This window comes from Calonectris borealis, chromosome 4 (genome assembly GCF_964195595.1).
Source record: "Calonectris borealis chromosome 4, bCalBor7.hap1.2, whole genome shotgun sequence".
Taxonomy (NCBI): Eukaryota; Metazoa; Chordata; class Aves; order Procellariiformes; family Procellariidae; genus Calonectris; species Calonectris borealis.
The window spans coordinates 55,662,818-55,779,963 of record NC_134315.1 but is presented as its reverse complement, the minus strand read 5'-3'; the positions used below and the strand labels follow the sequence as shown (position 1 = coordinate 55,779,963).

Below are 117,146 nucleotides of genomic sequence, written 5' to 3'. Positions count from 1 at the left end.
CAGGCTGCCCCCTCCCTCCACAAAAAATGCTTCACAGGCTTTTGAGGTTGCTAGAGTAGCTCTTTCTTTTACAGCTGACCTTCAAAGGAATAAGTGCTGTCAGCTGGATCCTGTTTTGTCTACTTTGTGCTATATGAAGTGAGAGAGATGTTTGAGGATGTCCTGATTTTTTTTTTTTCTTCTCTGCTTGCTCTTTACGTCAATGATTAAGATCTCATCTATCCTGGATGAGAGAATGACAGACCTGGGAATGCAGCGGAAGTGTGAATTCACAAGAGTAAAAATTGGATCTGCTTGAGGGGAAGGGTCTTTTTTACTTTTCTTTGATTGCTCTAGAATAAATTAATTCATGGTGAAGCTGTAAAAAGGAAGGAACTACTGTTAATGATAAATAGTAATATGTACAAAACCCTCACTTTCCCTAAAAAGTAAAATTAGTATCTATGAGAATCTGACCTGTTACTGGAGCCTGAATTTCAGGTGCCTAGAGTTTCCATGTTTGAGAGAGTCTGTGTCTGCAAAGGAGTAAAAGCCTCACCCTGGTGTAATTGCTACAACTCTCCTACACAGAACTGTTAATTTTTCTCTGCCAAAGAAATGTCTTATCAGACTTTGATGTATTGTGTTGCCTCCTGAAACTTAACTCCTTCCTTGACAAATTTAGTTGAAGATAGAAATACTTCCAAAACCAATTGTGCTTTATTTGTGCACAAGTTTTACCAATAAGGGAAGTTTCATGAATATCCCTCATCTTGCCTCCATAAAATTAACTTTCACTCATCTTTACTGTAATCTCTTAATAAAGCTTTTCTTAAGCTTACAAAAATACCAGCCATTCCACATAATAGCTTCTTTAATATACATTTTTTTACACTCCAAGGATAAGGGGATACAAATCTTTCAAGAAGCGATAGAAGACAAGCTCCAAATAACAGAAAATTCCAGCTATAATCTACTTCCCTTTGAAAAAAGTGTGTGTGTGTGAAGATTGTAAGATTTATAGCTACATCAAGTTGGCATTTTATTTCAGTCTTCATATTTAATTGAAGTAACTGTATTTGTGTTATGGACCTAGATGTAATGCATAGGCTGTGTTTCGTGTCTTTAGCTTAGATAAAGCTTCGTAAGAGAGACCTGTAACGTAGCGGTAAACTGAGCAGGAGATTCAAAAGCTAAATGTGAAACCTGGAGGTGACTGCTGCTGAGTCATGCTGACAGCTCAGCCTGGTTAGCTTTAACAAAGGTTCAAAGTGGAACAGGGCATCTTTCTGAGCAAGGAGGCAAGACCGAAGAAGTCCTGCAGGCACTACCGGTGCTCAGTCGTGCTTGTTGCTGAACCTGCTGTGCAGGCCTCTGAACTGACAATAAGGGAAAGGATTTGGCTTCTGATCTTTAGGTTTCTGGTACTGTAAGTAGGGCTTTGGCTTTTTGACTCTGTGCATAACATCTTATTAAAACAATCTGAACTGTTCCTTTGCTGTCAGATATCACTGAGCGTGATAAACAAATTTTCATTGACTTCAGGGATTGTGCCCAAAGTGCATGGCTTGTTGTTGCTCTATAATTTTCCCTAAATGTGATTAGGCATTTTTGCACTGGAGGCTGCCGTTGCTGCTAAGGGACTCTGGGAACACATATAATATATTACTTAAATGTGAATGTGCTGTGAATGGATGAGCTTATTTTCTTCTTGCAACCAGTCAGGTTAAAACTCAGTCATGCCCATGAAAAGCCAATGGAAAAGGGACATGAAATCACAAGAATCACAAGGCAAAAGTGTTTTTTCCCCCAAGCAATTGTTTGTGGTATCTGTCACAGGATGGCCTTCTGCAAATGTACACCTGCCATAGGAAATGGCTCCACGAAAAAGTTACACAGCGACGGATGTTCCCTGGCTTTAGGTGAGTTTATCCAAAGCGGGAAGGATGTGCTTCCTGTTCTCTGACTTTATGGATACACATGTGGTTGGGGAAAAAAAAACATTAGCGAGTGATAGTTCATATCCTATCAAGGATAGAGCTGTTTGCGCTTTTGGTATGAGTCACACTGGACTAAGCACTGCATGGTGCCAATCAGTGGTTTCATCCTGTTAGCTCTTTTTAAAAATACAGCTGGCTTGCTCTCTCGCCTACCTTGCATTAGCTATCTTGCCTTAGATGCTATAAACTAAAATCACATCTTTTCTCGCAACCAAAGACAAGGCCCACTTTTACAGCGCACGTGGCTCCTGCCAGGCTGGGGCCGTACAGCAGATAACGGATCTGATCTGCAGCCGCTGTCTGTATTATTTTGAGGAGGTCCAGGTTTCAAACTCGTCTGGCTGCGTGACACTACCAGGCTGCTCTTTGGATATATTCATTGGATCTGACTTCAGCTTTATTTACCACTAGGCTTGTTTTACTGTTCCAAGTAAGGGTTAGCCCCTTGCTAGAGCAGAACATGTGGTATTTGTCAGAAAGAGACAGCTTTCAGGCTGCCAGATAACCCAACCAGCCTGCTGCTCTGCAAACAATTCTGTGGGCCCTGCTGATAACAACAAAGCAACGGCACTGAAGAAGATTAGAAGATGCTGATGTCTGTAGGGGAGCAAGGCTCTCAGTGGCCGTCTAGAACTGCTCTGGCATATGCCTATCCTTAAAGAAAAGCACTTACAAACTTAAGAGCATTTATAGCATCTTGTTACTGATGATGGCACCCATCTGTATTTTTTCTGCTGTCACTGTATGTCATCAAGCCCCAGATGCTCATTATTTCATTCTCATCAGAATCACTGCTTTGGTTTGCAAGCCTGCAAGAAACTCTCCATGGCTCTTTGCAACAAACTGAACGAGACCAAGCTCCTTCCAGACCAGTCTGGGTGATGCTTATCAAAGGGTTACTCATAGAGTTCTTGCCTGTACTAGAAAGGGTGTCCACCCTTACTTTGAGGCATCAGGACTGAATGCACCTGGATCTATGGAGCTGCTGGTTCCATTAACTCTGTTCAATCTGTATCAGGAACTGATTTTAAGCCTTGCAGGATTAATATAGGCTTTTTCATTTAGGGATTATATAGACCTATGAGGTCATGCTCATGCCATTTCACTAGTACTCATACTATTTAAAAATTGTATTGTAGATCAAATTCGAAGGGACTCAAGTATTTTGAGACTGTCATTCAACTTTGTGCAAGTGGGGGCCAAGTTTATCTGGTATGCATCTATAGTGAAAACCCTGAGAAGAGCAGACATCTGTTTTCTTATTACAATGACAGCAACAGAGAAGCTATGGCTTTAGGTTAAATCTGTCAGGTTTCACCACTGCAGGGAGGTAAGGAGAGCAACAGCTTCATCCTCCCAGCAAACCGTGCAAATAGAAAAGCAAAGACTACAAAGCAAAGAGGCTGAAGGGAGAGTCTGGGTCTTAGGAGGAGACAGCTCAGAACAGGTCAAACAGAGAAGCACTGAGTGTCCTGCAAATATTTGCTGTGATGAAGCATAGGAAGGCATAAAAGCAGTCCGAAAATTTGAGTATTTGCCATCTGCAGAAAGGGAGAAGGGGAATTAGAGTGCAGGTATTGCTCTTTTCTCTCTGGTTCTATTGCCAGAGGGCCAAGACAGATAATGGTTGCAGATGAAGCTGCTACCTTCCCCTGTCTCCAGGGGATGTGGGCAACCTGGCAGCCTCTTTGCATTGCTTTCATTTCATTACAGCTCTGCTCCTCACACCAAATTCTTTTAGAATATCTGTGGACTGTTACTACCTGCCCTTGCCTTTCCCTGTGTAATTTTTGCAGGAGGAATGGATCAGTTTTGCTTGACATAACTTTGATGTCTGCTGCCTTTAAATCAGCTTCAACTGACGTGAGACTCAAGTGGCAGCAGCTGGGAGACTGCTTAGCTTTAAGCATGGCTGGAGTTGTTCTGTGACCTGAAGAAGGTGGTGAATGTATTTTGCTCTCTGGGTGGCAGAATGCCATGCTTTAAGGGAGATAGGAAAATAGGTATGTGGGAGGAAGCCCTTACTCAAACAGTTAATACACCTAAATGTGAAGAAAGAGGATTTGGTGTCAACGTACATCTGTTGCCCATAGTTTGATGCAGTCAGCATGGCATGTGTTGCTAAACCTTTGTTCCAGCTGTTGTGGGCACCTGAGTTTCCATGATTTTTCGTTGGCTGCTGTTGCTTCTGAGATTTACTGCTTCTGACATGCAGGAATATTTTTTTTCAATGTGTGAATGAGTCTGCAGGATGGCAGTGTTGATAGCACACAGCTGACCACGCTGTGCTGAGAGCTTTAGTGCAGCAGAATTTCAACTCCTGGCTGCAATGGTAGTTTGAAAGAAAAAGGATCAAACTAGACAGCTCTCATCAAGTCCTCTGATTCATAGTTCCTAAAGAGATTCTTGTCCTAGTCTACTCTTCTTTGCTATATAAAGGAAAACATACTTACTTTTTCCCTTTGTATTTAGAGAGCAGGCATGGATTAGGCTTACTAAACAATAATCAGCTTTCACTGGTTTAAAATTAACTAAAACAGCACTAGTTTTTTTTTCTCTCAGCTGGTGGCAGTAGGGCTTAGAAAGTGTCTGGAGGAGGTGGCTCAGGCTTTTGTGGCAGGGTGAAGAGAGAAATGACCTGCAGCAAGCTCTTTCCATTTCCAGAGGCATGATGTTACGTCCATCCTGATGAGTTTGCCTGGGCTAGCCTCCTGGCTGCCAGGATGGGTGTATGGGAGAGGTGAAGTCTGGGCTGCGGTGGGAGGCGGGGAGAGGTGTCATCCTGGTGGGAACAGCAAAGCATGTCCTAGAGCTGGTGGAGGGCCAGCAACAGCAGGTGTCCTGTACTACTGTCTGCCATCCTCAACCTATTCCCCTAAAAAGAATGTCCTGTCAGTGCTCTCCTCCCCTCTCCTATACTGTGCTGACAGCGAGCTATTTATTTTGAGTTGTAACTCAAAGAGGTATGTTGGGGATTTTAAGCCCCTGCCCATTGCAGGGGGTAAGGACACCAAGAGGCCTTCGCTGCTTTCGTTTCCTTTGCCCTCCGACTCACGTGCTAAGAGCTTCAGCGTTTCTGGCAGAGGATGACGTACCACAGCTAGACTCAGTGGTTCTCGGTCCTGCCGAAGGCTTGCCCTATGATCTCATCCTTACCCCGCAAGCCCATGAAGAGGAAACATGGTCTTGTTATATGACCTGACCCTTTGTCAGCACGTCCTTTTAGCTCTCTGTATCGCTGCCCGTGGGCTCCGCGTGCCAGCAAAAGGAGGCTGGAGCCTGTGTGTGTCCCAACACAGCTGCTCTGTGGGGCTGAGGACGTTTGATCTTACTTTGTCTCCTCTAATTAAATTGTTTTATTTTGGTTTTGTGTTTGGGTGGGGGGTGGGGGTGTTTTTTAACACGCCTACTACCTGGAAGCCTGTAGTGTAACTTTAGTGTATCTCCAGGCTCGTGTCACACTGGGTTTGGATTTGTGGGTTGTTTTTTTTTTTTTTGACAGAGCAGCCGCTGAAGTTTTCCCTTTCCCTTGAGCGGTTGGGCCAATGACCTCCTCCTGAAATCACAACTGAGATCCATTTTCCTTGTTAAAATAGCAACTGTGTAATAGTTCACAGCGTAGCACAGGGCTGTGCCTAGCGGGCAATGCTCGCATCCCCAGTTTCTTCTGTTGGCCAAGTCATGCTGGGAGATGTAACGTAAGGCTAAAAACCTCCACAGGGTGTGGAAGGCCTGTCTGTGTGTGATGTATCTTTGAATTTCCTCTTAGACAGCACTGAATAGTAGAAGGCTATTTTCCTTTTCTAGCATTAGGGGGAGCACAGCTGTTAAGAGAAAGGGACTACATGGTAAAAAAAACCAAGATACAAACAGAAAAAGAAGTTCCGAACCTTATGAGTCTAATTTAAACCCTGTCCCTACATTATAGTCTGTTTATAATCCCCATGCCACCAGTAACAAAGCTGCTGCAGATACCCAAGATTGTAGGACCTTGCTCTCAGAGACATCAGGCAAAGACGAGGAGTGGAAATGGACAGTCTGATAATTTTTCAGTCACCTAGAAAGAAGCAAATATAACTGAGTGGCATTAGCAATTGTTGAAACCTTGTCTGGCATTCCAGAGGCCTTGTTGACAACAGCGCTACAACAGCCATTCAGGAACGCTATTACACCACCAGGACTGTCTCTGAGTTGTTGCATTTTATAGGCTATACTCTCTTGTTTTAGCTTCCAGTGGTGTCATTGGTGATTGTACACAGGGCCTTGGCTACAGAGGAAAATACCCCCCTCTTGTTCTAAGCCCTTGGCTCTGCAGATTGGTTTTGTTTTGTACTTTGGTAGGAACGTCGCCCAGTAAGCTGTGTGGTAAAACCTCTCCACCCCCAGCGAAAATCGCAAAACTCCTATTGATTTGCTCGGAGCTGGGATTTCACGTGTGGGCTCAAAGTTCGTAGGCCTAAGTAATTCCTCTGCCTCTACCTCCACTGGCTTGTGCTTGCTTCCTCCGCTCATGAAAAGTACCTTATTGATCAGTTCTCTTTAAACCGGTAAGGGTACTTCCTGGCTACTCTGGGAGCAAGGCTAGCAGAATCAGTCCCTGTGTGCATAAAAGATACCAGATAATGACATCTAGGCCAAATATTCTATCAAGGAAAGAGACAGCTTATTTCACATGTTTTTCCACGACTCAGCACATACTTTAATCGTTGGAATGGACAGGCTGATTGATTGCTTGGCTGATTCCCCTAGATTCAACACCTAAAAACAAATGTTTAAAAGTTGCATAATCTTGGAGCTAAGGCTGCTCTCTGCATGTTCTTTGGAAGCCAGAAGTCCAAGTTGGGTCTTGCTGCTTTGTGGGAGAGCAGAGCAGATCCTCTGAGAGTTGGCAACGATGTGCCAGACTTGGTTTCTAAAGAGAGACCAAGAGGGAGCATGGTAGTTTGGTTCAGCTCTTTCCAGTGATGTCATCAGCTGGTTCTTATTGGTGTTACTGGCTTGGTTCTGTCAGGTTCACAGAACATGTCAACATCCATGCGTCTCAAGCTAGCCCATTCTGCACACATTCAATTCACTTCTTTAGGAATATGCTGATGTTAGTATCGCCAAGAGAAGTGAAGGACAAAGTGATTAAGAAGAACGATTCTTTTCAAGGGAAGAGTCTGGGATGCCCAAAACAGGCATGCGTGGGTGGCAAGCAATGGTATTGCTAGCTGCAGGAAGACTATGCAAGGAGGACAAATTGTGACTGGTATGTGTGGATCCTTCCTTGGTAGTATTACTCAAGAGGACGTTTCTATGAGACTTGTGGTGTTTGCAGTGCTTCCAGAAGTCAGAGAAGGAGAAGTGGGAGAGAGTTGGAAAGGGACTAAAGAGGGAAAAGTCCTGGGAAGGGCAAGAAAGAAGGTCAGAAAGAAAAAACCTTTGTAGCTCACCCTAAGAAGGGCATGAAGGCAACACATGCCCCAGAGCGACAGTGCTATGAAAGCTACAACAGAAATCACCAGTGGAAAGGGACACTCTTCTTTTCCCCTCCTTTTTTTTTTTTTTAAATTTAGTTCAAAAGGATGGCAGAGGCATGAGGCAAACTGTTATTTATGTAGCGGGGAAGAAACACATATGAGGACATCTGTTTTAAGGAGCTGCTTCAAAAATAACCATAGGAGAGGAGTGTGTTCGCAGAGCGCAGCAGGCAACCTGCGGAGTAGTAGAAAGTAAGACAGCAGTGGTGTTCTGAGTGCAGACAGCCCCAAATAGCTGCAGGATTGTGTATATTTGTACTCATTGCCAGACCACCCCACCCTGACCCCAGTGGGTGTTTTACAAATTGAAGGAGGTGCTGTTTCCATATTTTCTGCCCAAGAACATTGATCCCTTCTCTGTTGCACTCTTTCCTGTCTCCTTTTTCTTAAGTCAGCAGCTTTTAAATTCCAGTTTCAAGTCTTCAAAAAACAACCCTGTTTCAATGAATATCCAAAACGTATGGCAGAGGAATGCAGATTTGGATACTACTCCACCCCAAAGATGAGGCCCTGTTCACCTGGAAAAAAGGAAAAGCAGACTAAGAGATTTTGAAGCGGGATGCTCGCGTCTAGCATTCTGCCCTAGCCTCTTACTGACTGCTGAGTACAGGAACAGGCAGCAAACCTGGGCACTGATTTACTGAGATGCTCTGAGAAAGTTCATTAGATCTTACCTGTTGCCTCAGCTTCCCAGTGGGTAAAACAGAGAAGTAAAAAGCACAGCTTTTCCTGCTCACTTTCCTTCTAAAGTGTGTGGTTTCGGACAGCTCTGAAAGTATTGTGGTGTAGGATTCAACACAAATACCAGGTGTGATCCATCAGTGAAATGAGAGGTGCAATGCCAGATGGCATGAGGCAGCCATCCCACCGGGGAACACAATCTTGCAGGCACTGAGCAGTTAATTTCTCCTGTTAGCCAGATGAGAGAGCATGTTTGGTAAAGATCAGATGAAATATGAGCATAATTGCTCATAGGGAGATTCAACCTCTCTGTGGCCAAATACTCCTTAGAACAGACCTCTGACAAAACATTAATGATGAATTTGCATCCCTATTTACTTTCCAGTTTTTGGTAGGAGAATCAATGGCAAATACCACTTCAAAGTAGCAACCAGATATGCCCACCCTGCTTTTTTAGCTATCCACTGTAGGTAGCAGAAACATTACGCAAATAGAAGTGAGAGTTTGAGATATAGTAGCTGATATCACTCTAGTAGGAAACAGCTGTATTTCTTTTTTATGCTAGTGGCTGTCAGCAAGTAACACTGAGCTGACTTCGGATATCCCCTACCTCAAGGGAAGCATTATCCTCTGTACTCCCTCCAGTACTATGTTTTCTGATAAAGAACAAATGTGTCTGCTAGAATCAGTTCATGCTGCAGTAACTACTTGGAACGAAACTTTGTTTTCAGTTACAAAAATTCTCACTTACAGCATAAAGTAATTATGTGGAGTTTCGCAGAATTATTCCGTGCTTACCTGGCTATGCCTGGTATAACCATGACTGTACTTTGGTCAGTGTTTTGTAGCTAAGTACAACCTGCAATGCAGTTTCATGTGTATGTAAGCCAAGAACGGGATGTGCTTTGGACAAAATTTGATATTTCAGAAGAGTTCAGTAGCAGTCAAAATAGCTTAGAGTAAAATGTAGCAATAGAGAATTTAATATCATGCTGTTACTCCGTAGGTTAACAAACATAGATGGAAATCAATTGGCTATCACTATGTAAGAGAGGCGGTATCTTTAATCTTGGTTGTTGCAAGTAAAGCAATTACATCTTTAGTTGGGTAAACAGATAATTGGCTTTATGTTTTTATGAGGTTCAATTCACATTGAAACTAATGGTTATTTAATGTCCAGATGGCTTAGGCTATCCCACTGGATACCTCTTCCCTGTGCCTAAGCAAGTTGCATACTAGGCCCTGTAGGACTTGCATCTGACTGCTTTCAAGGAGACCTGGGCTTCTAAGCACTGAGATCACTTTTGGAATGGGAGCCCTGGCATACTGGGCTGAATACCGAGAGGTATTCAGGCATACACATTGTATATTTTTTATTCTTTCCTTGAAGTATTTCATGGTTTACTATTTTGATGTCTCTTCAGGCCTTGCCAAGATTAAGCTTTTTCTATTATTTTGTAACCACACAGAAATGTAAAACTGTTCACTCTCAATAAATTTGGTAGGTAAGTGTTTTATCCTGGCTTGGACTAAGCATATGGCTTTCTTTGTGTAGCTGTTTGATTGCATCATTCTTGTTTCATTTGTGACAATTTAGCTTACACCTCTCTTTTCCTTGTGTGAAGTGGAACCTGAGTGTATTGCGCCATTCTGTTGTGTGTATCCTCTGGACATGCTGTTCTCTGCTATGGAACTATGGAAAACTGCCCAAAATTTTCCCTGAATACTGCTGTGCAGGTGCAGGCAGGGTGGCAAGTGCAAGCTCGTGAGGACACAGATATGTTCTGAAAAAAAGACTGAATAAGCACTGTAAGCAAGCAACTGTAAACAGGTGTACTTCTATAGTGTAGAACACTGACTGCAAGCTCTTCCTTGCCAACCTAGCAAAAGCTGACCTTGTGTTTGACATGGTTACTTCTCCTGCCAACCTTTCTCCCAATTTGGCTGCAGTGTCCTATGCACTTTAGCTTGTTCCCTAGATGTCTCACTGCTGCCGAGTCCTGCACCTATCAAAATTTGGGAAATGTCCCTGTCTCCCTCTGCGGTGCACACGGAGGCCCTGTGAGCATCCCCATGGAAGGCAGACGTCAGCAGGCTGCACATCAGCGGAATTTACCACTAGATGGCTGGACCTCCTTTTTGTCCCGGTCTCGGTTTTGTTCCCGGCTCCGAGTGACAGTGCTTAGAGCAGAACAATGGGCTCGTTGTGAGCTCTCTGCCCACCCCCTTTACAGCTTAACATTTTTAAACAGCTGATGCTTTTAGCAAATTTACCTTTATGATGAATAGTTCAAACTTTTATTAGCTGTGCTAATATCTAAGAAAATGATAGATGTTTTGCAAGACAAAAAGGAAAAGCTCCCTACTCCTGTTTTTTTTTCCATTGCACATGTAATACAACTTTCATTGAGTCTTTTATTTCACAGGTGTATGCATAAGTGTGACACATTTAACAGTTCATCACTCAGACTGGGATATAGCATAATAAAGTCCTGAGAAGTTGTGGCATAGCAGCCACATATTTTGGCCTGGTGAATTTGGTGATGTAAAATTTGTAAAACTTTTAGACACTGACATTTATGTCACTGTGATTTGGGGGAGAAATGGCAGTCCTGAGCAAAATTAGCTTTCCTTTAAGAAAAACTATTTTGCTCATGGTCAGTCTCTTCAAAAAGGTTAATACTTCTGGGTGAAAAACATCAACTTTCCTGATGACTGCAGACTGATACATTATACAGAGCAAGGAGGCCTACTTCAAAAGGCAGATGTTCTCCTGCCTGAAAGCAGACAAGAGGAATAGACAAAGTATGCATCTGTTTCTTGAAGATAGCACTTTTTTTTCCCTTATCAGTCTCCTCTTCACATTTTCAGATCCATTATTTGTATTTACTTGGTCCACATTGTGTGTTTATAGATATATTTGTATTCTTGAGTTCAAAACAACAGAGAGGTACATTTTTAATTTAAAATTACTTAAGTTGTTTTACTGTCACAACACTAGCATTTTGTGCATGCCACTTGCAGGAACAAGGAGGAGACATAGTCCCTGCCTCCAAGGTAGTATAATCTAAAATATCAAACTTGGAAATCTCAGGGCACTTTAACAGCTTTGTGAGAGGCTGAAGATATGCTGAAGATGTGCCTAAAGATGGTAGTACATGAAGTGGTAAGATGGAGGTGAATCTAGAAACAGGTCTGGAGTGGGATTTCTTTTCTTTTCCAAATATTGTCTCAGGTATCAGTCACTCACAGTTCAATTTTCTTAAAGCCCTATGACAGCAAAAAAAGCTGATGGTATAATTAGTGTGGTAGAAGAAGAGCAGGAAATTAAAATGAACTCCACCCTTCCAAACTCACAGAGAAACATAGGTAGTGAAGCATGCAGCAAATGACAAGCCTCTGAAAAAACAGACTTCAAAAGTGATTGTTCAACCCAACGACAATATCGGTGGCCACTCTGTTCTCATCTGCAAGAAGGTTTCTGGTTTTGTTAATATAACAGGATAGAGTAAGAAAGGCTTCGAAATTTCCACTTGCTGGACTTGCAAACAAGTAAGTTATATATTTTTCTGAGGTGCCTTCCTGTTAAAGGTGCCTGAAGGGTAGTACGTGCAGGTTATTTATGAAGTGTAACCTTGCACTTGGAAGTAGTCCAGAAACAAAGTCTGGACCCAGTTTACTTGCTCTTTGAACTCTTCAAAATACTGGAGTTCCCAAGTAAGTAGAGGAATCCTGTGGCTAGCTTGAGTCTTATCTTCTGCTACTTGATCCTGTCGCAAACAGCATGATATCGCTGAGCACAGAGGACTCTCTGCCAAAGATGTAGCATTACCACAGGCATCATGTATTCCTCCCATGACACTATGGAAACTAGAAAGCCCTAACAACACAGCATGGTTTTGTAATGACTCTAGTACTGTTATTTTATGCCTTTTGGGAGTGTTTAAAAAAATTTATGTTATTTACCTTGTTCCTAAGCAGGTCTACCTATATAAACTGTACAGAATATTGCTGTAAAATATCTGTTCATTGGTGCTATTAAAAGTGCTATGTTTGCTGTGGCAGCTGCCTTTGCATAACATCTGAGAAATCAAGTGTCCATACCAAAGGTAAAGGAAACTCTGGTATCTTTGATCCTGCAATGTGGTAACTGTTGTCAGATGTGAACAGAGCAAGATGTGTATGAAGACCCAGACATAAAATTGTGAGGAAATCAGGTTAAACGTATCAACCACCTTCCTTTGGGATTATCAGCTCACTTGCAGAACTCTTGTACAGTCCTAATAAACTGTTAAAGCCCTGGATACACTCTGTCATGTAATCTGACAGACAGGAGACACTGGTGTCACAGCAAAAGTGGTAGCCCTTTTGCCACTGCTATTGCCGTAGCTCAGATGAGGAAGCATGTCCCTGCTAGAGGTTAGGAGGTGGCTCCCTGCAGCCGGACTGCACTGCAGATCTGGGGCCTCCTCCAGCAGGTGCTGACTCCCTTGGGCACCTCATCACTCTCCCCAGAGGGTTTTGGATCAACTCTCTGCTGTGAAGGCAATGATACAGAGTCCCTTCAGATCACAGCATCTCTACAGCCATTTGAATCAAAAAAGAAGGGAAAAAGTGTTGCTTAGATTTAAATTGAAACCTTGTTGCACAGCCGGCTTTCCCCACTCTGTGCTCAGCAAGATGATTTAAGGCCCTGCCTGCACAGAGGTCTGGGGGCTGAACTCTTGACCAGGCTGGCCAAACATCTCCTCCAACACCTTTTAGCTCAACTCTTGGCCAGGCCATGGCTGAAAGCTTTTCTAAAAGCTGGGCTCTGAGTTTAATTGGTCTGCTAGCCTCCCCTCCTACCACTCGGACTGCAACTTGCATTTAAGCCTACAACCACCAGATTTGCAGTCTCTCTCATCCTACCTCCTGCTTCCACTCTGTGACCTTCTGACAGGTTTACAGATCTGCCTGGAAAGAGATGCCAGATCGATTCCTGAGGGATTGTTCATGTGGACAACTCTGATCCAGGCTCCCAGCGAAACCAAAAATCTGCATAGAAGGAAGGATGGGGGAAGCTCAGATGGTTTAGGGCTGAGTAAAGGAAACCCTTGAAGGGAAACATACTCAAAGATTACTTAAAATGGTGGATTTGCAGAAAATCTTATCACCATTAAAAACGCACTCAGAAGAAATCCTCACTCTCCTGAGTGCTATTACAGAGTAAACACATATGTTAAACCTCTGAGCTGTGAAGCGAGGGCGTCCTGTGTTATTTGATGAAGAATGGCTGAGAGCAACTCAGAAAAACCTAATGGACCTTAAGAAAAACCTTGAAAAACCTAATGGACCTTAAGAAAATCATATGGTGCTCCATCATAGGATAAACATCGGTTGCCCTTTCGGACAGAGCATCGTCAGAACCTTCAGGTATACATAAGCAATAGTCTGTGTTTGGGAAGGGAAGAGTTTCCAAATTTGCAGAGTTTGTCCAGTGCCTTTAGCAATACAAAGTTAGAAGGATAAATTTGGCACTTACTGGAGTCTGAGTTTATATCCATATTAACGACCATCGTCCAGTAGCACCAGTAATGAAAGGAGAGGCGACTGCCCATATTCTGATTATAGCCACCCCTAATGCAGGACTGCAAATCTGTGTCTCTTTTGTAGAATAATGCATATGTTTTATCTCATTAAGCCCCGTCACTGTCCTGTGTATAAAATGGTTGTAAGAGGTACCTTATAGTTAATGCACTTTGGAGCCAGATTGGATGTAAGAGCATTTGGAACCACACCTGCAGTCACTGTGTGACAGTGAGCTATGGACCAGGTATGTCATACTATGCCTGCTTCGCCATTGTGTAGACTTGTCAGGGGAATTTGTAAGAAAGAGCTCTGTAAAAATCTCCAGAACAGGAGCTTGCTGAGGCACTGCACTAAAGAAACAGAGCTGCATTTCTGAATGTTTGCCCCAAGCAGCACAATGGTGCAGCTGCAGCCCCGGCTGCTCCTTTGCCTTTGACCGCACAGTGCGAGGGAGGAAGCGTGCCACCACTCCCACCCCTTCCTCTCACATGCAGCAGAGGTAGCAGCTCCTGGCTCGAGGTGCCTGGCACAAAAAATCTCTCTTCCTTTTCTCACAGGAAAGAATAGCAGGGTGCATTATTCTTCCCTACGGTTTCAAAGTAGCATTTCTGGCACTAACGGTCTGCATATCTCATTTTGCATGTTTGCTCCAAAGGGACTTCTGAGGCTGCGTCTTCATGTCTATCTGCTTAGACTGCTGCAAAACTTGTCTGGGCTCATCTTGAACAAACCAGCTTGCAGACTGCAAGCAGTAGAGCTCGGCAGAGTAGAGTTTGTGACCATTATCACTTATACTAGTTCTCTTTAAGTAATTTGCATCCCGCTTAGTAGCTCTCATCATCTTTGTTCCAAAACCTGCCAAATGCTGGTGGGAACTGGAGTGAATACAACTTGCAGTTTCTTTATATAGTTATTCTTACTTTAAGAACACATGAAATAACGGATCTTACACCAAAAGTACAGCATTTGGAGAAAGAAATTTAAGGCTCGGATACACATTCTCTTGACAAAGTAAAATCAGACATAATGCAATTGGTTATCGGTTATTATTTGGTACGCCTTAACTTCAGATTCTGGCCTCTTAACTCTGTAGATGTATAGACATGCTTAATGCTTTATGAATCATCCTAACAACAATGTTGTTGTTATCAGATTATAATGATGTTGGGTGGGTCCTGCAAGAGGATATTATTATCCAGTATTGAGAGCTAAGTTTCATACTGAAAAAGCAGCTCAATGCTCACCAGAAAGCCACTAACCAGTGTTAGCCATAACAGTAATTAGTCCGTACTTGCACTTGTGAATTAATTAAAAAGATATGTGTTATTCTTGTGGGAAGCTGAAGTCATGTTCACAGCTGGGACACGGCATGAAATTCCACCAAGGCCAATACAACTTGTATCACCACTTGAGTTTGGTCCTATGAAATCCTTATCTCAGAACTCCTTTTAAACCTAAAAAATGCCCCCTCATCAGTAGTCACTCATTTGCTAAGCAGAAAACAAAGTGTTTACATGGTTGCAAAACTATCAAATGAACACAAATGGCATTACAAGCTAGTACGATATTTAAATTGAAAAATATTCTGAGATAGGTAATACCTCTGACTGTATAAATCTTGTTGTATGTCAGAAAGCTCTGTGGCTTCCCCGTGGAAAAATACTGCTATCCTATGGATTTCAACTAAAATGAAGTGTCTAGGAAATAATTAGACTTAGGGACACAGACATTGAACTTTTCTTAGACCACAACTCTTCATCTCACTAAATGTGGCACATGGCAAGATTAGCAATGTGATAACTCATGGAACTATAGTCTTCTATGTGCTGCTTAGCCATTTCTCATCTCGAGTCACTCAGGCTTGCATTTCTTTTTCCCTAGAAAATGTCAAAGAATTCATAGATCAAAAAAGAGGAGCTGACGCAATGACAGAGGTGCTGGATCTAAGAAATGATTGAATTGAGGAACTGGGATGAGAGCTCTTCACTTGGTGGGAAGTAAGAATTTCAGAGTCCGCAACTATACCCCTTTTAAGATACCAAATTCTCAAACTTCCTGCACTTACTAGCATTAGACTTGGTCAGTCTTTGGTCAGAGGAAGTCTGCTGATATCTACATTTTAAAGATAGGAAGTAGATTTAATCATTCAGATGAGACTTTTTCTCCAATGTCAGTAGTAAATCAAAGCGTTGCCTAATGTTACAAAGCACTGTGCTACTAAAAACTTTGCTTTGTCATTGAAATACTGTCCATTAGTACTCCTGTGACTAGTTAGATGAATTATAAACTAACAGAATTTGAATAACTGTCTTGCCATATTGCAAGGAAAGGTAATATCGCTGCTGCTTAGTATTGCCTCAGGCTTTTGTGCCAAAACATCACACTGGAACTCAGTGTTGACTGGTAACTGACAGTGAACTTAAAGTGCTGTCACAGTCATCTTGCTCAGCTTCCAGACCTAGGTGGCCAAAGCACGTAAGAAGCGATCCACAAGAGATGGCACAAAGCCAAAGGATGGGTTTTTTTTATCCCTGTTTGTTTAGGACAGGAGACAAAATGTGTTTGTAAACCAGAGAGGCTGCTGCAGGTGCAGAGGACTCTGTTCCAGCTGGCATTCTGAAAGATCAATTACCTACATCAAAGCTGTTCTGCTGCCTTTGCTGTCTGGTTGCTCATTTCTGAGGCTGCACAGGAACTGTACACACAAAGTGAATTAAAAAGAGCAGGGTTCTGTGTTCAATACCCTCGTCAAGTGAGCAGTCTAACCATTAACACCAGACATCCTAAGTTCTCCTTAAGCGGATCAGATGATGGGACAATGTGAAATGCTTTTGTTTTTAAAATGACACTTGGCAATGATAATACTATTCTCGATTGAGAAAGCAAGTGAAGTCATGTAATATGATGCTATAATTGATGTAGGTTGCATTTCTTTTAAAGTTGTCGATCGGGAATGAATGGATTAATAGATAAACCATCTGAGATTGTTACTGAATTTATCGTAATAAATATTACTCTGCAATATTTTCCTGTTGCCTGTGAAGCATTAAAATGCTAAAGGGTGCCAACACGTGGTGTTAGTAGGGTGTTATGACAGTAATATTATAAATGTTTGTACAAGTTGTCACCAATATTTGAAGCCACTTGTAAAAACAGCACCTTTATATAATACATTATTACCATACCCTACTGTAAGCGGTGATGTGCTTTTACTCATTGGTACAGAACCTACGCATTACTAATTATTCACCCTTTTCTACACTCTTCCCATGGATGGTCTTGCAAAGACACAGTGTTAACAATATTCTAACAACAGACACAGGGATAGCATTCAAGTGGTAAACTATACAGTCATACTTAAATTGTATAGACGTGTTGCATTCATTTATCATTTACCAATAACATTGCTTATTTTCATGGATCCATTTCAGCAGATGCTTTTTCTTCTCAACATCTACCAGACCTGACAGACAAATATTTCCCTTCTCTCTCAAAAAAGACACACGACCAAAGCCCCATAACCAGTATGAAGCGATCTTGAACCAAAGACTATCTTTTGTAGTTCTAACGATATCATACTTTTGAAGTGCATTATCTTGCAACCTTGTAGAGATGGGAAATGTAATTTATTACAAAGAAGTCTTCCATCTTTTGAATTAAAGTTTTGCATTTATAGTTGGACCAGGAAACTCTGAAGGCTTGAAACATTAAAATGATGATATTCTTCAGCAAAGAAATGCTATTAATTATTAATGCCAGACCGTGTGGACTCTGAATCTCAAAGTGTATGAATACAACTAAGCCACGTAACTTTAGAGTTGGCAGGTTCAATATAAATTCAGAGTATGTTAAAATACAAACCCTAGAAAACATTGTAGAATAGTTCTTCAGGTGTTCCTGTCCGTGTAGTGCATACGAATTCACGTGGGAGGTGATCTGAAGGCACCCATTCAGAATAACCTCCACAATGCAATTACTGTCTCGCTCCTTCTCGTTACCGGAGCCGACCTAGAACCATGCTGCCCTCCTGGCTTTTCTCCCCGCGCATGCTATGGAGCGCTGTCCTCTGTTCCTTCACACCAGCCAGGCTGTGTTATTCCTCGCTGCCTCGGCATTGGCCGGCCTGTATCATCCCCCAGCTGTCGGAGGCAGGGAGCCCCCCGGCCTGGCAACCTCTGGGTTTTGTGCAACGCCTCGGCTCGGGCAGCCCGCCGGGGATTCTGCCGAGGGAGCTGTCGCAGGAAGAAAGAATGGAAGAAACCTCGACTTTGACTTACAAACCCGTAACGAAGAGACGGGCTTGTCGAATACCGTTACTCCTCACAAAACGAACTGCATTTAGCTCAGCGCTGACAGGCGCGGCCCCTAACACCCACCCCGTCAGCAGGCTCCCCCCGCCAGGGCTGCCCTAAACGGCCGCTCCAACGGCCACCCTGAGGCCCGCCGGCCCCGTTACGTAACTTAGGCGGTAGCAGCAGCCGCCAGGCCGCCCCCCGCCCTCGCCGCCGAAGACAAAAGCCGGCGGGCACAGCCCCCTGCCATCAGCCCCCACGGGAGCCACCTCACAGCCGCCCCTTTCGCCAGCCGCCCCACCCGCCGGGCCGCGACCCCGCCGCTGGGGTACGCCACGGAGTGGGGGGGGCGGAGTATGAGCCGCAGCACCGCCCCCACCCCGCCCCCAGGGAGCCTCGGGCCGGCGGTCATGCAGTTGGATTGGCGGGGCGCAACGGCAATCACGCCCCGGGGCGACCAGTGGCGCGCCTTTCCCCGCCCCTCCCTCCCGCGGGGCGGGGCGCGCGCGGCGGCCGTTGCCGCTGTGGGGGCGGGGGAGGGAGGGATCGTTGTGCGAGAGGGCTCGGGGCGCTTCGCGGCTCTGGCAGGGCAGCGCCGCGCCGGGCTGTGGTGGCGGCGAGCCCCGCGCCTCTGCCCGGGCGCCTCCCGGCGGCCGCCCCTCTCCTTCTCTCTCCCCCCCTCCCGCTGCGCAGTAGCCGGGGCCTCCTCCATGCGGGAGAAGAGGAGGAGGAGGTGGGAGCTGCTCGCCGGCCATCCCCGGCGCCCGGCAAGTCGGAGTCGACCCGCCGCCGCGCCGCTCCTGCCGCATCTCCCCGCGGCGCGCAGCCGGCGCTGAGCCCTACCCGCCGCGCCGCCCCCAGCCCCCCTTCTTCAAGTCTTCCCCCCCCCTTTTTTTTTTCATTTTTCCCCCTTTGGTTGTCACCCTGGCTGCGAGCAAAGTGTCTTCATGAGCACAGAGGATGTCCGGGAAGCACTACAAGGGGCCTGAAGTCAGTTGTTGCATCAAATATTTCATCTTCGGCTTCAATGTCATTTTCTGGGTAAGTGGGCCGGTTGCATGGCGCTTCGTGTCTTCCTCTGCCACCTCCTCCTCCCCCACCGCCGCTCCCGGGCTGGGCACGGCCAGAAATGAAAACTGAGGGAGGTGTAAAAGCGGAGCCCGGGGTCGTGCGTGACAGTTGGGCGCGAGGCCGGCGGTTGGGGGTTTGAATGGGGCTTTCAGCGGGCGCGAGGCGCGGGGGGGGTGGCGGTGGTGGTGGTGGTGATGGGGCGCGCGAGGCCGGGGGTGCCGCCGTCTCGGCCTCCCCCCTGCAGCCGCCTCCCGCCCGCCCGGCTCTGGGTAGCGCTTCCCCGGGCGAGTTGGCGTGCTGCATTCCTGCACCTTCGGAGGCTGCCGATTCCTCTTCCCTTCCGGCTCTCCTAATTGCTTTTGTTGTAGGTGCGAAGAGGGTTTCTTGCTTTTTTTTTTCCCCCCCTTTTTTCCTCCTTCCTCCTTCCTTCCCCCTCGTCTGCTTTGTGGTGGGGGAGGGAGCAGCTAGACACCCTGACTGGAGAACGAATTGGTCTGCATGTTTTCGTGCTGACAACCCTGTTAAATAAAAATAATTAAAAAATCACAGCTCAAGTTCTCTGAACAGTGCTGTTTAAGGCAATGATTACACAATGACGAGGTTGTGTACGGCCCGGGTTTATTATGGTTAGCTGTTACCACGTAGTAGTAGTAGCAGCAATAATAGGACGGAGGAGGGAGGAAACTGTATTCTCACCCATCCCTAAAGTGCAAGCCCATGGGAGGCTTGGTTGGGCATTTGCAGGGATTCTTGGCTGTGCTGCTTCATCTCCTGACTGCACAGTATCTTGTTGCACCATTCTAGCACAGGCTATAGAGTCGGCAGAACTGTATAGTGAAATGTAACCTGCGTGTAATAGTATTTCTAGCATCTTCTCAATGTGTTGGATTTGAAAGAGAAGCAGCTGGTTTTGTATGTATATGCCAAATTTCATAACCACAGAGGGAGGGAACGGGCATTCTCACATGCATAAATGATGAGATTTTATCACTGCATAGAGTGTTAAAGTTGGGTGAAGGCTCTTACATGTACAATCCCCCTCTTTTTATGAGATACTCCATTTAGCAAAGAGAGACATGCACAAACCCTGGTACGGTGAATGTGTTTTTGAGGGGCTTTGAAGGCAAGTTGAGTACATGTCTGGTATAGCCGCTTATTTGGACTGGAAGGGTGAATTGGGGGGAAAAAAACATCTTGAAGTTTTATGGATGAAAGTGGGGAAGAATAGAGGAGAGAAACCTTCTAACCAATACTGAGCTTGTGATTATCACCTTGGTGAGAATAGAGGAGGGTGGTTACGTGGCTAGCAGGTATTCATAGCTAACCTCGTGTCTGTGTTCCTGGGAAGTAAAGGTGCCTGAAGAGGATGTTTTGGAAGGATGGGAGTTCTGATTAATTACACTTTTGTAGTGAAATGCTTTTCCTTAATCAAGAAAGTAAGCTGTTACACTGAAGTTGACTGCAGTTTTATGTCAATGTTTACTTGGCCTAAGACCGACCTGTGGAGATGAATGGTTGCAAGCTTTGTAGTATTCTGACCCTACAGTAGCTGTTTTTATTGTACAATTCGCTCAGTTTTTAGTGGTTGGATTTGCCATGGTTCTTCTCACTTAGCTGTTTTTTCATTTGATTCCCCTGGACACATGTTGCTGTGAACAGAGATGTTTTTCGGTAGGGAACAGAGTAGTGTGAGGAGCACTTGTGTGCTGCGTTCTTGGATAAAAGAGGGAGATTATAGTAAAATATACATAAACGCGTTATCTTGCTCCTTCAGGCATTGTCAGTCTATAAGAAGCTATATACCCTGTAATTTCCTTCATCTTATTCTCTGCAGGTTAATATGCGGATGGTGCAAGTGGGGAAGCCGTATCTTTTAGGTATTTTGTGGCTAGTCATTTTCTTATTCCTGTGTTGTTGAGGCTGATGCAGCATAGCTTTTGCATGATGGCAGATGTTTCTCTGTTGTAACGGAATGGGTTAAAGGATATCTTGCTAGGCCATGCGGCTTTATACTGCTGGAATGCTAATCTGAAGACCTGAGTATATCGCCCACTCTGCTGTTTGCTTGATGTGTGGCCCTTGCTTACAGATTTCTCCTTTTGCAAAATGCCAGTCATCTCATTTGTGTCCTTGGCTAAACTTCTTGAAATCCACAGAGACAAAACACTTTGAGTTTAGTCATTTCTTCAGAATATTGTAATCTTTTTATGAGGAAGCCTGCATTTATTACCATGTCTCTCATGCTTTGGAGTGAAAACATAGGCAGTTACTCTTATAGAATACATTTTAAGGTTGTTTTTACTGGATTAGTAGCAAATAGCCTATCATGAAACTGGGCCAGAAAAGCTGTAAATGAAATTTCAAGTTTGGTTGGCTGTTCACAGAAAGTGATAATAAAAAATAGCTACTAATATAGTCAATGTAAATAGATTGGAATGATGAAGAGGTCATCGTATTAACCCCATGACACTCTCCAGGGATCTTGCGAACATGGAGATATGTAGAACACCTTTGTTAAAACTTCTACCTGAGCATTATTATATAGTGGTTTTAACACAACCTTTTAAATTTTTAATGTAAACAAACGGGAAAATACTCTGTGTTCTGCATCATAAAACAATGGACTAAAAATAAAGAGAATGAGTTGGAAGAGTAATGGTTTTGACAAGAAAATTGTCAGTGCCTTGAACAGAGGAATATGATAAATCTGCTGAAATTATGTGGGGAATGATTGTACATGCTACTTAAACTGAAGATCTTACAAAAAATTGGAGGCTTTATATGCCACAGAATATGGGAAAAATAAATTTTCAGACCTTTTTGTCAATTTTTTGGTTTTTTGCTGATCTGTTATTTCTTTCCTTAAAAAACCACAACTGAATTATTAGAATAATGAATATGGGAAAGTTGCACTCTAATGCTGTATATGTAGTTGTAACTAAAGGTGACAGTACGCTCTTCAGGAGATAGTTCTCAGTCTTGCACCACCCCAGATAACGTGTTCTTGTCTAACTATGTGTTTCATACTGTTGTAGAAGACAATATTATCCGCTGAGTCTATGCATAATTAATGTTCTAGGTATATTTGCAAGCTTAATTTTTTTTGAAATTTAGTATTAAAGTTGGTAAATATGCTGGAAGCGTTTGTTCAGAAAAACTCACAATGCTCTCGTGGAAAAGGAAAGCTTATTTGGCACTCACCAAAGTAAGATTTAGGAACTGAGACCAAACAGGCACAAATACATCTAAATCAAAAGTTAGAACTCAATATTATGCTACCCTTTCCATTGCTCAGCTGCCATTCTTCTGCTGGTTGTTCATTAGGGCACACACCTGGGCTTCAACTTGACTAGCATAATGCCTGTGTGAAAGCACTGCATTATGTTTGCTACCTTTCTAGGCTGGAATAGACAGTGCTTTTTAATGAGTCTTTATGTCTTTGTCTAGGTAAACCATAATGTAATCTGATTTAGATGAGAGCTGCAGCCATAATATAAGGTAACAGAAAACATTTTTCTGTAGTTAGAGAAAGCAAATGAGCAATGCCTCCTCCCCGCTTTCTCCCTTAGACTTCCATGTAGAATGATGTCAAAGGTACAATGCAAAAAGTAAAAGTAGGCCACCCTGCTTCCCAAAAGGCAAGAACCATTTCCCCTTCTTTCCCCTTCTACTTTTGCAAGACAGTTTTAAGCTGACTTTTAGTTCCAAGAACTGTTTTAAATTGCTCTCTGTGCTTTATTATACTTCATGGAAACTCTGGATATATACTATTGTTTAACTCTGAATTTCAGTCCACACTTGATTCCACTGACCCTAGCCTAATCGGAAAGATGTATAGAAAGCATTGATACCTCAGACAGAAACCTTTGCTTTATCTGATGATTCACTGTAAGTTGTGAGATATGCTGCGATTATGATACATCAGCATATTACAAGTCATAATTTGTGTTTTAATTTGCTTGGCATCTGCTGGTTTTGATGGCAACCATATGAGAGACTAAATAGTCTTCTGAATTACAGGAAGATAGTGGAAAGAAAACTGAATAAGGTTATATAAATGTGTTATGGGAAAAGTGTTGGAAAAGTGCACTAACCTTTAAGGGACAACAAACAGACTGTTAATTAAATTTTGTACACTGTTGATAGTTTGTTTTCAAAGGGGCAGAAGATAATTTTCTGATGTCAGCTGTTTTTCAGATATCCACAAGGAAGTTTTGGTTATGTAATTTTCCCTTGCCACAGTGGTTAAAAAAAAATAAAAATCAATGTGAAGCTTGTTCCATGCAATTTTCAAATGCATTCTGTAACATTGGATCTTCAAAAAATTACATTGGGAAGATGCCCTTGCAGTGGAAGTGGAAGCATTCTGTTCACTCTCCCTGCCCCCTTTTATGATAAAATGATTTTTTTTTTTTTTTTTAATTTCTTAGTAGCACAGATAACTCGGAGAGCATTTCACAAGTCGTCTTGCCAGAAACAGAACAATGGCAAGAACAGAACTTGTCTTGGGAAAATACAAAACTGTTTTATAACAGTGCAAGGTGGTAATGTACATATTGATGAAATAGATGCATTGTTGTGAGGTTGGGATTCCTGAATTCCTCAGTGTCTCTGTCAGCAGATGCCCCAGTCTTTTAAATGCATATAAAGATATAGTAACTCTGCTGGCTCCAGGGCACTTGCTTCAGATTTGTAGAGGTCATTCCTGGAATAAAAATTTTCCTTGCCCTGCCTTCCCTCATAACTTTGTGGCAGGCTATATCATTGGTTATACAAAAAGAAATAGATGAGGAACATGGATGAAGCTGTTTCCTTTCTCCTAAGAATTAGTTTTGCCAAAACTAGGTGTTTGTAAATATGTTTTTGTTTTAAGCTATTTGATGTTTCTAGTTTATAAAAGATTGAAGAAGCATAAGGGCACAAGAACTAGAAAAAACTATTTGTGATTAATTGTGCGACTTCTCATGTTTGATGTCGACATACTTGAAGTGAATATTATTGGAACTATCAAATTCGGTTTACATGCTTTTCTTCTGTGTTAAAGATGAATTTGATAAATGTACTTACCAGTCTCCCACCTTGATTGAATTGTCATAGTAAGTTTTACCTGGTGGCACATCTATCTCAAAGTATGAAGAGTTAATTTTGAATCTTTAGTGTTTCAATCAGAGAAAAGCTGATGCATGTGAATGGCACCCAGAGTACAGGCAGCCCCAACAGAATACTTCTGCAAGTGAAACATTTTATGAATATTTGTATGTGCGAAAACAAGTTATCATTGGTCCTAGTCCCCTTGTTGCACGTTGATGATGTTTTCTTAATAAAGGCTACAGATCCATGTTCTGTAACATTGAATTTGAAGGTAGACATGCTAGCTTAATTCAGTAAGACAGTCTTTTCATGATAAACTCTTTGGTGTATTTATTATGTATGTACATATTCAACTACAGTGTATGATGTAATAGGCACACAGGGAAAGCAAGCATGAGCTGTACTAGGGAAGAAAGGTTTTTTTTTCCAAATGGGAACCCAGAAAATGTGTTTTTGAGAAAAAAAAAAAAATTACTTGTATTGGGTAGTGCAATAGATGTAATTTTCAATGGGGTAATTTTCATATGGAAAATGTGGGGGAGGAGGTTGTTTGGTTTGTGGGGTGTTTTTTTTTGTTGTGTGTTTTTTTTGTGTGTGGGGAGAAGAAAGAAGAAAAATGTAAGGAACTTCTCTGTCCTCTCCAGTGGACAGGAGTTTGAAAGTATGTTTGTAATCTGTTCTTAAAGAACACTCTCTAAGACCTAGTTCCATAGATTACAATAATCCTGAAGTAGCAGATTCTTAGCAAACTTTAATTTATTCTTTATTCCTTAAACTCTGTAAGGTGCAATAGTTAATGATTAGTAGAGGATAAGAAACTTGGGCTTACAGTTAGTGAAACAACGCTTCCTTTTCTTTTGAGTGCCATTCCCACAAATAGACTTCTTGTTTGAAAATGCATTATAAACTGGTTTTGGCATCAGGGCTACTACAAGTTATACATTTGGAGCAAGAAGCTGATGTGTTCTTAAATGCTCAGTCTAGGTACTTCAGTAGTTTATACTCCATTAACCAAGGACAGTAACCTGTGAAGATTTGCTATAGCATTTAGAATATAATGTTTTGCTTCCAATTAAAACTGGAGCTAAGAGAGAATATTTTTGACCCACAGAAGTCTCCTGACCTAATTCTGCCAGTTAGGGAATTCCAATCTTAAACTGTAGTGCTGTAGGATAAAATCAGCCTTCATACTTTGCTTTGCCCAAAATATGCAGCACGTTTCTCAAATGCATGGCTAGTAGCCTGTCAACAGGACTGTAATTGTTTTATTGATGTGGGCAGGAGCAAGGAGCTGAACAGCTCATGAAGTAACCCAGCTCTGTTAGTGATGACCCAGAAGTCACTGTCAGCATTAACCATTAAAATGCTTTCCAGTATGGTAATTTTTTTAACTCTTCTAAACTTCTGACTTTTTCATAGCATTTCATAGTGACTTTGTACTCTCATCTTTTTTCCCATTAAAAATTAGCAAATATTGTTGCAATGCAATAAAGAAAGAATTAAAACAAAAAAAGCTTATCTGTTTTTACCAATGCACTGAATTGCATTCCACTACAGTTTTAAAGTGCAAAATCCAGGAAAACATAGATTATTCTTTACTGGTTTGAGGCCTAATTTGTTTCTTTTCCATTGTACTATTGCGCGAGTTTGGAAAACATCCCATTTTTTGTGATTGTGCTGCTACTTCTGCCAAAAAATTTCCTCCCTCCACTGGATCACAGTGGATATAGATTTCCACTGATTTCAGCAGGACTTTGTACAGGTATAAGGGTTGGTGTGGGAGGATGTCAGTGTTGGCACAGTGCTCTGTGTAGCTGCTTCTGTAACGTACACAAAGATCTAGAGTAGGCCAGCCTTCCCCTTACACTGGCATTTGAAAATGTGACTAACACACAGGCTTGCAGTCAGGGGTGCTTGATTTGGTATCAAACTCTGACTCAGTGTGATCTCATATAACCTCCAGATGGCCTGGCTTGCAGAGAGGCTAAAAACAGTCAGATCCTACTCCTTTAGCTGTATAAAATAAATAAGGCAAATGGCAGTAGTGGTATTTATTTATTTTAATACGCATCAATCTCCACGTCAGATTCTTCAGCTAATGTTTCAACTTTCCAGTCACTTTCCTCTGGACAGCATTTACAATAAGTATTTCAGCACACACAGAGGATCTTATGAATGAACTGTCAATTTCCCACAGAACTGGGAAAAATCAATATGCCTCTTCCAGCCCTTGAAAATCCCTCTGCTCCTAGTAAAGGCTCTGTTACATCAAATAATATTGAAGATAATTTCAAGCAAAGTTCCTGAAGTGTAGTGATGGAAGATTTTTTTTTCCTCTTTTTGCAACAAGGCAAATACATATTATGAAAACAGTTTGTATACCTATTCCGTACCTGTTGCCATCTGGTTTTCTCAACAGTAAAACTTCTATGGAAAAATCAAAGACTTGTAGGAACTTCTGTCTAAATATGTTCTCTTTCTTCTCAATAGGCAAGTAAAATTATTTCTAAAAGTGTTTGGTACTTCTTTGTAGTATTGTATTCAAAGAAAGAATTAAAAGTAGACTAGATGCCTTTAGATATATGAAATATTTTGGGTTCATAGAGGCTTCTGTCTTGTTTTCCTGAATATAGTGTTAATTAATTAAAACCTGAATATGTCTACTGTCATATCTCTAGTAAGCCTCTGTTACAGGGTAATGCGTATGATATAAATGAGACTGCAAGGATGCTTGCAATAATTCAGCCTACTGGGTGTTTCCTAGCGTTAGTAGCTTACATTTAATGCAAGTCCAGCTTAATTTACTTCGATTTAGGGACAAATCTTCCATGATGCGGAACATTATTTTATGTCAAGATTTTCTTTCTCTGTGTCAAGAGGGCAGACTCTCAACCGAGCTCTGGTGCCCCAAGCAAAGATGCAGTGGCACTGTGGGAGGGGTGTCACCCCTAGCAGATCCACCTGGTATCTGTCATTTTGTCAGAGCCTGCATCACAGGTTCTCCCTGTTGGGACACCTTTGCTTTATGTACCTATGCGCAGGGCGTATATTTACCTTTCTGAGGCTAGATTCTCTGTGCTTCCCTCACTGAATTGCATTTCTTCTGCTGCATTCTGTTTTCTAACCAGCTGTGATTAAAAAGAGCTTGAAGGGCATTCCCTCTATGTGGTGTAAGTGGTTTATATATAAAAGCAGAGACACTGAGGGAAAAAAGTTCACAGATAATGTATGGCAAAGGTTTTGTTGCTTCATGCCATGCTTCAATTAACCGTGTCACCTTGTGGAAGAATTGTCTCTTAAGTTTGTCTTTGCAATGCCATGTAATTAGAGTGTTTCAGGCTGGAGAACAGAATTTGGAAAAGGTGACAATTCAAAACATTGGGGCCTACCAGCTAACGAGGAAGAGGGTTGGCAAGTATCCTGGGCCACTCTCAGCTGGGAGTATGCTGGGGTGTTATACTATGCACAAAACAAGGGTTTCAGATTTTTTCGTTTTAATTTTTGCCACTGAAATATAAAACCAGAAGGGTTCCCTTTTCCAAGTGGATAAAAGATAGCATTTCGTTGAAGTTGTCTTCCTGACTGCCAGTTTACGTGGCTATATGTCTGAAGGAATTCAGTCAGTCCAACAATAATTAAATAATTAAATATATAATTAAAATAATTAAAAGAGGAAAAATCTTTAAAATTAGAAGCCTTCTTTTCCAAGGAGTTATGTAATTCATTTCTAGTTGAAAATTCAGCTGTATGACTTATGTGAAGGCTATAAAAATATGTATATATAAATATAAAATATATATGATTGCAGTTAATAAATAACTAAGATCTAGTTTTTAATCAATATTACTTGATATCACAAACATCCTCTTGTTTCTTTCTCTTTCTGTGGGCATCCAGGGGGATGTGCAGTCTTGCTGCTTTCCTAATAGTCTAACTCAATTTTTTTTCCCTCTCTGAATGACTGAGAGGACCTGTTTCCATACCAGGGCCACTTCCTGCCTTGGTTATGGAAGTGGTTTCATGACTGGTTTTGGTGTGCTGCCTTGCAAATTCTGGTGTCAAAATGAGAGCAGAGGGCTGCAAATGGCTGAGGCTGGCACAAGGCTGCAGAACCAAATGTGTCACAACAGCTTCAGTGGGCTGATAGCAGTCAGTTACCAGATCTGACTGAGAGCTCTCTCATCTGGGTCAATTCCTATTGACTTGCTGTTCGGCTGCAAGAATGAAGTGTGGGAAGAGGGTAGGACCATCTCCTCCTTTGCCTGTATAGATCAACTTAAAGTGATTGTACAAGCATGGCCTGTTTCAACTCTAGGTAAAGTGGTTTTGGACTGTGGAGTACACAGAGGCATCAGATATGATGCTGTGTTAATAATTAGCTAGTCTGGTGAGGACTATTATGTAGACATATGTGCTACTTGGGATGCTTCTCCAGTGCGCTTTGATCTTCTCTATTTTAGTAAGATCTGTGGTTGTTACCTGTTTTCTCCTAATTGCTCAGTGACGTTGGAGAAAGAAAGAGCAGTGATAGTCTACCAAGTTTATTGTAATGTGAACTTAATTTGAACTTAATTTAAGTGGACAGCTCCATCATCTACCTCTCTTTTTTTTTTCCTTCCTATAAATGTTATTCCAAACACCATGCCACTCTCTGTAATGAGGTACTTCATTGGAGTGGCCTACTGGAAGGGGTGGCAAATGATCTCTGAAGAGAGTTTGTCATGATTATCCATTCCCAAGTAGTATCCTTTTTGATGGCTTTGTTGCAAGCAAAGGTCAGTATGCATTTAATGTTGGAAATACATTTATATATTTTATATATGTATACACACACATTTGTAGTTTATATATATATATATATGTAGAATAATGCTGTTTTAAAAAAAAAAAAAAAATTCCTGACTTGCTAGAGCAGAAGTTCATTGACTTACGTGCCTAAAAGCAGGACTTAAATCGTTTCCAGTCTCTTCAACTGCTGTTACATGGAAAGAAGGCCTTTTTGCACTGATCTTCCTCTGGCAGTATTCCACTGTTCTGCTGCTGCTGGGAGCTCTGGCATGGTCACCAGTAGTGTTCCCACTTCAGCTACGTGGGGCTGGGTGTGGTTTAAAAACATTGCTTGCTTTTATATGTAAGCAGTCTCCTTCCTCTTACAAGATGTCCTGTTATTTTGAAGATAGGCAAAACCACTGCCTGGGTAGTCTAAAGGTTTGTAGTGGCATCTGAATCAATGTTTTATTCTGCAAGATCTTTTCCATGCAAGTAACTAGTGTGTTTGACTCAAGAACACAAGCCTATTACATTTTTACATGGTTTACATCCTTGTTGGCCTCTGCTCTTCTTCATTTTTCCTAAACCACTCTTATACCTGTGGGAGAGGAAGTAGCTCCTGAGCAGATGCAGTTAATAGCTTTGCATAGTAAAGACAACCAGTACCAGTCTTGATGAGACTGATACTGAAAGGTTCTTGCCGCTGTAGCAGGTGAATGAGTTGCAGCTTCCATGTGGCCATTTCTGTCTTCTGTTGGAGGTACTCTCCTATGTCCCATAGATTCATGACCTTATCAGCTGTTCTGCAGAGCTGCTAACCTCTGACAGAGGCAAAAGGACAGCTGTGGGCAACTAGCTTTTGCCTTCAACTTCCCCATCCCAGAATTTTGTGCGTGGGTGGGATTTCCAATGAACTTGCTATCATCCAGTATTTCATATATTTTAAATCTCATGTCTAATAAATGACAGTGATGATATACTCAACTCCACTGTTATTTGTGGCTTTCTTGTCAATAGCAGCTGATTACTGCCTGGATAAATTACCATGCCTCTTGTAAATATCTGATTCTTGTTGGTTTTGCCCTCCTTTCAGTTTGTGCTCTACTCCAGCTTGTGGAGGCTGTTCCCTCTGTTCCATTCTCCAAGTTAGCCCTTTTTGTGTCTTGCTATGTGTTTGTGCCTGTTCTTACTCCTGTCACCTGGGATTGAAGGCTCAGCTGGGTTCTGTGCTCTTAGCCCACAAGAGCCCCTGCATGGTCACATGCTCTGAGAGGGCTTTCTACAGGGGCAGTTTGCTGGCTCTGTTACTGGAGTCCAGCCACCAGTCCACAGGAAAGTGGGAAGAAGTAAAAAAAAAAAAACAGTACTGGCTTTTTTTGTACCATTTTATAAGGCACTTGTTCCTACTTAAGAAACAACTTTTTTCCATAAACATGTGCCTTTTTTCAGCAAGCAAGCATCTCCCTTTGAAACAGCAAACCTCCGTATTGGTGCAAGACCTCCCAAATAACACCTGCAGAGATAATCCTTCTTTAGTTGATGTGTCAAACTATAAGGCTGGTGACTATCAAAACTGTACATACAACTCTGGCTCTGATGTAAAGAATTTCACATTTTAGCTTCAAAAACAATTGCTGCAGGACTGAGCCATACAGAATCAGGTGAGGTGGAATGGATGGGGCTATGGTAGAGATTGGCATGGTCAGCAAAGATTTGAGGGATGTGCTGTGTCTTCTGTTTGAACCACGTGGAAGGCTTGTTGCTCTTGAAGTGCAGGGTCTTAGTGATGTTACTTGAGGCTGGAGAACAGGACTGAAATTAAAAGAGGCTGCTGGTTGTTGCTGCTGCTGTACTAATTAGAAGCATACTGTAAAGTCCGAAGTATTTTGAGAGTTGGTGGGACTCCTTTTTTGTATCTTTGGAGACCTATCAGAACTTCGTGAGTACTGCTATTTGTTTAAATCTCCTTAGTGTACTGGGGTCAGATTTTCATTTACTCTGAAAGGCTACCTTGTTCGAATCTGCCATTGTAACGTGTCCTTGAAATGACTGCAGATGACATTTATAGAGCAAGGTAGAACAATTTTGGTGTAGCTGTGTTGTCAAAATTGTTCATGTGGGCAGGATTAGACTCCTACCCTGAGGAGTTTGAAGGCCTTTATAAGTTGGAAGGATGGACTTTCTCTGTGTTGTGGGGTGGGATTGGAATTCTGTATAAAAAGTGGAGAAAAGAGAAACCTGTAGCTTTTCACAGAAGGAGCAGGAGTGGAATACACCACTTGTTCATAAAGCAGAAGGTATTTAACTTTGAGAATGTAATCTTCTAAAAGTGAGAAGGTATTCATATTTTGTCTGAATAAAACCTGCCTTGTTTTCAATTCCATCTCCATGTTGCCTTCTGGGTAGATATTTGTCTGCAGTTATTGTTATCTAAGTGCCACTTTGGGAGCTCTCTTGCCATTATTTCACTCTGTTTTTTTAATAGAACTTTAGTTTAAAAACTCTCTAGCTTGAAAAAAACAAACACAAAAAGGCAAACCAAAATAAACATGTACATAAAGACATTTCAGAATTCACAGAAAACAAACTGTGGATCAATTATTAAGTGCTTTCCCTCTCCCTCATCCACTTCCTGATATAGTATTAATTTTGAATGAGCCCCCTGCGTAGCTTGCCTTCATCCACTTAGGGTGTAGGGCACAAAGGCTTTCAGCACCATAAACGCTTGGGCGCTTGTTACAGGCCTCTGCATAAGAGCAGCTCCTGTTGACTTCAATGGGAATCACTTGGTGGCAGCTGCATAATTGGTTTTCAAGCAATGTCTTTTAAAAAAAAAAAAAATAGAGGAGGGGAGGTGGGAAAGCCCAAAAAGGTCCCCCAAACAAAACACTGAAAAGACTTTCAAAAGAGCTAGAGCAATTACTTCAGTTGCCTAAGTAGCTAAGAGCTGACAAAAAGGGTGATAAACTAGTCTAACCAAAAAACTCTGGCAGAGAACAGTGGAGCCTATCAGGCAGTGTTTCTGCTAGTTTGTGGCTCAGAGTAAGCATCCTGTCTGACCATTTTGATCCTTTAAATGAAAACTTCCCCTCAATAGGAGATGTATGTGACTCTGATGCTTGTAGCATTGAGAGAACTTAGTTGTTGAAGCACGCGGAATTCATCCACAGCACAGAATGGTGACTGTGTTCTCTCTAGTTGTAGAGTAGTGGTGTGTAGCTTTACACGTACTGAAATATCTCTTTAACACTGGTTTCTGCACGCTATGTGCCTTACCACCGGTCTGGGCAGCAAGCTGGTCACCACTGTTGTTTTTTATAACTAGCGATGCATAGTACTGTATTGAGCTCTGAGTCCTGCTTTTGCCAGGCACATACATAACAGCAGCAACTTAATGATAAATCTGTGTCCGATGGAGCTACTAATGCTCATCTGTTAAGTACCACTACTTACGTGGTCTACCATTAGCCATATGAGAAATCACCACATTTTATTAATGGCTTCTGAACTTTAACAACATCTTAGGCTAAAGTTAATGGATTCTGCATGAAATACATTCCATTACTGCTAACGGTGTCTTATGGAGTAAGCTAGTATGGCAGATAAAAGAATTCCTGTAAACAAAGCATAAAAGAAGCTATTTATATAAATCAAGCCTGAAAATCACTTTATAGCTGAACAGAAATAGGACATCTCGGACTAGTTTTGTTTATGCTTTGGTGATTGATAGAGAAAAGGTAAAAACAGTCTGCCTAAATGCAGAACTTGGTGAATATTGCATTTATTTTCTACTGTTAGATTGTTCCAGCAGTTTGTGGTAGCGCACTACGAGTAGATAGTTATAGTCTGTGCTAATACCAATTGTTTCAATACTATTAAAACTAAACAGCAAAAACCACCTTTCCTTTTGCCTTTAAGGAAGGCTTTGAAGAAATGTAAAACTGATTCTTATTGATGGCTTTAAAAAAAAAAAGGGCAAGATTAACATTCCCTGCTTTTAGACTCATCATACCACCAAGGGAGATGAAGAACTTCTTTGAGCTATTGCACTGAATCCTTAATCTGCTAGATTGTCATGTACCTTCAAATGCAACATTAACCTACAGAGCCAAAAATTGCTCCAAGGTTTTGGAGGAGATGTGCTGAGCCTTGCCTTTTGACTAGATTCAGTGCAAGGGAGTTCCCTGAGGGAAAGATTCCTCTTTTTTCACTAGTGCGTGAAGAAACAATATATCAATGCACCTACAACTCTTTTAAACAAGTTGAAGATAAGTTTTAATGGTAAGGAATTGAAAAAATGTTTCTTTGAAGATTGTGTAGTCTCGATTTCTGTTAACTTTGTATTTGTTGACAACTTTTACATACCTAGGACACTTTTAAAATATATATTAATGGGCTGTATTCTGTATGGTGTGAAAGACGTGATAAAAAGGCATCATTTTGAATATTCTTTAATTTCTGGCTGGGGTCCCATGCAATTCAAAGGTAGTCTGGGAGTTTGATGGTTTTGTCTAAGATGGCATTTCAAGATGGTGTCATTGCCAGCAAAACTAGCTTAAAATAGTTTGTGTGCCAGTGTGCAGCGTAAGATATGGCTTCATAAACCAACTGAGATGCTGGTGAAGAGTGACACGGGAGGAAAATGACTCAGCTCAGGTGAGGATGTGACCGGGGGAACTCAGTAGACCATTTGGCATCTGAAATACCTAACTGGTTTAACTGCCTTGAGTTAAAGCTGTGTGTGTTTTTGTGAGTGCTGTCCATGTCAAACACCAACCCTGCAATTAATATTTGGCATAATTAGTCATTTCTATGGACAGACCAAATCTGAAAAAAACATTGTAGACTGAACAATGTATTGTCCCTTGGAAATATTTCATTTTAATTAGCTCTTAAGTCTGTGGATGTGTTGTCATTTTCCTATTGTTTTCAAGGACTAATATGTTTGATCAACCCCAGGCTGAGTTAGGAAAGCCTAAGTAGTGAAAGGTTATGTTGAAATCTGCAGAGCCACAGTTACTACAGAAGTTATGGAAACTAAACCATTAATACAGATGAAGATGTCTGGTATGACCCAGTATGAGTTTGCCTGGAATGGTATTTCTACTGTACTTTACTGATGGGTGGTAAAGGCATGCTCTTTTCTTTCTCCCTTCAGCTTTGGGGTGAATAAGTAAGGGTCTAATGAAAATTCTTCTTCCTTATGTAACCTGAGATAGGGCCAGCAGTTTGGACTTTATGGTCTCTGTAAACTGTTACGAAATTTCAAAATGAGTTCTCAGTGTTCAGAATGAGAATAGGGTGAGGTTATGAAATTGTTGTTTGTGAAATGTTCATAACAAACTATAATTATCGGTAAAGAAATTGAGAGCAAAAGGAGTAATACTCTTAAGTTTCAAAGTGAATATTGGAAGTAACTTTGTGAGCTTTATTAAAGGTGGCTCTGAAATTTTCAAGAAATTATGTTACTTTAATAAGAATGTATAGACATTCGTTTAAATTCAGATATAGTTACACTAACAAATCAATGTTTTGCCTTTAATAAGGGGCATTTTGCATTTAAAATAAAAGGGAGCGTTCTTGGATTTGGATACAACGCAAGAATGAAAACTTGCACAGGGCTGGACAGAAAGTTGTTTTGAAGCTTTTGTGGGTGATGTGCTGTGAGGTGTTCTAGTCAAGCTCCCCTTCTCTCTCTGACATCTAGCATTACATTTGGGTTGAAGCATTTCCTGATATAGAAAGGAACTAAAATAAGGTGGCACTTGTCAAGGCAGTCCTCAAAGAACTTTTTTAGAAATGCAACAAAGAGAACATACCAGTCATCATACTGGACTAGACAAAACATCTGTTTAAGGTAAATATCCTTAGAACAGTGGCCAATAGTAGGCAGCTGGTGAAAAGTGTAAGAACAAGGCAGGTAGATAGTGATAATTCTTAGGGAATATGCTCTGAATCCTCAGCCTTTCCTAGCTGGAATTAGGATCTTTATACTTAGTATCCCTAGATGGATTTTTCTTTGTGAATTTGTCTGGTTGGTCCTTGAATCTCTAACTGTCTGACATCCAGCTGTTAGTTGTACCTCTTTCCTATTAGTTTTGGCTTACTTTTGGGAGAGGTGGAGTTTCAACAGGCATGTAATAAAGCGTTCTGCAGCTTGGAGTCAATTAACTTTCATGTTCATCTGTTTAGCTTCTATGAAATGACAATGAAAATCCTCCATCTGAAGAATATAGTTTGAAACACCTTTTCTCTGTTCCCCGCCATACCCTGCCCCTGACTTTTCCACACGATACTATTAAGAAACAAATTTTGGATACCTTCCTTTTCAGTAGTTCGGATGGTTGAATTACAAATGTTGGAGGCGTGTGAAGTCAAGTAAGTGTACCAGTCCAAGGCAACTACAGCTGGATGTCACAGATGAAAAAGCTTGCTGCTGGGAAGAGGGAGCTGTAAGTTTCCAGATGGTGACCTAGTTGGATCTTCACACAGCTCCTCCAATTATAATGAATTAACCATTTTCAGCCCAGGCCATGTTTAACAGCAAGGTATGTAGTTGGCAGTTTTTATGTAGGATTGCAATTGCCCACAGTTCTGTCCTTTCATCCTCTCTTCCCCTTGCCTCCCAAAAGGAAGAAACAAGCAAGCCTACACCCCCAAAATTCTTATTTAATTCTGCCATTGGTTATGGTGGATCCTTATTCAGTAATAAAATAGTATATGAGAGATGAGAATTCTGTGATGGACAGGTGAATTTGAAGGGTGTTCTCAGGCAGGCACCAGATTATTCCTGCCTTGGATTACTGTTTTAGAAGACTCTAGTAGTTAGCTTTAACATAAAAGCTCAAATGTAGCACTTATCCATTATTTTGGAAGGAAAGGTGGAAAGTTCCTTGCTCGTCTGGGCCCCGAGAAGGTCCATAAGCAAATGTGTGGCTGTTGGGGAGTGCTGCCTGCTACCTAGGCTGTCTCTGAAGCAGAGACCAAAGATGTGCTAAGAGTATGATCTTGAGGGGTTGCATAAGGTCAGTCAGTGGCCAGACAGTACAGTGGAGTCATCAGTGCTGTATAAGCATGACATCCCTAAATCCCTAGGGTTGTGTTGTAGCCCAAGCAAATTCTTTAATCAAGACAAATTTATAAAAGTTATCTTATGTTATACCACAGCGTTTGACATCTGATAAATAAAATGTGAGACTTTTCTTGTTCACTTGCATAATAGTCATGGGAAGGGAGGGAGAACATAAGTGGCATGGATGACTACCACTATTTACTGGCTGACAAAGAGAAGACAGGAGATAGGCAAGATAGCAACATAACCTGATAGTATGATTCTGGCCAAAAAATACCAGATTCTTTAAAGCTAGCCGACTGTGCAGAGGCAGAAGGTACACTTCAGATTTAAGCTAGTTTACTATGCTTGGGGGAAAAAAAAAGCTTACAGAGTTCTAAGACTTTGTTTTACTAAGAAATAATAAACGAGTGCTTCTGAATGCCTTTGTAAGTCCTTGTTCCCAGGGCCCAGGTCCATGATCTGATCCCATTGGGAATTGGATTTCCAGGTAAACAACTTTTTAGTCTAAATTCCTGTTGCTATAGGAAATCTTAAAAAAAAAAAAAAAAAAAAAGTATAGGCCTGAGAAAACAGTTTGGTAGCTGTTCATCCTGAAATTCGTTTTATTTGCTGCATGGGGATCTATTTTAGAAATACTTCAATGAAAACTTGGACAATGGAACAAAACACTTTAAGGCTTAACATTTAAAGGCATGTTATTTTGTTTGGTTGATAGTTTTGGATTTCTTAAGTTTTTGGGTGTGTGGTTTTGTGGTTTTTTAGGGAGTTTATTTTTGTTTTGTTACATATATATGTGAAGTAATTGGATTAATTCATGTCTTCTTGGCAGCAGCAAAGAGTTGTTCCCTCTCTGCCCCCACCTTGCTGCATAACTGCATTCTGCATCGTGCCCCGATCTTCGATATGATAGATTCTGCTGAATGAGGAACAAACCCATCCTGCAAATTGGATTTAATGCTTTAGACTAGGTATAATCCCAAAGGAGTAATTGCTAGAAAATGTGGTTCCTACTAGCATTAATAAAATCCAATGTGAGCAGTGTACATTAGAATGTTTAATTTTTATATATACAGGTATGCTTGTGTGTGTGTATAGGGTTCGCCCCCCCCCCCCCGGTTCTGTTTTTCCACTTCTGTTCCATACCAATACTGCTGAGGCATGTCGAAGAGGACAGCTTTTGCGCTTGCCAACCAGAATCTGTTTTTGCAGTGAGGGGTCCCTGCTGGGGAAATCTTTTCCTGCTATCTTTCTTCTCTCCACAGGGTAGCAGGCATAAGGACTGCCCTCCTGTCTGCTCTGTTGACAGCCGTGCGTTCTCTGCTCTCACTGCAGCAGCTGCTGCTCCTCAGCCTGACTGAGAGAGCATAAATTAAAATACAAAGGTCTCCTGTGGCCACTCTTGGCTGACACTGCAATGGCAGATCAGACCTTCCTATGTCATCTTCACTTGACTTTCTTCTTTTTCTCAAGAATTTCCTCTGCATTTGTATCAGTCAGAATCTTTTACCACTGGGCTGAATCGGGGCAGCAGTATAGTCACTCCAAATGTTTTATCTACTTGAGTGACTGGAGCAGTTTGTGGAGAAAAGAATTAGCAATGTGGGTTTCTTCAGAAGCTCAAGTCTTTTTCCTTTTTACACTGCCTGGAGAAGAGGGACTATTTTTGTGCTTTTTATGGCTGCTGAAGGTACAGGGCTAAATTCCTGTTCTCGTCTCCCTGTGAAGGCAGGCAGAGTCTTAGAAACAGCAGAACCATTGTGTTGCCATTGTGTGTGAGTTTCTGAGGGCACAGAAGTGAGTGGAGTGTTTTCTCTGATGGGTTTTTATTTTCTTGAAGCCTGGTGTCTTACAATGTTCGTATAGGGGGTCTTTAACTCCCAGAGGGCAGAGAGGGAGCTACTTGGTGGTGGGATGGAATGCCACAAAATTGGTATTGTGATTTAACCCCAGCTGGCAGCTGAGCACCACACAGCTGCTCGCTCACTTTGCCCCGGTAGGATGGGGGAGAGAATCGGAAGGGTAAAAGTGAGAAAACTCATGGGTTGAGATAAAGACAGTTTAATAGGGAAAGCGAAAGCCCCGCATGCAAGCAAAGCAAAACAAGAAATTCATTCACTATTTCCCATCCGCAGGCAGGTGTTCAGCCATCTCCAGGAAAGCAGGGCTCCATCATGCATAACGGTTATGTGGGAAGACAAAACACCGTTACTCTGAACATCCCCCCTTCCTTCTTCTTCCCCCAGCTGTATATGCTGAGCATGACGCCATATGGTATGGAATACCCCTTTGGTCAGTTGGGGTCAGCTGTCCTGGCTGAGTCCCCTCCCAACTTCTTGTGCACTCCCAGCCTGCTTGCTGGTGGGGTGGGGTGAGAAGCAGAAAAGGCCTTGACTCTGTGTAAGCACTGCCCAGCAGTAACTAAAACATCCCTGTGTTATCAATGCTGTTTCCAGCACAAATCCAAAACATAGCCCCATACTAGCTACTGTGAAGAAAATTAACTCTATCCCAGCCAAAACCTGCACAGCTGGAAAAGGATAGAGTTCAAGCACTTAGAGAGTCTTACTTAAAATCAGTGGCACTGCCTTTGTGTATTGTGGAAAAAGGCTCCTAATTTGCAAAGGCTTAGTTTAGAGGAAAGAGAATTTGATAAAACTTTCAAAAGTAGTGTAAGCTGTGGCTGTCATCAAAAGTGACTTCAGACTGATGGAGAATTTCTCATTGCTTATACAGCACACGGAAGTCCATGTTGAATGTTAATCAGAGATTTCTAAATCATGTAAGTGCTCTTTGAAAACTTGCCCTGTTTTTAAATTTTTCCTTAAAAGTATCATAGTAATGATGGAAATTGTATAAGCATATAGTAACATTTGGAAATAACCATGGGACCAACCATGGAATTGCTGTTTTGTCTACCAGTTGGACTTAACAAGAACAAAATGACATTACTACCTTCGTAATCAGATTTATTTTAATGTCTTTGAATGAAATACCTCTAGAATCAACTGCTGAGTGCTTTAACTACTTCCTTGCTGCTTTATGAAACAGTGGCCTTGCCAGACTGCCTGCTAATGGAGTAGCTGCTGCTTTGGGCTTGTTTTTTTCCTCCTTGTATATTAGGTATGTGGAACATCTTCAGTAATGCCTAATGCAGATGCATGCAGTAATGAGATGCAAGAGGAGCAGGTTTAATATCCCCATATCTTTAATCACAGTTTTCATGTGTGGTCCTTATAATGGCAGACAGACAGGATCAAAAGGTCCCCTTCTTTACACTTGCCACTCAGGTGAACATTCTTCCAAGACCAGTGGGAAAAATATTCCTTCCCCCGCTGCCCTGCTTTGGGTAAACTGTCTCACCAATTTAAAAAAAAAAAAAAAAAAAACCCACCCTGAAAAAAAAGTTCTTTCGCAGTAACTTCTTTAGCCTTTAACTTTTAATGAATGAATTACTCTTACAGCAGATTTCAATTATTGTGATAATTGAAATTTATATTCAATAACCATTGGTCGGAGTAGAATTATCCTACTGTTAGGTTAAGTGAGGAGGACTATAATGGGACTGGTGACTCCTTGCCCACAGGGAGAGTGGGAGGATCTAAAAGGGATCTGAATAGTGTACAGGATCAAGCTGTTACTGTGTCTCTTTGTCTAATTTCACAAATCTGGAAGCAATGAACAAATGCCAGTGGTAATTCAAATAATTCTCCTGAATGAATACATAGGCTATCCCATTTTGTCATACTTAATAATATTCTGCATTGTGAAAACCTAAAAACAAAACATGCCTAAGCTTAGAACCTTTTTATCCACAGTTGTATTACATTAAAATATCTTGATTTATATAATTGTCTTTATAGTTTTGGAGAGGGAGAAGTAGCAGGACAGGGACTTGATCATGCTGCTCCTTTTATCATGCTGATTAGGCAACTGAAAGCTACCTTGGTGGTGGGTCAAGAGGATGACATTGTGCAAGTAAACTGTTACATGAAAGCAAATGCACACATGGTGAAAAATGTATGTGTGTTTTTTCTTCAGTAAATTTAGTGCTATTAGCAGGTGCCAGATGAATAGTCCTGTAAGCTGGCATCCTGTTTTTCCATGTCACATACAGCAGGATGAGTGGGAAAGCAAGTGTCTATGCAGCATCCTTGCTGAGGAGCAGCGGCAGGGTACATCTTGGTAGCTCTTTCCTGGTAACCCCACTCCAACTGGTTCAAACCATAGTGGGTCTGTGATGTGAACTTGCCAACTATGCTTGGATTGAGTAAGTTGATCTTTCTTTGTTAGCTGCTCTTCTAGAGAGTTGCTGTTGTAACAGTGTGTTGATTCTTTTTTTTTTTTTCTTCTTTTAAACAGTAAACCTTCTCCATGGAGAGAATGAGAAGTATTCTGTGCACTGATTTGCTGTTTGTGGTGATGTGAAGGAATAGAAAGTTTTTCTTAAATCTGATTAGCCTAAGAATATTTTGGTGGAAGGAGTCCAGAGTGTGGTGAGATACCCAAAATGGTTGCTGAGGACTCGTAAATTTAATTGCAGCAGTTGTACTGTTCCTGTCAGCTGATAGTGCTCACTTCTTTTTTGATTCTGAAATTGTATCATCCTTGAATGCATTTTTGCAAACCACTTTTGCTTGACTTTCTTGTGAGTTCAGAAGATCAGCTTTTGTGTAAAGCTCCTCCCTGTCCTTCCCTGGCTGATTAAATAAATAACATTTCCCTGAACTTTTGGCATACCTTTGTTTGTGTTATCCTTTAAAGGTGAGGAAGAGGACTGAGCAGCATATCTGCATCTTCTTCCTATTTAATACCATAACTAACGAAACAGACATCAAGAGTTCCTGAGGGCACCTTTGATGTTCGTGCTAGTCTCTTCTGCAGGCTAGAAAATCAGCAAACAAGAACGGTACCTGAAGTACTTGGTAAACTGTAATTGCCTACTGTCACACTGTGATTTGCAAAGACTGTAGAAGCAATATAAATAGCATTGGTGGATTTTTTTTTTCTTTCAGGCAATATTTTTTCCACCCTCAGTTATGACCAGCACACTTTTGTTACAGCTCCCTGTCTAATACGAGCTGAAGAGACTCTTTTAGCAGTAGCTCAGTGTCAGAGAGGGAGTGTGTAGCTACAGCGTAGAATTCATTCTTCTGTGAACTGATACTGGTATGATTCAGCTGACAGTTTTTAAGCTTGCTGGTGTGGCCCTTTTACAATATAAGATGCTTTGTTCATTTAATACTGTGCTAGGTGATTGCCATGCTTTCAAACAGGCTGATCATGAGATTTTGAGTTTTGTGACACTTGGTTTGGGTTGACTGAACTAGCCTATGTTTCCTGTGAGTACTAATGCAGGTGCTGTAATAATATAAATAATTGTGCTTCTCCTTCTGACCAAGCGTATTCTTGAAATGTCATTCCAAGTGTAATAATGAAGAGCAAGTTAGTAACAATATTCTGTTGTGCTTGTGCAGCTTGGTTTTCTTCTCTGAAATAAGAATTCCCTGGAAGCCAGTGAGAATTGGGGGGCTTTTTAAGAAAGAATAGGGCATGCAACTGTTGGGTTTTTTGCTGTGGTTTTTTTTGTTTGTTGGGGGGTTTTTTGGTTTGTTTTTTTTTTTGTGGTGGTGGTTTTTTTTTGTTTGGTTGGTTTTTTGTTTTGAGACTGGCCTGCTCACCCTTCCCTGGACCCTCTCCATTTTTTTCTTGGGAACTTGGGAAACAACTGCTGATATATTACTTTCAGGACATTGAAAAGTATTGTTCAGAAGGGTAGTTTGCTTTGTTCTGGTCCCTCTACTTCCTACTGCAGTGAGGCTTGGCCTGGTCTGTGTGTTAAGAAGCCAGTTACTCTCAGACTGGAGCTCTCTTATGGGCTACAGACAAGCACAGTGAAAGCTTGCCTACAATTTGGTAAGGTTTTGGACTGGCTTTGGTTTGGTGTGACTTGCTGTTGGCAATCCTTTGCTCAGAATTTGGTAGGCTATGCAGAGAGCTGGCTAGTTAGAATACACGTGCATTAAGAATATTTTTTTTGGCATTAAAACAACATGTATTTTCATGCTGTAAGTAAAGACCTTCCTTGCTGATCTTGCATTTGTTCCTAAAAAGCAGTGTACTTCAGAGGTGCCTGTGGAAAAATAAAGATCATTTAGTTTTGAGCAGTTACTGAAAAAGTAATTCTGTGCTCCAAAATATAATGAGTTGTGGATTCTTCGCGCCGTTGAGTGAAATATGACTGTTGTGACCTAGTTTATTTGCATATTTAACATACCAGATACTTCTTGTCTTTTTTTTTTTTTGCTTGTTTCCTAGGAAACATGCCCTGGTATAGTAGAGAACAGCTATTGTATGGAGACTGCTGCCTGTCTGAAGCATTGTTCATTTATAAGTGGAAGGCTTTAAAGGGGAAAGAGCTGGAGTTTTCAAAAACATCTTTATTAACCAAAATAGCACAAGGGTGTGTTTCACACTGCTGTGCAACTCCTCGATGTATTTATGTTTTCTTAAGTAGGAGTATCTGTGTTGTAATGGCTTATCTAGTAAAGCTAGTATATATGCTCCCATTCAAGGCATACTAAAAGAAACTGACTGAGTAACTAATAAATGATTGTTTCTGTCATCCTTGCTGAGCACCATGCAGATTCATATTTCTAAAAGTGTTTTATTTTGAATTATCTGGAATGGAAACAAGTTAGTTAACCAGCCAGTTCAACCAGTGAGCCAGTTTTTGTTGAGTTTTCTTTCACCAGTCAGTAAGATTCAGCATTACCAATGCCAAAACCATTCCCACTATCACAGCTTCAAAATTAACATTGCAACAATTACACCTATTTTCTTTTAATGTTGCAACAATAAACATTGGACTAAAACATTAAAAAAAAAAAACACCACAAAAAACCCCCACAGCAGCATGACAAATTGAAGACAATTTTTACATTTAAAAAAGGTTTCCTGCCCCTTTCTTGACCTACTCCACTAACATAAATACCATTTCCTGAAGTGCACTCTAACCCCAAAATCTGTGCTGCGCAGTTCCCCTTTGGTCTTTCTACGCTGGCTTCAAAAACTGTCATGTAGGGACCAATCGTTGATGGTGAAGGTATCTCTTGTAATTTGTGACTTATTCTGTTGTTTCTGAACTGCTTGAACTGAACGTGTAGCATGTGGTGTCAGTCTCTTGAGTACATACATCACTGATGCCTGAGTTGTGTGCTGCAAGCTGTGTCGTTTATATGGATTTGGGGCTGTGGCTTGCTGTGGGTGGGTGATCCTACCCCCATGTGCGTGCAGGTGCTTAAGGAGACAAATAGCTTGTTTGCTTCTTCACAATTTGATAATTAATTTCTTTCTTGCTGCTGCTTCAGGTCCTGGTAGCTGTTTTTCTGATCATTTCCTTTTCTCTTAGTCCACAGTGCATTGAGAAGGGAATAGTGGCAGGACGAGATAAATCCATGTAGCTCCATGATTCTCTGCCAGAACTTTATTTTGCACCACTTTATTCAGCCCCTTCCTGAGGGAAGGACAGGTAGCTAACAGTAGCAGTGTATGATCATCAGCCTCCTAGAAAGGTGAGCAAAATAAGGGGATGTGCTAGGGAATGGAGTTTGGTTTGTTTTGCTATTGCTTTTGGGTTTGGAATCCAGCAGAGCTAATTCTTTGTCTGTATTTGCCAGTAATATGGATATAATGCATGCTTACTGCCTTCCCTAAAGGTTCTAACTTTCAAAAGGCTAAACACCTTTTGATAACAAACTGCAGTGAAGGCACATATGAGACTTTGAAAATTTTGCTGAAGTGTGGGCGTTTTGTTTGTTTTTTAAATAAAAATGCGAAGTTTTGAAAGTAAGACTGTGCCTTCAGTGCAAGAACTGGGGGTAAACGGAGAGTGAAGCAGAATGAAGACCTAACCAAGTAATCTCCAAGAGTCTAGAATCGCATACACCTGGCAATGGCAAGACCTTCTAGATCATAAAGCCACGTATCTGTGATGCTAGGTTGCTGCTGGAGGCTGGAAAGAGCTCTTTTGAGCTCTGCCAAGAGGGGGAGTTGCTCTTTTGTGGCTGCTGCCTCAGCTATTACTGGTTATTACAGTTGCGCAGAGTATGAAGGTGGCGAACTGCAGAGCTTTCGGTCTAGCTCTGAGCAAGTACAGTCACAGCCCTCTGAAAGTTCACTGTTGCAAGGACATATGACATGCATCAATGTTTGTGTGTGACCTGGTGAAGTTCAGACCGCTACTGTATGTCATTTGGGACACTTCTACGCATTCCTAAGTTTTTTTCACAAATTTTTCCTTATTAGTGTTGGGGAAGTGGTAGTACAGTCATCTTCATACTGCCTTACAAAGCCCAAGGTATCCAAGGTTATCATAGAATCATAGAATCATTTAGGTTGGAAAAGATCTTTAAGATCATTGAGTCCGACTGTAAACCTAACACTGGCAAGTCCACCACTAAACCATGTCCCTAAGTGCCACATCTACACTATCCTTTCTGGTGGATTCCTAGGACAGAGCATATTTTGTGAAGGAAAAGGAAATTATGATTTTTCTTAAGAAAAAGCTCTTTTTGGGGCTAAGGGGAGGTTCGCGTTTCGTGTGGTGAGTTCTGCAAATGGATCAGGTGGTGGTCTCCCCAGGTGGTCATATGACTTATCAAGTGATTTCCCTAGTGGAAAGAAAATAGGTAACTGACATTGCTCTGGATGTTCAGTACTACCATCAGCTGCTATTCACAAGTACCTGTTCCTACTTGTACTTGAACAAAAAGATGGCTGACTGCTAGTAATGAAAGGTATTACGAGTCTGAGCTCTTCACATGCCAGTTTTTCTGAACTGAGACGACATTATGCCACTGTACCTCTTCACTGGTTACCAGTGAACATGGTCAAATTGAAATCAAATTTGAAGGCGCAAGCATTATTTTTTGAATCCCTGCAAGTAACTGATTCAAGTTCTTGTAAAAGCAGCTGTACTGGATTTGATCTTGACCTCTTGCAAGAGCTGTGTGCCAGTGGAACTGTTGATCTTGTTGGCTGACTTTGTGCACATCAAATAAGGTTTTCTCAACAGCCAGACTCAATAGTAGGCAAACAACTTCAGGTTTCAACACAAAACATAAAAAGCCCCTAGTTCTTGCACAGTTAAGACATCTAAAGTAGTTTTTCAGCTCTAAGGACTGGAGAGAGGGAGAGAAAAAAAAAATAGATATCTGTGTCATAGACCTCTTGAAGTAGTAAAATATCTAGATTACATGGCCCAAGACAGTTAGCTATTGCTGACTGTCCCTTTGCATAATAAATGCTGAGCATGGGAATGAACAAACCATTCATGAGAAGCTGCTGGTTAACTTGCTGTTCCCCCATTGACTGTGTGTGAGTATTGGGGAGAACTCTGTGCCTTGACTATGTGGTTATTAACAGTCATGGATGCATCAACTAAAACTGCAAAAACCGAGAGGCCAAGCATGAGGCAGGGAGGATCTTTCTTGCAATTCTAGCTGGGATTAAGTTAAAACCTGTGAGCAGTGACTGTGGCAAATTTTGCAGCATGCCATGTCAACAAGAAGAGTCTGTTCTGTAGGTACATTAGTTAACACTGTTACAAGCTGTTTTCTTTTAAAATGCTCAATGGCCTCCCCTCTCCAAACCCAGTGCTTGCCTCTATTGCCTTTCTCCTGGGCACCTTTTGAGAGAGAGTAGGAGGAGGTTGTGATGACCGAAGTGACGATTGCAAATAGGGCTGTAACTTCTGTCTCTGCATTAGGCATTCCCATCTGTTGGATTTTAATACCTTATTTCTTTTGTTTCACTTACTTAGTGTGGGTTTTCTTAACAGTACGTGCCATGCACATCCATTGCTATGCAAGTATAAAAACTCAAGTGTAGTGTATTTGAGGTGCTTGTGTAAAGCAGTATTTAATTGTGTACATGAATGCAAAGTAAAGGCGCTCTCTGCTGTGGAACAATCAAATGTGTCACTTAGGGCAAGATCTCAACTGTTGTAGAAAATACACGTGGAAATATTTTAAGAGTTCATTACATAACTAGAGCATCTGGTTGTTGTTATTCGAATCAATTTTCATAATAAAAGCCAAAAACCTGTAGAGGAGTTGTCCTTGTATGTTAGAGTCATCCTAGCTGTTCTACAGTGCAGTGTAAATCTCAGAGCAGCTCTGATGCAGCATTAGGGTACTTCACACTTATATGAAAGTTACAATTGAATTTAGTTTTACTATGCTTTTCATCATATATTTAATGACATGAGCATAGGAAATTTTATCCAACTTTTTTTTTCTTTTTTAAAGAAGTTCAACTTTAAAGATCTGGGCTACATCTCTGATTAGGAAGGGGCAGATGTGTACATAAAGAAGCAGTCACTCCAAATGTCATTCCACCTTGGTGGTTATATTGCAGGATGATTTCCCTTTGCTTTCCTTTCTGTTTGTTACCTACTGTAGCTTGATAAGGAGAAGCAAAATGGACTTCTGCAGGCTGTTTCCATGAGCTGTATTCCTAGCCTACTTCCATAGGGACCATGGAGAAGCCAGTTGGACACTTAGAAATGTGGAAAAGGGTATTGTAGCATAATCACAGGGAGTTTCTGAAATCTGTTAAGATTTCTCACCACTGCTAAAATTAGCTTTTCTTTAAGATTTTGGAAACCAGGTGCTCTGAGGAAATGAAACTGGTGGCCAGCTAAAAGAGTAGTGTCAAGCAGTGGCTGCTGCTGTCCCAGGTTGATGTAAACTGGCACTGATGATGTGGGAATGTATTCTCACAATAGCCATAGTGTTAGCGGGGTCCCATGGCATGGAGTGAATTTCATGTGGCAGTGCCTACTGGAAAACATTGCTTTCCTCATTGGGGTTCCCTCTAGGATGTTGAAGGGCTTTGAGACATGGTGGTGGTATGAGAAGCAGAAAATAAGGACTCTTCTGAAGTGTGCTGGTTCTCTGTTTTCTTCAGCACTGATGACTGTGATCCGTTGATCAAAACTTTAGTTGTGCTACATGCTGCGTGTGCAAAATAAATGCTTAAGTGTTGCATCTGGATCATTGTCAAGTATGTTCTAGTCCCTGCAGAATAGATCCGCAAGACAGCAATGAGGTGTGAATGACATGTCTGCTCCTTTAATTGAAAGTACTTCGTTGTGTAGTAATACTGTTTTTTCCGGTGCTTCCAGTTACATTCAGTAACTCCTTGCAGAGCAACATAGAAAATCCTGCCCCCTTCAATGATGCTTAACTTGTTTTGAGGAGCATCCTTACTTTCAGAAAAATTTAAGTGAGTTTTAGCTGGGTGTAATATGAAGTGACTGGCTGCCTTGATGGCAGATTCACCATCTGCTGGTAGATGACATTGCTAATTGTGCTGGCATAAATGTTGGTTTGACAGCTCTCTAAACTGAAATGGTGAAATGATATAGGTTGCAAACATACATAAAGCTTTTTTGTTTTTATGTCTTATTTTGTTTCCTTTAAAAACTGCATAATTCATAGTTCCAGTTTAGAGAACAGCTAAAGAAAGAGCAGTGCTAGTGCCTTCAGGAAGAAGCAGCCTCTGTCCCAGGGTGGAACAGGAATGCGCAATGGAGGGAAGATCTGAGGCTTAAGATCTGTTGTTGATGAAAAATTATTTGCATAACCACATACTAAACCCTGCCCAGAGAGGACATCAGTATGTGCACGTATGTAGCCTTTGAAAGGAAAATCAGGATCAACTGTAGAAGAACATAGTGGAGCTGCTCTGTGGTGTTGTCATGGTTTTCTGCTTGCAAGCTAAATGCAATGGTACAGTGAATTTGAAATGGTAGAAACTTAAAAAGGCTTCTTTTGCATGCAGATGTGATAAATGGTGGATGTTTGACAAATTTATTGAAGATTGTGGTTTTTAATGGGAGTACCAGATCTATTTTGCTTCAGTTGCTTTTTAGCTACCTGTAGTTCCTGCTTGTCCTCAGTTGTTTTTTCTCCTCTCTCCATTTAATGCAAGTTGCTTGCTGCAGAACTACATAATCCTTTTTTCTCTTGAGTAAATTGCTGTATATTAGTATAATTATACAATAAGCTTTCATTTTGTTGCTTGCTTCATTTCAGTAGATCAGCAGTTCTCCATACCATGTAAATCTCTGCACTTCAGCATTGTTTTGCAACCTGCTTTGAGCTTTTTTCAAATGTGACCTGCATTTTTACTTTATACCTTAGAAATGGAGTTGAGTGATTGACCTGCAGAGTAACATGTGTGGTTTGGGTTATTTTGACCTGAAATTTCTGGGGAATTCTTTTTAGAATTGCATTACTGCATGATTTTTCTTTTTCTTTTGCTTGTACAGTGAGTAGTGTATGTATACTGAATGGGATAGGGCAGGAAGGTCCTCCTACCTCTATACCACATTATCCTTAGCAGCATTGTGGGGAAGAGAGAATAGGTGTTTTGAGTTTACTGCAATGTAGATGACATTATTGACATGTAGTCATGACCATAGAATCATAGAATGATTTGGGTTGGAAGAGACCTTTAAAGATCATCTAGTCCAACCCCCCCTGCCATGAGCAGGGACATCTTCCAATCGTGGGGCAACCACAGCTTCTCTGGGCAACCTGTTCCAGTGTCTCACGAGCCTTAATGATGAATGATAGCTTTGTAATAGTAAGAAAGAAATTGGTGTAGTAGTCGAGAATAACCTGCCCTGCATTCTCATACAAAATGTGAGTTCACACCCTGAAAGAAGCAAATAGGAGATGGGCCTGGAGATCTAGATACACCCACACAGTGTTTAGCTGGCACAGTTTTTGACAGCTAAGTGTGGCAATGTGGTTGTCTGCTAGTAACTTGGAAAGTTAATGCTGGTTCTTGAGCAGTACCAATGTTTACCTCATCACCTGTTCTGAAACAGTATGTAGTACATGAATTAAATGCATGAACATTGCCAGGAGAAACTCTACATAGCTGGTGTGCAGACCTTTCACTTTTATTAGCAACTTCAGTGGGACAGGGGCACCCAAACCTACTGATGATGTACGATCTTTCTGTTCTGCCTGTACTTTGAGCGTAGGGTGGTTGATATTTGTGCTCACTCATGAGTCACTCCTTTCCAGTGCTTCCTTGATTAGCTTCAAACACTGCATTCCTGCCCTGTTCTTAGGGATGTGGTCTTCCTGCAAGGACTTGGAATAAAATACAATCCTATGCTCTTGAAGCAGGAGATGGAAAACTTCTTGTTGCAAAGGTTCTTTTGTTGCTCCATGATCTTGACTTCCTCTTCAGATATGGTTAGGTGTACTTTTCTTTACCTGCAAAGCTCTCATGTCACCGTCGCTAACCATGCTTAGCTGCTCATGCTTTCAGCAGACCTCAAGGAAAGAAGTAGCACTGCTGGGAAGAGTGATGTGGTGGAACTTGTTTTTCGTATACAAGAGCAGCAGAGCTACCTGCATGTGAAAAGGCCAGTACTTTTGCTTTGATAGTGAATGGGTTGTTCTAATCAGCTGGAGTGAAACCTTCTTATCTTAATATTTTCTCCCTGAAGCTGTACTTTTGAGTCTGCTGGAAATTGCTTTATTGTGGGAGATGTACTGGCACTGAGGCTATTGAAAGCCTATTTTACATGACAGCATAATAGTAAATTTAGGTGAATGCTTTTAAAACCTTTCACAAGAGATGAGATTCAACGTGGTAATTTTTTCTTGGGTTGTGTTTCAAAGAAATTGTTTTCCACCTTCTTTGAATAATCTGTAGGGAAGCAAAGCAATTTGAAGATCAACAAACAGGTGTTGATCAAAATACATTTATAGCAGCTAGTGATAAAGAAATAATCTTTTTCTAACAATGGATTTGTTGCTGAATCTAAGTATTGTTCACCAGTATTCATTTACTTGAGATGATTTTATTCATATGTTGGCAATATTGCTGTGCTCCAGTCCTGTGCTTATTGATCAAGTTGGAATGTATGTATCAGCACTGAAGATTGAGCTTGTTATACAAAAGTCATGCAGCATCCATTTCCTTATCGCCATGGGGGAAGCTGTCCCAAGCTGGCAGTCCCCGGACGGCTCTGCCACTGCTTTGCTATACCACGATGACCCTGTGGGTGGGGAGAGGCAGCAGCAGCAGGCAGAGGAATAGGCTTTCCTGAATTCCCCTCCTCACACAACAGTTTCTGTTCCAGAGGCTTTGCTTTATGGGAATTAGGTGTGTTTGTAACTGAGAATGAAGCCTACAAGGAATGTGATTTGAAAAACTGAAGTTCAGCAAGTTTATGATGATCATTCATTAATTGAAAAACTTTTTCAAATGGTTTTATGCTGCACATTATACCCTAAGTAAAGATGGCTGTTGCTCTGGATGGTGTGTCTACTGCTGTGGTTCTTAATTCAGCTAGTAACCAAAGGGGCGATTAACTTAAAATATCTTAGAAATGATGCATTTTCAGAAAGGGATTAACATGGGGAAACTTAGTATTGATAGCAAAGGTGTTTGAAAAAAGTGTGTCAGTTTGCAGATGATCTTGTCTCTGGGGTTTTTTGTGTGGATTTTTTTTTGCCTTGTAAGTGGGCAGCTCATTGACATATGGAATTATTTTAGCCCTTTAGGTTACAGTATTGTAAAGCATTGTAAATATCTACTTTTTATCTGAGTTCTTAAGATGTAACACTGTGAAGCAGTTTGCTGGGTGCACTGGATGTACAGCTATTCCCACTGCCCCCCAGCCACAGTACTATTGATAGGACCCTAAACACTTGTTATATAATCAGTTTAGATGATGAAAACCTGCCTGGTTACTTTGCCATTATATATTGAAGAGCTCTAACCAGAGGATGCTGAAGATTGGAGAGGATTTGAAAGACTTCTTCCACAACTCCTGCCTTCCTCTTTACTCACTCTTGGAGTGGTGAAATGCAAAACAATTACAAGCTTATTTGGATCTGGGAAGAGGGAAAGAATTCGTGGATATTTGCCAGAAGCTTTTCTTAATAGGGTAGACTTCCTGATAGGAGACTGATCAGTTAGTCCCTTTCATGCTGCCCAATGCCATAAAATAAAAGGTCTCTTGGGGTCAAGTATCCCAGTGTCAAGCCCAGCCTGATTTAATTGAGCTGATGTCTGGGGATTGCCATGAAGGAACACATCTCCACAGCTCGGAGGCGGGGGAGGATAAAAGAGCCCTTCTGTAGCTCCCTTTGCCACCCAGCTCTATGTTTTACGCAGCAAGACTTGCTGGACTGCAGCAGGAAAGGTGAGATGAGCACTGTGTGGCCTTATGCCACCTGGTGCTAGTAACAGAAACCATAGTGTTTTGAGTTGATCAATGTTGGATGGAAAGCACTACAGGTAGCCTGAGAGCGTCTGACTGTGCCTTGCTCACCTACCCGCTGCAGGCTCAGCGCCCAGACAGCTCCTGTTCCATCCTTGGGTTGTGTGGTTGTAATTTCCTTTTGTTCCTGCAGAACAAAAACAGAGTGGGTGCTGTTGCCTCACACACTGTGTCCTTCCTTCTCAATTGAGTGGAATGCTACTTTTAAAAATACTTATTAGTCATGTATGTGGCAGCACAAAGTAAGCGCTGTGTAATTCTCAGACCTGAGACTGGTGGCTTGTGAGGATAATTTTCCCCAGTACTGGTTATCGTGGGTGGTTCTGTATAAGACACATTTCGTAACTCTTGCCTAAAGGGTCCAGTGTTGGAGTCAAGTTACTGTTGTTTCTTCTCATTTATATAATTTTGGTGCATTGCATTGCACATTTTTGTTTAAAGGCTTATAGCCAATTTCCTATATGAGGCTTAAATTTGGAGGCCTTGTCATCAGTTGTAACATGTTACTGATTCAAGTATAGTGCCCAATCAACAGTTTATTCAATTTTTAATTAAGATTATTTTATATCTGGCATTTTTTTTTGCCAATTGTCCTGGTTTTGGCTGGGATAGAGTTAATTTTCTTCCTAGTAGCTGGTGTAGTGCTGTGTTTTGGATTTAGTATGAGAATAATGTTGACAACACACTGGTGTTTTAGTTGTTGCTAAGTAGTGCTTACCTTAGTCAAGGACTTTTCAGCTTCTCGTGCCCTGCTAGCGAGAAGCTGGGAGGGGGCACAGCCAGGACAGCTGACCCAAACTGGCCAATGGGGTATTCCATACCATATGACATCATGCTCAGTATATAAACTGGGGGAGTTGGCCAGGGTGCAGCAACAGCTGCTTGGGAACTGGCTGGCCATCCGTCGGTGGGCGCTGAGCAATTGCGTGGTGCATCACTTATTTTGTATTTATTATTATTATTATTATTATTATTATTATTATTATTATTATTATTATTATTTTCCCTTCCTTTTCTGTCCTATTAAACTGTCTTTTTTTCAACCCATGAGTTTTACTTTTTTTTCTGATTGTCTCCCCTGTCCCATTGAGGGGGGGAATGAGCAAACAGCTGTGTGGTGTTTAGCTACCTGCTGGGTTAAACCACACCACCAGTCATCGCTTTAAAAAAATGGTAATTCAGCAATTTTTTAAAAAATGAAATCTGATTACTTTGGTTGTACAATTGCTGAGGTTATTGCTCCTCCTGTAAGCACTTGGAAAGAGGTACAGCCCACTTCAGCTAATTGTGTTGTAATTGTCCTAGTGGTTATGACAAATTGTATCAACTCTCCTGCACTTATGGGAAAAAAAATGAAATATAAATATAGACTTGATGCAAAGGTCTGGCTTTATTTGATAAAATGGGGTTTGGTTTGAACTTTCTCTTGTTGTCAGCAGCACTGTTAGCTTCATGTTTTGATGTATAGTCTGCTTCTGATGGCTCTTGAGTTGAAAACTACATGCAGCAGGTATGGGTAAAGGATTTTATTTCATCTTTTATATTGTATGTGATCTTGTTTCTGGAGAGTTCAGCCAGCTCTTCCATGCAGTTTCTCGATTCAACCACTAATTTTGTTTTGGCTTTTTTTTTTTACACTGGTATCCTAAAATAGCAAGGCATATGTAAACAGCCAGCATAATTTGTGACTACTTAAAACTGCTTTATTTGGGGGGAGAAGAGGGATATATTGAATTGTGCAAAACCTGGGTCCTGTGCCATCCCCCATCAGTGGGCTAAAAGATGGCATTTCTGTGTGACGATTCTTGTACTGCCACTCAAACAGTAATCTTCAGTAAAAGAGTAAAAAAAACCAGTAAACTTCTGCTGACCTGCTGGCAAGAATACAGAGGAAGTAAGGTGCTAAATGTGTGTCCTGGTTCCAGCTGGGACAGGGTTAACTTTCTTCCCAGTAGCCTGGGGGGTGTGCTGTGTTTTGGGTTCGGTGTGAAAGGAGCGTTGATGGCCCATTGATGCTTTGGCTGTTGCTGGGTGATGCTTGCACCGGGAGGGGGGAGCACAGCCGGGGTGGTGGACCCAGCTGGCCAATGGGGTATTCTATACCATGTGACATCATGCTCAGTATAAAAACCAGGTGTGCGGGGGGGGGGGGCTCGCCCCCCGTTCGTGACACGCGGCCGGCGGTCGGTGAGCGGTTCTGTTGTGCATTGCCTGCTTTGTGTATTCTGTTATTGTTGTTGTTCTCACTGTTATTATTACTGTTCTACTTAGTTTTATTTCAATTATTAAACTGTTTTTATCTCAACCCGGGAGCTTTCCTACTTGTGCCCTCCCAATTCTCTCCCCCATCCCACCGGGGGGGGTGTGATCGAGCGGCTGCGTGGAGTTTATTTTCGCTGGCTGGGGTTAAACCACGACAGTCCTTTTTGGCGCCCAACGTGGGGCACGAAGGGTTGAGATAATGACAGATTATTTAGAACATATTAAGGAATTTATATCTGGTAACATATTCGTTTGTTCTGCACCATGCTCTTGTTTTTACTGTACCTGTTAAAAATTGGAGTTGGGTTTTGTAGTCTGTTGTGCTCTGCCATGATTAATGATGTTTTGCCTGGGAGATTTGTTACTAAAACGCTGGCATTGGGGGTTATTTGGTATTTGGGATTCGTAATGAAGCCGTTTCTGCATTTTGGGTACCACCTCATGGAGACCATTAGCAATTATACCTTTTCCTCCGAGAGATTTTTTATGGAGGAAATAGAGAATGGCACCCTCACTACCTTCATCTCCTTTGTTAAAATAACTTGCCAGTACCTTGAACATCCCTGGGTAGTTAAGATACATCTCTTGGTACTCCTTGGGAATATTGTTGCGGTTTTATCCAAGGTTAGTAAGCAATTTAAGAATGTCATCCAGAGATCTGCCCCAAGGTTGGATAGTTATGAGTGGCAGGGCGAGTGGGATAGCATGGGCAAATGCCTAGGGCGATGGGCACCCCCAGTGTTCTGGAACTTTACCCCTGAACAAGTGCAGAACCCTGAAAAATTAGTAGAATATTTGGAAGAAGTATGCTGTCACCCTGGCCATTCCAGGGAGACGCAAATTACTACAATGTGCTGGGGCCTGGCCCACGCCTACCGAGCCCTATTTAACACCACTCAGAACCCCCAGGGGGAAGGAAACGTCTCTGCAGCTGATGACAAAGCAACAGGCCCTGCGGCTACCCCACCCCCCACGGCAAGCACAGCGGCTCCCTCACCCCCCAGGGCAAGCACAGCAGCTATTCCGCCCCCTGCGATAGAGAACCAACCCATGCCGGTATCAGTCGCCCCTATACAAAAAAGAAAATGCACAAGAAAATCAGCTCGTCTAGTAAGGGATGAAGATGAACCAGGGCCATCACGAGAACAGGAGGAGGAGGAGGCAGAACCTGTAAATGAGATGGTGACCACCCAATCCCTATCTCTGGGTGAGCTGTGAGATATGCGAAAAGACTTCAGCCGTCGTCCAGGCGAGCACATTGTCACCTGGCTGCTCTGATGCTGGGATAACGGGGCCAGTAGCCTGGAATTAGAGGGTAGGGAAGCCAAGCAGCTGGGATCCCTTTCTAGGGAAGGGGGCATTGACAAAGCAATTGGACAAGGGGCACAAGTCCTCAGCCTCTGGAGGCGACTCCTGTCAGGTGTGAAGGAAAGGTATCCCTTCAAGGAAGATGTTATATGCCACCCAGGCAAGTGGACCACCATGGAGAGAGGTATCCAGTACCTGAGAGAATTAGCCGTGCTGGAAGTGATTTATGATGACCTGAACAACAAGCAGTTATCCAAAGACCCAGATGAGGTCAAATGCACCCGACCCATGTGGCGGAAGTTTGTACGGAGCGCACCAGCGTCACATGCAAACTCATTGGCAGTAATGACCTGGAGAGATGGAGAGGAACAAACAGTGGATGAACTGGCTGGCCAACTCCAGCAATATGAAGAAAGTCTCTCTTCCTCCCTACGAGCCTGTGTCTCTGCTGTGGAGAAACTGTCTCAGGAGGTCCAGCAACTCAAAGAGGATATGTCCTGCTCCCCCCCTGCATGGGCCAGCGTCTCAGCCATTAGGAGCAAACGTCCCTCTGCTCAAGAGAGGAGACATCGTGGGTACACACCCCGGGGCACCCTGTGGTTTTACCGGCGTGACCACGGAGAGGACATGAGGAAGTGGGATGGAAAACCTACCTCAGTCCTACAGGCACGGGTACATGAGTTGCAAGGGAAAACAACCACAAAAGGGGGTTCTTCCAGGAAAACCGCTGCTCCAGTCTCCAGTGAGTTCCCCAGACAGAGTAGAAGGGCTGATTCCACTTCCGACCTTAACAAAGGGACTTCTGACTCATACTTACAAGAAGTGGGTAGCGAATATGATGACCAGGACTAGAGGGGCCCTGCCTCCAGCCAGGTGGAGGAAAGGGACAACTGGGTTTACTGGACTGTGTGGATTCGATGGCCTGGCACATCAGATCCACAAGAATATAAGGCTCTCGTAGACACCGGTCCACAGTGTACCCTGATGCCATCAGGCTATAAAGGGGCAGAACCCATTTGTATTTCTGGAGTGACAGGGGGATCCCAAGAGTTAACTGTGTTGGAGGCGGAAGTAAGTCTAACCGGGAATGAGTGGCAGAAGCACCCCATTGTGACTGGCCCAGAGGCTCCGTGCATCCTTGGCATAGACTACCTCAGGAGAGGGTATTTTAAGGACCCAAAAGGGTACCGGTGGGCTTTTGGTATAGCTGCCCTGGAGGCGGAGGAAATTAAACAGCTGTCCACCTTGCCCGGTCTCTCAGAGGACCCTTCTGTTGTGGGGTTGTTAAAGGTCCAAGAACAACAGGTGCCGATCGCTACCACAACAGTGCACCGGCGGCAATACCGCACCAACCGAGACTCCTTGATCCCCATCCATGAGCTGATTCGTCGACTGGAGAGCCAAGGAGTGATCAGTAAGACTCGCTCACCCTTTAACAGTCCCATATGGCCAGTGCGAAAGTCCAATGGAGAGTGGAGGCTAACAGTAGACTACCGTGGCCTGAACGAAGTGACGCCGCCACTGAGTGCTGCCGTGCCGGACATGCTGGAACTTCAATACGAACTGGAGTCAAAGGCAGCCAAGTGGTACGCCACCATTGATATCGCTAATGCGTTCTTCTCCATCCCTTTGGTGGCAGAGTGCAGGCCACAGTTTGCTTTCACTTGGAGGGGCGTCCAGTACACCTGGAACCGACTGCCCCAGGGGTGGAAACACAGCCCTACCATTTGCCATGGACTGATCCACACCGCACTGGAACAGGGTGAGGCTCCAGAACACCTGCAATACATTGATGACATCATCGTGTGGGGCAACACAGCAGAGGAAGTTTTCAAGAAAGGGGAGAGAATAGTCCAAATCCTTCTGAAGGCCGGCTTTGCAATAAAACGAAGTAAGGTCAAGGGACCTGCACAGGAGATCCAGTTTTTAGGAATAAAATGGCAAGATGGACGTCGTCAGATCCCAACAGATGTGATCAATAAAATAACAGCCATGTCTCCACCAACTAACAAAAAGGAAACGCAAGCTTTCTTAGGCGTTGTGGGCTTTTGGAGAATGCATATTCCTAATTACAGTCAGATCGTAAGCCCTCTCTATCACGTGACCAGGAAGAAGAATGACTTCAGATGGGGCCCTGAGCAACAACAAGCATTTGAGCAAGTTAAACAGGAGATAGTTCAGGCAGTAGCCCTTGGGCCAGTCCGGGCAGGACAAGATGTGAAGAACGTGCTCTACACCGCAGCCGGGGAGAATGGCCCTACCTGGAGCCTCTGGCAGAAAGCACCAGGGGAGACTCGAGGTCGACCCTTAGGGTTCTGGAGTCGGGGATACAGAGGATCCGAGGCCCGCTACACTCCAACTGAGAAGGAGATATTGGCAGCATATGAAGGGGTTCAAGCTGCTTCGGAAGTGGTTGGCACTGAAGCACAGCTCCTCCTGGCACCCCGACTGCCGGTGCTGGGCTGGATGTTCAAAGGGAGCGTCCCCTCTACACATCATGCAACCGATGCTACGTGGAGTAAGTGGGTCGCGCTGATCACACAACGGGCCCGATAGGCAACCCCAGTCGCCCAGGAATCTTGGAGGTGATCACGAACTGGCCAGAAGGCAAAGATTTTGGAATATCCCCAGAGGAGGAGGTGATGCATGCTGAAGAGGCCCCACCATATAACAAACTACCAGAAAACGAGAAGCAATATGCCCTGTTCACGGATGGGTCCTGTCGCCTTGTGGGAAAACATCGGAGATGGAAGGCTGCGGTATGGAGTCCCATACGCCAAGTTGCAGAAACTGCTGAAGGAGAAGGTGAATCGAGTCAGTTTGCAGAGGTGAAAGCCATCCAGCTGGCCTTGGGCATTGCCGAACGAGAAAAATGGCCAGTACTTTATCTCTATACTGACTCATGGATGGTGGCAAATGCCCTGTGGGGGTGGTTGCAGCAGTGGAAGCAGAGCAACTGGCAGCGCAGAGGTAAACCCATCTGGGCTGCCGCATTGTGGCAAGATATTGCTGCCCAGGTAGAGAACCTGACTGTAAAAGTACGTCACGTAGATGCTCACGTACCCAAGAGTCGGGCCAGTGAAGAGCACCAAAACAACCAGCAGGTGGATCAGGCTGCCAAGATCGAAGTAGCTCAGGTAGATCTGGACTGGCAACATAAGGGTGAATTATTTATAGCTCGGTGGGCCCATGACACTTCAGGCCACCAAGGGAGAGATGCAACATATAGATGGGCTCGTGATCGAGGGGTGGACTTAACCATGGACACTATTGCACAGGTTATCCACGAATGTGAAACATGCGCTGCAATCAAGCAAGCCAAACGAGTAAAGCCTCTTTGGTATGGAGGACGATGGTTGAAGTATAAATATGGGGAGGCCTGGCAGATTGATTATATCACGCTCCCACAAACCCGACAGGGCAAGCGCTATGTGCTCACCATGGTGGAAGTAACCACAGGATGGCTGGAAACATATCCTGTGCCCCATGCCACCGCCCGGAACACCATCCTGGGTCTTGAAAAGCAAATCCTGTGGCGACATGGCACCCCAGAAAGAATTGAGTCAGACAACGGGACTCACTTCCGAAACGCCCTCATAGACACCTGGGCCAAAGAGCATGGCATTGAGTGGGTCTATCACATCCCCTACCATGCACCAGCCTCTGGAAAAATTGAACGATACAACGGGCTGTTAAAGACAACACTGAGGGCAATGGGTGGTGGGACATTCAAGCATTGGGACACACATTTAGCAAAGGCCACCTGGTTAGTCAACACTAGGGGATCTGTCACTCGAGCTGGCCCTGCCCAATCCAAACCCTTACGTGCTGTAGAGGGGGATAAAGTCCCTGTCGTGCATATGAGAAATATGCTGGGGAAGACGGTCTGGGTTGCTCCTGCCTCTGGCAAGGGAAAACCCATCCGTGGGATTGCTTTTGCTCAGGGACCTGGGTGCACTTGGTGGGTGATGAGAAAGGATGGGGAAGTCCGGTGTGCACCTCAGGGGGATTTAATTTTGGGTGAAAATAGCCAATGAACTGAATTGTACGATGTTAGTTATTACATAGTACTGTATGTCATCACTTTTATGGTTACCATATGCCATATTAACAGTATTACAGTAAGAATCACCCAGATTAATTTAGGATGAACGCCGATGAAACTGAGCAAGGTGCAACAATGATAGAACCAGACGAGCGCCCAGAACTGGCCTCCGCATGCAAGAGCCCGACACCACACACCATCTCTCCTGCCCTGCAAGACCGTTACGACAGGTGGAACCCGAAGTCATGGACTACATGAACTCAACGGACGTTTTAGAGGGATGGCCCATGGACTAAGGGAATGATATCTCTGTGTGCGTATATATCAAAAGGCAGGGAAAAGTAGCGGTGACTAATTGGAATGTATGGGAAAATGTGAGACCTGGGCATGATGTAGATGGTATAGAATAAGGGGTGGATATTGTCCTGGTTCCAGCTGGGACAGGGTTAACTTTCTTCCCAGTAGCCTGGGGGGTGTGCTGTGTTTTGGGTTCGGTGTGAAAGGAGCGTTGATGGCCCATTGATGCTTTGGCTGTTGCTGGGTGATGCTTGCACCGGGAGGGGGGAGCACAGCCGGGGTGGTGGACCCAGCTGGCCAATGGGGTATTCTATACCATGTGACATCATGCTCAGTATAAAAACCAGGTGTGCGGGGGGGGGGGGCTCGCCCCCCGTTCGTGACACGCGGCCGGCGGTTGGTGAGCGGTTCTGTTGTGCATTGCCTGCTTTGTGTATTCTGTTATTGTTGTTGTTCTCACTGTTATTATTACTGTTCTACTTAGTTTTATTTCAATTATTAAACTGTTTTTATCTCAACCCGGGAGCTTTCCTACTTGTGCCCTCCCAATTCTCTCCCCCATCCCACCGGGGGGGGGGTGATCGAGCGGCTGCGTGGAGTTTATTTTCGCTGGCTGGGGTTAAACCACGACAATGTGTTATCCCCTCCTCCTTCCTCTCTAATAATTCTAAAACATCTGCAATATTTATTGGGAAGAAAATGAATATATACCTTTGACTATGAGCAGTGTTGGGAGTTCTCACTAGTAATATCTTGCCCAAAGGGATGGAGTAGGAACCTACCGCAGAGGATCTTGTTTTATAGACAGGAACTTTTTGAGGAGTTAAAAGTTTCGAGTTGTCATCTTCCAGAACTTGAAAAAGAGAGAGAAGAGAAAAGGAAAAAAAGCTAAGAATAACTTAAGCATCCCTTAATACTTCAGATCGTAAGTCTGTTGCCAAAGGAAAGCTGCAGCAAAGCAACGGGCAAAGCTATGTATGATAAGGTAGCGAGAGGTTCAACTAAAGAGTTATTAGTTGAACATGGGAGGAAGTGGCCTGGCTTTCAAAAAAACTAGCTAGCAGAGCACTACTTGATATTTGGCTCTGACATATTCCCAATGATATGAATAGACTTCTTATGTTGCAGGACTTAAGCGGGATGAGAATGTGAATATAGTACAGCAGTTGGTGAAAACAACATATGTTTAATTTTATGAAGACTTAAAGACAGATGGTGACCCATAGGATAATTATATAACAGTCAAAATTCTCTTAACAAATTTTTTATAATAGCTGTGATAATTACTCATAAGTAGCCAGTCATTTAAGTCTTTTTCTGTTTCATAAATAGTACAGGGACCTAGTTTAGCCTACATAAACTCTTGGGTGAATTTGTTCTTTAGTCTAGATTATTTTTTTCACTTGCCTTGTCATCTCTAGTCTTCCCTTGTTCTTGACAAAAGGCCCAATTGATAAGTGCTTCTGTCCAATCAAGTGAAGTAAAGCCTCTCCTTTACATCTGCCTCTTTCAGGGTTATTTTCTTTGCCTCCATGGACTCCTTGTGTTTTTTGCTCCTCCCAGTTTCTGTCTGAAGGGATTAACATTCCCCTAAGAAATTGGTTACTGCATGTTGCCCTGTAGTCTGCTTGGGAGGAACTGAGTACAGAATGTTTTCTGGGAACTGCTGTCTTTCATCCAAGATTTTATCCCCATTTCTTCAGTCATCTTGACTGTTTCTTGCATGACTCTTGAGCGGACTGGCAAGTTGTGCAGATTGCTGGAAGAGAGTTTTTAGGACTGGAAATGAGCTGGACAACTACTTCCAAGGCATCAGTGTAGCAGCCTTTGAACCACCAGTGGCCCTGATTGATTCGACATCAAGACGAACTGCCTGCTAGCAAGGACAGTTGCCTTTTGTTGAGGATTTTCAGGGATGGATTTAACAATCAATGTCCTTTCTTCCCTCTCTAAATCTAAGCCTTTCAGTATCCGGTAGCTCATAACCCATCTGCTTTCTGTGTCCAAAGGGCAATTTGCCAGCTCCATACAAGCCACAGGTTGCTCCTTGACTGGCATCATCTTAGGGGGGACAGAGAGAAGCTTTTTTCTAGCTTGTTACTTGTATTATGTTCATGCTGATTTCTGCTTTTTCTAGTGAAGGTAATACGCAGGGCAGGGATTCAGATACAGGTGACTTTAAGTAGGCTGGCCAAGATTAAGGTGTTGTTAAAGTGGGGAGGGACAGAATTCCGCTAACACAATATTTTAAGTGATGCTAACCAAAAGTAGAAGCATATATTGAGCACCGGCCAATCTGTCTGCAAAGTGTGCTTCTTATTTAAAGGCCTCTTTGTGTGAAGCTGTATCCCTGCTTTCCCCAAAGGAAGCATTGATAGCTTCCTTGCTAGCCATGGACCTATACCAATCAAAACAGATTAGGGTTTGAAGAAGTAATTATAGGAAATGCAGCATCAGAAGTACTTCAGCAAATGCCACTACAGTTTCTCAGCTGGAGAAGTACTAACATTGAGTTCCTTTGGGACACCACACTTTCTTCTCAGTGGTGGATGAGTCAGTCTTGCCCTTGACAATTTTACTTGAGTAAGTTACAAGGAAGTTCCTCATAGCAAGAGCAGCTCAGGACTGCAAAGTAGTAGAGGGAGCTGGTGTTAGCCAGGTCATTACTCTCGAAAAATGAGTGTCTCTCGTGACCCTATTGCACAGAGTAACTTTCTTTCATGCTGTTTTACAACAGCGTGAGCCCTAAACAAATCCTCTCGAGCAGTCAGCTGGAAGCTGATCAAAGGCTTCTGCTTGCTGGGGCTGTATCTGTCCAGGCAAGGATCCTGGAAACTGTATATCCACCTGTGAAAGCACAGATGGGGAAAGTATTCTGGGGTTTTGGGGTGGGGGGGAAGAGGCTTTTTGGTAACCTTTATAAGTTACCAAATTAAACTATTTCAATAATAATAAATTAAGGAAAACTTCCTTTTCTAAGGTCAACCAACTTACTGAGAATCTATTAATTAAGAAATTCCAATTTGTTAAAGTTTACCCAAAAAGTGTCTAATTTTTATTTTTTATTTATTTTTAGGGGAAAACCTTCCCCTAAATTCCTTTTTGTTCCAATACGGAGTTGTTTGGTTGGCTGGTAACGTGGTTAATTTCCTCGCTCTGTCTGCAGAGATCAGATCAGATTCAGCCCCTGGCTCAGACAAACTGAGAAACTAAATAGAACATGATTTCTAGCGTCCTAGGCAAGTTTCCAAGCAACTGGACTCTTGATTACTCTGTGGTGATAACTTCCATGATTATCCATCAAAGAAACTGTTGATTTCTTGATCTGGAAGGGAAACCTTTTGTTAAGTTGCTAGGAGCCTTGCAGGATAGTAAAATGTCTTATTTTTCAGGTATAATATGTTTTTTGCTTTAAAACTTTAGAACGTTCTTTTACATTATCCATTTGAATTTTTAGCTCATTTCTAAACAGTCTTTCTCTGACAGTGTACGACCTGAGTGTTAACTGTAGAATCATTCTGAATCGGCAATGTCTGCTACTCATGACATAGTAGCAGGGTGCTGGCTTTGCTCACCTGTGTAAGACAGCATAGCTGCTTTTAATGCAGTTGACCAGTGGATTACCCTTGAAGCCCTCCAAATGCTTGTTAGTTGGTGTCAAGTTCCTTCTTGCTTCAAAGCTCCTGGCCATAAAGTTGCAGTTTCTTGTGATGAGTTTCAGCTTCTCTGCTCATCAACCCCCTGACTTTTCCTTGCCCCCAGTGCTTAATGTTGTTTGTTGTCTTGCTTGTTTTTATTTGCATCTACTAAAAGCAGTGTGGCTGATAGTAGGTGTTTAATATACATACTCAAAGATTAAAAAATTGTATTCTGGGAAGGCAGTGAGATTTCAGTCTTGGGCCTAAATTATTTTGTATGCCATTTTTTTCCTGTTTTTTAGTATTTTTTTCTTCCTCGCCAATTTATTGTCAGGACTGATGGGTTTTTATTGAACATCTGTTCAGTGGTATTCCAAGATGATAAAAATCAATATTTCTAAACCAATGGTATAAATAACTGCATTCCCTTTATAATGGAGAGCGGCTCCTGATCTTTTTTCCATGTCCTACTTCATTTCAGCCTATTAAAATGACTCCAGTGTTCTCAGTCTTGTCCTTCTTTTATATGGAGATCTGGGTCGTGCTTGGACAAATGAGTACACAAATCTTGCATTAAATCTCATAGTCCTTTTTTTTTTATTTTTGGTGCGCATCTTATATGAAGCCCATTTAGGAGCGAGATGTATTTTGTTCTGTATTTGATCAGTTGGTCATTCTGTAACTTGCTTAAGTACTATTTGTATATAAATCAAGTTGCAAAGGCACATAGTTTGTATTTGTGAGACTATGTTGACTTGTTTGTTTTTGAGAATAGTTGAAACACTTGTTTTGGCTTTTCACCCTAAAGAATTTCTGAATTACTGTTGGATTATTTGCCTGCTCAGTGTCTTAGTGTCACGCATTGTAATTTGTATTATTTGCTCTGAGAGACCTGTGGCTGGGAGTAGGAGACCTCTGATCAGCAGAAATCATTGTCCCTCTTCTGAGTCAGTTTATAGACCCTGCTGCAAGACCTGGGAGTGCAATAGGATCGCTAGGGATCCAGCAACCAGTTCTCTTCCCAGAACTTCTAGCCATGAATTCTCTGCTCTTACAGCTTTTGTGTCAATGATCTTTTAACACAAAATGGAAATTGCACATCCTCCCTTGTTGCGTAACATGTTACACATACTAATTACATGCTTACTAATTATTTAGTTATTGTACATGTCCTATAAAGAGCTTTGTGATGCTGAGACAGGCATTACTTATGCTGGCAATTGTTTGCCCTTCTTAAGATGTGCTATATAAGTTCAAGAGAAGTTTGATCTCTTAGACGTTACAAGATTGCTTCCTTATCTGTTAAATAAAAACATCAGCTCCCCTGTAAGATGGAGTGATAAAATATAGTCACAGCAAGATGATTTCTGACATTGCCAGTGCAAGCCTTGAAAAATACCAAGGCTCCAAGATACGAGACTTGATTTGTAGTCATAATTTAAGCTAATATTGTGAGAACTTTGGACTGCTAATTTTTATCTTTTTCTTTGCCTGTGAAAACTAATGAGCTAAGCAAAACCGAGAATCTCAAGTAATGAATAACAAGTTAGCTAGAGCTAACAATAACGAGTAGCTAGGGCTCGTGGAAAAACGTAATTATTACGAGGTCTATAAAACACCTTCAAGAGTTGATGCCTCTCTGTTTTGAGGATTTTAATTTTCTAGTACTGAGACCTGAGGAAAAGCTTTAAGGCTTCAAGTAGTATTGCTCCTTGTTAATCAAAAGGAGTCGCATGGTGGTAACCTGAAGGAACAGAACGCCAGTCTCCTTCTCAATAGGTGGGAAACCCCACTGACGTTCCTGCTGAGCAGGAGGATGCATTTATTTCTTGTGTGAAGAATAGGAGTCAGATAAAGTGCAGACTTATCTAATAGAAGTTTCTGTTTCCTTTTCTGGAGTAGTGTGGGAAGATGTCACTCCTCTTCCTCTTAAAAGGTTCTTGAGCATTAAATCCTGTCTGGAAAGGTGCTATTATTATTCCCACTATTCAGAGACTGTTGCAAATTCTCATTAATGAATGTTGGAATAACCTGACCTATGCTAGAATAATGCATACATCTATATGTGTATTTATATACATATATATGTACATATACACATACATATACACACATTTTTTAATTGCTTAATATCACAGAAATTCCTCAACACTTCTTGTTCTTGCATTTTTTTCAACATGTTTTGCTTTGCCCTTGGACCAGGCTATGGAGTGTTTTTTTTTCTTTCCGAATTGTCTTTTTCATTCAAGTGAGAGGAAAATCCTCATCATTCTGTTATAAATGTAACTGTAGCAGACATCTGTTGTGTTTGTGAGTTATCTTTTATTTCTTTCTGGTAATTTAAATGTGACTTTTTGTAATGCAACTTTCCTAATGGAAGTGGGGACTGCATGCAAAAGAAAGGAATTAGGGGATAAAGCAGTGATATGTTGCAAATAAAATTTAACGGTAATACTGGTGTATCTTATGTGGTCCTTAAAAATTGAGACTATGTTCTGTTGATCCTTTTTGGGAGAATGGCTAAAGAGAGTTAGAGTTTAGATGTTGATATTACAGTGATAAGTGTGACAGTTGCCAGCATTTTGCAATAGCATATTCTCTCAGATTTCTCCAATTGGTGCAGCTTTTTTACCTCGCTTTAGTGGTAGGAGTCAGATCTTTTTTTTTTTAAAAAAAAAGTCTCTGCTACTACAAGGCAAACTGCACTAATATTTCTTCTATTCTAGACCATTGTATTGTGTAGATGGTACAAGGTTCATGAGAAAAAGCTTATAAATGGCAGATAGTTGGAATGTGATTTACACACCATGAAAATCTATTTAACAATTTTAGGCCTTTAGTACCCATGATTCTTAAGCGTATTGTCTGTCACAATTGGAGCACAGAGGCACTTACATCATCAGGAAGATGCTAGTTTGGAGGAGTGAACTAGCTCCCTTTCCAATGTTGGGACAAAAGTAGGATCGTCAGATTTCTTGAAGTGATGCAGTATGGTAAAAATGTATTAAGTCTCTTATAGTGAGAAAAAAATATGCAACCTTAAACAATAATACTGAGAGCGTTGAAGTGTAAAGGATTATTATTCTTAGTGGATACTGCTAAACTTGGGGTCTTACATTAGTCTCTTCAGTTTGCACTGTTTTGCCTTGCTCACAAAACCTTTCAATACATTCAACTTGTTCTTGCTACAAGGAAAAAAGCTTTCAGCTCAAAAGCAAAGAATGCGTATTAATTGAAGGCGTGGGAGATGGGGTGAGAGATGGCAAAATAATTATAATAACAGCTTGTAAGTTGGTCTATAGTAGCTTCAGTTATAACTTATTTTTACAAGGTTTTTTTGCAGTATTTGCCTTTCTAGAATTTTTAACCTCATCTTGTAACTTGTCACTTGAATCTCAGAAAGATGCAAAAAAAGATGTTGAAGCTGTATCAACTTCTCTTATTATTTTGTTGGTACTTGGTAACAGAAAACTGCTAATAGTTTGATTTGATTGAGGTCTTTAAAGAAAGCTTATTGAGAGGTTGGGAACAAATCGTCCCAACTGTGCAGGAGGACTAAGAATTTCAGGGGAAGGGATGTTTAGCTAAGCAAGGAGTTTTAATGAACTCAAATGTAAAAAGAGAGCACAGGAGAAATAGAAGCAAGGACAGGCAAGACAGAAGGTGCATAAAAGCATTCTTTAGACACTAGGGATGCTATCAAGAAGGCCAAAGCCTAGCTGCAGTGCAAACTAGCTAGGGAAATAAAGGTTAACAAGAAGGGCCTCTACAAGTATACCAGTTGCAAAAGTTCAGTGAAAACATGGGTCTGTTGTTGAATAGAGAGGCAACTTAGTAACGGATCATACCGGCAAGGCTGAAGTACTTGGTGTATTTTTGGCCTCAGGAAAGTGATAGGACAGGGACTAATTAGAGAAGCGGAAGTGTTTTACTGTCCTCCTATTAGAAAGCTTTACTTGATATCTCGTCTGAATCCTCCTTGATTAAATATCAGCCTATTGCTGTTTGTGTTGTGAACACAGACTACAGGTTATTACTTCTTCGTTATGCAATGGTTAAAGGCTATTACCAGTTTGCTGTCCTTTGTGTTTTTTCTTTACAAAGAAAGATCCTAAGCCTGTTCATTCTTTTTCTTTGCTTTCTTAGATACTCTAAATGATCCACGTCTTTGTAGAAGTTTAAATGCCTAAAACTAGATTTAACACCCAGCTAAGCTTTACAGGAACTAAATATAGTATAAGGATTACTCTCTGTATTTTGCAAGCTATATTGCTCCATTTTTAAGCTCCTGTATGAAGCTTGTGGTTTTTGTGTAGTAGCTTTTTATTGTTGACTCATTCAGCTTACAATTTACCACAGGTCTTTAAAACACTTATTATTTTTAATCTTTCATTTTTTTTAATTATGCCCTCTCAGTAAGGAAGTAGCCTGTGACTCTGGATTTGCCAGAGTGGCACATAGTTGTTGTGGCTGAAATTGCAGCAGTGCTTTGCTGTTGCTGTCCTGGAGGGAGGAAAACCATGGGAAGTGGGAGATCCTCCTGAGAAATGTGTAAGTGCTATATATGTGTGTGTGTGTGTGTGTATATATCTGGGACCTTGAAGTCTGGGCAGAATTTACTTGCAATGAGAGTCTTAAGAAGCATCAGCCATTTGAGTAATCCTGTATTAGATCCTTTTCTGTGAGGAATTGTCACGTGCTCGGTCATTCTGTGCACTGCGCTTCTGCACTTGACTGTGTCAGCTTTCGAGTAGCTCCTTGTACATTGTCTCCACTGAATGGATGATTTCATTCTGTCTAGATCTCTGTACTCCCTTAAACTTGAAGCCTCATTCTAACTGCCATAGGAAAACTTAATAAATGTACTGTTTTCCTTTATCCTGGTTGTTAACAAAAATATTTTTTTATCTAGAATGGTACTAGATATAGGACAAGTATCTGGAAACTTAATTGTCATGTCCTTCCATTTTGACAGTGAGGTATTAGTAATTTCTCGCTTAATTAGCTTTTTTCTCCTCATTCCCACTGTTGTCCTACTAGATTCACTAAAACTACTTTCCCCAAACTTGATTATAAGAGTGACTTAATTCAAATTCCTGCAAAATGCTCAAGACTAACTAGTCTTGCTGGAGGTAATGGGGCCCAGAACAGGTACGAGAGAACTTGTGGGTGGATATTGCTGTAAGAGTAGGAATTTTATGTTGTATGTTGACATTAATCAAAATAGTTTCAGTTACACAGCTGCAGTGTCTGTGTCCTCAGGGAAACCTTTTTGATCAAAATGCAGTGGTTGTCTTGTAAGAACACCTAAAGTGCACAATGGAAGTGCAGTCTTGGGGCATGAAATAATAAGAATAGTCTTCCTAACAGCTGTCAGATTTTTTTTTTTTTTGCTAGTTATGTTTGTCCTCCTCTGAAAGGAGGAAAAGAAGCTGCTGGTCATTATTTGATTTGCTTCAGAGCCATTATTGAGTTTGGAAATTTAAGAAATATCTGAATAAATGGTTACTCTGTTGCTTTTTCAAGCAGAGCAAGACTTGGCAGAGGTTTGCCTTGGTATATGGCAAACATGATAGAGCTGGTCATCAGGAGCCTGTGTTTTGATTGTGGTCTATTCTGTAAGCTGAAAACAAGCAGCAGGAGCTTAAAATTGCATTCTTTTTTTCCTTTACCTACTGCTTCCCAAAAATGCTTTAAAGGACTGTAAAGAAAAAAAAAGTAGGAATATTTAAGGAGCCACTACCTTCTGAAGCTTTCAAGCTTTTCAAAATTATTGAGAGTTATTTCATGTAGCTGATATGTTTTAACTACCCTGCCAATTTTGATGTAAAATTTACTTTCATGTCTTGTAATTACTGACAACCTGTGGGAAGCAGTAAAAGTTTTTGAATGAGCAGAGTTAATGTTTTGGAAGTGTAACTTACATTTTTCTTAATAAATAAAACAAAAAACCTACCCAAACTAAAAAACACAGCCCTCAACATAAAGAGACCAAGAACATTCTAATTTGAAATTATCCTTTAAACACAGTAACCATTGGGACTGCAAAGCAAATATTCAGTTAAAATGATATGAAATTACTAGTAGCTGCTTAAAGGTGAGAATTCATATGGAAAACTCTAGGTAGATCTGTTTTGCAGTCTTCATTGCTAATATTGTCAGAGAACATTAAAGAATGAACATTTTGTCACTGAACAGTAAATTCACAGGATGTCATTGCAGGGCATGGGATGGTCATTAGATGGTTTTCTGGTTTCTCTGGAGGAGCAGATTAAAGCTAGTTGCTGCCTAAAGGGATATTGGAACAAGTTTCTGTTCTTGTTTGGGTTTTTTGTTTGTTTTTAAAATAATCTGATGCAGTGAATGCAATCTGCAGTGGAAATGAAATGGAAGAAAACTGCTGTCCCAGGACAGAGATTTTGTTCCAAGCCTCATTTCATAGTGGAATTTCTCCTCTTCTGAGAACTGGGTGGACGTGCAAAACAGATGAGGAAATCTGGAAGAGACAAGATAACGGGTAGCTAGTACTGCCACAGAGAGAAATGTTAACAGGAGCTTCTGCACAATTTTGGGTTTTTTTTTGTTTTCATGTTGTTGCTGGTATCTTTTCACTGGCTTGTCTGGGTTCCATCTGTGATCTCAGCTCCTACCAGCTTGGAGTTCCCTGGTTTTATTTGTGATGCCTGAGGGTGGCAAAAATATTACAAGGGGCAGTTCTCAGTCTAGTCGGCACTTCAGATTACTCAGGCAAGGGCAAGGACATGCAGCTTGTAGCAAACAAGCTTAGTGCCCTTGCTCTCTTAGGATCCTCTGTGGCATTATTAGACTTAACTGTGTTGATCCCAAATGCACTTTAATTAGGACAGGCAAGGAGAAAAGGAACTAGACAGCACGAGTCACATGAACCCCTCTATCCTCCTTTTTATGTTCTTTGCTTTACTTGTCTTTTCCCCTTCCTGTGACTTTCAGGCTTTTATTAAGGAAAAAAAATATGTCTGGCTTTGTCAGACAAGGTAATTGCATCTTTTAAAATATAGCTGTCTAAAAGGTATCAAAACAGCCTTTAATGTCCTCATGCTGATTAAAGTTTGTCAGGTGTGAATGGTTGATAAGGCTGCTGTTAGGTTTATTTTCTACTGGCATTTAAGACAGGCAACTAGAAAAGGTGGGCGTCTGCATTTCTCTTGCGTCTCTTCTAGGTTTGTCCTAAATCTTTTTATCATGTGATAACAGTGCCACTCCATTACAGCTGCATTTATCTCACTTTTCCCTCCTTCAGTATTGTCTTTTAGACTTAAAATCTATCAAACAGTGGATTTGCAACCCGTTGTAATAGTGTATGGCTAAAATCAAATGAGTCTTAGCAGTTATTGCTAAAATGAAACCTTTGCTAAATGCTTTTTCACATGCTGTTTTCTTTCTTGAATGTTCAGTATGTTAAAGTGGAAGTAAACCAGCAATAAAACCCCAAATCCAGTCTCATATAAACAAACAATAAGAAACCAGTGTTTCATCAACAGTTTTACTCTTGCTGAGCCTGAGAAACTACTCTTTTTTTTTTTTTTTTTTTTTTTTGCCTATACAATAGGGATGGTAATGTACTCAACCATCAGCTTTGAGACAGGCTTTGTCCTGAAGAATTCAGTCTATTTAGACAAGACAAAAGAGGATAGGAAAAGCTAAGGCACAGAAGGGACGTGATCTGTGCAGGGTCTTGTTGCAGGTCAGTGGCAAAACCATGGTGAGAACTCGGGTGTTGTAGCTGCTGCCTCATTGCCCGGTCAGCCAGCACTCACCCTGGGCTGCTACTTCCCAGGCACTCTTGATACTCAACTTGCGATGTGTGTGCTGAAGGTCGTGCTTCTCGTCGACTTCATGGTGGTGATGCTGTCATCTCTATTCTTTCAGTTCATCATCTAACGTGTAGCTTCAGGTTTTTTGGTCTTGTTTCTAAACTTCTTCATAAATTTGAAGGCTAATTGGAATGAGAAAATGTTAATTTGTAGAAGTATCTTACACCAGATTATAGTAAGCGGGTCATTAAACTGTCATGGTCTATCGTGTCATAGAATCATAGAATCATTAAGGTTGGAAAAGACCTCTAAGATCATCGTGTCCAACCGTCAACCCAACACTACCATGCCCACTACACCATGTCCCTAAGGGCCTCATCTACACGTCTTTTAAATACTTCCAGGGATGGTGACTCCACCGCTTCCCTGGGCAGCCTGTTCCAAGGCCTGATCACTCTTTCAGTAAAGAAATTTCTCCTAATGTCCAGCCTAAACCTCCCTTGGCGCAACTTGAGGGCATTTCCTCTCATCCTATCGCTAGTTACTTGGGAGAAGAGACCAACACCCACCTCACTACAACCTCCTTTCAGGTAGTTGTAGAGCGTGATGAGGTCTCCCCTCAGCCTCCTCTTCTCCAGACTAAACAGTCCCAGTTCCCTCAGCCACTCCTCATAAGGCTTGTGCTCCAGGCCCTTCACCAGCTTCGTTGCCCTCTTCTGGACACGCTCCAGCACCTCCATGTCCTTCTTGTAATGAGGGGCCCAAAACTGAACACAGTATTCGAGGTGCGGCCTCACTAGTGCCGAGTACAGGGGCACGATCACCTCCCTGCTCCTGCTGGCCACACTATTTCTGATACAGGCCAGGATGCCGTTGGCCTTCTTGGCCACCTGGGCACACTGCCGGCTCATGTTCAGCCGGCTGTCAATCAGCACCCCCAGGTCCTTTTCCTCTGGGCAGCTTTCCAGCCACTCTTCCCCAAGCTTGAGACCTAAAGTCTGAGACCTAAAGTCTGTCCATTATAAGGGCAATGGACTAAATGAACACTCACTGTCACCTAACTGGTCCTGCAGCAACAAAGGGACTGTGGGACTTGAGAGACCTTTAATCAGCAGATTATTAACACTACGCAGCAAACAGTCTAGTATGTCAATAAAAGTTCATGACCTTAGGAAACAGTAATGAAAGTTCCTGATTTGGGTTATTACTGCTAAAAAAGAGAAAAGGTTTATATATGTTTTGCAGTTGTTTTTATTGTAAGGTCAGTGAAAGGTGAAGAAAATAGTACCTTGTAGTTCAGGCCCCAGGCTTTTTATCAGCAACTGTAGCATTGCACTGCTGCCAATATTCAATTTTGCGAAGCATGCAACAGTTTCCATATGTTGTAATCCTCTTTTTGGTGATTTCATCTTCCAAAGTTGTTTCAAGTTCCTTTGACATAATAAAGATTTAAACAGTATGAATGTCGTTTTAAGCATTTGTTTGTTTAATGGTAGTGAACTCTTACACTTTTTTTTTATGCATAGTATAAGCACTGTACAGAGGTTGCAGTTTAACTGCATGCATGTCTGCATGTGTAAAACTGAGTAGCTCTCACTTTGTAATGTGTTAGATGGTCTTAGACAAAAATAGAGAGTCCTCATCTACACATCAAAACAAAATGCATTTTGCTTATCAGCCCTCTCGCAATTAAAGGCATGAGAGCATGTAAATTGGAGAAACTTCAGAGCTCTTCTCTAAAACCAGCCGTTCCCCCCCAAGCTCAGTGCTTTGGGACCGAGGTGGGTCGTGATACACAACCCAGAACTGAAAGGAGCTCCTGGATTGTGTGTGAGGTGTAGTAGCTTGGGTGCAGAATACAAGTACAGATGGCCACAGTTACTATAGCTCCCTTGGAATTTCAACAGCAGTCTCTTGTCCTTATGCGGTTGCCATTTTCTGTGTTTCATACTACAGTGAAAATTAAAACAAATGTTTGGAAACAGCAACTGTCAAAGAGAATAAGCTACAGCCTTGGTCCTGGATGTCTATAACTTATCATAAAAAGAAAATAAACCCAACAGAACTGACCATGCTCCTTTGTGTTAAATAAATTCTCTACTTAGGATTTACAGAAGAAGAAATTAATCATAGCTCGAAGTTTATTTTTTCTCATGTTATTTAAACTTGTTGCAAATGTTGAGTTGCCTGTGCTACTCTTATTTTAAAGGAATATATATGTTTACAATTTATTGGCCTGATCACCAGTTAGCTGAATTTGGTAAACGGATAAAATTTTCATAATGAAAAGGATTACGAATTAATACCAATAGATAATACTTTTGAATATTGCATAAAGCATTCTAAATGTTAAATGGAACATGGGAACACGAAATAGGCTTATTTTTAGTTCTGATCTTCATTCAGCCAAGCATATATCGATTAGATACTGTACTCCTTGTCTTGTAGTGGTTTTGTCTTTCACAACAGTTTTACCAGAACCTTAACTGTAACTTTATAAGAGGGCTTGTCAGAGTTAGTAATTTCAGTGATAGAATACAGCAATGATATATAATGAAATATATATTAAGTGTTAGGTGTTACGCTTTAAATAACTTTTCAGGAGAAATATTACACTTGTTAGGTGTTTTTCTATGCTTTCTAAAATATAGTAAAAGATCTGCTTACCATAAGCTCTTTTTTTTTTTTCATAATGACACCAGTCTATTGCTCCTAATCTCTCCTTGTGGAAAATCTATGGGATTTAAAAAAAACAAAACAAAACGTACTATACAATTTCACTGAAGTGTGTCCTATTTTTTGTAATTTGATGTAAGGATGTACTCCATTCAGTAATAATTCAGTGAAGAATTCCCCTTGCTAATTCAATAAACACTTCTTGATCCTTATTAATTATCGTCCAAGTTGCAGCCTTCTTTTTGTGGAATGGAATTGAGCAATTGCTAGGAAATGTCAATGGAAATGAGTTTCTGTGCTGTGTGACACACAGCTTGTTCAAAGAGTGCTCACTGAAAAGTGGATCAGGGATAATTTGACTTGTGTAAAAACGTTGGTGACTTTGAGCTTGTACACATGCTTCTGGCAAAACCCTTGCTTTTGTGTAAACGGAGAGGTGATGGGGACATGAAGTTGCTCCTGTATAAACGTTTTCATGGCACTTCTTTTTCAGTAGAAGAAGCCAGTGGATGTTGGCTCTTGGGGTGAAAAAATTTAACTTCCATAAGGAATTTTTTTTCTATGCAAAATGAATAGCAGTAGCCTTATTCAAAAGTATTTAAAATAGCTGTCTTTCTACAATTTGAATGGTAACAGTTTATATAGTTTGGTTGTGTTCGTCAGTGCCCTTTCTTAAAGGCATGGAAGGGATAGGTGAGGGACTACTAGTTAAACTGTATCAGGTTTGATAACATGATAATGTTACTGGATTTCTATTCTGTTAATAATGAATGAAATAAGTTTCTAATGTGCAAATCCAGGGTAAATATCTAAAAGCGAAAATTGTGGCACAACAAGGATGCATTTTTTAAAAGAATAACTTATTTCTAAATCATGAGATGGGCTGTACTGCATATATAGTCAGGAAGGCATTGATTGCTTATGCAGAGTACTAAAATGCACCATTTGAGAAAACGAAGGGCATCCAAGATACTGCTTTGGGACTGGCAGATGTCAAGCAGGACTTGTGGCAGATCGTGCTGGTCTTGAGCAGCAGCACAGGTGCCTACACGTTGACAGTCTCACCATAGGTGTGGAAAAATGGAAGCACATCATTTCTTGAGGAATAGGGCTCAGCTCAGGGTCTTGCTCAGCATAGGAGTCGCGCATTGAGCACAGCTCACCTCTTCAACTTTTAAAAACAGATACTATCTTTTTCAGTGATATTTTTAACTTTATTTTGCAAGTTATGACAGGGTGATATGTTAACTTTTGTTATGAAATGAGGTATCTTGCTAATGAGAACTTACCTGGATGCTTACCATGCAGCTTACCATGCCATGTGTTATACATGCTAGGAATAGCAGTAGTTTAGTGTAATTCCAAGGGGACTTCTTCAGATGGGTAATTTTCAGGTTTATTGAACACAGGAAGAAAAATCCCAATTTGTGAGTTTAACTGCAGTGTAGATATTAGGAAGAACTCAGAGCTATGCACTCTAAAGAAAAGGAAAGAAAAAAGGGAAGTGGGGGGAGAAGAATCTGAGGTACAGGAAGTATTTTTTTTTATTAGTGTCTGATTATATTTTGTATTTTAGAGCCAGAGAAATATTCTGATCAATATGAAAAATCTTATTCCTACAAAAACATACCAAAGTTCTGATTTTGCCTTTACTAATATCTCTCATTAACTTAGAAGACTGTGTGGGAAGGAGAACTTTTGTACAAAGTTTTAAGTGCATGCATGTGGTCAGTATGTACATATACATACATATATATATATATATATATGCATGATGATTTTATCTGTATTATTGCCTGCCTTGTATATATCTGGAGTAATGGGATGGCTGAATTACTCGGAAGGCCCTTGGCGATGGGATTTGGAAGAGTGAATTAAGTAGAAAGTATATGCCAGAGCTTAAGCTGAGCTCTTAATTGTATTGCTTCTGTCAGCTGAGATTGACCCATAAAGTGCCTGTCCTCTTACTTGCAAACTTCCAGTGTTTTTAGTGACTTATGGAAAGGCTGCATAGTAACATAGTGAAGAGCAAAAAAAAACCCAAACCCTTTCTCTTTATTGTTTGCTCTAGTGTTTAGGACAAGCTATTAGGGAGCTTAGGGTCTTTGGTTTTGCTCCCACAGTTATTGCTGATTCATATGGCAGAAGTAGGAAGAGCACCAGGGTCTCTGTTTGTGTTACATTGATCAGTGAAGTTGTTGAGAAAGAAATCGATGTATTTAATAAGCATATATGAGTATTTTCTTATGACTTAAACTGGATCAAATTATTTCATATTTACTGGGAGGCAAGAACTGAGGGAATCCTTGAACTGGTGAAAAGAAGGGAATCTGTATACATGATACATCCTTTTTTCTCCGGGAAAATTGTGACCTGTAAGATCCTTAATTTTGCAAGGAGGATAACCATTTAAAAAAGTAAACTGGACTGATGTATTCCATGAGAGAATCCAAAAATACAGGTAGCTATTCTCAGATGGAGAGGTTAAACAATTTGAGTTGCAAAACTGATTGATGGCATTTCAAAGTGATAAGGCAGAAGATCTGGTAAGGGTGGTAGGTATTCTCATTAAAATTTGGCTTTCTAAAATAAAACTTATTTTCAAACAGGAGGTGCAGCAGGTGGCTTCAAATACAGTGGTACTATTTTTAGCCTACTGATTTTGTGATACGAATGAATGGCATCTGAATTAAGGAAAGCTTACCATTTTACCATTATGGGTTTTTTTCCACTTCTCAGTTTAACTACATATATGGTAATAAATTGGTTCTCTTAAGTCAGGTACTGTGGACATTAGCAATAATTATGGGGAGAATTTTCAAAAGCTTCCAGTAGTTCTCAGCTACCATTAAAGTCAAAAGGGAAATCAGAGAATCGTGCCACACTTTAGTATGTTTGTATATCCCGATTGTTGTACATCCTCTGCCTGAAGAACTAATGATTCCTAATTTTTTCCAACATTAAAAAAAACAAAACAAAACATTTTTTAAACATTTTTTTCAGTTCTATTTTATACCTCTAGATTGATAATAGATGCAGCGTCTTATGGGGACAGACAGTTGGCTCAGCCAGCAGCCAAAACCAATCTCTGTTAGTCACTGGAAACATTGTGGAGTGTGGGCTTTCTCCTTCTGCTGCTTCTTTCACAGCTCCAGCCTCCACATGGCCTCGTGGTTGATCAGAAGCTTTTTGTTTGTGCATATATGTGATTATGTTGGTTGAGAGTGCAGGGGCTCATTTTATAAAAAGGGGCTTGTAAGTTCCTGTAGCATATCCTCAGAGATCCGTGTCTTGTTAGGAGTTGTGTAGGAGAGGCAGGAGTAGGAGCACTGAACAAGGTGGTGATAGACTACATTGACAATGTAGAAAGCTATGGGATAGATTTGTTGTCCTGCATTGTTATATAAACATCATACCTATTGACTGCAATGGCAGGGCAGGGAAGCAACCCCTTTCCTTAATTTGGGGCATATCACTTCAACAGGTATATAGTTTTTCCTTCTGCTCCGCCTGGTAAGAGCTGGTAGCTCTAATTACTGTATTAACTGAAAGAAAGACGAAAAGCTATTGGTGGCATCTCTTGGTCTTCACGCACACTGTTCCCCTTTCTCTCTCTTTTTAATGCCCTGAGGGTGACCGCTGTAGAGTATAATTACTTGATTTGGTGCATCAAGAGAGAGGATCTGACGCGCACCCTGCACTTGTTTGTTCTCTGCCCATTTGGCAGTGACAGAAACCAAGCAAAGGTCATGTGAGTGCAGCCAGAACAGCATGGCAGCGCCGGGAATGCAGTTACATTACACTAGGCTCCTTTCATGCCTTCTGTGTGAACAGGGGTCAGCACTCTATCAAATGTCATGGAATTAATTTGTGCATCTAAATGGCACACATTGAGGAGCCCCACCTGAAGCTGGAAACACAGTGTGTTGTGCCTTCAGGGCAGGTGGGAAGGGCTGACCACGGATGGTCGAATGAAGGTTCAAATGAAAGAGTATCGGTGAGAGTGACTTTGTTCGGGACAAAGCAATTATGGGCCCGATCCTAGAAAACCCTGCACCTGCTGTTTGTATGACACAAGCCACATGATCTACCAGGGAGACCTAAGTTTAACAGTCACACAAGGAGCTGTTAAAGACATGTTCCCTAATAAAAAAACCTGACACCCTAAAAGGTTAGGGGTGTCATCTTGTATGCTTCTGTTTGTGTGTTTGGATTTAAGTGTATACTCACTGGGATGCCTTGTCTTCCTAGTATTGTTTAGGTTGAAGTATAATTAATGAACCTGCAGTTTTATGCTAAGAGGCCCACTTGTATACTGTTATGGGTCCATGTACAAAAATCCTGAGAACCCAGTTTCATTGCTGAGTATTGATGGGGCACAGCGGGGTCTCATATAGGAGTTGTAGTGCGTGCTATAACTCGTACAGCTGGACACTGCCAGTGCCAGTGTTTATGTGACATTTGAAAGAAGCCTGCAATCATTTAGCAGGCTACAGCCATACTAGTGGTGCTGGCCATTTTAGACCTTTGTAGAGATACAGAATCGAGGGAAACTTACAGAAAGCAATTACATTCTTTCTGAGAATGTTTTATTGAATGTCACAAAATCTTATTTTGCCTTTCTGCATATTCCATCAACTTGCTAGCTCGAAGGCTGATGCATACAATTCAAAGGCTGTCTTCTGTTGTGTTTCCAGTGAACAAATTTTCATCTTACAGCAGATATTTTCTTAGTCCTTAAGTATATGATACTGTGTTTGGATTGTTAGATTCTATTCCATCTGTATGTCCCATATGTTCAGCCCTCCTACTGTTCCAGTTTGTTTGTGGTCACCTTTCTTCACTATGTGAAGGAAAGGACATGAGGTACTAGTGAAGGATTCTTGCTGATAGCTCCACAGTCGAGGTGACAGTTTGTACACTTGTGTATTGCTGAAGACCTTTTCTCTCACTCTTTCTCTGGGTAGCCTGGTGCAGGATTAATTGCAGTGTTTGTGCAGCAGGGGAGGACCAAATTTAAAGGTCTCTTCCTGTCTCCTGACGTTTCAGCTCAAATGAAGAAATATCTAAAAGTATGCAAATACAATTAAAGAAAAATAATTCATGCTCTAAAAGGTTTCTCATGTCCTTGTAGTAGATGAACTACAGCATAGGTTAATGGGGAAGTTTCCCAGGCTGAAGTGTTTTGAAGTGGAAGAGAAGGCAAGCAGAGCATTCTGGATTTTCCTGGGCATGTTAGTCGAGATACAAATAGTCTCAGTTGTTTCAAAAAGAAGTCAGTAGATGAAATTATTTAGAAACGGGAAAAAGATGTTTGGTATTGCTCTTCCTTGCTCAATTAATTTTTTGTGTTTTTTTGTTTGCATTTACTTCTTGAGAGGTTAGAAGTGGTTTCCAAATATACTTGCTCTTAAACAAAAGCAGAGCTGAAAGCTGGAGAAGCTATGTTAAGAGTGGTTTCCTTTCCAAATCCTTCTCTGGGAAAGCATGCCATTGCCTTTCAAGTTGTCTCCTCTCCTGTTGCCTATGTGTTTGTCACGGTTAGTGGCTGGAAAGTGAAACTCCGACACTACTGCCTTTGGGTAAAACTTAAGCAATGTTTTTCAGATAAGGGAAAAACCGTCAGTAATGTTTTTCAGATAAGTTGTTTTTTCTATGTAGTGTTATGCTTGTGCTTTTGTGCTGCAAAATATTTATTTCCTCTGCTAGCTTGGATTCAATTGCAGTGCAGGCAGGGAGATGTCAAACTTGGTTTAGCAGTTTGATGCTGCACACTTTCTCCTTTACACTTAGGTTCAAGTTTTTACCCCTGCTGTATCAGGGTACCTTCTTTACCTTGGTGTTTTTAGCAGGAATTAATCATCTCTGGTTCGCAGCTGAGATGCACCTTCTTTGCTGTATAAATGCATCATTAGAATAAACTGTTATGTGTAGTGTGTAGTTACTCCTTTAGAAGATGAAGCCTTTTAAGCAATGTTGAGAAAATTTTTTGTGCTTTTGCCTTTGTTTTGGTCACAGGTTTGTTAGAGCACACATTACTTGATCTCCTCATCGCCAATATTAAAGTCAAGGATAGAAGAAGTCTGCTATCAGGCTTGGTCAGGAGGCAGTCTGACAGAGGTTTGCTTTATTCAGTTTGTGCCCTAATGCATTGCTATTGTGTAACGTGCCCAAAGCAACACTGTTTGAACAAGATCTTGTGGGACTCTTAAAGGCAGAGTTCTCCATAGTCATGTTATCTTCAAGTCGATCAAGCCAAAAGTAGTGGGTTTTGCCTGGAAGGTTGGAGTTGAGAGTCTGTGGATTTCAGAGGTCCCTTTGTTCCATGGGAAACAGCTAAAGTTATTTAAATTAGTTTTACTGCTGGCACTCAGTAGTAAAAATAAGTGCTTTCTTTTCTTCTCTTTTATAACAATGTCCAACTGGGCATGGAAACTTACCCAGTATTCATATTTTTATGATTAAATGGCTGCTTTGTGCTGCTCATATACCTTGTGCCTTGAAACCCTTCTGAGGCTGAGCAGAAGGTAAGAAACTACTTTTCCTACGTGAGGAGTTGCATTTGCTGGACCAAGTTAAAATGATGGGCAAATGTAGAAATTCAAACTAAATCCAGTTCACCATGCATGGTTGTTGGGTTTTTTGTGGTGTTTGTTGGTGGGTTTTTGTTTGTTCTTTTTTTTTTTTATGTGGGACCCTGTTTGGAAACTGAGGTGTGACATGAAGACTTCATTTTCCAGCTCATTCTACTGTTTCCAAGGCTTTCTTAAAAACAGTCTTGAGGTACTCTCCTCCTTGGTAATGACTATCTACAAGTAAATAAGGTGGGATCTTAAAAGCAGCTGCTCTGCTTTTACGGATAAGGGAGAAAATGAGATTATCTGGTTGGCACGTGCACTCTCTTGCAAGTCATCTTTGCAATACCAGAACACCACCTTCATCCTGGAAGAGTGGTAGGCAAAGACTGACTGACTGCAAGAGCACAGCTATGCAGCAGAAGAATCGTAGTGAGGCAGTGTCATTTGCTTTTTATAGCTTTTCTCTTAGGGAGCCATCTGTATGTATTACAACTACATTTCCACATCCCTCAAAGAAATTTTCTAATCTTTTTTCTCCTGATATTTCTTGACAGGAGGGATTGGCTCTTAGTGTTTGTGCAAATCAGAGAAGTGTCACAGTAGGCAAAGGTAATGGACCTGTCAGGAACTACAGTTTACAGAAATAATGTAGTTCAAAGTGGCAATAAAATTGGGAATGCAAATGAGCATTTTATATGATCTAGGTGATATTGCTCATACTGTTGGTCAAGCTGAAATTATATGAGAAGAATAGGCTCTGTCATAGTGAACTGGGAATCTTACAATATAGTTCTGTTTCTTCAATGCATTTATTCTTAAAACAAGTTTAATGCCCTCAAATTAAATTGCAGTGATAGCGTTGTATGTATCTCCAGCACAAGTCCAGCAAAGGTGTTAGCAGCAAAACCTCCCCAGACTGCCATACCACATTAAGCAACTGTGATTTGAAGCAGCACCTTTACAGAAGTGAAGAACATTTTTTCTACATGTTTAGTTAAGCCCCCGATGCCTCTTTGGAGAATGACAAATAATAGAAGTGCTTTTGATGCTGTCTGGAAACTAGACAAAGGGTCAGGAGTCTGTTTCATTTAGACAAGCAGCTGTTTTATAGCTGCTTTTTTTTCCACTGCCAAACTGTGGAACTTTTGCCTAGGAATAAAACCTTCAGGTAAATAGCATTGTGACCATTTGTTGCCTCTGGTTTGTTCCATGTCACTTTTGTTTGAAAATAAATTGAAATCATGGTTTTGTTTGCTTTGCCCCCTGCCAAGTACTGTTACTGCAGAAATGACAAATTGATGTTAATTCCTGTAAATTTTACTTTTATTGGAAATTAGAAAGAGATCTTGTAGTATAAAATAGCTAATAAAGCATTGATTAATTTTGACATAAATAAAAATTTGGCTTAATTTTGTGAATAACCTTGTGTGGTCTACATCAGGGGCATATACAGTAGCTTCTAGAGTTAGTAAGAAGCAATGCACTGCAAGACAAAATGCAGGGCTGAATGATTGTCTGGAACAGAATTTTTCAAAGTGATGGTTCAGAGACCTTCTGGTGCTTCTGGAAGCTGCACTAAGGTCCACAGAACCATTTTTAATACATAAACTGAATTTTTTAGTTCTGGGCAATTACAATGTAGTACACAGGAAATGTTGAGGGTTGACAGTGGCTAAAAACACTACTGTGTTCAGAGACATTTCCCTCTATTGTAAGGACTATAAGGTGCAAAACAATAAAGAATTTTGTTCAGTATTTACAGAACATGTGTCTTGTAATTTGGCTTTGTGCATCTGGATTGCTGAGAGTAATTGTGCGTGGGTATTGGAAAGTAATTTTGATATCTGTCTAATTAGTGTTTTTGCTTTATTTCTTTTCCCCACATCTCTCTGAAAAACCAAGATATGCACAGGCATGCATGCACACAGCTGGTATGACTTTTGAGGTTATGCTTTTGTTTGTGTTGACAAAGTAGTACTGGTCTCAGTATGCTCTCGGCTGCATCTTTGTAAGGTGAAGAGTTACTAGGCTGTCAAATACCTCTTAATAAACCTACCACAGCCCTTCTTGTGTCCCCTTCTTCCCTCCATCCCCCCAATGCTCGGTGCAGTGACTATTAGAAGTTGATTTATTTTATATATTAACATATGCCATATATATGTGTATTTGCCATTACAGAGTTTGTAGTTCTGAGTCGAATTTGATCTGGGGAGAAGTGTGATAGGCTATACAGTCACATTATACCGTGGTTAGGATTTTGGATACCACAGCTCAGCTTCTGGCATGTTATTAAATTGCAGTGAATCACTTCCTACCTTTTCAAGCTCTAATTTCTTCATATATGTAGTACCAGTTTCTTTGTAAATGGCTTTGAACATCTTACTGTGGGGGACCCCTAAAAAAGAACCAGGAATGAGCATTTGGTGAAGGTAAGAGGCGATAAAGCTATTGTAGAATTTGCTGGAAAAAGTTCTGTGTGCACTTGCAGGTGGGGTGTGTGTTCACCATTTGCTCTGTGTTCACTCTTTTCTGTGCTGCTTGTTTGTGTGGGGTGTTTTTGGGGGTTGGTTTGGTTTTTTTGTTTTTTATAGTAGAAGGCGAGCCAGATTAAACTGTTTGGCCCAAATTTGTTCGTAAAGCTGGTGGTTTGTGCCTCTCTATCCAGACTGGTTCAGTCTTTTCATGCCTCCCTCATCCTCCACGTGTGTTCACTTCTCTGTGAAGCGAAAAGAATGGATCTGAGTACAGTCTATTGAAACGGCCTAGGATGTGGCAGCTTGGGGTAGAAGATTTTGGGACTGCCTCTCCGTAGGCTACGAGCACAGCTAAAAACTGAGACTGCTGTCCTAAAAGGAAACACTCAGCATTCAGAATATCGTGCTCTGTTGACAAGCTTACCTGTTTGTGTTTCCTGGCTCTGCACTCTTTCTGTTCTCAGCTACTTAAATCGATTGTGTAGGCAATGTAATTGCCCATTTGTTACTAAGGAAAAAGACTAGCTCAGATCCTTTCTGTTTGCTGTATCAAATGCCTGAATTAGATTTACAACTTCACTGCTTGTAGCTGAAATAAGTGAGCATTGGTGTATCAGTTTCATAATGAGAATTGCATGTATACTGGTTTTTGCGTTTTTTAATGTGTGTGGTTTTTTTGTTTATGTTTTTTTTTTTTTTTTTTTAAACTTCTGCTTTTAATGGAACAGTAGCTTCAGAAAAAGAATATGAAGAAGAGTCATGGTGGGGCTGCACCTAAATAGCCTGAAGCTCAGGTAGGGTGGTTTGGGACAAATGAGATCAGCATAGCAGCAGGAAGAGGAGAGCCGGAGGAGGTCTCGCTGTCCTCTGAGGTAGGAAGCTGCTAGCTCTGGGCAGCAGGATAGGCGTGGAAAATGACCCATTTGCAATAGTGCTTCCAGATACTTTGCTTCACCCCAGCTTGAAGCAGAACATGCTTTCTTCGCCTTCATACTTTTTCTTACTTGCAGGCCGGAATGAGAAGACTTATGTCTTTGCATTGTCAAACTGGCTAAGAGAAATGATTAGCGTACTGATACAGGATGTGGAATTCAGGTTTGGGTTTTTTCAGTTCTCTTACTTTCATTTTGTACTTTGCTGCTGCTTGTGGTTGTGTGTTAAGCCCATACTGTTTTCGTACACTGCTACAGCACCACTTGCATAATTTTTGGATGGTTTTAAAAATAGAAACTGACTTCAGGCAGAGAAGCTGCAGTGGAGAGGACTGAGCCAGAGACGGAATGGTATTAATGAAGAGAACAAGGCTGGATAGGAAAAGTAGAGGGACACAGAACACTTAATGTAGTTCAGAAGTGAAGGCAAGGAAGAGACCCATGGAGAGGTGCGTGCAGCAGAATTTCTCAGTCTTCCCGCATAGTCTTTTGGGCTCAGGAGAGCAGACAAAGAGAGGATAGTGAAACAAAGACCAACAGAGAGTGTAAAGAAGAGTAGAAGAGAAGGGATAGGATCTGTGTGAGACGAGTGTACCGAAGTGACAGCGAATGGTGATGTTGTTACTTCAACTTTGTAGGCTTTTAAAATGTTTCTATGTGGCAGTGATTGAGGTATTTGCCTTAAAGGTCTTTTGATTTTTGTATGGGGAAAAAGATACTGGTTTTAGGAAATTACCTAGATCTCATAGAAACAAAAACTTTAAACTCCCAAAAACTTTTATTGAAGAATTTTACAAAGTGAAGCTTTTATTGAAGAATTTTACAAAGTGATTGCTATGTATAAGTTTTGTGTGCTTTAAAAAAAAAAATGCTACAAATAAAGTATTTTCTTTAGGCAGCAGGACCTGAGTTTAGAGAGTCTCACTGTGAACTTGGAAAGAGTTAAATTTATTTTATCTAGGCTTGAGGGGAGTTGTTTAAGAGTTGGAGCAGGGGAAATAGGTCTAATTCATCCATTTTTCTGTTTTCCAGTATATCAATTTCTGTGGACAAGAGGAGAGGGACTTCAGTCTTTAGGGACTCTTGCTCCAAGCTGATTGGCAGTGCTTACAGTTGCACCACCAGAAAGCAATAAAATAAATATGTAGAGCAACAGTAACAGAAAGCAGATGTCTTGCTTTTGCAATTAAAGAACTAGAGAAGGCAATAAGAAAGTAATGGCAACTGACTGCATTTTGAGGGGGGAGGGACTATATATACTTTGCTTACTTGTCATACAAAATGGAAAACCCCATTGTGATGAAAACGAAAGATACGTTAAAAGCCACAGTATCTTGCTTTGAAAATTGGGGTAATAAATACTTAATTTTTCATTAGAAAGCATCACACTAAGAGTCCTGCAAGATGGAGCAGACAGCTTTTCTCATTGTGTTCTTGGGTCTGTTTTTCTACTTTGGATGATTCTATAAAATCAGTCATGTCTCTGATTCAGCTGAGCAAAATGTATGGAAACTGGGATCTTTTTTCTTCCACGTGTGTGCGTTTTGTATCGGGAGGGAAAAGGTATTACTAAGACAGTTATCTGTGAAATATAGTTTAATGTTTTTTAAAAGCTGCACAAAAAAATGGAAATAGATTTGACGTCTTTTAGTCTATATTCAGTCTATATCTGAATGTTGCTGTGAACCAAGATGGTAATTAGTCACCTACGCAGCATCTTCATTCACTGACTGTAGTACATGGAGTTTTCCTGCTGGTAATGTCTCAAGGCAAACAAGAAATGGGCTTTAGGAGAATGCATTCTTTGTAAGCATTAGCATAAATATGTAAATGTGTATGTATGCTTTGAGCAGTTTGCCTTTCCCATGGTCACCACGTATGTTTAGCCACATGAAAATGAAATGCTATAACAGTGTGTGTTGAGAATTGAAAAGTTATTGGAACTGGGGTGAATGGAAGAAGGAACAGGGCAGACTTCTGGTACCTTTCTTCCCTGTGATACTGGTCCAGGCGAAAGCTGGAGAGTTGAGAGGATGTCCTATTTGTTTTGTTTGAAAGAATGCTAACTGACATATTTAAAGCAGAGTCCACATCAGTGGCATGAAGGGAGGAAGAAAACTGTGTGAAACTTCATTTGAATTTCTGTTTTGGTGCGCTTTTTCTGTCAGGGCTACTTAAAAACAAACAAGCAACAAAACCAACAAAAAAATCCCTTGTGTTCCGACAGAGACATTAAGCTCCTTTTTGCCCTGGCTTGAAAAGCAGAGAGACTGATTTGGCATAAAATACTTTAAAGAAAGCAGTGAGTATTCTGACTTTGAAATATCTCCAAGTGAGTCTGAGCACAGAGTGCTGCAGAGGAAGTGCTTAGGGAAACATTGTTCATCTGGGGTTTTAGAGTCAGTCAGGAACTTGTCAGTGCTGCTTTATATATGTACAAAGCTCAGAAGTCCTGTGTTTTCCTGATTGTATTTCAGGATGTGAAATATTACACTTCATGTTGTCCTGATCACTGCTGTGCTTGTCAGTAAAATACTGTACCTTGTGTTCCCGTGCTGTGCTGGCTTGAATCACACAGGAGGAAAGCTTGCTCTGTGAATAACCTACAGCATATTGCCATGGAAGAAACACCGAAGTGCTCATAGGAATCCTGATAGTCTCCTTGCTAACGCTGTGCGCAGAGTTCTTGTGGCAGCTTAAAGCAAGGGCAGGTGGGAGGTTTTTACACTGCCTAAATACAGGGCTCAAAAAAAAAAAAAACTCTTCCGAGGAAGCTCTGCTTCTGAACTCTGACAATTTTGACATGTGTCTGCTAGTGCATTTGTATTGTCACGGTGAAGGTAAAATTAAGTGGCTGCACTATAGTTCCCTCTCACACAAGTCTTTAATGTATCCACACATGGACATACACTGATTTATGCACGTGGCACATTAACCAACCTTTTACTGCTTGGCCCACGGCTGTCGTACTTTTGGTTGAAAACTGGTGCCAGGTTATTTAAGAACGTCAGCTGAGATGAAAAATTCAGTATGTGAAGTAATGTCTGATCACTTTACATTTAAGCTCCCCCCCCCCCCCCCCTCTCTCTCTCTCTCTCTCTCTCGTATTTGCATTAGTATTTACCCCAGCACCCTTTAAATGAAATTCTGTGTTGTATGATGCTATATCCCTAGCAACAAAGAAGCATTTTCCTCCATGCAGGCAAGACTGGGAATAAAATATGTGCAGCTTGAAATGCTTATCAATCAATCCACTTCTGAAAACTGCATGTGAACTTTACAAGTAGGGCAACAGTACAAGTACTGCTACACATTCTACTCTTAAATACATATAATCTTTATAGAAGAGAAATTTGAACACATTTCTTTGATGTTTGTGAACAGAAAACCTATGGCTGAGAAAGTACTACGATGCAAGTTTTTTTGTAAGGCTGTAATACTCCAGAGGAATGTTTTAATATTCTCCTGCAAATTATTGTTTAAAAAAGAAAAGTATCAAGATTTTACAAGCTCTGCCTCAGATCCAGTGACCATTTATAATCAGGCTAAATGGTCTTACTAGATGTCTGTGGAGAATTGAGACCGTTTTTCTCTGTAGAGTGTTTTGTAGATAATGAGGCAAACTTCCACCTTTTTATTACTCATTGGAATCATTTAATGGATGTAAATGAAATTTTCCAGACTTAACTGAGATGATGTGTCTGCTATCTCACCCTCTCCCCACGTGCTTCAGATGTGAAGAGATTTTCTTTCTGGTTACAAGCAAGCAGAACAAGATTGTCTTGGAGACACCTGCGGAAGGGCTGCAAGATAAGCAGGATATGTGTCCTGTTTTACTTCTGGTTCTAACAGCAAAAATACAGAGGGATTTTTGCTAAACACTTTCAACTTTCTTTAGGCTATGCAGGAGTTTCTTTCAGAATTGTCAAGAAAATCCAAAGTTAATCTTGGTGAGAGGTGTCAGTCTCCTCATGAACATCTGTCTTCTGCCAGCGGGGATTACTGAGAGCATTCCTGTGTGCTTTATCCCCATAGCAGGCTGTGTTTGTGCAAGGGTGTGCCTTTCTAGGGCATGATTGTAGGGGGTTAGGTCAGTGGTCTTCCTAGCTCAGTATTTTATCTCAAGTAATGCAAGTAGAGTTTGTCCAAGGAAAGAGGCATTTAAGCAACAAAGCATGCATACAGCGATCTTTTCCCAATTATAATCTCCTAATGAGCAACAGTGTAAAAACTTCCTGAGTCAGAAGCTGTATCAAAATCACTCTTCAATAGCTATGGATCCTCCATTAATTTATCTAATCTTTTTTTCTGAATGCCATTAAGCTTTTGATTTCCACAGCATCCTGTGATAAAGGGTTTGTGATTCCATGCTGAACCTTTTTCTCCTAATGGATCTTGTCCACTATTCCTGTTTCATCAGCGGCTTAAAAGGCAGCTGGACAGAATTTTCCGTTTTGGGATACAGAGAGAGGACTGAGCAGCATTTAATTCTTTGATCCTCTTGAAAACTCTAAGAACTCAGTTACCTGTTTTTCTTGACAGGCTTGCCAGAAGCTTGATAATCTCAGTTTTTTAGGTGCTTCAGCTTAGTATAGTACAGTCTCATTATCCAATCCGTAAACTGAGATGAGCTCGGCTTGGCTTGAGACCCGTATAGTCTACTATAAGTCACCTTTTGCAACCCATGAGGTCATCTTGCCCTTAAGTCTCAACTTCTGGTGAAGGATCAGGACACTTGACTGGATTAAATTTAATAAAGCTAGTGGATCTGAGCCAGACTTGCAGCTGATGTGTATGGCTGTTAAACTACATTTGTATGCACTGATCAAATTCTTTCATTCTAGTTTTCCATGCTTATTCTGTTCAAAACCATATTAAGCTATTCGCAAAGCAATGTTTTGTGCCTCTCTACAAATAACAATTAGCCACTTCCAAGTGCAGTTTATGGATTTTTACAATAATACAGCTTTTTTCCCCTCACTTCTGTTTCTTCAATCTTGGTGCCTTTGGCTGTGTAAGAAAGGAAGGAAGGAGCCTGTTACTGCAAAAAAGAACTTAACTGTATTTGTCTGAAAGTGATTTGGAAACTTGTACAGCTTTATCTCAAGTTTCAAATAATCACTGCAGTCAGGAGGATTACACACACTCTTCTGGCCAGCTTTATAACCATAGAAAAAGAGCAGTCTTGATACAGGTAAGATGACCTTTTTTGGCTCACGTGGTGTATCACAGGAGGCTGTACTGACATTCTCAAATCCATCTCTTGTACTTTATAGACAATTAAGACTGCTGAAATAACAGATTTTCTTGACCAGCTGTTCTGTTTTTCCATCTAGGAAAAATTTCCATTTATCTTGTATTAAAATACAGCCAAGCCTGCGACAGTTCCCTTCGAAGAATACTGGCTTGCAGTATTGTTTAAACTTAGTCATGACTCTTCAAGTCAAAAAGGAGAGTTTCGTTCCCAGTTAGTATAGATGGGCTTCTGGGTGAGCTGGCTGGGTGTAGTATGCATGGTCCTTCGGTCAGCTGGCAAAGCACACTTGGAGGAGAAAGTCACACAGATGCGAGGGGTGTTAGGGAACTTCAGGGTATTGCAGTGAGCATATTCCACTTGATATTGAGTTACGCTTTACAGATATTCTTGTAGTATAAAGCTAAAATTGCCACTTAAAAAAAAAAAAGCGCGCATAAGGAAGAAGGAATCTTGCTTTGAAGCTGTTGAAATCACTTCTGGGAAAGCTTTTTAAGTTGATAATCCTGCCTCCTCCCACTTCTCAACAGAAAAACACTTTTGTCCTGTTTTGCAAAAGAAAATCATTAGGATACTTAACTGTTTACACAAATCTTAAGAGAAAGCATACTATGTGCCAAAATAAGTCTGTACACTGCAGTGTGGAGAAACCACAAAGAAAACCGGAGTTTGATGTTTGAGCAATGTTCCATTACATGCTCTGAAATTAGAGTGCATATAGTTTTCTTTTTAGCAAGCATTTAGGTTTTAAAAACCAGAGATGGAAGTTGGACAGATGGACATTTAGAGATGTGCTCGGATGTCTACTATATGTTTTTTAAACATTCTACGTGATTGGTACTGTATCATGCCAAATATACAGTGGTGATGTTGGGAGACAGAGTGCTTATTCTGCCTGTTCTGCTTGTTTCACCGATCCTTAGCGTGGGCTTTGTATGGAAACCCTGTAGTATTTGGAGGGAAATGATGCACTCTAAATTATTCAGTGGAACAGAGAATACAAGGATATAACAAAATCAGGTGCTGTTTCCTTTCCCATCATGGGGAAAAGACACTGTCTTTTGAGTTTGGTGCTTTTGAGTCTGTTGGAGGAGAAAGGGACTGTAACTTCCTTTACGAAATACAAAAACATTCAGTATCAGAAAGGTTATAAGATGTTGGCTTCAGGGTTTTTAAAAATTCTTACTCTTTTAGACCAGTATTGTTTTTACTATTTTTTTTCCCCAGAAATCATGGTTTATATGATATTTAAACAGCTTTCTCTTTTTCTGTGGACAATGTTGCTAAAACCGATAGTACATGTGTATTTAGGACTTTCTTTTCATCACTTCCTTTCACTGGGAGAGAGCTGTGAGGACAGTTGTTTTGTGCAAGTGGTGGTAATACAACAGTAAAATAATGTGTTGCTTGACTGTGGAGTTTGCTTTGAGTCTGACAAGCTCAAAAAGAACCTTACTTGCTTGATGCTGAGAAAGTGACATTTATTGCGCCTACTATTCCTATGTGGAATGAGCTGTGCAAGTTTTAAATTCTTCCAGTTACAATGGTTGAGTTGTAAAATAAACAACTACATACATATTTTAAAACTCTTGGTAAGCTCCCACAGTCCTGATGAAATTGATTATCCAACAGAGAGGATGAGTCAATACGTATGTTTAAAAAAAAAAAAAAAATCCATAAATTTATAGTTCCTGCTCTGATATTTTTTTTTTTTTTCCTTTAGTTCCTTGGCATAGCATTTCTTGGGATTGGATTGTGGGCATGGAATGAAAAGGTAAGTTGAATATAGCACCAAACTCCATGTTTTTCCTCTTTCTCTCTCTTTTTCTGATGAAATATTGGAATAGTAATATGCTGCACGTTTTATGTGTCCCCACACAGTTTCTACTGAAACAAAATCAAGATTCTCTGTCAAATAAAATCTTGGCTCAGCTCACCTAGCGGAAGATCCTTGGCATCTTTCCCAAGAATGCCTTGGCAGAAATCATGGCTGACACTTCCACATAAAATAACCATTTCAATCCATGCACGCTCAAAATGCAGCTCAGATACTGGAATACTCTACTGAAGGCAGTATTGGCAGCGTGTCCCCAGGAACGGAGAGGAGAGCCTACGTGTCTCAGAGGGCAGCTTCCTGAAAATCAGCCTCCTCAGCTTTGCCTTAATATAGCATGCTAATTGCTGTTCCTCTTAAACAAAAAAAAACCCCACAAACAAAACAGAAAAAAAAACAAACCCAAAAACAACAACAAAAAACCCAAACCAAAACAAAATGAACCCTGAAAACCAAGCCAAACCTGAGACAGAATAACTTGTTTTTTCTTGTCCAAATAAAACTGTCCACTGGAACACTCTGTGTTGCAAGACTGTAAAATCAACTTGGAAATGGGAAGAAAGGGGGGTCGGGAAAGAGGAAATATTTATGAACCAAAGCCTAAATTTTAGTTTGCTTGCTGCAGAAGTTGGAAGGATGATAAAATGTCAATAATACACAAAACAAATCAGTATGTGTTGGGTTACTGGATGAAGAGTTCGGCTCGCTAAAAGACAACAGCTAAAATTAAAGCCAGAGTTTCCTTTTCTTCTTTGTTTAAAGGATTGAAAATAATAAAATCTTGCTGATAACAATGGTGCTACGATATTCAGTTACATAATGTTTTTTTCTTTTTTTAATGGAAAACACTGAGTAAGTTACAAATTGGTGTTCACTTAAGGCATAATAACTGGCGCTTGCAGCAGAACAAATAACACATTGGAAGCACTGGAGTTTTGCCACTTAAATTCAGGACAAATTTTGCTGGTTCAGAAGTGAGTTGTTAACTTAGATTCTAATTGCACTGTGCATGTGCCTTTGGATGTAGATAATTACAAATAGTAAAGGGATATTAATTAACTCACACTGTATACACCTATATATATATGTATATTTACATACCATATGATACTCATGTTGGATGGGTTGAATAGGCTTGGAAAGAGGTGCTGTGATTTTTTTTCATTCAGCAGAGATGTAAAAACATGTTAGATTTAATACTCTGAGCATACTCACAGAGCTTATACCTATGTCTAAGCCCCAGAGAAGAACTTTATTTTGGAGTGGCTTTCTAGAAGAGATTTTAACATTTTTGTATCGTTTCAGTAAGTAACATAAATGATTCCTCTTTAGAATGAATGAGCAGGTAAAGGGAAAAGAGCTATAGTCTAGTGTTTGATGTCTAAAATACACCAGTCCTACAGCTAGAGAGTGTTCTGGGAGAACAATGGTTTGTTAGGTTTTACATATTTTTCTATATGGGAAAGCACCCCCCCTTCCTAGGAAAAATGCATTCAATTCATAATTGCTAACAGCCAGAAGCCAAAACTCATGTTTTTACTTGAGATTTGGACATCTGTTATCAAGTCATCTTAAACCATTTTTAATCAGATCGTGAAAGTGGGAGAAAATGCTATGTTGTTTTTAAGACAAGCAAATAAAACCACCTAGAGCAGTTTAATATGCATTAGCTCAGGCTCTATATGTAGTAGGTTTTTATACAGAAATTAATAAATAAAATACCGTTTATTGTTTTAAAGCACAGGTCTTTCCTTGACAACGAGCGTCTCTCCCCAGCTTCTTTAACTGTTGTGTCCTACGGTGCTTATTGTCGACTGTTTCAGTTCATGGTTGTATCAACCGAAATGTAGTATAGGTATAGCTGAACTGCAGAGCTCCTGAGCACAGACAGACTTGATTTTTGTAGCAGGAATTATGGAAAAAATGGACTTGCGTCAAGCCAGTTTGAGACCTTTCTTTCACTCTGTTCTCCAGAGGACAGGCAATGGCCAGAAGCTGCAGTCAGCAACGTCAAGTTCCAGATACTCATAGGCCCCATGCAACTTAGTGGGCGGCAGATCAGTTACATCCCAGAGAGAGTTGTTCTTGCTGCAGCTGGGGAGTTGGAGGTGAAGGCCAAGTAGGTGAGAGATCTGTAACTTAACTGGAAAGGACTTCTCTAGCTAGATTGCTTCTTGCCTAAGGCTAGCCTGGATATCCCTTAGGCATTATGGGCTATTCTAATGGTATACTGTAAGACAGCAAAGCAGCTTTGAAGAGAAGGACCTGGGGGTCCTGGTGTACGCCAAGTCGAACATGAGCCAGCACTGTGCCCTTGCGACAAAGAAGGCTAATGATGTCCTGGGCTGTATTATGAGTGTTGCCAGCAGGTCGAGGGAGAGGATTCTTATCATCAACTCAGCACTGGTGAGGCCACACCTGGGCCAGTTCTGGGCTCCCCACTACAAGAGAGACACTGACATACTGAAGAGTCTAGCAAAGGGCTGCCTAGATGATTAAGGGGCTGGAGCATCTCTCCTACAAGGAAGGGCTGAGAGAGCTAGGACTGTTCAGCCTGGAGAAGAGCAGGCTTGGGGGAATCTTAATGTATATAAAGATCTGAAGGGAGAGTGCAAAGAGGATGGAGCCAGGCTGTTTTCAGTGGTGCCCAGTGACAGAGGCGATGGGCACAAACTGAAACACAGGAAGTTTCCTCTGAACATCAGAAAATGCCTTTTTTTTTTACTGTGAGGGTGACCGAGCACTGGCACGGTTTGCCCAAAGATGATGTAGAGTCTCCCTCTTTAGAGATATTCAAAAGCAGTCTGGACACAGTCCTAGGCAGCCAGATCTAGGTGACCAGATGACCTCTAGAGGTCCCTTCCAACCTCAACCACTCTGTAAAGACTGCTGCTGTCCCAATGAACTAAGTCTTTATCAAAGTTGAAATTGGTGCTGCTATTGTATAATGTGTAAACATAAATTTGTAAGGGTTTTTTGCAGGACTGGGTCTTCAGAAGGACTCCTCTACTGTAAACTGCTTTGGTGGTGGAGAGGATTTTGATTTACTTCCATCTTGAATCGTGTGGCTTTATATCTAGCTGTGTTGTTTTATAACCCGGCCATCAACTTGTACATACTTTTGCTGCTTCACAGAATCATTTTAAGATAAAAAGATAGGGTGCCAGGCCACATTAAAAATGCAGGATGTAAAGAAATAATCCACATTTCACAGGAGTCCAGTTTGCTGTTCGCTAAAAACAGTTAGGGGTAGATTTGTGGGTTTGGTGGCTAGTTTCTCTTTTTTGCTAAGTTGGCTTGAATTCTCCCCTTTAAACTTCGTGGTAAAGAAGAAAAAAAGCACGCTATACAGTCTTGTGACCTTCCTTACAGCCTTTGCAGGGAGGCGAAAGAGCTCATTTGTCAAATAGGCAATAGAATTGGCTTGACAGCTAGTCAGCCAGCCCTAAACAAAAACTGGGCAATTAGCATTCTGAGTCATGAACCTGAAAGAGAGCTGGGGGGCGGGGTGGGGGCAATAAACTCAGAGGATGAATAAAGCTATCTATACATGGATGCACTATATAGCTCTCAATCTCGCAGTGTTTTCAGGCACGCTAGACTTGGGCTCGTACCATAAAAAAGTTCATCCATGGCAGCTGATTTCCACCACCCCACCCCCCCCAACAGTGACATGAACATTGTGAACATATAAAGAGTCTGTACTAAAGAGTCTGTACTAAACGCAAGCAACTTATACTACCTTTGCTCAGCAGCAGGGGAAAAATGTTTATATTTCACTGGCTTTTTTAACCACTTCAAGTCATTTCTTCTGTTGACTTTTTAAAAATAAACTGGACTTGTACAAAATATCTATTTTCCTCCTTGGTTGTATATATTGGATAATGTGGTCGTAAGGCTCTTTGGGAGTGTTCATGCCAGTAGGTACTTGGGAAAATAAGCTTCCTGGTTCTCTCACTACCTGCAGGAGATTTATATTCAAGAGTAGTGAGATTAAGTGATGAATTGCTGCTATGTCTTCTAAGACCTTAGAAGACTGTCCATGGAGAGGGAATTTTTAGAAGGAAAGCTGGTTTTGGGGTATACTTTAATATTAAACTTATTATTGGTTTTGGGATATACTTTAAGCAGGAGGTAGCAAAGGTAGCAATACGGAAGTGGGGAAAAAAAAAAATCTAAGATCCTTGCAAAATTTGTCGATTAGACTTAGTTCATGTGTAAGGTTGAGTGAAATGAAGAGGAAGAAGTGGAAGAGGTTGATTACGTGCATAAGTTTGGTTTCTAGGCTTTTCTTGTTAAATCAGTGTAACTAGAAGACACTCCAGCTCAGAAGTCAAGTTGTGCGCAGTTTGGGGTGCCAGTATGGTACCTCTGTGGGCCAGCATAGTATTCTTAGCGAGCAGGAGCTCTAAATCTGGATCTCAAGTTTTAAGCTAGACTTTTACATGTTGATATAAGGTGATTTAGGCCTGCTTTGGTGTTCTGGGACAGGCTAAACTCCGTACATAAAAACAGTCACAATTTCTCAGACCAAGTCTGTCTCTCCTTGCCCTGAAATGTAAACTACAGTTGTTTTCAGGAAAAAATTCTCACCTCTTTTACTGTCCCAGTGAGTGGCAGACATCAAGAGGGAGTGATACACTACTTGCTCCATAATTAGTTCTTTTAAAAGAACTAATTGCCAACAAGGAAACCGTGCACATATCCTGTGGGCTGAAGGATACCCAGAGCATATATCTTCCTTGCTTCTAAGCCAGGACTCTGTGTGTGGATTTTGAAGGACTGGGGAGGAGAGAGAAGCATACTAATATTCGCTACATACTAATGTAACATTCGTTACATTTAATTTAAATTTCAGTACGTAATGATGCATTATCTAAACAGGCTCTTAAATCATTTTAGTAGTGTTATAACACCTTGTAACCATTAATCCTGAAAAATGTCAAAAACTGTATCTTGCATGTATTTATGCCAGTTATTCGCCTATTGAATTCTGCTTTGTCACGACAAGAAAGCTAGACTAGTTCTTCTCCTTCACTAGACACTTGAAAAATAAAGTTCTGCTGCTATTGCTGTTTGCTGCGGGAAATGCAAACCCAACAAAAATCAAGGAAATAAGATTTGTAAACATCCCCAACCTAGTTTCTTGCTTGCAGAGACAAAATTCTGGAATGGAATTAATTTGGCATGTTTCAAAGACTATTGTTCTGTTCCCCATGCTCATTCAGATGCACAGCATGGAGAAACTGCATGGATTTTATGACTAACAAAGTAGAGAGACATTTTTTCCAATTTAAAATCATGCATTTGGAAATACTTTTATTTCCCATCACCCCATGTGTTCCTGCTTGCCAGTGATTCTAAGTCCTGCAAATGAGCTTGTAGAAAGGCTAATCCTCTGTTTGCAAAGCAGAAATGTTTCAGAAGATCCTGTATTGCTGAATCTTTTTCTGACCATCTGCTTTTTTTGTCCCCCCGGTAATGGAATTCTGCAGCAGAGAAGGTTTTTTTCCCCATCTTGGAGGAAATGGGAAAAAAAAAAGCTGATTTCTCCCATCCTACTGGTGTTGGTTTCTTCTTTTTACTTTTCAATGGCCCTCTGGGATGCTGTTTGTCATGGGGACTGTTGTGTTGAGTCCTGTTCTTTCACATGCACTCCCGTGGGCCAAATTCCATATACTTTCACAGGGTATCACTTCTTTGTCCCCTAGGATGATTCTCCTAAGTTGTCTCTGGCTCAAGATGCCTTGAATTTTCATTACTGGGTCAGCTTTTCAAAATTGCTGCTGCCTAAAGTGTTTTCACTTGGAGCTGTTCTCTCTTGCCCTACAGTATGTTACTGAAATCAGCTGTTCCAGAGAGAAGCAATGGTCTAGCAAACTTCTGGGAACATTTCTGAGACCTGAACATGGCAGTGGATTCTCTACACTAACCACAACCACAGACGGTCTGGAAATCTCGCTAGTTTGTTAATACACTTGTGACTGCCTTCAGGTGGGCCTGGCTTAGTTGTCCATGTTTCTTGGTGTGGCAGAAGGCACCACCAACACCTCTTTCCCCTACACTTTTGTTGGAGAAAAGAGCAGGTCCTACTGTTTCACCTGACTTCCTCTTCTGAATTTGGGGTGGGGTAGGAACACGAGGTCAGTCTTTCCTGTTCCATGTCTACATCATTTTATCCTAGTGATTGAAGTGAAGTACATTTCACAAATAAAGAAACTTTTTTCATATTATTGATTTTAGTTCAGTTATGGATGGTGCTTTTGTTGCTTCACTACTCCAAACAAATTTTGACTTGTGGTGGATTAAAAGGTTAAATAATAACCCAGGCGCTGTAACGTACAGCAGGCAATTGAGAGTGGGGTAACAGAGCAAACAGATGAGCTGGAGAGCAGCCAGGGAACATGTCCTGCTGGCTCTCCTTGTGGGACTACAGCAGAGCCCTGGATTGACGCCATCGTGAGAAGAAAAGTATTAGAGTATGTAGCTTTGCACAAACGAAGTGTTTACTGCCAAATAAAGATTACGCACATGCCTAAACTACCAAGAAAGTGATGTGCGTGTACCTCAGAAAAATAACCATACTTCCAAAATGAGAATATGGGTTTAGGAAAAAAAATTCATTTCCTCCTTTCAGATGCTAAAGCATCAGTAGTACTTGCAACTATTTAACAGTAAAGGTTGGACTGGACTACTGCAATAGTGTTGCTGAGAATACTACTTTGCATTTGTGGAAAGCTTGACTTTAAAGGATTTACAGGTGGTTTAGGTCTTGCGTTGATGCAAGAGATCAGTCGACAAACAGTGACTGTATATTCTGTGACTGGTCAGCCTGAGTATTCAGAGTGTGTCACTGGAGGATGCAGTGTTAGAATATGAGATTCCTGATCCTCTGCTCAAGCACCTCTGGAAACATTCCCTTCTGCTTTTGGCTAAAGATGGGATGAAGACAGCTTTGGTCACTAGCAGGCGTTTGTACATCTCTGCCAAACTTTCCTCAGAAGTAGCCATTACAGCCGAAAAATACTGAATACTGTGGTTGTAGGCATTATAGAAACTTGCAGTGGATAGGGAAAGTACAATTAGTTGTTCTTAACAGTATAAATTGAGATAATATTCCCTGGTCGTTGCCCTTCTGCTTGAAGCAAATATGCATTTCTTTAAAGTATTGTACTGCTGTCTCTTCAGAGAGCTTATTTGTAAGTGTCCAGAAAAAAAAGAAGACTGGAAAACCGTTTTTCAGCAGTAAGCAGCAATCTTCTGTTACTTCTGTCTTCAACCTCTGTGCATCTCTAGCTGTAACCACAGAGCATTGTCTGTGTTTGTCATTCCTGCTGCTAGCTATTGTTTTATTTCCAAAGCCTCTCTGAAGATTGTATATCCTGAGATGTCTCTCCAGAATACTGATAACTTGGGATTCATATGCAGAGAGCACGCAGAGTACAAATGAGAATTACGCAGTATGTGCTTTGCACTCTCAGGATGTATTATTTGGGGTTTATCCAAGCTACGCTTATGATTGCCATATGTGGACTAGCGAAAGATGCACATAAAGGTGCTTTCCAAGGACAGCAATGGCAGATAAAGCTTGTGTTGTTCTATTTCAGTACATGTCAGATCATAGCTACCCTGAGGATTTGGAGCCTGGAGGAGACCAGAGATTAGATGAGTGACTTTTGCTGGGTGACTGGCCAGCATGTGGCATGCTAGGGTGCTAAGAGTCTGGTAGGGCTAGAAAATCAAGTAAGGTGGGAAAGGACACGATCAGAAAGGCAATATACAACTGATTAACTGAATTTGATTGTCGTGGATTTTAATGGGAATGTGACAAAATGCAAAGTGGTATGTTTCTTCTCATTAACATTTCTTTATATTATGACTGGCTTCTCTAAGAGTACTTCCACAAATGTGAGCTGAATTTCACTCGGATTTCTTCTTTCATTTGAATTTTACTACTTTCATACGGTAGGAACTTGATTAAACGTAGTAATTTGCTGTGGGTTGGGGTGGGGTTTTTTGTGTGTGTTTTGGTGGTTTTTTTTTTTTTTTTTTTAAAGAACGACAGTGTCTTATGAAGAGAGACTTAAATAACTGTTCATCCTTCTTGGAATTTTTTTTTTTTAAGTAAAATAATTGTAATACAAAGGCAATGTCCTTTCTCCAGTGACCGTTTTCTCACTCTACTACACTACAGTCCATTAATTCCAAAATCAACTAATGTTAAAAGAAATGAGTAGTAGTGTTTGCTTTAAGGCAGAATTTCTTCTCATCTTATGGTAACTATATAGGCACAGAGGGGAAACATAGGAAGGACTTAAAAACTTTGTGAAGAAGTAATTTTAGCAGTCTTTTTCCCTTGGGGCAGAGCTCATGTTTCCTGACTTGTGTATGGCCAAGGCCATCACTTTTTCAAAGGTTTGTGTTATTGGATTATACTGTTTATTTTGCTTGTCATTCTTAGCCCAGAAAGTTATGTCTTTGATTTCTTTTCTATGACAAATGTAATGAAGCAAAAGCAGTGGAAAACTTTTGCACAAGTTGATTTAAGTGTTAATGATGGATAAATGTTCATTTCAGCCTTGCTTGTACCATCTCATTACTAGTTAGTTAGAAAAAGGGACTTTTGAGCAGCGTTGTCTTCTATCATGCCTTACGACTATTTTTGTCTTTTTAATGAATGACAATAAGTCTAGTACTATATGTAATGTAGGAGGAAAGTGATGAATGTGATCTTTTTTTAAAATTTTTTTTTTATCCCTCTCTGTTAGGCAATAGCCTTTTGTACGCTATTCCTTCTGATGGAGAGGAATCCGGTTTGAGAAAGTCGTTTATGCTGTTGGTTTGTTGTTCGTTCTTTAGGATTGGGTGGTAGTCAGGTTTTTCTTTTGCTTTTAGCATGCTGGCCTTTTCCAAGGCTCCTTGCTGTGTGCGTTGGAGAATTCACAAGTATATTTTATCCAGTCTATCGTTGTCTGCAGAATTAAAAAGCTTTGAGTACTGTCTTCATTTACTACTTGCTCAATGTCAGTTTTGTTTGGGAAACTATAGAAGCAGTTGCAGACTATGTGGAGTACTGTATTAGAGATATTGGTTACATAACTATTTACATGTTCTAGGTGGTCCAAATTGAGTATATTTAAAAAAAAAAAAAAAAACCAACACAGGTCTAATGCCACAGTTGTGAACAGTCATGTGTTAACAATGTTACTAACAACTTTTGAAAATGAGATTATGATAACTTCCTTCAAAATTATTGCTGTTTTGGGACTATTTCAAAGAAGCAAAGGGCATATGAACAGGGAAAAGGATGAAGAACTTAATAATTCTGCAAATAAGGAGCTGTAGAGGTAAAGATCTATATTGTTGCTTTTTGAGCCACAGCTTCATTCAGGAGTTAGTAGGGAAAGCAGTAGTCCAAAGCACTCAGTCTGGGTTCAGTCGTCTTTGAGAAACACGTGGAGAGATGTCTGCTACAGCAGTGTGCTTTGCATTGACCTGCAGCACTAGGGAGGTGAATAAAGAAACAGTGGTACTTCAGCTTTTTTGCTGCTGAAAGGGTTTAGAAAACTGTAACTGTTCCTGTGCAAACTCACTGGAATAAGCAAGACTTTGTACTTGCTTCTTGATATGACCCATCTGTCATCATCAGCCAAACTCTGGTTAAAATGTGTTCAAAAAAATAAAATAGTTCCTCAGGATTACTGGTGTCACAACCCAACCTCTGCTTCTAAGGGGGCAAAGGCATTACAAGCAGACTGTGCTGGCTGTCATATGTAAAACACAGCATATGTGGTTTACCATATGATGGTTCTAACCTAAGTTAGTGCAAACCTTCTCCCAAGACAAGTCCTTAAACTGCCTTATGTCCTACTAAGAAACTTAATATTATTTTCAAATTTCTCCTGCCAAGTGATTAGTCAGTAGCTGTACTTTATTTATATAACGGGGTTTTGGCACTGCAGATGCCTGAAGTTGAATTGGCCAGGTATCTAGTTTGTCAAAATTTGGTGTAAAATTCGTTGTTGCAAGATGCTGCAACCTAGGAGCTCACTTCTAATATGTGTAATTGTGTGCTTACATAAACAATGTATATGATACCTAAAATGCATCTCAGCATCCGTAATAAGATTAAGTTTTGTTCAACTATCTGTTCTGACTGTCTGGCAGACTAATTCTCATATCTTCAGAAGCAGCAAAATGCCCTGTGGGTTTCTCGCAGAGGACTCCAGAAGCACATTTTGTTCTTCATTGCACATGTTGATTCTGAAATATTGTACATAATCACCCTTTTTATCTCTTTTTGAATGCAAAGATTTTCTTAATTGTGTTTTCTTGCTGTACTGCAGAACGTTTATTTGCTGTAGTCTTCTACCTTTTTAAAAAGAAAAATGCAGGCAGAATTTGTACAACTGAAAGCTGAACATACTTGTTATCCCTTGGCATTGTTTCTTTCCCAGGGAGTGCTGTCCAATATCTCCTCCATCACTGACCTGGGAGGCTTTGATCCAGTTTGGCTCTTCCTAGTGGTAGGAGGAGTTATGTTTATTTTGGGATTTGCAGGATGCATTGGAGCTTTGCGAGAAAATACCTTTCTTCTCAAATTTGTAAGTAGCCTTTGCAACTGTGGCGTTCATCAGCTACATAGCATAAGTCATGTTCTCTGTTCCTGCTTAACTGTGTAAAGATTTTAAAATGTCTTTTGGGGAGCGGAAGGTGTTATCTGATGTGAGTGTACTGTTCTGTGAATCGCTTTTGCTTAACTGTTAACACTTTACAGCTCTTCAGTCTCTGGTGCTTACTGGGTTTTTTTTAAGGTTCGAAACTATTGATGGTAAGAATCATAACATGGAACTACTGCTTTTCATATGGATATAGCCTAACATTTTGCTTTCCTGTCACGAAAAGGGAGAAATTTCTGCTAAGCATCTGCATGTTGAACTTTGAGTCCATAACAAGCTGCCTATGAAATATGAGGAATACAGATATACCACTGAATGTGACCAGTGTGACTTCTACTGTGCAAGTGCCCCTCATGGTACAGAGGAGATAGGACTGTTATGAGGGGTTGCTTGCTGAAGTCCTCAGTTCTGTACTGTTTAGCTAATTTGAAAAGGCTTCATTGCTTACTGTCAGTGCCGGGGCCTGAGAGGGAGAAAGGGAGGAGAATGTGCCCAGGACAGGTGAAGAAATTAGAAGTTGTCGTCTTGAACTCTGGGCTGGACTGTTAGTTGAGGAAAATAGTTTGCTGATATACAAACATACCTCAGTATTCAAAACTCCTTTACTAAGTAGCCTGATTCTGTTTTTTAAAGCCTTCCTTGTGTGAGCTTTGAAGATGAGGATAAGAGTGTCATGTTCCAGTTTAGATAAATTTAAGATTTATAATAAAAATTCAAGATTCTTTCCTCCATCACCCCAACTTCCAGAGGTGGGCACAGCCTGGGTAGTAGTTGTGTCTTCATAACCATTAGCTGTTACATGAAAAGGCTTCCAGTGAAACAACTGCCTTCAAGTGACATATTTGGCTCCCACAGGCGTGTTGTATAAGGGGAGGAGGCAGTTGAGAGTTACAGCTCTTGAGGCATTTATAAAGCAGCTTGGGATAGTTCTAGCTTGCTCTTGTCTTGCTTAAAAAAAAAAGGAGGGGGGGAAGCTATTGTAACACTTTTTTTCCTCCTCTTCCTTGCTTCTCTTAGCTTGCCTAAAATGAACCCATCTGCTGTACCAGAAATAGCTTCCTATACAGCAGCTGCAGGAGAAATTAAAAATGCATCTGAACAAACACAGAGAGCATATTAAAATGAAACTCAAAGGCGCAGTTGCGAAAGGGATGGACTTCAGTATGCGAGGACCCCTGTGTGTTTTAAAACAGTGTAGACTCAGTGGAGATACTTAGAGAAAGTGGCAGATCATTAGTAATGCCTTTGGCATCCGTTACATTTGCGTTGATCATAGCAGCCTCATTTGGTTTTAATGTGGATGTGAGTCATTCCATAGACATTCTGCTCTGACTTAGTCATTAATTAATTTCTGCTGTTACCAATTTTTGCTTTGTCTGCTTAGGCAAAGCTTTACCAATATGGGTGTCTAAAGAAAAAGTCACTTAGAAAGCATTTCACTGGCACTATTGGTTGTTTATGCCTTTGAAAATGTAAGTGCCTACACAGAAATTTAAGATGAGTTTTCAGAGCGCCCTACAGGTGGTGAGTAGCCATCTCTGTTGAAATTTACAGTGAATTGTCTTAGACCTCTTTGAAAATGCCAGTGAAATGTCCAAAGTTTGAATTTGTTGGCATTTTTATTATTTGTTAGAATAGAATTAAGATTCCTGTGCTACAGCCCTAATTAAAACTGGTGTATTTTTAATTTAAAATTTCCTCTGTGCTGGAATAGCTTGAACTTGCACTGAAACAGATAAAGCCCTAACACTGGACATAATTGTGAGCCTTGAAAAATAAGTTTTTGGTCATAAAGCAAAATAATTTTAATCTTTTTTCTTCATAGTTTTCTGTGTTTCTTGGAATTATTTTCTTCTTGGAGCTCACTGCTGGTGTTCTAGCATTTGTTTTCAAAGACTGGATAAAGGACCAGCTGTATTTCTTTATAAACAACAACATCAGAGCATACCGAGATGACATTGATTTGCAAAACCTCATAGACTTCACACAGGAATATGTAAGTTGGACTATGTTTTTTATTTTTTGTAAATCTTACTTTAAAGAAGTACCTACTCTATTTTTTACATCCCATCTGTTTGGTTCCTTCCAGGAACAACAGAAATATTCTAGCATATTTTGAATATATAATGGCCATTCTAAAGCTTTTAAAAATGTGGTTTGTTTGGGATTTTTAAATTTCTTTTAAGTTGACATATATGGGTTCATTGGGCTAGCTCCTTAAATGCTGTAAACCATCAGTGCTCCACTGATCTCCAGTCCATTCTTTGTACGTTGAGCAAGTTTTACCAATTCTTCGTGTATTCAGCATGTTTTGCTAGAGACTAAGCCTGCCATTTGGCATGTTTACTTTTTGAAGGATTCTGCCTGCCTTCAGTAAAGATGTGTGTGATGCTCAAGAAATAATGTGTTCATGCTGTCTGATGAACATGAGCCGGCAGTGTGCCCAGGTGGCCAAGAAGGCCAACGGCATCCTGGCCTGTATCAGAAATAGTGTGGCCAGCCACACTAGTGTGGCAGGGAGGTGATCGTGCCCCTGTACTCGGCACTGGTGAGGCCGCACCTCGAATACTGTGTTCAGTTTTGGGCCCCTCGCTACAAGAAGGACATGGAGGTGGTGGAGCGTGTCCAGAGAAGGGCAATGAAGCTGGTGAAGGGCCTGGAGCACGTGTCTTATGAGGAGTGGCTGAGGGAACTGGGGTTGTTTAGTCTGGAGAAAGGAGGTTCAAGGGAGACCTCAACGCGCTCTACAGCTACGTGAAAGGAGGTTGTAGCGAGGTGGGTGTTGGTCTCTTCTGCCAAGTAACTAGCGATAGGATGAGAGGAAATGGCCTCGAGTTGCCCCAGGGGAGGTTTGGATTGGACATTAGGAGAAATTTCTTTACTGAAAGAGTGGTCAGGCCTTGGACCAGGCTGCCCAGGGAAGTGGTGGAGTCACCATCCCTGGAAGTATTTAGAAGACGTGTAGATGAGGCGCTTAGGGACATAGTGTAGTGGGCATGGTGGTGTTGGGTTGATGGTTGGACTCGATGATCTTAGAGGTCTTTTCCAACCTTAATGATTCTGTGATTCTATGATGTACAGCCAGGCAAAGATTCCCCCAAACTGGCAAAAGGAGTTAGCTATACCAGTGTAGCTCTTGGAGCTGATTAGTTTTGTTGCGAACCCAGGGCACATTAGAATGGACAGAGTATCATACTCTTGGCTCTACTATCCCTGGGGCCTGAGCTTGTAGGCCTGTGCAACTCTGGTATTGTGTAGGCTTATCAGCTGATTCCATGGGTTTCTCTCCAGAGAGCAGCGTTGCAGGGTGTGAACATACTTTAATCACATGATAATTTTAGAGCAACTTACAGGTTTGGAATGGTCTTTTTTTAAAAAAAAACCAAAAACAAGCCAGCTTCAATGAAACCAGAGGGAATCTCAGATTTTGTTTTGAAAGCTGGAGGGAAACTGGCAGCTATGATGCATGTTACTGATGCTGAGATTTGTTTGTTCTGAAAGTCAAAAAGCTCTCCTTTCTTTGTTCTAGTGGCAGTGCTGTGGGGCTTTTGGAGCTGATGACTGGAACCTTAATATTTACTTCAATTGCACAGATTCCAACGCAAGTCGAGAGCGCTGTGGTGTGCCATTCTCTTGCTGCACTAAAGATCCTGCCGTAAGTGACAGTCAAGGGTAGGATGGGTCTGCTGTTCCAATTTTAAATCATTCTGTAAGATTTTTTTTTTTTCTGGTAGTCACGCATGATCGTTACCTTCTTACCAACCTGTATGTTTTTTTTTTGTACTTACAGCTCAGCTTAACCACTAACTCTTCTGCAGTCAGCAAAAATCCAGAGCTAACTTAAGTCTTCATTGTATGCTGTTTGCTGCTTTTCATTAGAATGAGAGAACCATGGGCTTGGCTGAACATACATATCAATTTTGGCAAGTTTAAAAAGCAGAAGCCCTTAATGAGTTGAATGATAAGAGCTTTTGATTGAATATCATCAGGATATTTTATTTGCTGCCTTAAAGAACAGCAACTCTAAGATCAGACACTCTAAAGCCTGTATTACTCATTATTTAACGCAGTGTCCAGAGGCTGCAGCCAGTTTGACCCAGTTTGTGCTAGGTACAGTAATGAATGACAGTCTGTGCCCTGAAAAACTGACATATGTTTGCATTAGAATCTTAAGTCGGGTATGGGCATCTTTACATGCTCTTTTTTCCCTTTAAAATTACTGCTTGTCCTACAATCACCTGAGATCAGACTTGAAAGGTCAGAAATTGTTTGAGGGAACCAGCTTCTTGGTAAATTTTCTTGTCTTTTAAAATAGTTATAGTTCTGGATCATCAAGCAGAAAATGTTGGAGCCATGCATTACTAGGACGGACATGATCAAGAATGAAGGGTAAAGTGTAGGGAAGCAGTTCACTGACAGTGAAAGGCTTGGAATAGGGATGGGTGTGTGCATGGAAACTGTTATGTAGCTAACACTGCATACATTTGACTTTCATATAGCTTAAAAGAAGCAGCCTGTGAGTGCTTGTATTATCTAGTAGTTCAGCTGTGGCATTTTCTCCACCTGGAGTGACTTATAGTTCCTTGAATGTATGAGTCTGTAGCACTGACTAAAGTCAGGCAAGTTGCCAACAGGCACCTCAGGTGCTTCCTGCCTTGCTAATGCAATGCAGTCACTGCTCCCAGCATCCAGTCACTACTGCTGCTCTCCCCCTCTCCTGATAAGGCACTGCCACTTGCAAAGCTGCATTCTGGTTCCTCTGCAGTGAACATGTCTTCACAGTAGTTTGAATCTTTCTCACAAACATTGCTGAAAATGTTTTAGTGAAATATTAAAACAAAATGTAGGTTAGGCTCAAGCATTACATTATGCTTAGGATTCCCCCTACTGTTTGCCTGTCTGCCCACCCACCCACACAGAGAGGTCATCACAACCCAATTTTAAAAATATAGTTGTTATAAAACCAAACCAGTGACAGCAATACAAGGTAATCCTATAAATACATAATCCATGCTAAAGTTCTCTCTCTCTCTCTCTCTCTCTCTCTCTCTGTACATGGTTATGCAGTTTCTTAGGGGGTGATGCAGCAACCAGAAATTTAAAGATAAGTCTCATTCTTATTCATTGTAGGGAAGCAACATGCTTAATTACCTTTAAAATAAAGACTAAAAATAATAGTATTTCTAAAAATATTAGAAGCCATGCATATAATGGGTATAATTGTAACCAAGCTGTGACTGGTTCAATTGCAGTGATAAACACAGGTTTATTCTGTGGGAAAGCAAATTTCTCCCTTTTAGAATTAGGATGCAGTGTTGGACTGATGCAAAAAGTTATGTGGATGCTTTATTGAACTTTTAATTTAGCTTTTAGTTTAGCTTGAATTAGGAAGTGATAAGTTTAAGGTAGGCCAAAATAAGTCTCCTTTAAAATGAATTTGGACTTCTGTAGTTCACTTTGCTATAGTTCAGCAGGTTGAAATATTTCAAATAATTGTACAGACAAGGCCTAGAAAAGTTGATTTATTTCCATTTCATTCTTCACGCTTTCTTTCGGTTAACAAATTCCAAGGCTAAAGGCAGAAGACACTGATGATAAAGCAAGTAGGCATTCAGTACAAAGAAGAAAGCTTAAAATCCCTCTGTTGGAATTTCATGTACTTTTATGGCCTTGAAGTGTGTGGCACTGTTATATTTTAGATCCTGGAACAGAAGCATTCATCTCATTAAAAGATACAAATTGCTCAAATCTTAAAGGTCCATTGAAGGAATCCAACTCGGGCAACTGACAGGATGCGACCTGTTGATGTGCTTCCTGCAAAGTGAGGAAACACTTAGAGAAGCTTTAACTGCTGATAGGAGGAGACACCTTCCGTGTGGCTGCTTTTTAAAATCTTTCTCTGCTGGCTGCCTTTCTCACTTCCCATAATTTGATTAAATTGTGATGTTCAGTACATCTAGCTAAGATTGGCTGATTTTCTTGCTTCCTTGAATAGTTCCTTCTTCTCTCACTGTTACTATATGAGCCAGTAACTTAATATTTTGCTGCCATTGTGGCTGACACCAAAAGTAGTTGCTTCGTTTTATTGCCCTGAAATAACTCTGTATACAGAATAAATGCAGCTTTAGCTTCCAGTGGATAGCACTTGTTCAGTAGGAAAAGTCTGCCATAGCCTATTTTATTACCTGTGCTTTGGGAGTACTCAAGCAGAGGCAGTAGGAAAAAACCCCTCCTTTCCCATTGTTATCAAGCTCCTGTAAGAAAGCATAGGCAGTAAGAACACATTACCCCATCTCTTCTTTTTCCTCCCTAGTTTTTGGAAAGGAACTAGGTGCTATATATATTTCTACAGACGTCCTCGGTAAGAACTTGCAACTTCTGCAACAGAACTGCCCCTTCTCACCCCTTCATGCTGCACAGACTGAACCCTGAAAATGTTAACAGTAGTCTTGGCATATTTTTTCAGTATAGACAAAACCTTTTCAGCAGAAGGTTCTTTCACTTAGAATAGATGTTCCCTAATCCGTTTACTTTGACTTCTGAATGCTTGCATCTGGAATATGGAGTTCACTCAGGTGGAGGGCCAGTTTACCCAGCTTGCTGCCCTGAGGCTGAAAATATTTTTTGACCATGTGCTTTTGTTTGATGCAAATAATTAATAGCACTGAATGGAAGAGGAAGGGGTTTTTAAAAAGCAATACGGTAACCAAAGTTAGGGTGATTGTCTTATTACATACAGGACCAACTCGGGGAGCTTGGAGAGGGTGTTTGGGAGACGTTTCACTGATTGCCTTTCTTCTGTCTCTCTCTCTCTCCTAGGAAGATGTTATTAATACTCAGTGTGGCTACGATGCAAGGCAAAAACCAGTAAGCACTTTTTTTTTTAATGTGGGTATCTTAAGGATCTGAATCCCTCTTGCAAGAGCAGGTTATTCTGCTGATGGTATAGTTGAATATAATTATCTCTGTTTTCTTCCCTGTTCTCCTTGGCAGGAAGTTGACCAGCAGATTGTTATCTACACTAAAGGCTGTGTCCCTCAGTTTGAGAAATGGTTGCAGGACAATCTTACCATAGTTGCCGGTATATTCATTGGGATAGCATTATTGCAGGTAAACATCACATTCCCTGTCATGAGTTACACACAAGAACAACAGATAAATAGAATATATGAGGGGGGGGAACTGTATATCAGAACTGGAAATACAGTGTCAGTTGCACTTAGAAATATAATGTCTGTAGGTTTTAGTGAGGGGAGCTAAATGCATGAGGATTTCTTTGTGTTAAGGAGTATTTAATTTTTATCTGTATGGATACTTTTTTTTTTAACTGTCTTCAGGTCAAAAATAACACTCTGTTTTAGACAAAGATTAGGTAGAGATTTTTAAGCCTGTAGAGACTTATTGTTTCTGATGGTACTTAAAAGAGCAGCAAAAAGCCTTTACAGTTTCTTTTGTGAAGCAAGTCTAGAACTGTTCAATTTCCCGGAACCCAGTGGCACTATAAAAATACTGGGGTTACAGGAGTTTTTCGATATTCTTCCTTCTTCCAACACTTACTGTTAATTTGATTTCTAACTTTCTGCTGCTTGTTTTCATGTCAAAGTTCTGTATAACCTAAGGAGTTTGCCTGTGTGAAAAGAGTTGTCCGATGCTCCAAATGAATAAACTGTTGTCTCTTCCAGATATTTGGGATATGCTTAGCCCAGAATTTGGTTAGTGACATTGAGGCTGTCAGAGCCAGCTGGTAAAACTGCTGAAGTAACCACAACAAGACACTGGACAACTGAAACCCTCTGAAACCTCCAGTGTGTCGCTCCGACACCAAGCTGTATGGACATGGGTGACAGGGAAGCCTTCTCTCCCAAGTAGTCTCAAGTCTAAGTTCCTGATGTTGCAGTGAACTCGTGTTTCTTTGGGGTGGGGGAGAGAAGAGTGGGCTCTTTAAAATCTGCTGCTCACTGACAAGTTTTTTTCTCTTAAACCACCATTTTGAAAGCTGTTGAGCCGTGAATCTCTACTGTATTCTTGATCCTGAGTAATAGGTGGACACTTTTTTTAAATTGGTGTATTCAGTGGGACAGAGTTGCATCGTTATAGTCTGTGGATATGCTGTTTATTCTTCGTGTCATGAGCTCTTCGATAGCTGCCAAATATTCCTCAGATGGTCTCTCTCCTCAACACTCTGTAAAGGAACAATCTTCTCGTTTTCACAGCTAAACATAGCTACAGGCCTGAACCCATCAAGCAGGAAGCAACTTTCTATGCATCTATTGTACAGTAAAAGAAATTGTTTTTAAAACAAGGGAAAATTTTTTTTTTACGCAAGCTTCCAGCCATCTCCCTAGTACTTTGAGGTTGGAATCAGCAAGCTCACAGGGAGAATTGCCTAATTTTATCAATATATTTCTTCCTTCTCCACCCTTGTTTGAAGGGAAAGGAGTTTTATCTTTGATAAACAAGGGTTGTAAAGCCTTTGGTTGCTGCCATACCTTAGGACATCAGTCTCTTAAGGCAAGGATGGGATATAACTGTATAAATGTATGAAAGCAGTGTGGATGTTGGGTCCAAGTGAATAATATTATTCAAAGAATGAATTATATATTAACTTAAAAAAATCAAAACATATGTATCTGATATGGCTAAATCTTCTGTTTCTCTGGAATTTAGTGTAACCTAATGTATTTAGGGATCTCACCAATATTAGTGCTTTGATATACTTGTGCAAAACTTCTTTTAAGATAATTCCTTGGTCTGTTCCTAGCTGAGGCTTTGGTCTTTCTTTTTTTCTTTTTTCTTTAATTCTTTTTACTTGCATGAGCTGTGGAGTAAGAATCTGTGACACTCCAGTGCTTTAAATCTGTGCATATGTTTTAATACAGTCTAATCCAAACTTATTTATTGGTAAATGCATGTGATTATGGAAGGGTCACATCCCATTCCCTTGGAAGTTGGAGAGAACTTTTGGCAGAGTAAATGCTTACCTCCAGTGAACAAATCCTTGCTATGGAGATGCGTCTCCCTTTGTTGCTCTAAATGCAACAAAAAGCTTTCTTGAAGCAATGGAATAAAAGTTTTAAAATAGAAGCGTGTATTAGGATCAGCCAAGACAGACTCTTTTGGATTGGACAAAAGAGAGTAGAATTTGGAATAAAGCACAAATAGCAGAAGAAGAATTAGATCAGACTCCATCCAGCTTAGGGTTTTTGATTTGTTCTTCTTCACTAATAATAGTGAACTTACAAACCTGACCATGGCTTGGGTAGTTTTATTGCACTTTGTATAAATTTAACTTGTTGTATGACCCTTCTCAGTATCTGCAGAACCAGTCCTGAAAGCGTGAGCTCTTGGCTCCTGCTTTGATCAGACACTGGCAAAGAGTGTGTAGCACCTCTTTGTAAGAGCTTAGCATCTTTCTGAGTTTCCTAAAATGAAGTATGTGGAGCAGAAGAGATGAATGCATTGCTTTCAAAGCTTCCCTGTTCTGGGGGATGGATAGAAGGCTGGTCTGATGACCTATTAAGGTCCTTTCTGGTCCTATGACTCTTAAACATGTGAGTCTATGTACCCTTGCACATTTTGCCTTTCTGTGCTTTAGTCGAGCGTGGTTTTTTTCCCCTCTGAAGGCGGGTGGTAGGCACACTGGCGCTCCACAGATGCCTCAGACAGTCCTGTTGTCCTCCTGTCTTTGAGCATTACCTCATCCTCTTCTGGTTAACTCCCACTGACTGGCTCTGAATCAGGCAGCTTACATATCCTTTGGTATCTGCTGTTAAAGGCCAGCCATGACTCAGAGTAATTTTTTTTTTTAAAGCCTTTGAAAGCAATTATAATTCACTGTCCTTAATAAAGTTGGTTCCATCTCACCACAGTGTTATGTTTTTCTTAGCCACCCCTCAGCTTGAGGAGTTACTGGTGTTTGTTTCCCGCCAAAGGGACGCACCGGCTTGCCTGATAGCAGCAGGACAGACAGATCATCAGCACCAGTGTTGCTGCACTGAGACAAAATGGTGCGGAGAGAAATCAGGGAAGTGCGGTTGAGGAAGTAACACCTCCACCCAAGAGCCTTGATTGTGACCCAGCACTTTGGTTTGGAGAAAAAGAAAAAAAGCCTACATTACAGAAACATTCCTTATTGCCACTGATCTTGAATACTGCTGTTGCTACTGTGGGCTTCTGAAGACAACTTCATTCTTCTACTTGAATTTCTGCAGTTGTACTGTATTGGCCTTCTGTCTTGTCCCGCTGTTCTCTGAGTTCCAGTCTGCTGGACGTGCTATTGGCAGTGTCAGACTGATAGGAAGGTAAACGCTCTGAGGTGAGCAAATCTTGTTCTCATTACTTGCACGTGTACACACAAATGTGCAACACTTCTGCTGAGTCCCGGAATAACTGACTGTTCTTATAAAAACCACTAAATAACTTATTTTTCTAGAGCTTGTCTTTATTGCTGCAGATGCTGATTTTCCCCCCTTCCCCGCTCCCAAGAGTTGCTCTTATTTTCCTCATTTTTGCAGTTGTTTGATGGTTGCATACTGAATGTTTAGGATTAGTTGTCTATATTGCACATTTAAATCCCACATTTTTTGTCTGCAGATCGGGTAAGATGTCTTAGAAATGCCCCAGCAACAGCTACTCAGCAGCTTAGGTGTCCGGTTTGGAGAGCTTGTGGGAGGCCTTGGAAATCAATCTATTGTTGTCAGAGCCTGCCAAATGCAAGCAAGCTTTCTTCCAGAAAACTTTGCAGGTGAGCTGCAACTAAGCACAACTGCTGGCTACATGGGCTCATTTTCTAAAGCAATAAGATATGGTAGGTGGTATGACTTCTTGGCAATTTCTAGCCTGCCTGGTGTGGTGGTGGGGTAGAAGTGAGTTCAGAGGTCAGTCTAATTATCTTTAATGTGCAGTAGTTGTTCAGAAATGTGTTGTCAGGCTTATGGCCCTTGTGGAGTGTAAAGCAGCTCTGCTTGCTGGGTGAGTCATATGGGATGGTGGCATTGCTAATGAGAGATCTGGTAGCTTCAGCAGTAGCCCTGGCTTTAAAGCCATTTCCAAATTCCCCACTGAGCCCTGCAAAAGGGCATCACAGTCCTTGCTCCTCTCCTTTCTAAATACTCTCCATATTCACAGGCCTTTCTGTTGTTTGATTGCTCTCTTTTTTTTTTTTAATTAATAGCCTAATGGACAAATGTTTCATTTGTCTCTGTGTGTCTGTTTCAGTAGCAGTAGTATCTCTTTGCTTCAAAATCCGTAATTTTGATTGTGCCCCTTAGAGTTTGAAGCTGTGGAGATGCTTGCTCAAGTTACTCTGTCCTGAAAGCCGCCTTCTCTCCCCTTTGAGAGAGATGCTAACTGTAGTTCCGGTGTGTAAATAGTGTTTGAAATGTAAATAGTAGCATGCCGATTAAACGATTCTTGCACATGACTGCTTTTCACCCTAAAAGTGTTTATGATAGATCTGAAAGGTGTCCACCGTGAGAGTTTGCTGATGAAAACTGAGTGGTCGTTCAGGCTCTACCTGGCCCGGAGGTGAGGCGGGAGTGCTTTAATCGCCTGCCCTCTAGTGTCTACACAGCGGGCGTGCAAGCAGGCACCGGAGGGAGGGAAGGCCCTGGCCAGCCACGCGGGCTCTGGTCGGTAGCAGCACCTCCCTTGCCTTTTGCCTTTGCCACTTGGCATTAGAACAGCATTCGACTGTAAAATGGAGGGTCGGAGTCAGCACCCCCTACCAGTTATGGGAAGTTGCCATCACTTGCGGCAGGACTAAACATGGTGCTATAAGAACTGTCCTGGACGTTAATCTGTGTTTTTACTACTTTAGAAATGCCCTTGGTAAAATTGATTCTGATGAACAATGTTGCTTACAAGAGAAGCTCGTGTGAGTTTTTGATTCCGTTTTCCTTCTTGCTGTGTGTGCCTTTTGGGTGCATTGAAATGGCAGTTCTGCAAACACTTAGGAAGGAGATCAGATCTCAACAGGTGTCAAGCACCGTTGAAGGTTCCAGTTCTTCCCTCCCATTTTTGTTTCCTCTCTGAAACTTTTTCAGATACCTGTAATTGAAACTGTCTAAAGCAAACAAAATAAAACTACCCTGTTGGATCCATTAGCTACCAAATTTTGCCACTTGAAGAAAAGAAAAGGAAAAAAAAAATGTCTCCCTTAACATGCAGTATAAAAATAAGTGTTATGACTACTAGTGTGCACCAGGCAGCACTGCTAGCTGTCTTTTGTGTTTCGGCAATATAAATGTGTTAATAAAAAGCTCCATATGTATGTGTGTTCATGTTCACGCTGTGTACGTAGTAGAGATGGACCTGATACTACCTTGAGCTCTGGGGAGACTGGGATTTGGGTTTGTGACTCAGACCCGTCTCTGATACATATATTCCAGATTAGTTCCAACTGAATCTCTCTCTCTGGGGTGTACGGCAAGGTGTCGATATTTACCCTATGTGTATCATTCCTTTTTATACGAATGTATTCTCTTGTGTTCCTTTTTTTATCAGTTGTAAAATTGATTGTAAAAGCCAGCTACACTTACCGATTGAAAGTATCGCTATAACAGAACTGCATGCCCAGTAGAGTTTGACTTGAGCTTTAGTTTTCTGATTTCAGACTGGTTACCTTCAGTCTAGGAGAAAAGCATAGATCAGGTGCATAATGTATTACTTGTCATCTTTAGCATTAGACTGTGGTATTGTATCACATGCTGATCTCAATGGATGTAACTGGAGTCTACTTAGGAAGTTAATGCAACTTCCTGGTAATTCATTTTAAGCTATTGAAAGTGGTCTTGATCATGCTACTTGTGTTCTTGGTTTTTTTTTTTTTAATAGAGACATTTTTTAGGAATGTTTTAATACACTTATGATGGACAATACAATAGTTTTAATAGTTGTGCAGTATTCTGTATTTACTTGAAGTAAATCATTTTATATGCAATTTGTTAGATAATTACAATTTTATAAATAAAATTGCGTGAAATATGATGTTGTGAATGCGTACTCTTGATGTAGCACTTAGCAGTAACAGTACAAAGTTATGTTCACGCAGAATTCCTCCAGAAGACCCCCCGCCTGCCCTCCCCCAAACTTACAGGGGAGATAAATCCCCAAGTCTCGTAGACAATGTAGAATATTTTGTTCTAATTAAGTCACAAAACACATTATAACCCCGCCAGCGGCTGCCCTTAAATGAATAATAAGCTAATATGTGAAGAGCACATCCCCACATGAGGAGATCCCATATCTACTGTCAGCCGTTGTTGAAGTCTCTGGCTAATGAACGTGCTCTGCTTCTCTCTGACAGGTCGTTGGTGTTCCTCAGACTGCTGTGGCTGCTGGTTAGTACAACTGTTGGAGCGCTCCCCATAATCATTTTAGTGACGCTGAAGTGTTCAGAAGTTGCTGCTTTGCAGGGAGCAAAAGGGGATTTGTCATAACTTAATTAAACTTTTGTAAAGGGAGGTGGGAATTTCACTTTTCTAAGTGCAACATGTCATTAAACAAGCGGTGAGAGCTGGCTTATTTTATTGTGCAGGTAAAAATGAGTAATTATGTCTTGTGCTTGTTTAGACAGAGGAGGAAGCAGCCCAGTTTTTCAGTATTTCAAAAACTGTAGAGCAAGCTAATCCAATTCAATATCTCAAACCTACAGTTTTGCCCACAAAACACCACCATGACTGATTTAAAAGCATGCCTCTATATCCAAATGGAAGTCCAATGCCTTTTGCATGTTTCAGGCGTATACATTTATCTGAAGTACGGAAATGATTTGGCAAAATAAGAATGCAAATGTGGAGCCCTTGGCGGGGGGAGGGAAGAACAAAAGTCACCCAAAAAGAAGCAAAGTCGAGGGCATTGCCTTGCCTAAATCTTCGTAATGTCCAATAGATGTGACACACCTGGATAAGACGCTTTCATGATGGAGGGACAGACTAGGAGTGGCTACCTGCATTCTGTCAAACTCCTAACAGACTTGCATGTGTTTCTTGAAGTTGTAGCTAGTTACCATTTCTAGAACTTTTGAAACAAATGACCTTTTCTGGGTGTCGTGGTCTCATTTGGCCAATAGGTCCTCTGGATCCAAGGCCCATATTGTTGGGGTTTGTGCCTTACCCAAAGCGAAACTGTTCCTTGTATTTCCACACCGTGAAATGTAAAAACACCTGTGTGCTTTTTATCTTCCTGACAGGTGTGATGCTAGGTCTTGCAAAAGTCATACAGACGCAGTCAAACGTAGCACACCGGGAAGGTACTGCCTGACCCACGTACTGTGGTAGTGGTCGTTTTAGTTTGGTTTGCTGTGGCAGTAGACAGATGAAAAGGCCTGATGTCTGGCATCACCACCATAAAAATAGTCTGAGCAGCAGATGTAAAGCTTTTCTTAGATATAATCTATCTATTAAACATCTAATCAGAACTATTGTCACCAATTTCAATTCAGTTGACTTCAGTAAAGTGAGTAGTGAAATGCGTGTGATAGTAATGTCCTTAGAGCCCGTTTCTCTTATTAAAAGAGGGCTCAGAGGAGAAATGATTTGCCAGCTACATAGAAGTGACCTGCAGGCTGCAGCACACCTCAGAACAGCACAGCATTTGTGTGGATAGATACAGTCTCTTCAGTTGTCTCCTTCTACTGTGACGTACACCCACCTTTGCCCTTGTGCAGTCTTTCCTTCCGTCTATAGCCTTAGCACAGATTTTATCTACAAATGTAAGTCACTTGATATTCCATCCAGGGAAACCATCTGAAAGTAGCAGGATATCAGCGTTGCCCTTTGTGCTTGCTGTGACAGTGGTATCCCTAGTAAAAATTTGGTGATAAGGATATGGCTAATGCTTAACCTGAGGTCCAGTTAGACAACCACTGAATGGGAATTTTGTTGGTGTCACAACTTCGTTCGTTATGATCAGCTCATGTGAGTTTATACTCACTTGCATCTTATACCGATGTCAAAAGGAATAGTCTCTTTCTAGAACCAAGTCAGTCATTGATAACTGGTCTTTCAAATGTATTTTGGGATCTGTTTAAATCAATGGAAATTATTGCCATGCCTGAGAAAACTTGGGCTCGTGTGGGTCCTCTGTGAACTGTGATTGTAAACATGCTGGTTACGTTCAGCAGTGCAGAGGTTCTGTGTTATTTGGGGCCTGATGTCTCGGGGTCCTGGTCTGTGTTCACAGCTCTACGCTCTGTCAGTACCTTTATTGCACTACTACTAGCAAACATCTTTTGAACGTTTTTTCAAATAAGAGGCTGTTGTACAGTCTAGTATTAGAGTTGTATGTAGAGAGTATGTGTGTTTCTGGCACTGGATTAAATGGACGTGGAATCTCTGCAGTGTGAATACTCCTGTAGCATCCGCTGGGTTTTGGTGCAGTCTCAGAGCTTAAACTACTTGAGGCAAGTTTCTTTTCATACCCAGCTTGTGTACATAATCCCTTTCCCATCATGACTGGCATCTTCCCATCACAGTGTCCGCAGGATAGCCAGTGGTTTCATGGAGCTGGGAAGTGAATTTGGGAAGGTCAAAAGCAGTGTTTTTGCAATCAGGTGGCCTGGGATCGCATGGGTGCTTGGCCTCAGGGTTTGCCTCTCCTGCTGATAAGCGGGGAGCCTGAAACTTCTGAGGCTGGCACTTCAGCACCAGGAGTGCTGAATTCACTTTAAAATGTTATAATCTTACGATCTTTGTGCATTGTGGGCTTGATCAAGCTAGGCAATGGTACCGCACAGTCAAAAATAACATGTGCCGGCTGGCTGGAAACTGCTATCCCAACTGCTCCCTGTTTTGCCAAGAGTTGTCTGCTGGCTTGTTCACTGGAATGTACAAACCTACAAAAGAGCAGCTGCGAGATAAGATGCTTAAACTGGCAATTTCCCTTTACCTAGGAAAGGAGAAAGAGGAAGACTCTTGCATGCTGCCTTTCTCACTTCGATGGGGTTCTGTTGAAAAGTTGCTGCAAGATATGCCTTTAAAAATCCATCTACAAGAAAACCCCAACCAA

General features: G+C 41.2%; 1 protein-coding gene and 2 long non-coding RNA genes across 5 annotated transcripts; all 3 read left to right on the top strand.

Moving 5' to 3' along the window:
- The first annotated feature begins 743 nt into the window (after window positions 1–743).
- LOC142082046 (uncharacterized) lies at window positions 744–17,156 on the top strand. 2 transcript variants are annotated; one of them, XR_012673562.1, is made up of 4 exons: window positions 744–1,408; window positions 1,819–1,901; window positions 3,776–3,982; window positions 15,635–17,156. It is a non-coding gene; the product is annotated as an uncharacterized LOC142082046 (long non-coding RNA). The 2 variants fall into 2 exon arrangements; XR_012673561.1 differs by lacking the exon at window positions 3,776–3,982 and having other exon boundaries at window positions 15,635–17,155.
- Window positions 17,157–18,556: 1,400 nt separating this feature from the next.
- On the top strand, window positions 18,557–114,125 carry TSPAN5 (tetraspanin 5). 2 transcript variants are annotated; one of them, XM_075149604.1, is made up of 8 exons: window positions 18,559–19,086; window positions 90,349–90,399; window positions 100,917–101,063; window positions 102,964–103,134; window positions 104,668–104,793; window positions 107,958–108,005; window positions 108,132–108,248; window positions 108,821–114,125. In XM_075149604.1, exons 1-8 carry the CDS (start codon window positions 19,006–19,008, stop codon window positions 108,884–108,886), a joined length of 807 nt encoding a protein of 268 aa, XP_075005705.1. In that variant the 5' UTR covers window positions 18,559–19,005; the 3' UTR covers window positions 108,887–114,125. The 2 variants fall into 2 exon arrangements, with proteins under 2 accessions (XP_075005706.1, XP_075005705.1); XM_075149605.1 differs by lacking the exon at window positions 102,964–103,134 and having other exon boundaries at window positions 18,557–19,086.
- On the top strand, window positions 37,032–48,050 carry LOC142082048 (uncharacterized). Its single transcript, XR_012673563.1, has 3 exons — window positions 37,032–38,323; window positions 40,167–40,319; window positions 40,412–48,050. It is a non-coding gene; the product is annotated as an uncharacterized LOC142082048 (long non-coding RNA).
- Window positions 114,126–117,146: the final 3,021 nt, after the last annotated feature.

Coding starts and splice junctions, on each gene's coding strand:
- TSPAN5 (XM_075149604.1), top strand. CDS start 19,006: ATGTCCGGGAAGCACTACAAGGGGCCTGAAGTCAGTTGTTGCATCAAA. Junction 19,087..90,348: donor GCTTCAATGTCATTTTCTGG/GTAAGTGGGCCG, acceptor TTTTTCCTTTAG/TTCCTTGGCATAGCATTTCT. Junction 103,135..104,667: donor TAGACTTCACACAGGAATAT/GTAAGTTGGACT, acceptor TCTTTGTTCTAG/TGGCAGTGCTGTGGGGCTTT.